At 50.2% G+C, this 142883-nt stretch overlaps 1 protein-coding gene across 3 annotated transcripts; it reads right to left on the bottom strand.

Moving 5' to 3' along the window:
* Positions 1-46643: 46643 nt before the first annotated feature.
* Positions 46644-132801, bottom strand: FAM78B (family with sequence similarity 78 member B). 3 transcript variants are annotated; one of them, XR_007123015.1, is made up of 3 exons: positions 132332-132801; positions 57772-58702; positions 46644-48231 (listed from the first exon to the last, which is right to left on the bottom strand). XR_007123015.1 is itself a non-coding variant. In XM_047704651.1 (2 exons), exons 1-2 carry the CDS (start codon positions 132592-132594, stop codon positions 58180-58182), a joined length of 786 nt encoding a protein of 261 aa, XP_047560607.1. In that variant the 5' UTR covers positions 132595-132801; the 3' UTR covers positions 56739-58179. The 3 variants fall into 3 exon arrangements, 1 of the variants encoding a protein (XP_047560607.1); XR_007123016.1 differs by lacking the exon at positions 132332-132801 and adding an exon at positions 61174-61560; XM_047704651.1 differs by lacking the exon at positions 46644-48231 and having other exon boundaries at positions 56739-58702.
* Between the last annotated feature and the right edge of the window lie 10082 nt (positions 132802-142883).

Genomic DNA, 142883 nt, shown 5'->3' with positions numbered 1-142883 from the left:
GGAGGACCTCAACACTGATGGCAGGAGGAGGAAGGAGGGCCCCAGGTGTGTGCAGCAGTGCAGTTGTCAAGCCTAGGATAAGATACCAGTGGAAGGGGCTGCACTGGCTCACGTAGTATCTTGGGCATTAGAGAGGTTTGAGGGCAGTAGTAACTAGGAGGACTACGGCATTGGTGTCAGTCACTGAATGCCACTGTGTCATTGAAAAGAGATGATGGCAGGCTCAGAGTGGAATTAATCTCTGGCAAAATGTGAGAGCCAGAAACCTCCTTGGCAGCATTTAAGACAATGCTACTCTCTCTAGAAGGGCCAGGAAGAATGGAGAGTCAGGCTCAGGCCTCAGTTGTAGGAGGAACAGATCTTCAGAGAAGGATGAATTCTAGCCCTGATGGGTCTGAAGTGCCAGTGTCAGGGCCCTAATAGAGAAGCAAGTCGACCCTGAGACTCAAGATGGGGAACTTTGGGTAGATGCAGTTGGGAATCTTTGGCTTACAGATTCCGCTGGAGCCACAGAAGTGGCCCTCTCCTCTGTTGGGTGGACGCCGATGATCACGTGGAGGCTTCTGTTGAGGCGGGGGTCTTCCAAGGTGATGCTTGTTTCTCTCAGAATCTACCTCTGGCTCCTCTCCTGGCAATTGCAAGGGCCACATCCCAACACAGCTTGACAGAGGGTACACTGGGCCCACTAAAGAGGAGAAGGACTGACTCGACACTCTCGTTGCTGCAGGGTCTGTTTGACAGGTACCAGTGGGAGTCTGGTAGGAGTAGGGACTGAATCCTGAGGTGCTGGGTCAGGGCACCAGACCATAAAGTTGTGGAAAGAGGTATTTATTTAGATACAGGAGCACTCTGAAGGGCCTTCTCAATTTCAGAGCTCCCTGTAGGATCAATGGACGCTCAGCTTCTCTCTCTGCCTAATCATACCGTTGTCAGTTCCTTACAGATCCTTCAGCCTTCTATGGGTGACCCTCCTTGCAGCTCTCCCTCCCAGAGTCTGTTCCAGGTTCTCTCCTGTGTGCCTCCAGTCCATTCTGTGCTTCCTCCATTGTAACACATATAACACCTGCTCACTCTCCTGCCTGTAGTGCCTGCTGTAGTGCCTTGAACCCTGGCACATAGTAGTTGCTAAGTTAGTGACTGATTGCTGAATGAATGGTGAAATGGATATGAGTTGAAGAGACAGAGTTCCTCTTAGACCAGAGTAAGACCCAGTGGAAATAAGGACTGTAGCTAAAGAAAGAAGGGGGATGGGCAGCCTCAGAATAATAATGAAAGGCAAATCATTGACAAGTGCCCAGCCATGCAGCATGCAGGAGGAGGTGCCTTAGCCATGAAATTTTGCTTATTCTGATCCCATTAAGCAAGGCTATGTCTAATGTGGAGATGTAAGAAGGAGTTGCAGCCACTGGATCTATAGAATTTCTGTAAGGTAAGACCCTGCTGTGGAATTAGGTGCCCCAGAGGCAGACCTAACCTATTGCCATTGCACATTTGATCCATCTAATGCCTTTTCTGTTCCCAGGCTCAACAAATAACTCCAGCTGTAGTGTGGATTCCCACATAGGTCTCTCCTATAGGTCATGGGGACCAGAGTGTTTAAGTCCATGGAGCAGTTATAATTCCTCTTGTAAGTGAATGAACTTGCAGCCTGATTTTATACAGTGACTCTGTTCTCTCTGTACTGGCAAGCCATGTTTCTGAGCCTGGGAGGGCCAGAGCCTGGATTGTGGGTGAACTCAAGTAATGATGCACCTTTCAAATATCCATGTTGACTTTGGGGATCCCGTTGGCTTTTTCCAGAGAATATCTTGACCTTACACTTGCTAAGAACCTATTCTCCCTTTTGGGATTTACATGAAGAGTAGGACAGGGACTGGGTGGTCAATTTCCTTTTTACCTCTAATGATATTAACTAGTGCTAGACTTCTCGTCATTATTTAACAAAGACCAGATGAACTAAACATCCCTATAGTACATGGCATCCCTTGGAACCAGGGAGTTCCTGAATCATTGTGACTGGTGGACTGATGAGGAGGTCTCAGGGCCTGTGGACTGAAGTGGGTCCTCTGTAGGACTTCATATGGGATCTGGGATGCTTATTGCTGTCAGGGACCCTGGGAATGCATTTTGGATCTATGGGAGAGCCCTGAGCCTCAATTTCAGAAATACTAGTTGGAACTAATTTTGTGTCTTATGGCTTGAACTAAAACCATTTGTATACTTTATAAAATCCTTTGTATTTGTATGTAGGATTTCCTCCATTTTACTTCAGGAGAAACTGAAACCCAAAATTACCATCACCATAATCATGATCAAATATTTGGGTAACAACTAACTGTTCTGTACTCCGACTATTTGGAAAATTTCTCATTACAATCCCCACTCTAGCAGATGGATGGCATTATGTCAAGCAGTGGCAACAGCCTAGACGTATTGACCCAATCAATGTATAGGTATTAGACTTCATAGATTTTAAGATGTAATTTTTTCCCACAGTTATCATCTCTGAAATTGGGATAAATCTTATAATCGATGTCATGTCACAGTTTAAACTGGAAACAATTTTTCTTTCATAGTATTATATAAATTATGGTGTCTTACAATTGATGATGTCTTAGATTAAATGAAATATGGGAGTAAAATGTTACACAGCATTCTTGATTGAGGGGAAGCTAGGGATTGCAATTTTTTTCTCATTTTTGTCTTTCATAATTAAATATTTTTTTCTTATGGGGAGGAAGATAATTGTCTAAAAGGAAGAAACACTTCCCAAAATAAAATTAAGAGGAAGACAATCACTGCTCCGGATGAAGGGTGCTGGCTTTCTTGCTGTCACTGCCCTGGCCTGGGGAATGCCAATCCTATGTTTACCTGGGTCTCCCTCTCTGGGTGTCATCTGAAAGCTTTATACCCCTTCTCTCACTCATAAAACCTTACCTCTCCTATCTCCTAACTTCACAGAATTGGCCAATCTGAGCAATAATTCCATGAGAATACACCATAGCAGTTACTGCTAGTAAGTCTGTGCTTTCTCTTTTCCCTTCCTGCTCCTGAATGATGTGAATGTTAATAGTGGTTTAAGGGAGCGCCTCTCATGGTAGCCCCTTAGAGGCATCAGTAACAAGCTGGTAGGAGTCAGGTTTTAAGTTATAGTTTCCCTAAAATCACACCATTTCTTATGGGAGCTCAATTTTCATAGTGCTTTGTGGTTCACAAAACATATATTGGCAAACATTTTATTTTTTTAAAGATTTATTTATTTGAGAGAGAGAGCGAGCAAGAGCACACAAGCACAAGCGGGGGGAAGGGCAGAGGGAGAAGAAGAAAATCTCAAGCAGACTCCCGGCTGTGCATGGATCCTGACATAGGGCTTGATCTCACCACCCATGAGGTTCTGGCCTGAGCCAAAATCATGAGTCAGACACTTAACTGACTGAATCACACAGGCACCCTGGCAAACATTTTCTTATTAGAGGTTTACAAGACCCGGTGAAGTAGGCAGGGTAGGCTCTATCGCTGTTTTTCTGATGATAAAGCAGAAGGCTGGAGAGAGGATGTGGTTTGGTCAATTGGCTGATGAGAAAATAGGACCAGAACCAGGTATTCTGATTCTGGAGCCACTGTTCCTCTTTTTAGGAAGGAGACCCCCTTGCCTGTGACTAGATGTGCTTCAAAGAAAGCTAGATTATTCAGAGCCTGGTAGGTTAGGTCAAAGACGTGTGTCTTTATCACAAGAACCCTGGGAAGTCATTGAAAAATTGTAGGTAGGAAGACAAGATGAACAGATCTTAGTTTATTTGTTAAAGAGCTATCTGGGTGCAGTCGGGAGAATGGACTGTAGGAAGGCAGGAGTGGTAACTTTCAGGAGGTGGGAGTTAAGGCAAGAAATGATTGTGCCTGTCTAGATACATGACAGTGGAGGGGAGCTGAGTGGAAGGATTTCTGGGAAGATGGTGGTATGAGCAATTATCTTACAGCCTTTCTGTCCTAGCTCCAATCCAACCACCAGCTAGAGATGTAGTGTTCCAGGAATAATGTTCAGATCTCTGGGTATGTTGGGAGCACATCAAGAGATAGAGGAAAAGCCATGGGGCAAAAAGAAGAGTTATTACAGGGAGGTTGATCCATGGAGCCCATAGAAAATCAGTGCCAGCCCCTGTGGTTCTAAGAACACCTCTGGTGTGCCTGCTTCCAAGGAGCTGAGGCAGAGCTGCAATGAGGACTGAGCTCTTCCATCCCTGAGAGATGTGGTCATTATTGCTGAGGAGATGGATTGCAGAGATGCTTTCTCCAGAGGTTTCAGCAGGTGAGAGACAACTCGTCACCTGGGTCAGGGGCTGCTGTGCTTTCCAGTGCTTCCAAGTTCATTGCCATCCTTGATAGGCAATGACCTGGGTTCAAACACAGAACAAGCTGAGGGTTCACAAAGGAAAATACAAGGAGCCCAGGGATTCACAAGAGCCTCAGAAAGCAATAGTGAGTAGAACATTCAGAGAAGTAGCTCCTTTGGAATAAAACTGCCAGAAGAGATAGATATCAATCTTAATTTAAAAATAATACAAGCATTTAAGGAGAATTGTACAACATTAAAAAAAAGTAAGACCTCCTAGAATTGGGAAAAAAGAGAACCAAAACAAATAATAGTTAAAATTTTTGAATTTAAAAATTAAGGAAGGGATGATCACTGTTGGAAACAATATTAGTGATCTAAAAATTCAAGTGAAAGAAATCTCTTAGTACAAGATCAAAAATACAAAGAGACAGAAATCATGAGGGGAAAATGAGATTTGGAGAGTAGATATGGGAGGCTTAACACAGGAATGGTAGGAGCCTGGAGGAGGCAAACTAGGGACAGTTTGGTGATCAGTGCTAACAGGAGTAGATGGAGAAGAAATGTCAAGGATGTCTCTCTCCTTGGCTTCTGGTTTGGATAGTTGGATGGACAGCAGTGCCACTCCCCGAAATGGGCTGTCCCGGAGGTAAAGTGGGCTGTGGGCAAAGCAGGAAGGTGGGGGAATGACAGGTTCAGTTTAAAAGTATTGAACATAAAGAGTATATGGACATAGAAGTGATGTTGAGTGGCTGTCAGATATGCGTTCTAGAGAAGAGGCGTCTGGGATGGAGGCAGAATTGGAAATCACCAGCCTATCATGGCAGATGGAATAGGAGGCAGAGACAAGAGTGCCTTGAGTGAGAGGGAAAGAAACTTGCCAAGAGACAGGTGGCCCCATATTCTTTCTTTTCTCTCCCTTTCCTTTGTACTCCCCATTCTTGATGCCACACTGTGCCCGCATTCCACGTCTTTTCTTATCACGTGACAGGGGGCTTGGTGGGGGAGAGCAAGGGGAAAAGGGAAAAGGAGGAGAAAATGGAAAAGGACATGAGGAAGAGTCATGGGAGGGGTGCCTGGAAATGAAGAAGCAGTGTCATATCTGCCCAAAGAGTTACCAGTTTTGACCCCCTGAGTGCAGGGCTGACTGTGAGAATGTAGTCTATCGACAGGAGTGGCTTCGCAGCAAGGCTCCATGGACATAAAGGGAAAGGTGGAATTAGCATTTATTGAGCAACTACCATGTATGGAGCCCTGGATATGGTCTTTGACATTCACTCTCATTTAATTCCCTCCAGTAGCCTTATAAATAAGGAAAGGAAAGCTCAGAGAGGTCAAGACATTTCCCCAAGATCAAAGAGTTCGTAGCAGCATTGGGTGACTTTGTGCTTTTGCCACTGTACCGTGAAACATCTCTACAGGAGAGACTCTGGCAGCCAGGAGATTCAGATTCTGACCCATATGACTCTACTTGTATTTCCCTGGGGCTTTTATTATCTCAGGACTTGCAAAGATTTACCTTTTCTCTTCACACAGAGTTGAGTACACACTGCCAGCCTGACCTTTCAATCGGGACTGCTCTCTGGTTCTTCCAGGTTACTGGCCAGCTCAGACAAAGGGAGAAAAATGACTATAATTCTTTCTGGGAATCAAATGGCTGCTTCCTTGTAAATACCTTAGAAAATCAATCCTCTGTGAATTAAACTCATCAGCTACCAGCCCAATTCTAAATCACTGATAAGATGGAAAACCGCCCAATTCATGGATCAAAATCTCAAGGTTTTATCAATGCAAATAAAAGCAGTAACCTTTGGGACAATACTCAGCAGTTACTCACTTTGAGAGAAGAAGAAATTCTTGCTTTCAACTGGGAAAATGCCTGATATTCTCAGGATTGACATAAGTGACATTTCTTCTAACTCCATTTATCATCCCGAAAACCACATTAACAGGGATTCTTGTAAGTAGCGTACACTCTATTAGGTGCTGGAGAGGCAGGGGAGTAGCAGGTTAAGCCAGAGTGCTGGGTTTCTCAGGATCATCCAGATTTAAAGTATTCACTTAGTGGTCCTTGTCAGTGCACTGACATCTGTCAGAAATTTTATCCTGACTTTAGTTTGGAGACTCAGGTTATTTCAGGCATATCTTCATAGATTTCCTTTTTTAAAAAAAAAGATTTTATTTATTTATTTGACACAGAGAGAGAGACAGTTAGAGAGGGAATACAAGCAGGGGAAGTGGGAGAGGGAGAAGCAGACTTCCTGCTGAGCCAGGAGCCTGATGTGGGGCTCAATCCCACGACCCTGGGATCATGACCTGAGCCGAAGGCAGATGCCTAAGGACTGAGCCACCCAGGCACCCCTCTTTATAGGTTTCCTTAAGGACTTGGCAATTATCTTAGGGTACCTGAGCATGCATAATGTGCACTGGGCAATCCAATACCAAATATTATAGGAATGATGTTCAGCCACATGTGTTAGACACTCAAGTTAGAGAAGAAAAAACATGTGGTAGCTCTTTGTTTACTGTCCTATGATAGGCAGACAGGTAAGGAAATAGAAGCTGAGTGAGCATCCAAGTAAAGATAGGAGACTGAATACAAAGCTTTATCTCCTCTCTCCCAAGATCCCTTAAAATAATATTAAATCAAAAAAAACCTTATAATCTCTCTACAGTAAGAGAAAGATTTCAACACCTTCTGGAAGATGGAAAATAGTTGGAGAAGGGGTACCAAGTGAAAGAGAGAAAAGGAAGGACTACAAGGAAGGGGAAAATGTAGGTGCCCACAGGTCCTGGAAGGAGGACATCAGCCATAGCAGGGGGGAGTGCTATGTGGGTCGGTAAGGGGAGGAAGAAATTGCAGCTACATACAGAAAGTAAGCCTCTCCCTTACTCCCTACACTGAGTGCCTCGCATCAAGGCACATATTCCTCAACTCAGGCAAACAAACACATAAAAACAAAAAATGTGAATCATTGTTAAATTAAATGAGCTGAATGGCAGACCAGTCAATACAGGAGGTTCAGCATCTGATTACTAGGAGTCGCACAAAAAGAGAGCAGATGAAATCGAGGAGAGAACATTGTCAAAGAAACTCAAAACTGGGGGCACCTGGGTGGCTCAGTGGGTTAAGCCTCTGCCTTCAGCTCAGGTCATCTCAGGGTCCTGGGATGGAGCCCTGCATGGGGCTCTCTGCTCAGCAGGGAGCCTGCTTCCCCCTTTCTCTCGGCCTGCCTCTCTGCCTACTTGTGATCCCTCTCTCTCTGTCAAAGAAAAAAAAAAAAAAAGAAAGAAACTCAAAACTGAAGGAGCGCCTAAAAGCTTCTGAAGAGGAAAGAAGCAAACAAAAACAGAATGTCCACAGGGAAACAAGAAACAGCCTGGGATCGCCTTCTTATCAACAACCTTGGATGTCGGTAGTCCACTGAGACGTGTCCTCAAGATTCTGAGGGAAAAAGAATTTTAAACCTAAAGTCTTTTATCTTTTCAAACTAATGTCAAACATGAAGGTAGAATTATTTTTCAACTTGTAAGGACTGGGAAATAGTATCTCCCATACGTTTTCTCTGGAAGTTGATTGAGAGGGCACCACACTGTATGGCTATGCTAAGACAGGAAATGGTGCATCCAGCCCCGGAGAGTGGCTGAGTCCATATAAATAAAAAAATCTTTAAAAAAAATAAAGATTTATTTACAAATTTGGGTGGGCACAAGTGGAGGGAGGGGCAGAGGGAGAGAATCTTCAAGCAGACTGCCCTCTAGTGCAGAGCCCAACATGGGGCTTGATCTCACAACCATGAGATCATGACCTGAGCCAAAACCAAAAGTCCAACACTTAACCGACTGAGCCACTCAGGCACACCTGGTATGGTATCTTTTTATTTATTTATTTATTTTTTTAAAAGAGTTTATTTATTTGACAGAGAGAAATCACAAATAGAGAGGCAGGCAGAGAGAGAGAGAGAGAGAGAGAGGGAAGCAGGCTCCCTGCTGAGCAGAGAGCCGGACGCGGGACTGGATCCCAAGACCCCGAGATCATGACCTGAGCCGAAGGCAGCGGCTTAACCCACTGAGCCACCCAGGCGCCCAATGGTATCTTTTTAAATACATCAGTGGTTTAGTTGAATCCCAGAAGATTTGGTAAGTGGTACTTTTTTTTCTTTTTTTTAAACTGTTATTTAAACTTTATTCTAATTTTTTTTTAAATTTTATTTTTTATAAACATATATTTTTATCCCCAGGGGTACAGGTCTGCGAATCGCCAGGTTTACACACTTCACATCACTCACCATAGCACATACCCTCCCCAATATCCATAACCCCACCCACCTCTCCCAACCCCCCTCCCCCCATCAACCCTCAGTTTGTTTTGTGAGATTAAGAGTCACTTATGGTTTGTCTCCCAATCCCATCTTGTTTCATTTACTCTTCTCCTACCCCCTTAACCCCCCATGTTGCATCTCCTCTCCCTCATATCAGGGAGATCATATGATAGTTGTCTTTCTCCGATTGACTTATTTCGCTAAGCATGATACCCTCTAGTTCCATCCACGTCGTCGCAAATGACAAGATTTCATTTCTTTTGATGGCTGCATAGTTTTCCATTGTGTATATTTACCACATCTTCTTTATCCATTCGTCTGTTGATGGACATCTAGGTTCTTTCCATAGTTTGGCTATTGTAGACATTGCTGCTATAAACATTCGGGTGCACGTGCCCCTTCGGATCCCTACGTTTGTATCTTTAGGGTAAATACCCAGCAGTGCAATTGCTGGGTCATAGGGTAGTTCTATTTTCAACATTTTGAGGAACCTCCATGCTGTTTTCCAGAGTGGTTGCACCAGCTTGCATTCCCACCAACAGTGTAGGAGGGTTCCCCTTTCTCCGCATCCTCGCCAGCATCTGTCATTTCCTGACTTGTTAATTTTAGCCATTCTGACTGTTGTGAGGTGATATCTCATGGTGGTTTTGATTTGTAGTTCCCTGATGCCGAGTGATGTGGAGCACTTTTTCATGTGTCTGTTGGCCATCTGGATGTCTTCTTTGCAGAAATGTCTGTTCATGTCCTCTGCCCATTTCTTGATTGGATTATTTGTTCTTTGGGTGTTGAGTTTGCTAAGTTCTTTATAGATTTTGGACACTAGCCCTTTATCTGATATGTCATTTGCAAATATCTTCTCCCATTCTGTCAGTTGTCTTTTGGTTTTGTTCACTGTTTCCTTTGCTGTGCAAAAGCTTTTGATCTTGATAAAATCCCAAAAGTTCATTTTTGCCCTTGCTTCCCTTGCCTTTGGTGATGTTCCTAGGAAGATGTTGCTGCGGCTGAGGTCGAAGAGGTTGCTGCCTGTGTTCTCCTCGAGGATTTTGATGGATTCCTTTCTCACATTGAGATCCTTCATCCATTTTGAGTCTATTTTCGTGTGTGGTGTAAGGAAATGATCCAATTTCATTTTTCTGCATGTGGCTGTCCAATTTTCCCAACACCATTGATTGAAGAGGCTGTCTTTTTTCCATTGGACATTCTTTCCTGCTTTGTCGAAGATGAGTTGACCATAGAGTTGAGGGTCCATTTCTGGGCTCTCTATTCTGTTCCATTGATCTATGTGTCTGTTTTTGTGCCAGTACCATGCTGTCTTGATGATGACAGCTTTGTAATAGAGCTTGAAGTCCGGAATTGTGATGCTACCAACATTGGCTTTCTTTTTCAATATTCCTTTGGCTATTCGAGGTCTTTTCTGGTTCCATATAAATTTTAGGATTATTTGTTCCATTTCTTTGAAAAAAATGGATGGTACTTTGAGAGGAATTGCATTAAATGTGTAGATTGCTTTAGGTAGCATAGACATTTTCACAATATTTATTCTTCCAATCCAGGAGCATGGAACATTTTTCCATTTCTTTGTGTCTTCCTTAATTTCTTTCATGAGTACTTTATAGTTTTCTGTGAATAGATTCTTAGTCTCTTTGGTTAGGTTTATTCCTAGGTATCTTATAGTTTTGGGTGCAATTGTAAATGGGATGGACTCTTTAATTTCTCTTTCTTCTGTCTTGTTGTTGGTGTAGAGAAATGCAACTGATTTCTGTGCATTGATTTTATATCCTGACACTTTACTGAATTCCTGTACAAGTTCTAGCAGTTTTGGAGTGGAGTCTTTTGGGTTTTCCACATATAGTATCATATCACCTGCAAAGAGTGATAGTTTGACTTCTTCTTTGCCGATTTGGATGCCTTTAATTTCCTTTTGTTGTCTGATTGCTGAGGCTAGGACTTCTAGTACTATGTTGAATAGCAGTGGTGATAACGGACATCCCTGCCATGTTCCTGACCTTAGCGGAAAAGCTTTCAGTTTTTCTCCATTGAGAATGATATTTGCGGTGGGTTTTTCATAGATGGCTTTGATAATATTGAGGTATGTGCCCTCTATCCCTACACTTTGAAGAGTTTTGATCAGGAAGGGATGCTGTACTTTGTCAAATGCTTTTTCAGCATCTATGGAGAGTATCATATGGTTCTTGTTCTTTCTTTTATTAATGTGTTGTATCACATTGATTGATTTGCGGATGTTGAACCAGCCTTGCAGCCCTGGAATAAATCCCACTTGGTCGTGGTGAATAATCCTTTTAATGTACTGTTGAATCCTATTGGCTAGTATTTTGGCGAGAATTTTTGCATCTGTGTTTATCAAGGATATTGGTCTGTAGTTCTCTTTTTTGATGGGATCCTTGTCTGGTTTTGGGATCAAGGTGATGCTGGCCTCATAAAATGAGTTTGGAAGTTTTCCTTCCATTTTTTTTTTTGGAACAGTTTCAGGAGAATAGGAATTAGTTCTTCTTTAAATGTTTGGTAGAATTCCCCCGGGAAGCCATCTGGCCCTGGGCTTTTGTTTGTTTGGAGATTTTTGATGACTGTTTCAATCTCCCCACTGGTTATGGGTCTGGTCAGGCTTTCTATTTCTTCCTGGTTCTGTTGTGGTAGTTTATATGTCTCTAGGAATGCATCCATTTCTTCCAGATTGTCAAATTTGTTGGCGTAGAGTGCTCATCGTATGTTCTTATAATTGTCTGTATTTCTTTGGTGTTCGTTGTGATCTCTCCTCTTTCATTCATGATTTTATTTATTTGGGTCCTCTCTCTTTTCTTTTTGATAAGTCTGGCCAGGGGTTTATCAATCTTATTAATTCTTTCAAAGAACCAGCTCCTAGTTTCGTTGATTTGTTCTATTGTTTTTTTGGTTTTTATTTCATTGATTTCTGCTCTGATCTTTATGATTTCTCTTCTCCTGCTGGGTTTAGGCTTTCTTTCTTGTTCTTTCTCCAGCTCCTTTAGGTGTAGGGTTAGGTTGTGTACCTGAGACCTTTCTTGTTTCTTGAGAAAGGCTTGTACCGCTATATATTTTCCTCTCAGGACTGCCTTTGTTGTGTCCCATAGATTCTGAACCGTTGTATTTTCATTATCATTTGTTTCCATAAATTTTTACAATTCTTCTTTGATTTCCTGGTTGACCCATTCATTCTTTAGAAGGATGCTGTTTAGTCTCCATGTATTTGGGTTCTTTCCAAATTTCCTCTTGTTATTGAGTTCTAGCTTTAGAGCATTGTGGTCTGAAAATATGCAGGGAATGATCCCAATCTTTTGATACCGGTTGAGACTTGATTTAGGACCAAGAATGTGATCTATTCTGGAGAATGTTCCATTGGCACTAGAGAAGAATGTGTATTCTGTTGCTTTGGGATGAAATGTTCTGAATATATCTGTGATGTCCATCTGGTCCAGTGTGTCATTTAAGGCCTTGATTTCCTTGTTGATCTTTTGCTTGGGTGATCTGTCCATTTCAGTGAGGGGAGTGTTAAAATCCCCTACTATTATCGTATTATTGTCGATGTGTTTCTTTGATTTTGTTATTAATTGGTTTATATAGTTGGCTGCTCCCACGTTAGGGGCATAGATATTTAAAATTGTTACATCTTCTTGTTGGACAGTTCCTTTGAGTATGATATAGTGTCCTTCCTCATCTCTTATTATAGTCTTTGGCTTAAAATCTAATTGATCTGCTATAAGGATTGCCACTCCTGCTTTCTTCTGATGTCCATTAGCATGGTAAATTCTTTTCCACCCCCTCACTTTAAACCTGGAGGTGTCTTCGGGTTTAAGATGAGTTTCTTGTAGGCAACATATAAATGGGTTTTTTTTTTTTATCCATTCTGATACCCTGTGTCTTTTGATTGGGGCTTTTAGCCCATTAACATTCAGGGTAAGTACTGAGAGATATGAATTTAGTGCCATTGTATTGCCTGTAAGGTGACTGTTATTGTATATTGTCTCTGTTTCTTTCTGATCTACTACTTTTAGGGTCTCTCTTTGCTTAGAGGACCCCTTTCAATATTTCCTGTAGAGCTGGTTTGGTATTTGCAAATTCTTTCAGTTTTTGTTTGTCCTGGAAGCTTTTATTTTTTTTTTAATTTTATTTTTTTAAAGATTTTATTCATTTCATTTGACAGACAGAGATCACAAGTAGGCAGAGAGGCAGGCAGAGAGAGAGAGGAGGAAGCAGGCTCCCTGCCGAGCAGACAGCCCGATGCGGGGCTTGATCCCAGGACCCTGGGATCATGACCTGAGCCGAAAGCAGAGGCTTCAACCCACTGAGCCACCCAGGCGCCCCTGTCCTGGAAGCTTTTAATCTCTCCTTCTATTTTCAATGATAGCCTAGCTGGATGTAGTATTCTTGGCTGCATGTTTTTCTCATTTAGTACTCTGAATATATCATGCCAGCTCTTTCTGGCCTGCCAGGTCTCTGTGGATAAGTCTGCTGCCAATCTAATATTTTTACCATTGTACGTTACAGACTTCTTTTCCCGGGCTGCTTTCAGGATCTTTTCTTTGTCACTAAGACTTGTCAATTTTACTATTAGGTGACGGGGTGTGGACCTATTCTTATTGATTTTGAGGGGGGTTCTCTGAACCTCCTGGATTTTGATGCTTGTTCCCTTTGCCATATTGGGGAAATTCTCTCCAATAATTCTCTCCAACATACCTTCTGCTCCCCTCTCTGTTTCCTCTTCTTCTGGAATCCCAATTATTCTAATGTTGTTTCGTCTTATGGTGTCACTTATCTCTCGAATTCTCCCCTCGTGGTCCAGTAGCTGTTTGTCCCTCTTTTGCTCAGCTTCTTTATTCTCTGTCATTTGGTCTTCTATATCGCTAATTCTTTCTTCTGCCTCATTTATCCTAGCAGTGAGAGCCTCCATTTTTGATTGCACCTCATTAATAGCTTTTTTGATTTCAACTTGGTTAGATTTTAGTTCTTTTATTTCTCCAGAAAGGGCTTTTATATCTCCCGAGAGGGTTGCTTTAATATCTTCCATGCCTTTTTCAAGCCCGGCTAGAACCTTGAGAATCATCATTCTGAACTCTGTATCAGACATGTTACCAATGTCTGTATTGATTAGGTCCCTAGCCTTTGGTACTGCTTCTTGTTCTTTTTTTTTGTTGTGAATTTTTCTGCCTTGTCATTTTGTCCAGATAAGAGTATATGAAGGAGCAAGTAAAATACTAAAAGGGTGGCAACAACCTCAGGAAAATATGCTTTAGCCAAATCAGAAGAGATCCCAAATCGTGAGGGGGGAGAAAGGGGATAAAAAGGGGTTCAGAAAGAAAAAAAAAAAAAGAAACTATTAAAAAAAGAAAGCCGATAAAAAATATAAAAAGGAAAAAAAATATATATTAGATAAACTATTTAAAAAACCTTAAAAAAGAAAACGGCAAAAGTTAAAAAAAATTAGCAGAAGAAGAGAAAAAAAATTGAAAAAGAAAAAAAAATTAAATTAACTGCAAGGCTAAAGAATCATGGGGAGAAAGCCATGAGTTCCGTGCTTTGCTTTCTTCTCCTCTGGAATTCCGCTGCTCTCCTTGGTATTGAAACTGCACTCCTTGGTAGGTGAACTTGGTCCTGCCTGGGTTTCCCGTTGATCTTCTGGGGGAGGGGCCTGTTGTAGTGATTCTCAAGCGTCTTTGCCCCAGGCGGAGTTGCACCGCCCTTACCCGGGGCCGCGCTGAGTAATCCGCTCGGGTTTGCTGGGTTTGCTTTCGGGAGCTTTTGTTCCCTGAGCGCTTTCCGTAGAGTTCTGGAAGACCGGAATGAAGATGGCAGCCTCCCGGTCTCCGGCCCGGAGAAGCCGAGAGCCCGGGGCCCCACTCCTCAGTGCGCCCTCAGAGAACAGCGCCCAATGACTCCCGCCACCCTGGCCCCCGGCCGCGCTCCGAGCTGACCGAGCCTTTGACCGGTTCAAGGCAACCCCGAGCTGAGAGTCACTCCTCGGCTCTGTCTCTGTAGCCGGCTTCCCCGTTCTAATACTGGTAAGCTCTGCGACACTCAGACACCCCCGATCCTTCTGCGACCCTGTGGGACCTGAGGCCGCGCTGACCCCACCCGGGCTTCACCCCGGTTAAGCCTCTGGAGCGATGTCCCTCAGCGGAACAGACTTTTAAAAGTCCCGATTTTGTCCTCCGTTGCTCCGCCGCTCGCCGGGAGCCGGCCCCTCCCCCCGCGGTCTATCTTCCCGTCGCTTTGGATTCACTTCTCCGCCAGTCCTACCTTGCAGAAAGTGGTTGATTTTCTGTTTCTAGAATTGCTGTTCTTCTTCTCTTCGATCTCCCGTTGGATTTGTAGGTGTTTGCAATCTTTAGATAAGCTATGTAGCTGATCTGCCGCTACCTGAAGTAGTCTCAGCTGCTACTTCTCCGCCATCTTCTTTATTCTAATTTTTATTGTGATTTCTTCACTGGTTATTTAGATGGCATAGTTCTTTCTTTCTAAACATATGGAGACTTCCTATAATCTTTCTGTTATTGATGTCTGGCTTAATTGCATTATGGTTAAAGATACTCGGTTTGATTTCTGTCCTTTGAAATGTGTTGAGACTTGCTTTATGGCTCAGCATATGGTTAATTTTTGTAAGTGTTCCGAGTGTGCCTGAAAAGAATGTGTAATTTCAGTTGCTGGGTGCAGTGTTCTAAATATGTCAATTAGGTTTGGTTTGTTAAATGTGTTGTTCAAAGTTTCTATATCCTTACTGATTTCTGCCTCCTTTTTCTTTCAGTTTCTGAGAGAGGTGTATTTAAATCTCCCCTTGTTTTTATAGATTTGTTTATTCTCTTAGCAGTTCAGTTAGTCCGTCCGCCCTTCCTTCCTTACCTATTGCCCTCACGTACTCTATGCTGGGCCTCATGATAGAGGAGCAGGCACAAAGACACAGGGCATTCACAGTTTAATGGGAGAGTGCTTTACACAGAAGGGGCATCCTTGTCAGCATATGAGATCTGGGTTTGAGGTATCTCCAGTGTAAACCCATCAATGTAATCACATATAATAATAGGGCAAAAATAAAATGAGTAGGAGTGGAGAGGAAGGGATGGTAATTCTACCTGAGGACATTAAGGAAAATTCCATGTGCAAAGTTTTGGTGTATAAAGGAGAATTTCCTTTTTTTCCCTCCTCCAAGTTTTTATTTAAATTCCATCTAGTTAACATACAGTGCAATATTAGTATCAGGTATAGAATTTAGTGATTCATTGCTTCCGTACAACACCCAGCGCTCACCACAAGTGCACTCCTTAACTCCCATCACCTGTTTAATCCATTCCCCCCCACAACATCCCCCCCTGGTAATCCTCAGTGTGTTCTCTATAGTTGAGAGTATTTCTGAGTTACTTGGAAAACTCTCTTACATGTAGAAAACCCAATTGTCTGGAGCGCCTGGGTGGCTCAGTGGGTTAAAGCCTCTGCCTTCAGCTCAGGTCATGATTCCAGGGTCCTGGGATGGAGCCCCACATCGGGCTCTCTGCTCAGTGGGGAGACTGCTTCCCTCTCTCTCTCTGCCTGCCTCTCTGCCTACTTGTGATCTCTGTCTGTCAAATAATAAATAAAATCTTAAAAAAAAGAAAACCTAATTGTCTGAGTGTGTTATGTAACTGAAGTCCTAAAATACACGGATGTCTTATAGAGATCACTTAAGTTGAACAAACATTGATTGGGCTCCATATGCTTGTCAGGCACTGTGCTAGGCACAGGTGCTGCCCTGAGGAATTTGTGGTGTAGTGAGACAAACCCTATCTCCCATGAGATGATTCCATATACATATAACAGAAGGACTGGTGATAAGACATAGCTTTCGTTGTATTGAATTACTCTTTTTAGAGAAATATTGGTCCCTGGACCAGAAAATTCCAGGCTTTAAAAGCCATTTACTAGGGAAGGCAAATAGCTTTGTTATGTGTAACGCTGCAAAATCCTGATACTCGCATGTTGGGACTTTTTTCATTTGCATTCAGAACATTTCCATTCATCTTTCTAGGCTTCTTAGCCTTCTTAAGAGAAAAGAGAGAGACAGAGAGAGAGAATCTCTTATTTTAAAATTAATTCCACTTAAATGTTTAAGATGGATCTTCTTTCAAAATAGAGAATCTGAGTTACAGGAAGACAAATGTGTACCTAGCTATGGGACACACACCATATGTCTTTCCCCCAGTCAGAGGGGATGATTCAGTTGGCCCAGCTTCAAGGTCACAGTCATACCCAGATCAAGAGTTGCAAGATCAAGGCTCCAGTCCTAGCCCTGCCTCTTGCTAGATGTATGACCACAGGCAAGTTATCTGTGTGATCCTCCCTACCGACACGTAACATATTGCCTAACAGGGAGTAGATCTTCAGTGAATGTTGAACTAAGCATCTCCAAGTTCATTTTCTATACCTGGAATATGTGACTAAGTGCTGATGTCAACAGAAATTAAATGAGAGCACAGGATAAAACTCTGTAAATGGTAAAGGGCAATACAGATTTAAAAGGGTTGACTTGAATCCATTCCTGGTCATGTCAACTCTGAGTTGGTTTCCTCATCCCTAAGAGATTTCTGATGAAAGTGAGTCTTGTTGTTGTCACTGGTTTTATGAATTTGGGTGAGGTTCATGGTATTTTTCGATGGAGTGGATATTGAAGGAAGTGTGGTGTACTCTTTAGAGCCCCGTTGAAATGAATTGAAAACAAACCGTCTCCACCAGCAATCTTAGTTAGGACTAATGAAAACCAAGGGTCATCTCTGACTCAATGATCATATTTTCTCTCTGGTCCTAACCTTTTTAAATTATTGAATGTTCTGGAGCCCTCCTCACTTATTTAAGCATTATGACCCTTTACTTATGGGCTTCAAGATATAATTATGGTCTCCTCCCCCTAATGAAATGAGAGGATTTAACTGAGTTAGCCCATCAACAGCCCCTGCTGAAGCCTGACAGATCTCTTTCTGGATGACAGGCACTTGATAACAGTAGTTCCAGGGCCCTTTCCTTCCCCCACATTCACTTTCCTGTGTTGAGTGAGTGATAAGAAAGCCTTTGTGACATCCTCAGACAGAATGGAATCAGTGCCACTTATGGCTCTGCCTTCTAGAGACCCATACTGGATCTAATAGACTTAGAAAATTGGTTGTGTGGATGGAGCTGCAGGATTCAGCCTTCTGAGTGGGTGGTGTTGGGGTTTGATCTGGAGACAGGCAGGAGGGAGGGGGCTGAGCCGTTTCTTCTTGAGGTTCCCCGGGAGAGGTATGAAGGCAGCTGCTACACTGTAGAGTTGGTGGGGCTAAAAGTTCTTTTGTTAAGGGAAGGTCCTAAAGGACCCACCAATCAGAAGTCAGTTTCCTATTAGGGCTGGAAGAAGTGGATCATTATTCCAGACTTGGGCTAGGAATGTTGGTATTGCACTGCACTGGGTGGTGGGGGCTACAGGTAGATTCTGGGGATGAATATGGCAAAAATGAGGCTTGGAGATGGAGAGCCCTGATGGGGAGGTGCTGCAAGGCAAATATTAAGCAGCTGGGGGGTGGTGGAAGGGATTGTTGAATCTACCATATGGCCTTCTCCTTCCAAAATTCACCTTCCACAGATGCCAACGTTTTTGAGAAAGAACCTGCATTCCAGCCATCAAGGATACTGATGATGTGTCCTCCTGTTGAATCAGTGTAGTGATTCTTCTTTTCTTGGGTACATTCTGTCTCCCAGACTTTATGCTAAAGACTTGATAAACATTATTATGTTTTATAATTATTATAATCTTTTGGGGCTAATTACTATTTACAGATAAGGAAATTGAGGCTCAGCATGGTTAAATAACCTGACCGCTGTCACACAGCTCATTTCCACTTGACATGAAAGAAAAAGCCCATTATTCATTTATTTATTCCACAAATTCTCTTTGAGATACTTATTGTGTGCAAGACAGAAATTACCAAAAGCTCATCACCTGGTTTCTTTCAGACTTAGCTTCGTTTCTTTCTAATTTGTTCAGCTAGCCTAAGAGCTCCTAGACAGATAGGTATTAACGTTATTTTGAAAAGCCTCCAGGGAAGAAAGTTTCTTATGTTCTCTTGGTGAGTGAAGTTTCCCAGAATTTCCAAGGATTTCTTAAGGCTAAACTAAGACCCTCTTGCTACAGTTGAAGCTGATTTCTTATGAGGAGATGGGGAGCAACTAGAGCCAAAGGGCAGTCTTTGAGAATGATCTGTCCTAGAAGGAGGGTAGATACAGTGAGATGGGGTCCTGGGATCAAAGAATATTAGTACTGACTGGAGCTAAAGACTCTAATTTCTATTTTATATGGATGAACCTAGAGAGAATGAACAATTTCCCCAAATTACTGAGCTATGTCATGGCAGAGCTAGAATCAGAGTTGAAGCTCCTTATTTCCAGAGAGGCAGAACAATTGTGATAGAAAGCTGGGGCTTTTTGAAGCAGGCAGGTCACAGTTCAAACCCTACTCTGCATTCCCTAGCTGTGGACTATGCAGATTTTGCAGTCTTACATACTTGGTGCCTTGGTTTTCTGATCTGTAAAACGGAGCTGATGTCTACCTCATAGAGGTGTTGTGGGGATTAAATGAGATGATATATGTGAGTCCCTGAGGCGTAGTAGTCTGAGCGATAGTAGTAGGGGCTCAGTTACTCTACTTCTTTTCCCTGCCTGAACCCAGTTTTTATCTGCTGTATTTAGTTAATGTAACAAATTACACCGAATCTCAGTAGCTTAGGACAACAATAATCATTGATTACCAATAACAGATACTGTCAGGCAGGAACTTGGCAGCCACTTCCCTGGGTGGCTCTGAGGTCTCGTCAATTTCCCATTAGGTGTCAGCTGGGCTGCATCATCTGAAGGCTTGACCGAGGCTGGGCTATTCAATGTGGAGGTGTTTCACTTACATGGCTGGCTCGTGGCTGGCGGTCTCCATTCCAGACTACACGGGCTTCTCCACAGGGCTGTTCGGGTGTCCTTACAACATGGTATCTGTGTGAGCAATCCAAGAGACCAAAGTGGAATCTGCACTGTTATTTATCATCTAGCTTTGAAAATCATACCCTTCTGTTGTGTTCTATTGGCCACGGAGGGCTAGCCCTGATTCCCTCAGGGAGGGAGCCACACAAGGTCACAAGTCTGAGGAGGTGAGGACCACTGGGGGCTGGCTGGCCCACTGTCTCCTGGATGAGGTACTATTTCGAGGTCCACAATTGTGCCAAAGTGTCGTGTCCCATCTTACCTTCCTGTGTCCTAAGTGTAGACTTGATACGGTTCAATAATTCCTCCTGGCTTCTTGGGGCAGACAGGGGCTGTGCCCGCCTTCGTGTCTTCTGGAGTTCTACGAATGCTGTTTATAATTAGCCGAGCAATAATCCCCACCGCTGAGCTAACTCCAAGGCTCATCTGCTTGCTTCTCTGGAGGTTTTTAAATAGACAGGGATGTGTTAATGACACAGTACATTATCTGTCTGTTACCGTTTTGGCAGGCAGCGTGGAAGCGTGACTTTTTTAAGGAGGAGTTAATCAGTATTTAAAAAGCAGCTCCCCTGGCAGAGGCATGGAGCAGGTATCAAAAGGCTTCCTGGGAAGGCTGAGGCTGCAGAGCCCTGGGCCCTGACATGATCCACTGTGAGCGGCTAGTGGGCATGACCAGCTGGGCTCATTACGACTGACATTTTCCCGCTTCCTCTGTACTTTGAACACATTGAATCTGCTCCCCAACTCAGCATCACCCTCAGGGAGGAAGCCCGTGAAGTGTGATTGCTGCTTTCTTGTTGATCGCTCTCAAATCTATTTGCCCTGCCCCCTACCAAAAAAACCTATTTCCTGAGCTCCAAGAACACCTGCTGCTCATTTTCATTGGATGTTCCACAAGCATGTGGAAAACTGAACTCATAACTTCCTTCCCACACAGACTCATGAGCCCTCCTGTTTTCTACCTCAGTACAAGGCACCGCCGTTCTCCCTGTCGCCCGAGCCAGACACCCAAATGCTATGGTGCATTAGACAAGATTCGGCCCCGGGGCCGACACTTAGATCTGCCATTTACAAGCTCGGTGGCCATGGGCAACCAAGTCCACTTGATATGTCCCAGTTCCTTCTTGAAACCTGGAGATAATAATAGAAACAATCCAGGAGGACTGTCGGGGGAAGTAAATAAGATAATTCCTGCCCAGCATACAGCAAGAACTCAATAAGTGCTCTAAGGATTCTTAAGCTCTTCACATTCCCTTTCCTAAATATTTCCCGAAATCATCAACATCTTTCCATTCGCTGCCCCCCAGCCTGGGTCACCATCATTGCTCAGCTGAACGAGGGCTTCCTGATGTGATCTCTGCTGCCAGAGAGATATTTCAAAAGTACAAATGTGAGTGACATCATGTCCCTGGTTAAGCAGGACCCCTTTATTCTTAGGATCTGGGGCAGATTCCTTCCATGGGTGGAAGGTTATGCAGGTTTTGCTCTGCCTGCCTCTCCAGCCACATCTCCCCTGCTTCTTACTGAAATGCTTTCAGTCCCTCTGATGGACCCCACCGTCTCTTACCTAGAGGCCTCACGCAGGTTTTTCCCTCTTCAAAGAAAAAATTCCCTGTCAAGCCCCTTCTCCGCATTCACCGTGGATCTTATTGTTGAAAAAGAAAGGGAGAGGCTAGAGGTGAATCAGATCAGGGCGTTTTATCTCTTCCTCTCAAACTACTCCTAGTCCTTCAATAGACCCAAGGATGTAGGCGATGTTGGCCTCCCAGGTGGCAGCTGTTTGAAGAGCTATGGATGGAAACTTTCCAGTGTCCCTAGGTGTGTCCCGTGACACCTCCAGTTGCCCCCTGTTTTGCCTCCTCCCTCGGTGACACAGGCGAATCTTCCCTCCCCTTCTCCCTCCATGGATTAGACTTTGTTGAAAGTACATGCCACTGGGCGGAGACCGAGCTCCCCTCTGCACCCTTGGTGCCTGTGGAGTGCTGGGTGCTTAACCAGGACCTGTTGGATTAACGTATGAGTGGTGGCTACGGTTTTCAGGTATCTGCACGCTCAGAGTATCTGAACGGCCTCCAAAGCTTCCTCTTTGCTCACAGTTCACTCTTATTTCCAGAAGCGGGTGCATAAGTCAGATCCTTAGCTTGAATACGTTTGGCGCTTTGGGAAAAAACAAAAACAAAAACAAAGAACAGAATTCCTGTTTTCATCCAACAAATATTTATCGAGTGTTTCATATGTATGAGATGCCGGAGGTGCAGAGGTGAATATGACATGGTCCCAGGCTTCCAATTATCATGGAGTTTCCAGTCTGGAATTAAATAAGGTGTTGAAAAAACATTGTTGGGTGGATGAATAAATAAGGAATAGGAGTATTTAATTTAAAAAAGCAAAGCTTTTAGGGGCACCTTGGTGGCTCAGTTGATTGAGCGTCTGCGTTCCACTCAGGTCATGATCCCAGGTCCTGGGATCAAGGCCCCATCACATGGGGCTCCCTGCTTAGCGGGGAGTCTCCTTCTCCCTCTTCTTCTGCCCCTCCCACCCGCTCGTTCTCTGTCTCCCTCTCAAATAAATAAATAAAATCTTAAAAAAAAAAAGAAAAGCCATTAAACTTTATAATTGCTTGGAACACTGGCATGTGTGGCTACCATGCAGTGAGAAACCTATCTATAAATTCATTTTATTTATTCATTCAAACTATAGTTATTGAGCATCTATTATATATTTTTTAAAAGATCTTATTAATGGAGAGAGAGTGAGTGAAAGAGTGAGATAGAGAGAGAGGAGGAGCAGAGGGACTGAGCGCTGAGCCCCGTGTGTGGCTCCATCTTGGACTCTGAGATCATGACCTAAGTCGAGACCAAGAATCAGACACTCCAGCTACTGGGGATATAGCTCAGTGGTAGGGCATTTGACTGCAGACACAAGCTACTGAGCCACCCCGGCGCCCCTCTATTATATTTTCAGTGCTTGAATACATGCTCATTTCTGGATGGGAGCCATTAACCCCACCCCAAATATTAAGGGCCTTTCAAGACCAAATGCGATGTCAACACAGAAGAGCTATTTGCAATGCAGATGAGCCACCAGCCTCTGTAATGAACTGGCTGATGACACAAACCCCCCAGAGCTTCTGGTGAGAAGATCGGGTTTAGCAGTTTTAATGAATTACAAAGGCAGTGAAAACTGCTTCTAATTTGTGTATCATCCATGTCTGAGGTCAAGGCATCCATCTGTACTTGGGCAGGACTGCCAGACCGCTGGCCTTGTTTGTAAACCAACACACTTGCCTGTGGATCAGTGATTGTTAACCTTCGTGGAGACACATTCCATTTGGAGAATCTGCTGAAAGCGATGAACTCTCTCCCCAAGAAGAGGCCCGGTGTGCTCGGCATTCAGGTCGAGGGAATGCATCCCTGGGAGCTCAGAGTCAGGGTCGAGGTCCCTGGAGTGGAGTCACATGTCTGGTCCCAAAAGTGGTTCCCCTAGGCTTGTTTTCATTCCTTTGGAGCTGGAACTTGGGTGCGTATGAGGGACTTCAGAAATGGAAGGAATGTTTGGGGCGTGTTGGGGCATCTGTTAGCTGCGGTTCCTGGAGCACGTTAGGAGCACCTCAGGACAGGGCTGCAGCACAGGACACAGGCATTGCGAAGGAAAACTTTCTCCCTGTGTTCACTACACTGCAAGTGGTCCTTCTCTGCAGGAGTGCCCAGACCCAGAGCTAAACCCAGAGAGGCCTTTTCATGGGCTTTCAGGTGGATCCTGGTTGTTCCGTTCGGGCTGGCAATGAGTGGCCCCTGGGTAGGGGGTGGGCTGGGGGAGACCAACAGCCACGGTCTCTCCGTCTATTCTCTCTGCGGTCTCTCTCCTGTTACCGTCTTGCTCCTTGCTCCAGGGAGAGGCAGGAGAACAGCATCCTCCAGTCATTGTCGACAGAGATCTTTGTGTCTCTGTGAGTCGGGATGCTTCTCTCCCAGGAAACTGGGCACAGTTTCCTTGAGCGGCTGAGCTAGAAGCTCACAGGGAGGAGGGTTCTCTGTTCACCTGACTCCATGTCACCCCAGCTTCCTTCTCAGTGGCATCCGGGGGCTTGGGGACACATTTCTCTGAGGTCCCAGTGGACAAGGAGTGCCTTAGGATGGTGCGGTTCCGTGGCAGCCCAGCCGGTCAGTTGCAGTCCGGGGCAACCCCCACCCCCCGAGCCGGGGCTGGCCCACCCCTCTTCCCAGACGGCCCCAGCAGGTGTGCCAGAGGTGCGCAGACGTGGCAGGGTTCATTAGAAACCCTGATTGCTTCGTCCTTCTTTGGGCCTGAGCCCTCCCCATGTCCTTCTGTTTCTGAAATCCATAGGAGTTTTCAGGCCTGACACGAAATGCCTGGCAGCTTCGGTGACACTTCCGTCCTGGCGGGAGGACCTCAGCCAGGGCTGGTGAAGAGCTTCGAGCGCTGGAGCTGCCGGGGTCATGGCCTGGGAGCGTGCCCACCCGACCCACGCCACCCAAGGCTTCTAGCCCACGGTTCACTCTTTTTTTTTTCTTCTTTTTTGACAAAAACCCAGCTTTTCCATGACCAGTGTTGCATGAAACTGGCTGTTTGAAATATATTAGCAGCTGCTGTTATATCCAGCTGGCAGGGTGCCAGGGAAGGAAATTAAACTTTGCATCTCCCCAGCCCTCCCTCCCCACTTCCTACTAACCCATCGATTCTGGTCAGAGTGTGCCCGGGAGTACCAGCTCTCGCCATGTGCCAAGACCATGGCACTTCGATTTCTCAGTGAGTTCAGACATTCATTTAGCCCCTGCCAAGCCCCTGACAGGCTCTGAGGATTCTAATGTTATTCCAGAGAAGGGTCCTCGTCTGCCCAGTGTCTGACCCTGAGGTGGGTATAGCCTATGCGGAGATGGGGAGCTGGTAGCCAACATCCTAATTTGGCTTTTCAATGATGGAAAGGAAACAATTTACAAAAATTAGAAAAGCCATACATGTCAACGGTTTAAGAAACCAGCATGTGAATAATAAATACGGTTCTCTTTATCTTATGACAATAAACTGTAATCTCTCATTGGGAGAGAGTACAACGAATGGACAGAGTGTCTTCTTGTGAAGACCCTTACTGCCACTGTGCCCCAGGAGCTCTGCCCCTTTCCCCCAGCCATTCTACCCAGACTGCCTCTTGGCTCATGTCTAGGGCCAAGTTGGGGCCACAGAAATGTGGAATGTGGAAGGCCTCTCCTGGCCGCTGGGGAACTCACAACCCACTAGGAGAGATAGCAGACCAGTCCTCATCCCTGTAATGCAGGCTGTGATGACAGCTGCGGACCAGAAAAGACCTCTACAGTGCACGGGCCCACAGTTCATACCTTCGTTCAGCGAACACTGAGCTCTTACCATGCTCCAGAATGCTTCTTACGCTTGAGAGTCGAAGCCTAAAAAGTATTTCTATCTTGGAGGAATTCACAATGAGTAGATAGGGAAAAATATGACTTAAAAAAAAAACAAATTTATTTATTTATTTTAATAAACATATAATGTATTTTTATCCCCAGGGATACAGGTCTGCGAATCGCCAGGTTTACACACTTCACAGCACTCACCATAGCACATACCCTCCCCAATATCCATAACCCCACCCCCCTCTCCCAACCCCCCTCCCCCCATCAACCCTCAGTTTGTTTTGTGAGATTAAGAGTCACTTATGGTTTGTCTCCCAATCCCATCTTGTTTCATTTACTCTTCTCCTACCCCCTCAACCCCCCATGTTGCATCTCCTCTCCCTCATATCAGGGAGATCATATGATAGTTGTCTTTCTCCGATTGACTTATTTCGCTAAGCATGATACCCTCTAGTTCCATCCACGTCGTCGCAAATGACAAGATTTCATTTCTTTTGATGGCTGCATAGTATTCCATTGTGTATATTTACCACATCTTCTTTATCCATTCGTCTGTAGATGGACATCTAGGTTCTTTCCATAGTTTGGCTATTGTAGACATTGCTGCTATAAACATTCGGGTGCATGTGCCCCTTTGGATCCCTACGTTTGTATCTTTAGGGTAAATACCCAGCAGTGCAATTGCTGGGTCATAGGGTAGTTCTATTTTCAACATTTTGAGGAACCTCCATGCTGTTTTCCAGAGTGGTTGCACCAGCTTGCATTCCCACCAACAGTGTAGGAGGGTTCCCCTTTTTCCGCATCCTCGCCAGCATCTGTCATTTCCTGACTTGTTAATTTTAGCCATTCTGACTAGTGTGAGGTGGTATCTCATCATGGTTTTGATTTGTATTTCCCTGATGCCGAGTGATGTGGAGCACTTCTTTATGTGTCTGTTGGCCATCTGGATGTCTTCTTTGCAGAAATGTCTGTTCATGTCTTCTGCCCCTTTCTTGACTGGATTATTTGTTCTTTGGGTGTTGAGTTTGCTAAGTTCTTTATAGATTTTGGACACTAGCCCTTTATCTGATATGTCATTTGCAAATATCTTCTCCCATTCTGTCAGTTGTCTTTTGGTTTTGTTCACTGTTTCCTTTGCTGTGCAAAAGCTTTTGATCTTGATGAAATCCCAATAGTTCATTTTTGCTCTTGCTTCCCTTGCCTTTGGCGATGTTCCTAGGAACAAGTTGCCCTGGCTGAGGTTGAAGAGGTCGCTGTCTGTGTTCTCCTCAAGGATTTTGATGGATTCCTTTCTCACATTGAGATCCTTCATCCATTTTGAGTCTATTTTCGTGTGTGGTGTAAGGAAATGATCCAATTTCATTTTTCTGCATGTGGCTGTCCAATTTTCCCAACACCATTTATTGAAGAGGCTGTCTTTTTTCCATTGGACATTCTTTCCTGCTTTGTCGAAGATGAGTTGACCATAGAGTTGAGGGTCTATTTCTGGGCTCTCTATTCTGTTCCATTGATCTATGTGTCTGTTTTTGTGCCAATACCATGCTGTCTTGATGATGACAGCTTTGTAATAGAGCTTGAAGTCCGGAATTGTGATGCCACCAACTTTGGCTTTCTTTTTCAATATTCCTTTGGCTCTTTGAGGCCTTTTCTAGTTCCATATAAATTTTAGGATTATTTGTTCCATTTCTTTGAAAAAAAAAAAAAAGGATGGTATTTTGATAGGAATTGCATTAAATGTGTAGATTGCTTTAGGTAGCATAGACATTTTCACAATATTTGTTCTTCCAATCCAGGAGCATGGAACATTTTTCCATTTCTTTGTGTCTTCCTCAATTTCTTTCATGAGTACTTTATAGTTTTCTGAGTATAGATCCTTAGCCTCTTTGGTTAGGTTTATTCCTAGGTATCTTATAGTTTTGGGTGCAATTGTAAATGGGATTGACTCCTTAATTTCTCTTTCTTCTGTCTTTTTGTTGGTGTAGAGAAATGCAACTGATTTCTGTGCATTTATTTTATATCCTGACACTTTACTGAATTCCTGTACAAGTTCTAGCAGTTTAGGAGTGGGGTCTTTTGGGTTTTCCACATATAGTATCATGTCATCTGCTAAGAGTGATAGTTTGACTTCTTCTTTGATGATTTGGATGCCTTTAATTTCCTTTTGTTGTCTGATTGCTGAGGCTAGGACTTCTAGTACTATGTTGAATAGCAGTGGTGATAATGGACATCCCTGCCGTGTTCCTGACCTTAGCGGAAAAGCTTTCAGTTTTTCTCCATTGAGAATGATAAAAAATACGACTTTTGGAGAGAGAGGACAGATTCAAGTCTTGGCTCTGGCAAGACACTTTACCACACTGAGCCTCTGTTTCCTCTTCAACAGAATGGAGGAGGCTGAGGACCGCCTCAAAGGGATGGGGAGGCTGATGGAAATGAGATAAGGCATGTGAAGAGGTTTTTCAGGAAACAGTAAAGCATTAAATGGGAGCTGCTCTGAGACACCGTGTGGGTTGGAATGGGTACACTTGGGGTCCCTTGGCGGTCCTCTTTCCACAAGACCTGACTGCTCCCCCTGCTGGTGCTCCTCAGGATTCTGCCCCTCAGCATTCCCCACCTCTGCTTCTCTGCCTCTAGGACTGGCCTTTGCCGGGGATGAGTCCTCTGGGGATGAGTCCTCCTATCTGTAGAGCTCACCCACCTCTCCTCCCTGCTAGGATTCTGGAACCCTGGGGGGTGGGGAGGGTTGCTACCAAGACGTGGTGTGATATCTGCTGAAAGCTTTGCCCCTTATTTATTTGTTTATGATTTTTAAGTTTTATTCTGGAATATCTCAAACACATACAAAAGTAAAGAAAATAGTGTAATGAACCCTAAGTACTCAGTCCTCAAGGCCAATAATTATCAATACATATCCAGTCTCGTTTCGTTCATAACGCCGCCTACACCTCTGGTCCCTTGGATTATTTTAAAGGAAAGCACTTAAAACACACACATACACAACACACACACACACACACAGATCACAATACCACTATCACACCTAAAAATTTAAAGATTGTTCCTTAATATCATCAAACATTTAGTTGGAGTTCACTTTTCCTCGATGGTCCCACAAATGTTTTCGTGGGGGTAGATGTCTTCAGATCAGGATCTGAACAAGATTCACACCACATGCTGCTGTTTTGGTGCAGGTGTGTGCTCCCCTAGAAGGGAGGGTGACATGATTTATGCAGGAAAGGGAGAGAGTGATTTCAGGACCAACATGCTCCAGTAGCACACAAGGTCCAGGGCACACGTGGAGGAGTTGGCTTTGGAGAGGCGTGGAGATCCAAGGATGTGTGGTCTCAGAAGTTGGCAGTAGGAAGGTGAGGTGATGCTTATCTGGTCGCTTCTATTTTCTCAATCAAATACGGAAATAGGTAAATTGCTTTGGGCTGGGGAGCATCTGAGCACCGCTCTGGACAATCTTCTTCATTTGATGTGTAAGGAAAGCAAGACCCAGAGAAGAGATTTGCCTGTTTCCCTGGACAGTTCATAACTGGCTTAATATCAGAACCTAGATCACTGGGTTCTGAGCCCTGTGTTCTTTTTAATCCCTGTCAATCAGCAGGAGGAGATGTCTCTGGTTTTCCCTATAGAGGTGGTTGGCTAGACTCTGGTGAGCTACCAGGGAGCTGTGTCCCTGGGGACTGTTACTAGAATTTCAACAGTGGCTTTGGTGTGTCTGGATATTGGGGGGCATGATTAATTGATTTGTTTAATTTAAAGATTTTATTTATTTGTTAGAGAGAGAGAGGGAGAGAGAGCAAGCACAAGCTGGGTCAGGGAGGAAGGAGAAAAGGACAAAAGAAGAAAAGCCTGATGTGGGGGCTTGATCCCAGGGTCCCAGGATCATGACCTGAGCTGAAGGCAGATGCTCAACTGACTGAGCCCCCCAGGTGCCCCTGGGTTGCATGATTTAAATCGAAGTGTTTGGTCAAGGAGGAGACTCAAAATTACAGAATTTCAGACTTACGGAGGCACCTCTAGGTGCTCCCAAGATCCATGCTCATTGCTAAGATATCCCTCAGAGCCCCTTATAATCCTCCAGTAAGTCATTGCTCAACTGCTTTTTTTTCCCTCTTTCTTTCTTTCTTTCTTTCTTTCTTTCTTTCTTTCTTTCTTTCTTTTAAGAAAAAGAGAAAGTGAACACGAGAGGGAGGAGGGACAGAGGCAGAGGGAGAGAGAGAGAAACTTAAGCAGGCTCCATGCTCAGCGTGGATCCTGACATGGGGCTCAATCTCACAACCTTGAGATCATGACCTGCGCCGAAAGCGAGAGTCAGATGCTTAACTGCCTGAGCCGCCCAGGCCCCCCTCAGCCACTGTACAATCATGTGCCCACCTCTCAAGCAGTGTCCCCTACTGTGGGACATCCCTAATGGCAAGAAAACATCAGGCTAATGTGGGGTTGAAATCTGCGTCTGTATAATTTCTACCCACTGAGTCTAATTCTGCCTCTGGAGCTGTACAGTGAGACTCATCTCCCTTCTTCTCGACAGCCTTTCAGTTACTGGGACCTCCCTCCCAGGGTCCCCTGCTGAGAAGTGACACTGCTTTGAATGTCAGGAAGCAGAGCTGTCCCCAGAATGTCAGCCTCACCCCAAAGTTTGGAGGACCAGATTCTCTGGATAGCTCAATTTTTGTTGCTTATTCTAGTGGACACCAGGACGTCAACTCTGCTGCTGCTCCATGTTCTGCTTCTTAAAAATGCATTTTCTTTTCACTTCAGTGTCCTGGGACCCCAGTCACAGCTCTCTAGAACACCCCACTTGTCTTGCCTGTACCCCCACGCGGACCCCGGGCACACTGTGGGCAGGACCTTCTTCCTTCCCCTGTTAGAGTCCCACAGGGAGGTCCAGGGCCCCGAGCCTCGGTCAGGAGGCTCCTGCACTGACTCACTGGCAGATTATCAGTAGGAAGTCTCTGGCAGGGGAGGTGGGCACGCTCCTGGGTGTGGCGATGTCAGGAATCCCTACACTTACCCCTCACTGTGCCAATTCTTCCCACACAGCAAGGTTTGCCCCCGGACCTTCCTCCTCTGTGAAGTCTTCCCACTGCGCTAACCTCCTCTTTCTTGGGAATCTGCATCGTAACAGCAGTGGGGTACAGGTTGGCGCCATCTTTACCCATGGGAAGGAATATTTGATGGCAGGTGTTGTTTGGAGTTGCAGCAGTGGGGACCACAGGAAGCAGACCTTCTTCTACTCCGCCTGTTGTTTGTAAATGTTCAGAGCACAACTCACTTCCTCATCGCCTGCGCGGGGACGGACGCCTCAGCACCCCCGCTTTGGTAAGCCACTGCTTGATGGTGACTCGCAGCTTGCTGTATGGTTTCTCTGATTGTTGCCTGAACCTTAGTTTTCTCCCCCAACCCAGGCATAAACCGTTGATGGCTGGGGTGAGTCTCACTAATCTTTAGCCTTTGGCCCTTCTGAACCTGGATACGTACTTGTGGCTTAAGAAGTAACTGCCTGGGGGCACCTGGATGGTGGCTTAGTGGGTTGGGCCTTGGCTTTCTGCTCAAGTCAGGATCTCAAGGTCCTGGGATCGAGCCCCACCTCGGGCTCTCTGCTCAGCAGGGAGCCTGGTCTCCACCGCCCCAACCCCCCCTCTGCCTGCCTCTCTGCCTACTTGTGATCTCTGTCAAATAAATAAATAAAATCTTAAAAAAAAAAAAAAAGGAAGTAACTGCCTGATTTCTTGAGTGAATAACAGGGGAGGTTCCCCATTCCCAGCACCCACAGCGGTGCACTGTGGTTCTCATCTCCCTTGGAATCATCCCTTCTGAGCAGCCTCAAGGAGGAGAGAGACTGGAGTGAGCGGGCGTTTGTGTGTGTGTGTGTGTGTGTGTGTGTGTGTGTGTGTGTGTGTGTGAAGGAAGAGGGAAGCACAAGGGGAGAACCCTTCACGCCTCCCACCCTGGCTGTGGGAGAAGGCGGAACTGGGATGCTCTCTGGCCCCGCTGGTCTACATTCACCCAGAATCCTCTGCTCTAATCGGGCAGGAGTCCTGCTTCTGCTCGTCTTCTCTCATCCTTCCCCCTCCTCACCGCCACCTTCCTTTTGTAATGACTCTGATGAGTTTCAAAGCCTAGAGCATCCCTTTCCTGACCTCAGCAGTCCATATGATTGCATTTGATTTGGCTTTGGCTGAGCCCTTGACCTATTGTAATTATTTTCCCAAAGTGCCTGCAGTCCCCAGTGCACACAGCTAATTATCTGCAGAACACTCGCCGAGTGATCTCTCAGCTTCTGAGGGGTCTGGGGCTCTGCAGCCCTCGCTTGTTGGTTGAGTACTGGACGCTTTGGCTGAACTTCCCATTCAGGGTTTTGGCATGTGGGAGGTTCAGTAAGGGCCCCGTTCCTTCCGGGGGCTGGCTGGCAATGAGTAACAACCAGTAATCAAGAGGACGCTTTGCCTGGATATTCATTCTGACCACATGGTGGCCAGCCCGCTTTCTGGGAATGAGGCCACCATGGGAAATCATTTCATTCAATTACTTAGTCAGTTCATTCCTTCATCTATTCAACATCTTTTGAGACCCTACGATATGGTAGACATTATGCCAGGTGCTCTGTATCTGGTGAATGAATAAGACATGGCCTTTGCTTTCAAGAAACTTGGTCTAGTCAAGGAGATGACAAGCACATAGGAGAGTCTTATACGCGCCGAGGGAGGTGCAGATTGAATGCCACAGGAGTTCACATGACAGAGGGGAAAAGCACTTTTTTTTTTTTTAATTTGACAGACAGAGATCACAAGCAGGCAGAGAGGCAGGCAGAGAGAGAGGAGGAAGCAAGCTCCCCACTGAGCAGAGAACCTGACGTGGGGCTTGATCCCAGGACCCTGGGATCAGGACCCGAGCTGAAGGCAGAGGCTTTAACCCACTGAGCCACCCAGGTGCCCCGGGAAAAGCACTTTTAAATGAGGGGACAGGGAGGTTGTCTGGGAAAGGATATGTTTAAGCTGGACTTAGAAGGCGGGTTTAATTTGGCTCTTGGGAGGCAGAGACTAGAAGCCCATTGTGTGGGTGAGTCTGTAGGACTTTCTCCTGAAGGCCCATCAGGGGACCCCGGCTTCCTCAAGGCCAGCAGCAAAGTCTCTACAGAAACCTTGCTGGCCCCCCATCCTCACTCCCTCCCAACCAGAGCAGTGATCCTCTGCAGAATGACGTTCAAGGTCATGTTCATGAAATGTCGTAGGCTTATGGCTCCACAGTCTTCTTTCTGGCCCATCTCATGGAAGCTGAGGAACTTCCCCACTTCCAACTTCTGCAACCTCCTTGCTCCCCACTGTGCCCTCTCCAGGGTCCGGATGAATCACTCTAAGTGTCAGAGATGCTGCCACCACAGACTGAAGACCTGAGAAACATACCTGTTCCCAGACCTGCCACTCCCGGATAACTTCCTCACCTTTGTTCCTTGGCTTAGGCTGATCGTCCCTCCTTCTCCCTCCTCCCAGGGCTGACTCCTTACATCCTTCTAGACTCAGCTCCAGTACTGCCTCTCCCTCGGGACCCCTTCCCCTCCACCCGGATGTGTTATGTGTCTCTCTCGGCATTCCCATCGATGCCACTGTTGCTCAGAATGTCTGTATTTGAATCTGGTACAGTTGGTTCTCTGCGGTCAGGAACTCTGTGTTTCCATCACCAGTGCATACATAGTAAGTGCTTAATTGGTGTTTGTTGGATCAAGAAATGCAGACATGGTGCTCTGTAAAGCAGATGCCTCTGCAACGAATGGGAATTGAAGAAAAGGACTTTGCCCATTTTTCCTAAAGCTGTCATGATATTGAAATTATGTCTCTGCTGTGGCCGTATTCTGGCAAGCCAGGAAGCCCAGGAACTGGACTCAGAAGTGGGAGAAGCTTATGGGATGCGACGGGAGGTGGTGTCCTACATGACCTGTGGACCTGGCTGCTGGGAGACCTTCTGGGTGAGACTCTTACCCAGATGCATGGCCTTGATAGTCTTCAGGAGATCGGTGGTTCTCCAAGTGGAGTCCCCAGACTCCATTAGTATCACCGGGCAACTGCTTGGAAATGCAGATTCTCAGCCCTACTCCAGAGCTACTGGGGCCGGGGCTCAGCCATCCGTGTTTTAACAAGTCGTCTGGGTGACTGAGAAGTGCTGAAGTCTGAAAACCTCTGGCCCAGCTCAGTGCTCCTTAAACTGCACTCGGTATAAGAATCACTTGGGGAAGGGGGCGCCTGGGTGGCTCAGTGGCTTAGGCTTCTGCCTTCAGCTCAGGTCATGATCTCAGGGTCCTGGGATCGAGTCCCGCATCGGGCTCTCTGCTCGGCAGGGAGCCTGATTCCTTCTCTCTCTCTCTGCCTGCCTCTCTGCCTACTTGTGATCTCTCTCTGTCAAATAAATAAAATCTTAAAAAAAAAAAAAAGAATCACTTGGGGAACTTACCTAGGATGAAGATCCCTGGACCCCATCGCAGAAGCTGTGATGCGAGAAGTCAGAGAAGCCCGGGCATGTGCACCCTGGGAGATTGGGGACCCCGCTCCGGATCATGTGTCCGGTTCATCCCTGGGGCAGGAGCTGATCGCTGAGGTCCCCGCTGTAGCGGCTGGTTGGCCGGGAGCTGTTGGTGTAATGAGAGGCAGAAGGTGGGCCTGGGGAGTGGGTGCTCTGCCAGCCTTCCCGTTGGCTGGGAGAGGCCCTCCGCGGGAAACCGTGATGACCCGGAAATGAAAGGGGCCCCTCCCTGAAGTGGGACAGTCTTTCCCCCAAAATAGCCTAGAGTGGTACTAGGGGGAGAGCCTGGCACTTCTGCCCCTTTAAACACGTTTGTAATTTGCATTTAAAAATAGAAAGAAGCTCATGAATAATTTGTGAGTCATGAGCAAGCCCCTTCAAAATACGGTCATGAATAAAATATCCTGCTTTGCCTCCTCTAATGGCACCGGCCTTTGATGTTTTATTGATGGCTTGCCTCCCCTGAGTGCTGCCAGGCTCTGGGATTAACTCATGCACTTGGGCCCACGACCCTCCCAGGCTGGGGGGTCTGCCCTTGCTTGCTGGCTGGCTTGCTTACACATAAATATACCACCTTGTTTTAGGCGGTTGGAAAGGGCCACCTCAGATCCCTTTGGAACAAGAAGCATAATTACGGGACTGTGGCAACCCCTGCCCTGGCCGCAGAGAGGCTAAGACCTAAATCACCAGAAGCCATTGTTTGTAGCAAGGTGAGTGTTTAGAGCAGGTGCAAGTGTGTCTCATTTTATTGCTTCCTAGGAAGCCAGGCATGGAAAGCAGACATTAAGGAGCTATAAATAATTATCCCCCGGAGCCTGCACGAAGAGGTACCCTGGAGGCATGTGCCTCGTGTGCCAGGGACTCTGCCTTCCCAGGGGAGGGGTGTATGTGTGTGCGAAACAAAGGTGGAAGCCCCAGAGAAGGAGCTGGAGGTGGGGCTTGGCTTAGCATCCTACCTAGGGAGTCTAGGCACTTGCCAGGGACCCTATCTTCCGGCAAGTCCAAAGGACTGCCTGAGTGTGTTGCTGTCTACACAGGCACAGGAAAAAGTCGGGGAGGGTGGAAGAGGGCAACTTCATGACTTTTAAAGTAAAAAGAAACAAACCAACCTTACAAGGAGAAGAAATTGCATGGATGAAGAGGATGCTGGTCGTGAAGTTCCAGACACTGGATGTCCTGACTTAGGGGAGCCCCCAGCTTCCCTCCCCGAGGTTGACCTGGATGGGCTGGGAATTCACCCTGGGACAACAGGGAGCTGAGGTGCTTTCGGTCTGTCCTGGGATAGAGTGATTATTGGAGGTGGGACAGTTTTGGGGTGGGAATGTGGAGACCCTACCAATGTCTTTGACTTAGGTCTTGGGCCATGTCCCCAGTTTGCTGAGAGAGATCACCGGAACAGTGGAGGGAGTTGTAATAGGTGGGGACAGAGCCCTTCAGAATCTCAGCCCTGTCAGAGTGGACAGCTGCAGTCATCCAACTACGGATCCGGGTCTGGTGGTGATGAGAAGAGCCAAGGGACACTGGGGACATGGCAGAAGCAGTTGATGGCATTCAGGCCGGAGAGTGGGAGCACCTTGATGGCTGGAGACCACAGTGATCAACATAGAGATGGCATGAGCTCTCTGTGGAGAGCTCCATTAGATCTGGCTGCTCTCCTCTTCCCCTTCTGCATTCTGTGACTGACCATGGAGTCCTGGGTTAGAGTTTCCAGGCTAGTCTCCCATGGAGGGTAGGACAGTGGTTCCCATCAAGATGCAGAAAGAGGGGCAGCTGGGTGGCTCAGTCAGTTAAGCATCTGACACTTGATTTCAGCTCAGGTCATGGTCTCAGGGTCATGGGATCGAGCCCCACATTGGGCTCCACACTGGGCATGGAGCCCGCTTGAGATTCTCTCTCTCCCTGTCCCTCTGCCCCTCCCCCAATGCACACGTGTGTGTATGCACGTGTTCTCTCTTTCTCAAAAAAATAGAAAATAAAGAAGATGCAGGGAGAGGTCATGGAGTGGAGGCAGACTGAAATGATGAGAGAGCACAAGCCTTGGTGGAAAGAAGAGACCGGGGCAGACAGGTTCATGAGCCTGCACCCCGCCCCCTCCCATGACTCAAGGCAGCAAGGTGTCTGGATTAAGTGGGTTCTATCCCAGCGAGGGGAGGTGGGAAACATTAGTACTAGACATCTGACTGCTATCTGCTGGCCAGCTGTCACAAAAATATAAAGGATCCCCGAGTATTATGATGTAAATCTCAGCCCCAGGCTCTGTAGCATAGAGTGTGCAGCAGCCTGGGTTGCCGTGGGCAGGGGGCTCGTGGCCTCTGCCGCAGGCTGCCCTTCTGGGGAAAGTGTGTTTGAATAGGATCACAGCCTCGTGCAAAAGCACATCACGGCTTTCCCTGCTGGGAGTAGGGACTAGGTATTTTTTTAGGGGGTCTCTTAGTCTGTTTGGGTTGCTCTGACAGATTGCCGCAGACTGGGTGGCTTACGAACGACGGGATTCATTTCTCACAGGCAGCCAGAAAGTCCCATTTTTGCTTTTGTTTCGCTGGAAAGTCCCAGATCAGGGTGCTGGCAGACTCAGCGTCTGATGAGGGCTGATTCCTACTTTAGAGACAGCCATCTTGCTGTGTCTTCCCATGGTGGAAGGGACCAAGGAGCTCTGCGGGGCTCTTTCATAAGACAACATGACCACCCCCATGACCTAATTACCTCCCAAAGGCCCCACCTCTTTTTTTTTTTTTTAAGATTTGTTTATTTATTAATTTTAGACAGAGAGAGCACAAGTGGGAGGGCCAGAGGGAGAGAGAGAGAGAATCTCAAGCAGACTCCCTGCCGAGCACAGAGCCCCATCGGGGTTTGATCTCATGACCCTGAGATCACCACCTGAGCCTAAACCAAGAGTCGGGCGCTGAACCAACTGGGCCACCCAGGTGCCCTGGCTTTCCTTCTTAATACCATCCCACTGGGAGTTAGGGTTTCTACATAGGAATTTTGGGGAGATACATTCAGTCTATAGAGGAGGGTTGTGGTGGGTGTGTATGCTAACAGTGGGGTTCCCTGAGGCCCCTAAAGAAGACCGTGAGTGTCACCACGTGTCCCCCCAATACAAGGACACAGATGAGGGGATAGAGGTCTTTACTGGTGACCGACTTCCTTCATGCCGCTTATTGGACCAAAGGCCAATGCCAGTCTCTAAACCTGTGTAGAGCCGATATTCAGGTGTGAGAGTGTTGACTTCTTTTCTTTTTTTTTTTTTTAAAGATTTTATTTATTTATTTGGAAGAGAGACAGTGAGAGAGAGCATGAGCGAGGAGAAGGTCAGAGAGAGAAGCAGACTCCCTGTGGAGCTGGGAGCCCGATGCGGGACTCGATCCCGGGACTCCGGGATCATGACCTGAGCCGAAGGCAGTCGTCCAACCAACTGAGCCACCCAGGCGTCCCGAGAGTGTTGATTTCAAAGGGGGTATAGAACTGCGTGCGTGTGTGTGGGCGGGGGGGAGGTATTGTGGTTGTAGTGTGAATTAAGAGACACTTGAGCACCAAAGGGTTCATAGGAGGTGAGAACAGCTCATTGCCGTCTTGCCCACGCAGTCTGGGACCTGAGCTAGCTATTGCTGAGACTCAGGAGGGGCCAACACCCCAGAAAAGGCAAGTGGGGAAAGAAAATATGTTTCCAGGCCAGAGGACGGAGGAGATGGTCCATTTCCTCATCATGCGTCTCAGCCAGGGTTCAACAGAGCACCCTTCCTCCGGAGCCTTCTCCGCCGTCCTTCAGGACGTGGACAATAGGCAGGAATGTGGCCCAGCCCAGCGCCGAGGTCAGGTGGCTGGGAGTCCAGGGTGCGGCCCCGGGCCAGCGAGCCCCAGCTTCCTCGCCTGTAAAGCGGCCATTCCATTACTTGGCGTGGTTGTTGTGAAGGCGAAATGAGCGCTGTTTCAGCACTCCGCATGTGGTGAGTCCGGTGAGTGTAATTTTCAGTGCTTCTTGAAAACCAAATACATAGCGACGGGATGAATATCACTGTAAAATGTGGGAAAGTCTCTATATACTAAATATGATGAATTAAAAGCTTTTTGAAAGGCTATTACACATGCATAGAAACAAAATAGGGCAGAAGGATATGTTGCACAAAAGAGGTTCCCCTCTTTCCCTCTTCTTAGTTCCCAGGTTCCTTCTCCCAAGGGATGATCAGGGCTCACCCTCTTGCCGAGAGGGCTATGTTTCAGAGCCCTGGCTTCCCCCTTGTGCACCAACCATCGCAGCCTCCGAGATCTAGGCAGCTTCGCTTGCCCGGGAGCCAGTTTTGCAGAACAGAGGATTTGAAATGTCTAACACAGAAATAAGCGTTCCCCACATTTGTTCGACAAAGGATTTGTTTTCTCACACCCTTGTGCCCCAGACAAATACCTCTGCCTTGCTGGCCCCTTGAATGGCTGCTGGCGTGTTTCTCTGTGATGGCCAAGAGGCAGGAGCCAGTGCATGAGGCATGGACGAATGCCCCATGGAGGTGGGGGGCTGTCAGGAGGCTGTGGCCGCACCCCTGGCCACTACCCCTTCTCACTCCATTGGCCCCTGCGAAGTGGCCTGTTGCAATGGGGATGTTTATGAGTAAACCCTGGGCTTTTGAAGCAGCAACTACCATGGCTGAAGTCTCACTGTGGCAAAAGATAGGCAAGCAAAGCCAGCAAAAATGACCTCTCGCCCTCTGGGCCCCTAAAGATGCCATCGGTGTCGATTGCTGCCTGGGTTTATCCGCAGGCACTGACCCCAGTCATGAGACCCCTCCAGCCCCCTCACCCTGCCCCTCCCCCACCAGGAAGGGCCAAGCCCTGGGACTCCTGCTGGGTCCTCACGAAGACTGGGCGCTGGGCTGTGTCCCGAGGATTCGAGCTCTGGGGAGACTCTGCCCCGCCCCAAGGAGCTCATGTCCCAGGCCGATGGGGAATGGGCTCTGCAGGCCTGTGCACCAGGCCCAGCTCCCAGATGCAGTGGGAAGCTCACTCCGAGGAGGATCGGCTTTGCTTGGTTAGAGCCTCCCTCCGTAAGGCTGCAGTAAGTGCGTCAGAGCACTCGGTTCTAAGGGAAGCAGTGATCCTAGAATCTCCTATCCGTTCGGCCCGTGACCCTCTATTCTGAGGTCCCAGAGCTATGGTTTTGCTTCCTGACCTCAAGAAACTCATAATAAGTGAACTGCCGAGCCGCCGATGTGAGTGTAGAGGTGTGTGCCAGCCGCTGGAACTACTGAGCCCTGCAGCAGGAGAGGGGCAAGGCAGGGTCGGCATTTGCCTAGGGGCAGCTTGTGCAGAGTTACCGAGAAAATAGCAGGACCTGTTCACAGTTCTGTCCACGGTCTTGCCACAACCCCACGTGTCCTATACCTGCTTCTCCTTACTATTTCCTTCCTTCTTTTTCCCATTACGAACTCACCTCCATCAAAGACCCAGGAACTCCTGATGAATTTTCATGGGAAAATGGCTACCCAGCCAGAGCATCCTCGCCTCTGATGAAGACCAGTGGGCAGGGCCAGCTCAAACTCAGAAAGGCACTCAGATGAGCTCCTGGCAAGTTGGGTCTGAAAGACAAGGCTCATTCCACTCTAACCCACTGGGCTTCTGTAGTTCCTCAACCACGTCCACTTCCAGCTGGCTCTGGCCTCAGGACCTTTGCACTGCCAGGTTCCTCTTCCTGATAAGCTCCTTCTCCAGGTATCGGCCTGACACCTCCTTCTTTCAAGTCTGTATTTAAATGCTACCTTCTCTGTGAACCTTCCCTGACCATCCTGTTTGAAACCCATCAGTCTTTATTTCCATTTCCTGCTTATTCTTCCCCAAAGCACTTATCTCTAACATAGCCTCTATTTTTCTTACCGATTTTTCTTTATTATCTATCACTCTGCAACCTCCAACTGGAACATCAGCTCCCGAAGGCAGAGTTTTGCCTGCCTTGTTCACCACTGGGTCTCCTACCCCTAAGACAGTGCCTGGCACAAAGCAGGCATGCACAACGTGTGCGTTGAATAAATAATGAAGGATTGGGTATTTCTGGGGGCTGAATAATGGGACCGAAGGGAGGTTCATCTTACACCTCCGCTGAGGGGCTCTGCATAGTGGTTGGGGGCTGCAGGAGAAATCACTGGGCAACTCTTCTGCTCCATTGACTCTGGGGACCCTGTCCTCGTTCATGGAGGATTCACACCCCACTACCAGGCTCCGGTCACAGGCTTCCTTTGGGGCTCATCTGGGGGCTTGGTACTAAATGGGCAGTATTCTGCTCCTCTTCCCATCCCCCACATAGTAGGTGCTCCTGGGAGGTGTGTCCAACTGAGTGGGCCCCCCACGCCCTGTTTTGTGAGGGGCCTGCTCATCACAGGCAGTACTTCCCTAGTGTGACTTGGCAACAGAGGTGTTAAACGGAATATAAGAATGTCCTTGTTCTCAGGCCCTGCGTTCTGTCTCTGCATATGCACCAGCAGGGAGATCTCTCCTTCGAGGGAAGGAGGTGGTGCGGGGTCGGGGTCCCCAGTCAGCTTGGTTGCTTTCTCCCGCTGCTTTGGCGGCGGCCTCCCTGCCCTGGGGTCCCAGGCTGTGTGGTTGCTGAGCGACTCACCACCCCAGACCCACCACCCCCAAGTTCTGTTTCCTACTAAGGGGCACTGCTCCTCCATGGGATTTGGGGGGTCCTTATAACCATCCGTTTACCACATGGCGATTCAGAAGAAATAGCCCAGGTCAACTCAGAAGTGCCCAGGGACAGATTCTCCTGCCTGCTGCGTTTGCTGCTGCCTTGCGGACACCTCTGTTTGGTGGGGGTGGGGGGAGAGGCGTGCTGGGAAGGGAAGAACAGCCCGCACTGAAGACCATTTTTCACTCTCTCAGAATCTTAACAAAAGATCCCTACAGCTTCGGCTGGAACCCATTTCTCTCTGTCTTTGCTCGGTGATAGGAAAATAATTGGTTCCCATCATCCTCAATGTAGATAATCTCGCTGGACTGAGCAGTTGCTGCGTTCAGACCACGCTGCCGGGTGCAGACACAGACCAGCTCCAGGATTTGCGGTTGGAGTCTATTAAACTGTTTTGTGTCTTTTCCAGGCTGTGCACATGACTTTTTCATTTAGAAACCACGAGCATCGAGATTCCAGCATCTCCCACCCGATTCTTGCTTCTTTTGGAGTTTCTTTCGTCTTCCATCTCGGTTCATTCTCTGTCCTTCCTCATGAAAAGGAGACTTGCAGCTTCCTTCATGTTGACCCTGAGCTTATCTGGTATCTTTGTGCTTTGGGTGGTTTTGTCCTACTTCCTTGGAATCTCGACAGTGAGGAACTGCAGAAGCAGGGAAGGGATACTTCTGCTGGGAGGTATGGCTGGGAGGATGGCTGAAAAGGCCACCTGCTGTCTTCCCTTATTGTTCTAAAGTTTCTGACCCTGACCGTGGGGAGAGGAGAGCAGGCGACATCTGGCAGCTCTACGAACCATTTCAGAAAAGAGAGTATGCCTCTTGTCTTAGTTAGTTTGGACTGCTAGGAGAACACCATAAACTGGCTTGCTTCACCAACAGACATTTCCTTCTCACAGTTCTAGAGGCTGGAAGTCCAAGATCAGGGAGGTCGGATGGTGTGCTCTAGTGAGGGAGTTCTTCCTGGTTTCCTCACAGGGGGGAGAAAGAGAGAGAGAGAGAGCATGTAAGAGAGCATGTCCAAGAGAGTGACCTGGGGTCTTTCCATCGCTTTATAAGGGCACCATGCCCACCATGGAAGCTCCTTCCCCATGACCTCATCCATGACCTGATCTCCTCTCCAAGACTAAAATACCTCCTCAACCTACTTACCTCCCAGTCTCCAAATACCATCCCTTTGGGTGATATGCATTCAACATATGCATTCTGGGGGACACGCTCAGTATGTAACGCCTTCCTGCCAATGGTTTTTATCTTCTATACTTTCCCAGAAGGTGAATTCAATCTTACTTCCTAGCTCAGAGTGATGCGCTCAGGACCAGCTGCCTTCCAGGCAAGTGTGACCTTTGCTTTCATCTCTGTGGTGGACATTCTCCAGTGGCTGAGATAACAGAGGGAAGCCAGAGGCCTGCGATGGGACATACATCCAACTGGCTGTTCATCGCCACACCCACACCCCTGGGATCTATCACACGAATGTCCTTTCCTCCACACAGGGTACTCAGAAGCTCCCGGCAGGGACCGTGTCCCGGCGCTGCTTCAACACATTCTGTGTAGTCACTCACATGCTTTCATGGAACACCTACAGGTGGGCTTGCTCTGAATCCAACTGGAATCAGATAATTAGTTTACAGACAGAAAATATATACTGTTTTAATTTTTCCAACTTGAGTAAGGATTGCTTTGGGAGCTGTGCACAGCATGCTATAAAAATAACTCCTTTTAATTATATTTATTTACTTAATGAATCACACCAATAGTAGGTACGTGGAGTGTTGAGGCAGCCCGCGGAGTTGCCCAAAAGTGTCATTTGTCCCAGGCCTTCTGATTTATGATGTAATTTCACATCCAGTCTTATCTTCTGTTTGCAGGGAACATTCCGAGGTTCTGTACACCTAGTAAGAGGCAATGCTGGGTCTCAGTTTTGAATCCTCTGGCTTCATGTCTTGTGCTGTTTCTGTGTGCGTCGGGAACATCACACAAGGCATGAGGACAGTGTCCTTGGAATCGTCACCCTGATGCTTAGGACCCATGTGGCCCTCAGGGGCCACTTCAGCTTTCTCAGCAGCAGTGAAGGCCCCATGAGTTGCTGAGATAGGAGACAGTCAACCTGAGACTGCGCTGGAATGTGTGAAGTGTAGATCTCGAGCCTCCCCTGGCCTGGGACGCCTCCTGACGCATAGGTTAAGTGGGAGAGGTCATAATTACTATTGTTATTAGTAAATGTGATTGGCAGCTGCTTCGTGGCATGTGGCCCAGACAGAAAAGCACCCGGAGGCTGATCTTCCTGAACTCTTCATCCCCCTTCTCTGTTCTTTTCCCCTCCCATTGAACCTCGCACCACATAACATGTAATTTTCTTATTCATTATGTCTACTGCATCTCTCTCCCTCCTCTAGGATGGCAGTTCTGGGAGGGATGGGTTTTTGTCTGTGTAATCCTGAGGATTGCTCAGCATCTAGAATAGTGTCTGGTTCGTGCTGGCCACTTAATGAGTATTGGTTGAAATAATAAATCTCTTGCTCTTCAGACCACGCTGGTGGTCTCCTTACTTACGCAAATAGGGGCTTCAGGGAGGGGGCATGGCCGGAAGTTGATCAGCTGGCTGAGGAAACCCGGGCCTTTCTGTAAGACAGGGAATGAGAGCCAATTTCCCTTCCCCAGGTTTGAAGTTGGGACACTCGTGGGGATCTCCAAAGGACCCATACCTGGGCTCAGAGCAGACAGAGTGCTTGGCAGGGGTGGGACAGGGCATTAGGTTGTTGAACTGGGTGCAACATAGAGGCTGAGAAATTTGCAAGGAAGGTGGTTTCAGCTCAACATGAGATGGATTTTAGAAGGGCCTCTGGTCCCAGCACTCTTGGCATCATTTTTCTTTGAGAACAGTGACTGAGCAAAGTATGGTGTCCAAAGCCGTACCGGGGTGAGAACTTGTGTCCTGGGCACCTTCCGTCAGCTAGAGGGGTGGCAAGGGAAGGCAGGAATGGGTCAACATTGCCGTGTTCTTCCTGTTTGGAGTTTTGGCTCTCTTTGGGATGAGTTTGGGACACAGGGTCCCTGAGAAATTGGGAGTAGGTGGGCTGAGGAGCCTCAAGAAGGGGTCACTGAACCCTCTGTTAACAGGGCCTAAGAAAATTCAGGTAATTAATTTGAAAAATAAAAGAAATGTGACCCTATTTGTACCATAAGTTGATTAGGCAGGTGGTACCATTTCTTCACATAGTTGACAATAAATATATAGTTTTTGTTGGAATATTATCTTTGTTCTCCCACATTTCTTCTCTAAGTGTGTGTCTGTTTCTGTGTGTGTGTGTATTAAAATACATCATTGATCATCGTTTCCTTTCCTAAACCATTATAGTTTAATATAGAATTTTACAGTTTCTTTTAGTGAAAAAGAAATGCCGCTTATTTTCAAGTTTGCCTCAACTGTCACTATGTTCCCAGCCCTCATTCATATATTTGAGCTTTATACGTGTACACACACACACACACACACACACACACAAACACACACACACGTACACGTGGTGTGTTCAGCCATTGCCAGGCATTGTTTATTTCTTAAATGAATTAGGAAAAATATGCTAATTGCCCTTTCTCACAGGATGTACTTCAGACTATGCTATTTATTTATTTATTTATTTTGGGGGGATTATGCTTTTTAATGGAGAAGAGCAGAAATCCCTTTTCTGAAATGTGCCTTTAAGGCTGCTTCCCCAGAATTGCTCATCTCCTGTGTGGCTCACTTGGGAGGGGTGTCCTAGTTATAAATACTTATGCTTAAAAATGTACCCCCCGCATTGCCCCAGGAGATGCATGATAGACAAAATTTTTTTTTCACTAGTGGAAACCACTATTTACCATTCTTTGAGTATCCAGGTCTCCTTGCTTTTCCTCTTTTGAATGTGTGTGTGTGTGTGTGTGTGTGTGTATGTGTGTGAGAGAGGGAGAGAGAGAGAGAGAATGAAAGAGAGAACAAATATGAATTTTGACTCCTAGTCCTCTCAAAACTGCTGGTCCCTTAGAAGGGTCCCATCTCTCTCTCTTTTTTTAAAAGTATTTATTTTTTTGACACAGAGAGACAAACAGCGAGAGAGGGAACACAAGCAGGGGGAGCAGGAGAAGCAGGCTTCTCACTGAGCAGAAAGCCCGATGTGGGGCTCGATCCCAGGACCTTGGGATCATGACCAGAGCCGAAGGCAGATGCTTAACGACTGAGCCACTCGAGCACCCCCAGAAGGGTCCCATCTCTTGTGGCAAACAACCATGATGGCTCTGAATAAAAGGTCCAGTAGAAGGAACGGCTGTCAGCCTGATGACACCAAGCACTTGCCAGCCAGGTGCTGGCTTCTGGCAGAAGAGCAGGGCAAGGAGGAGGCGGGAGAGGCAGGCTGGGGAGGTGGTGTGGCCGGCAGGGGTCGGAGGGCTGTGCTCCTCAATTCCTTCCTGCCTGCAGAGTGTTCTGAACCCACATGCACACCACGATCTCCATCCCAACTACACTTCCCACTGCCGCCGAGCTAGGTCTGACTATTAAAAACCGCGACTCGAGGGAGAGAAGGCAATACCCCAGAAGCCTTAACTGCCTTTGGGAGCTCAGACTCTTCACGTTACCTTGTTTTAGTAGAATCCAGGAGGCAAGTGTTGAACTAAGGGAAAATCATTTAGCAAAGGCAAAGCAGAAACTGGCCAAAGGGTGCCCTAGAGAGGAGTAGTGGTGAGGAGGGGATGAAAGGCAAGGTTTCCCTCTGGATTTCTAGAATGTTCTCCTTTCCCCAGTTTCGCAGCACTCAGTTGGCCTTAGCCCACCAGTCGTCCTAGTGGGCAGGACCCTTGCATCTGCCCTCCCTACGTCCCAGAGCTACTTATTCTGAGGCCTCCCTGAGGCTTTTTAAAAAAACCCAGCCGCTGCATCTTTAATGACCAAATTAAAGAGAGAAGATACTTTGTTGTTGAATACATACTGTATTTAACTTTTTTTAATCCCAGAGAAGTGAAATGCAACATCTGTTTGAGTTTATGTAACATCCAAAGACTGACGACTCAGAATTTCCTAATTAAAGTCATTTTTAAGGCACTCTGCAGAGCCAACTTTCGTCTCTTCCTCCGGTGGCTTTTTCTCCAAACTGCAGCAGAATACCTGGTTTCTCTTTCTTCCAAGCGATACACACATGCTCATGCTTTTCACCTGCTCTTTGTCCAGACAACACCGAAAAACAGCACAATTCCAAACAGGAAACAGTGAGGGAAGGAAATACATTTGTTGGAGGGGAAGGGGGAGGGGGACACAGAGAGGAAACTTTTGAGTAAATTAACATATGGGGGTGGTCGCAGAAAAGAGAAGGAGCAGAAGGGAGATGGGGCCAGGGGGCTGGCAGCCAGTGAAATATAGGCTACATTTCCCAGTGAGGTTTCAATTAATTTAGCTGTTCCTTCTTCTAATTTTTTTCACTTGCAAAGTTCGGGCCAACATAAGGGAGGTGTGTCAACATTCTGGAAATTGTACTTAGGTCAGTGTCCTTTCTTGTGCTCATGGACTTATGAAGGGTTGATCTTAGAGATAGGTAGGGTTGGGGGGTGCTCTAAAAAGCTCCCCTGATAAAAAATAATCTCCCTTACTGGCCCACTGCTGTGCCTGAGATGCCCACCGTGAGAGCCTCTCCTTCGGATTAAGGCATTATCTGTAGCCCCAATTAAAACACAAATGTCACCTGGAAGGGGTAACACTCAACTCTTTAGCACCCACCGACTGAACCGTCTGTCACCTGTCAGAGAGGAGGACCCTGAGAGATGGGACGTAGGGCAGGGACATTCTGACTAATGGGGAATGGGGGAACGAAGGCTTGGTGGTATGAAACACAGGAGGGGACAGGCTGGGCAGCGGAGGGTGTGTGTGGACTAGTACTCGTGCCAGGAAATTACCCGGATGAGGGAGATCGAGTACTAAAAAACACCTCTTCCCACATCCCAGGTTTCCCTAGGCTGTGTGTGTGTGTGTGTGTGTGTGTGTGTAAAACAGTTTGTTTATACCTAATACAGAATTCTGGTGTATATATCTAATACGGAATTCATCTGGGCCCACTGTAAACATGGCACATCTCTATAGATCTTGATGGTTTTGTGCAGCACATGAACATTACACACATGCACACATTCACACACGCATTCACTCACACTCAGCGATGGAGAGCTTGTAAGTGAGAAGGGGGAGATGTCGCTTCTCAGCCGTTTGGGATTTGGATGCCACGCAGTTGTTGGGGGAAGGACTGGCTCAGGGTGATGAGACTCCTTCCTCTGTCACCGTCGCCCTCATTCACTTCAGGCGGCTCTGCAGAAATGGCCGTCGTTAACAGCACTCGGCACAGGCCTTCCCATCAGGATTGGGATTCGGAGTCACCAAAGTGCCCTTTAAACCTCTGGAGTTGGGGAGTGCAGGGCAGGTGGAGAGAGAATCTGGCGGGGAGTAGGTTTTGTTCCTAGGAAAGCTGGACACGGTTTGAGAGCCCCTGGGCTGGGTGCAGGCACCAGCCTTGGGGTGCAAAATGCTGGGACCTGCCAACTCTCTGGGGATCTACTCAGGCTGGTTGACCTGATGGGTAGGTTGAGTGAGGAGGAGGGACTGGAGAAGTGGGAAGAGAGTTCTCATTCCCCAGTGGCCGCTCCCATTCTTGGTGAGGCAGAAAGCTCCGGAAGTAGAGGATAAAGGATGTGAATGGACGGGAGGGATGAAGGGAAAAAACACTAGAAGCGCTTCCCAAGCCTAGCTTCACATTAGGATCATACAGGGTACTTTTAAAAATGCCCACGTCTAGGCTCTAGCCCCAGATTGTGCTGTAATGAGTTGGGGAGGGGACAGGGTATGGATGATTTTTAAACTCCTCAGGCATCTCTCATGTGCATGTGGCCTTTGGAAGGTGGCCGCAGAGCAGAAGGAGAAGTCTAGATCCGAGATGCCCCCCCACAATGCATAGAGGGCCGGGAGAGGGGACGGGCTGCTGGGAGCTTCTATTTGGACAGCTGACCCTCTGTTTGCTGATTTGTGTGGCTTTATCATGACTAGAACTGGTGGTTTCTAACCCCTCTTCTGGCTGAAAATCGGGTTGGGGTGGAAGTGTTTGGGTACAGAGAGAGAATCCCGCCCCCTTTTTTCTGTGGCTTCGGAGAGGAGTCACTCACTGTGCTCTATGGGGCCAAGAAGACAGATTCTGGGGCTGGATGCCTCAAAGATGAAAGTGGGTTTTCTGCTGTATAATAAATACATATTTCCTAAATGAATCAACCAGAAAGCAAGCCAATCAATAAACCAATAAATAAAACAATGCACACCGTTTTTGCCCTCTTAGGGTGGCTCTCCCCTCTCCCCATCAATCCTGCTGACAGGCACTTTGCCCTTGGTCCCCTGAAGACACCCAGCCTGGTCATGCCGGGGAAGCAGGACTGCTTTGGCCCTAGCTCCAAGGATCAGAGAAATCTCAAGAAGAGTATCCACATTGGCCCCCCAATGTGGAGAAGGGAGGAAAAGGGGAGATACGCCTTCCCTCTGTTTCCCACCCAAAAGTGTAGGGAAGGAAGGCAAGAGTTTGGAAACCAGGGCTGGGCCATGTTAGGTGTCTGAAGTCCAGGCTGACCAGCTCTTTCTCCCTGGGCAGCTTCACTCAGAGGGTCAGGGATGGACTTGAGATCTGGATGGACCCAATCTTTTCACACACAGAGATACAGCAGGCACAGCTCCCACTTCAGCGCAGCCCACCAAGGGCCAAGCAGCCAGCCCAGCCAGTCCATGGGGAGTGCTGCATGACCCGTCGTGGGGTAGGAGGGGCTACAGGTCCTGGGGTGGGAGGATGGCTAGGAGATAGTTAGAATGGCACTCGTTTTAATGGGAAATCAGCTGTCCAGGTCTTCCGCTTCTAGAACCACCAGCCATGGCTCACTTCCTCCTCTTTAGTTTCTGCCATGTGGTTCTGCTTGCTGGACGTGCCTTGTCCTACTAGGTGACCTGTATGTGGACATGGAAACATGTAAGTAAGATGGGCATTAAGACAGTGACCAAAGAGTGTCATTCCTTAAAAGCAGGTGTTTATAATCTGGGCTTTATAAATAGATTTCAAGGGGACGACGACCCTGGAATTTTATGTAAAGTTATTGGGACTTCTTTACATATGCATTTCTCAGTAAAGATGGCCTATAGCTTTTATGTGGGTCTTAAAAAAATGATTAAAAACTAAAATAATATTAAGGGATTCCAGATGACACATAGGTGTGACTCACCAGCAAGCCACACAGGGATCTAAAGAAATGGGTGGGAATTCCAGAACCCCCATCCCCAACCCAACCCCATGGCCTTGATTCTCAGCATCAAGGCACTAGGAGATTTGTAAGACTTGCTGATTTACCAAAACCCTGTGGCTTATCCCATATTCCTGTGCCTGGGTGCACGCTTCAAATGCACTAAAATTTGTTGAGTGTAGGTCTCCACTACTCAGTTGAAGTTGTCAGTCCATTTTCCTTTTGAAGACAATTGGCTACCACTATTTTTGTGTGGGGAAGGGTATTTGTGTGTATCCCTCTATGTAATCATTGTGATCCTGAAGTCCTAGCGAGTAGTAGGGGGCGAGCTGAGTTTTTCAAATAAAAAGAATATTTTTGAATGCATGGAAGGAGGAGTTGCCCCGAGGCAAATCCAAGCACCAGGCCTCCTCCTCTTTATTCCCTGATCATTTCTTCTGCTTTGTGTCTTTGGATTTTTGATACACTGCTTTTGCTCACAGGGATGCGAAGCTGTAACGGCAGAGCAAGTTTTTCTGAGAACAAATGAACACGGCTGCATTTTTAGAATGTATGCATGGTTTCAATTTCAGGAAGAAAACAAAACCCCAGTTCTTACAGAGGTTGTCAAATCAACTTGTTGTAGTTGTTTGAAGTTTGCAAACAACCTCATTATATGTACAATAGCCTATAAGCCATTAATAGCCGATAAGCCCTTCTAGAAACTATTCCTAGACTCTAGACTAGCTGCTGTGCTCTACCGTCTACAGTGCCTGTTCCTTGTCCTTCAGTAAGTGAGGGGCACCGATGGGGCTAGGCTCTGCCGTCCCTTGATATCTTGCATGGCGCACAATGACAGACGTGGGGGATGATGGCAGAAGATGGGACATGAGGCAGGCACAGGTAGGCAGAAGCCTTGAGACAACCTCAGAGCTGTGTGCTGCTCATAGACCATACTGGAGAGAAGCCTGTGTGCAAAAGTCACATCCTGGTGACGACTGCTTTATTCCATTCCTTATTACAATGTTCATGTTACGTTAACTGTGTTCGACTTGCTCTACAATAAGGGTACCTTTGGATTAGTGTAATTTTTGTACAGGAAATATTTTAACTGCATGGTTGAATTTTGTTGCTCAGTTTCCCCAAGGAAACTCTGCCAGTATGTTCTCACAGCCTTAAGAACTTTGAGGGGGGTGGTGACTGCGGCCCTGAGAATAGGCCTTCTTCCCGCTTCACAGATGGAAACATGAAGATGCCTCGCATGAGACCGCATGTTACCGTCCGTTCAAAAGGAGCGGTCTCCCGGTCCCTGGCACCTTCCTGAGCATTTGAAAGAGGGAGCTGGCTTGGGAAGTGCCTGCCTCTTTCCCAGAGACAAGATCGTTCTGTGCTGCGAAAAGTCTGGACTCCAGCTGAGTTTCGAGCTGCGTGTTCTCTCACAACAAAGGCCCTCTCTCCCTTCTGATGAAAGTGCCCAAAGAAGGTGTTTTCCTTTGTTTGATTTTGTGAGTGACTCTTGGGAGCAGGTGTTTTTTGTGCTGTTTTCAGAAGACCCATGGAATTCTTCAGGTCAGACAGCAGACGAGTCTTCCTCCCGGAGGCGTGTATGCATGTGTGTGCACCTACGTGTGCGTGTGTATGCACTGTATGCACACATGCACTGCACAGGGAGGGCGGGGTGGCATAGAGCCTCGGTCCCCGTTCATCTGATATGCCTACGCAGGGCCCTTCTTTCTTTCCTAATTAATTAGAAGTAATCGCTTTCTATAGTTTCTGGTACGTGAGGGAGTGAAGTGGGAAATAATTTAATTGGCTGTCTTGCTTTCAAAGCTCAGTTTAATGAAATAGTTCTCAGCCTGAAGTGCATGTATTATCTTTCCTGTTATTATTCCAATTAACATTTCATTGGATCATGTCTGTGTGGAATATTCTAATTGGTTTGGAGGGTGGGGTGAGGGACAAGAGTAGACGGAGAGATAACCAGCTGTTTCTCCCGTCGCCAGAGCCCGCGGAGGTATGGATGCGGCTGTCGGCTCTCCCTGATGCCTTTCCTTGGAAGAGATCACACAATGGGACGATGGAATGTGGCTTGTCACCTCACCTGTCCTCGCCAAGTCCTCGGGGCCGGAGAGGCGTCTTCTCCTCCCAGGCAGGCCTAGGGAGCGCTCACTAAACTGGGGTGACTCGTGATGCGTGGCGCCAGAGAGGACGAGTGGTGCCCAGAGCTTCCTGTGAGCCTTGTCTCTCCCCCTGGGCAGGGCCTCTGTTTAGTCTGGCACAAAGTAGCGGCTCCGAATAAACACTTGCTGGAAGAATGAGTATCCTGGGGGATCTCACAGCAGCCGCCCCCCAGCCTCCCTTCCTGTAAAGAAGGCAGCACGTAGACGACGCCAGAGCAGGGCTGGGAGCGGGCTGAGGGAAGCCAGGCGTCCCGGGCAGACACCGTGGGGTCCTCCCTCTCAGCAAGGCAGAGTCGGTGTTTGCACAAACACGCATCTAGGGCCTTCTGAAGTTTTTGCACCCTGGGTGCCTTGGTTGACTCAGCCTTTTCCTGGGCCTGGCCTGAGGCCAACTACTCTGTCCTCCTTCCTGTCTCCTCCCTGTTCCCAGAGCCCTGGGGGCTCCTGGGCCAGCCTGAGACCAGCTGCCCATGCAGCCTTCTTGCTGTTTGAATGCTTCACACGCACCGCCCGAGCGCCATGGTCCCCAGGGATGTCCGAGAGCAGCTGGGCCACTGCTCTGGGTCTCGGCCTTCTCCCCTCAGGGCTGTCACGCTAGCGTCTATTTTCCCTTCCCTCAGGCATTTCTGACCCACACTCAGCTGCTTGAAGGACTAAGCCACATGTTCTGGGTTAGCTAAGGACCCCTGGGAGCCTGGAGGTGGAGGACAGGCTCCTGCGTGTGGCCCTGTGGCCTGCTGCCCAGAGGCCTGGCTTCACACTTATCCTGGTGAGAAGAGCGGGTCGGTTCTCTTCAGGACCACTCCCCAGTTGGGCAAGAGTACCTCTCTCCTGTGGTGGAGGGTCTGTGGTGCTGGGTCCCGGTGGGGCCAGGGGGCCCTTGGGAAGCTGTTCTGAGGCAAGCTGTGTGGCTGGCGCAGGTGGGGCCATGTGGAATAGGGCTACCTCGGGCACGCTGGGCAGAGAGAGGGGCCATAACCAAATATGGCTGCCCTGCGGTGGGACAGCCTGAGGGGTAGAACATTTGAAGAAGTATATCCTTCTTTCACGTGTACCCTCAGAACCGAATCTGTAGTGCAACCTTCAAACTGTGGAGTCCTAGCCAAGATCTGGGGCATCGGAAACTGTGTAGAGACAGGACGGTGGGAGAGCCTCACTCCCAACAGTATATATATAATTATTTTCTACCTCTGTATCAGTGGAAACCCACAAAAAGGTGTGTGTGTGTGTGTGTGTGTGTGTGTGTAAAATTATTATTATCATAATTTTCCACCTCTGTATCTCTTGCGTGAGCTCACAACAGGAAAAGTGCTTCTGTCCCTGGCTGGCTCCTCTAGGTGGCTTAAACCAAGCAACGTGTGCTGGGATTTCAAGTCTGGTCCAGATCTGATGTTCAGCCCCTTTCCTTTCCAAAAGGCTTGTTGGAGTTGCAGCTACGAATTCTGCTCACTGTTGCTTTCCATAGGGCTTCATAGTAGTCTCCTTTCTTTTCCTGACTGCCAGGGTCCAGGCCTCTCCAGCAAGGTGTTTGCGGGTGGGGTGGGGGGTGCTAAGAGCCCACCACCCTCCACTGAAGGCGGGCAGGCTTGGTGGGCAGAGTCGGTTTCCCTGAAATGGTTTTGGGCTTCCCAGGAGGTGGAACTTGAGATCGTGCATTTAGCTCTGGGCCCTGGGATTCTACCAATGTGACAGTGCCTCACAATGACTGTGATGTTGGCTGGGTTGTATTAGTGGCTCAGTTAACAGCAGAGGAAATGGAAGGCCGGGTGAATTAAATGATTTGCTAAAGGTCTAGTTCACCAGCTGGATCTCGAGTCACGCTCAGGGCCTTGGCTCTGGCCTCCAACTTCAGAACCCCCAAACAGGCCTCCCTTCCAGTGAGGAGTAGGAGAGAAATCACCTGAAGGCACGGAGCCTGGGACAGTTGAACCCAGACTCTTCAGGAGAGCTGACTCTGTCTTGTCAAACCGCATCCAGGGACCAATCAAAAAGGATGAACGCCTGCATTCCTGCAGACACCCTCTCCTAGTCAGTCAGCCCCGCCCGGGGAAGAGCAGTGGCCAGACTGACAGACAACAATACTGGCACTGAACGAGGAGAGAATGTTCTGTGAGAATGGAGTGCAGGCGTGCAGCCAGAAGACGGAAGCTCAAATCCTCCGCGCATGACTAACATTAAAGTGACCTTGGACAGGTCGCTTGACCTTTCTCCTCAAATCCTTCAGCCGTAAAATGGGGACATAGGGCAGCTCTTCCAGGATCATCAAGAACAAAATGACAGAATCTCTAACTGTGCAGTGTCAAGTATAACATACTAACCAAATGGGAGTTGTTGTTAATACAAAGATAGAAAGATTAGGCCAGTACTAAGATTTCCTGTCTTCCACAGAGCTCTACATAAAGGACAATAAAAACCCCTTGTTAACTGTGAAGCATGGTACAGCCAGAGGGAATGGTTAGCACGGCTGAGATTAGAGGTGGGATGAGATTAGAGGTGGGATCCATGGGCAGGGGTGGGGGGTGGTGGGAGAGCACAGCCACGGCCCTCAGCTCCCCAGACGCATTCCCATAAAAGTGTCTGAGGATGGCCAGATAACCTTGGCTGTCCTCTGGCCACTGAGCTGGCAAGGCCCCCGCAGGCCTTCTAGAGGCAGATGTCCTATTGGGAAACTAGAACCAGATGTACTCAAGATCTCAAAAGAAATTAATGGCAATAAGACTCTGGGGTAAAAATATCCGTGTGCACTGAGCTTGCTCACTCAGCTCCCTTCTATCTGAGGATCATTTAGGCTTAATTATAGAGTTCAGGCGTTCATTGGGTTTTTGATTAATTTTCTTTTCAGCTTGAGGAGTGTGAGAGTGTAGTGGGTCCGTGTGTGTGTGTGTGTGTGTGTGTGTGTGTGTGTGTTTACATCTTTCTTTGCAGCTCAGTTGGGAGCTGGCTCTGGTAATGCCTAATTGTGCCCTCCGTTCTAACAAGAATGTTCGAGGTGCCACCCGGAGCTCAGAGAGCCATTGTATGTGCACTGCCTCTGCCCCGGGGGCTGCTTCTGCCACATCGAGGGATGGTGGCTGGCAGAGTGTCACTCAGCTAAGACCCCAGCTGCGGGATGCACACTTTCCTTCTCTTTTCATGCTTATGGGCTGTTGAAGGGGCTCTGAGACCAGGAGAGCAGATTTCCTCCTCTACTAATGACCAGGGCTGTACTGAGAGCTGCCAAGTGACAGCAGGTCCCCCAGCCTGCAGTCCCTAAGAGGCATTTTTGGGGACAGTCTCCCTGGGGATTGCAAGGTTCTCTGCCTAAGAAAACAAGGTTTGTCCTCTTATTTTTAATATGTCCACTCAGTGGCTGGTAGGGACTACATGGCTGTGGAGAGGAAAGTGACTTGCTTCCTTCTCTTTGGTGCCCTCCAGGCAGGGAATGCCTGGGGGGATGGGGCGTGCAGTGCAGTGTGGGATTTGGAGCCAAATGGCCCAGTGTGAATCCTAGCTCCTGACATTTCCCATTTGTGCGCCCATGGATAAGTCACTTAGCCCATCTGGATCTCAATTTATTGTCTCTAAAATGGGGACAGTAATATCAACAACAAAATTACTCCCTGCAAGACTGTCTGGGGACGAGAAGAGGCATATAGAATAAGCCTTTGGTAAAATACTCTATAAATCACAGTTCTCTTATTTTACTGCACAGAATTGCTGCTTAGAACGTGATTTTGCCCTATGAGCTATCATCCCTAGCACCAGGAGACAAGGGGTTGTAAAAAGCCCATGATATGGGAGGGGGTGAGAGGACTAGCCTCCAACCTTCCCGTGTGCTGTGGACCAAAGCACTGAGCCGGGAATTCAAAATCCATGATGCAAAGGGTCCAGATTAAGAGTTCAGTCTCCAAACAGCTGTCATGGATAAGAGGGATTCTGAAATATTCATTTTTTTTGACATAATGGTAATGAAGATTTCACCCTATTTTTTAAAGGGGGAATTCAGTTGTCTCTAGTGCTGGGAGGGTGAATTGTCCAGGGGCAGACACTGGAGGGGACTCTGGGTCTCAGGTAAGTGTGCACATGCTATGCTATGACATTTGAGAGACCCAGGCTCTTCTCTCTTGGCTCTGTTGCTAATTAGGTCTGTGACCCTGAATAGATGAGCTATTTCAACTGGACCTCAATTTCCTTGAGATTGTGGAAGAAAAGATCTCAAAGGCGACTACATTTAAGATCTATTACCTGACAAAATGCTCTTTCCTACACGGAATTAAAAGCTCTTGCATAACCAGTCAATTATGTGTGTGTTCAGAATCCAAGTATAGCCCTGAGACCACCCAACTAAAACCTGATCAAGGCCCTGAATGAGCTTCTCTAAACTGATGGCCCCTGGCATCAGACCTCACGGGACTCTCAGGAGAAGAAAAGCCTGATGGGATGATGGGGTGACCCCAATAGAGATTTCAAGGTGACTTCTCTCTTGCTGGAGAGCATTTCATTTGGCAATACCTTGACTAAGCTGAAAGGTAACGATGGAAGGATCCCAGAAAAGAAAAGGGATTGTTTCCTTGCAAAGCGACTTCAACTTGAACACTATTGGCTGCAGGGCAACGGGGCATTCTGCCAGCTCATTCCCAGACCGAGAGACCCACTGCACAGCTTGCAATAGTATCACAACAATAATCATAATGTATATTTGCCCAAGGGCTTTTAACTTTGATAAGCACTTTCCTCTCTATGTTTCTCATTTTGTTATTACATAATTTTCCAGAAAACTGGCCAGGTCGTTTCTTTTCAAACTCTGCAAAGTGCAAATTTTCAGCAGGAACAAGTCTAGCTGTGTATGCTGCCCCTTGCGTTCTACAGATCTGCCCTTGAAAAAGTTACACTAAATGTAAATGTGATTGTGGAAGTCATGTCTTGTTTTAATGGAGGGGCGAGGGGAATTTAAAAACAGAAATCTTGTACAGGATTTTGTACAATGGATCTTGTACAATGGATTTTGTACAATGAAATCTTGTACAGGATTTTGTACAATTGTACAGGAAATGTACAATTTCTCATTAACCAGTTGTTTATTGCAATTCTGGATTTTTAAATATCAGGTTTTCTTAGCATAGGGCCGCATGGGTTGGATTCCAGGATTGGTGTCCGGGCATTCTATAAAGGTGGTGTCTAATTCAATCAGAGAGACAGTTTGTTGTTTCAGACATCAGGGTATAAAATAGGCAGTTTATTTCAGCCATGGAGCTCTTTGGAGCTCCCATAAAAAACAAGGAAGCATGGGAAGGACAGTGGAATCCAAATGTAACAACTGAATTATTTTTAAATGGAATGTCTCTAGGTCTTCTGTGAGTCACTGATGTGTCATTAATGTGCTGTTATAAACAGCTCAGCTTGCCATCAATAACTCATCTATAAGAGAGTGGTTGGTGGTTGGGGTGTGAGGTTAACACTACAGGATTTCAAGCGGATCTGTTAAACCTCTCTTGCAAATAAGCACCATCCCCTGGGACTAGAACCTGAAAGAAATTAGACTTGGTTGTATTTTTAATAAAAGTAATGAAAAAGTCCTCCTGTTTTTTCCTCTCCATTCTGAAACTCTGGTAGAAGATATCATTGGAGCCAACCATAGGACTGTAATAATTACTCTGAACTTCAACTCTTTCACCTCTGAAATTAGGCTGCCAGTATCTATCCATAAAATCTACAATGACATTGTGACAGTTTTACAATTATTTTGCTTGGGGGATTTTAAATGAAGAAACCGTGTGTGTGTGTGTGTGTGTGTGTGTGTGTGTGTATGCATGTGTGTGTATGCATGTGTGTGTGTACCACAATTTGCATGACTGCGAATAAAAAGAAAGGCTCTTTTCTGGGTGATGTACACTAGAACATTTTGCCAAAAATGGCAAAGACTGGAAACTCTTTGGGGCACCTGGGTGGCTTAGTGGGTTGAAGCCTCTGCTTTGGCTCAGGTCATGATCCCAGGGTCCTGGGATCGAGCCCCACATCGGGCTCTCTGCTCAGTATGGAGCCTGCTTCCTCCTCTCTCTCTCTCTGCCTGCCTCTCTGCCTACTTGTGATCTCTGTCAAATAAATAAATAAAATCTAAGAAAAAAAAGATTAAAAAAAAAGACTAGAAACTCTTTAAAATGTTTGCTGGTGGCCTGACTGAAGGAAATATGTTCTCTCATCCTTGTTAGTTGGATCTGAGCCATTGTACGACGTGAGCAGCTCATCAGATTTTCATTAAAGAGCTTTGAAGTTAAGCATTATGAGGCACTTCCTCACAAGAGCTCATGTAGTTAAAGTTGAGCTTCTGTGAACTCGAGCTAAAATAAACATATATAAAGTGTATGTCCCGGGCTACAAGGTCATGTGCAGGGCCTGCTGGCACCTGTGTCGGTCAGGCTGTCAGCATCCTGGTGTGTATGCCTGCCTGGGGGCGTGTACATAGGTGTATGCATTCTGTATGTTCACATCATTCAGAAGCTAAAAAGACCCCAAAAGAATGAAAATAGTCTTCTTATTTGTTAAAATGTTCTCAAAATCCTACGTGGATTCCATAGTTTATAAACAATTATCTCTTTGTAAATTTAGAATTGGTAATGGGAACAGGATAAGCAGCTGTAAACAAAATCACAATTAATGTTTCACCAAAGAACATGGTGAAGTCCCTAATTATCATAGCTTGTGCAGAATACAGGAACTGTCTATCCAAATACTGTGATTAAGGATATTCGGAACTAAAATCTTAAAAAAAAAAGATATTCGGAACAATCAAATTTTGGAAAGAGGTGGGTAGATGGAACCATCGAGGCACCATCTGTCTATTCACATCAGAACTCTGGACAGTTCCCAGGAGGTGCCGCCCCCCCCCCCCTTCAGAATGAAGCGAATATCAATGCATCTCTAATTCTCTAGGTGTATCTTTCATTCCACTGAGTATGTTGAAGATCTGATTGTCTACTAATAAATTCATAGGTATTACTTTGTAGTATCAACTCGTTCCTCCTTCTCCCCATTCTCTTCACCTCCCGACTTCCATCCCACCCCCTTCCCCAAGCACCCTCTAGTCAGACAGCGGGACTGTCTGTCTTACAAACACCTGGTGTGGATGTTTTCACTCCCACTTCTAATTGGTTGGAAAGCAGCATTTGCCACAGGCACTGTTTAATTTTGTTTCCATCCCCTGCATCTCACAGGAAAGAAATGGTCAATAGTTCAGGTAAAAGAATCATCCTGGTCAGCTCCGAAATATGGCTACTTGCATGGTAATCACAGCAAGTCTGTCAAATCAGTGATTTCTTTATTCCTAAAAGGAAGGGACTTTTCCTAAGGATTATGGTTCTGCCGCCCCAGAAGCAGGCCTGCTCTTCGTAAGTGGCTGCAAAGGCTGGCAAACCAAGAGGTCTGCTTTGGCTCAGAAACTCAGTTTGGCTCCTGCCACCCCTGGCAACCTCACTGCATGTCATAGCGCCATGTGCTCTGCACACAGTCAGGCCAGTCTGCGTCTACTTAGGAGGGATCACAACCAGAGGTGGTCCTCGCTTGGGCCTCCACATGAGGACCTGGGCATCGTTGGCATTGGGTTTCACTAGTGCATTAGGGGGGATGGGTTCCATCCGGCTCAGGATCCGGGGCTGCTCCTGCTGAGTCCTGCCCACCAGCCGGGCCCGTTGCCCCAAGAGCTGAAGAGGGTCCACCTCAATGTCCACCCTCATCCTCCACTTGATGGTCTGTAGAATGATCTTCTCCTTCGTGGTGGTATTCATGGCCACCAGCCAGGTAGTGAAACTTTGGTCCCTCTTGATCCTTGTGAGCAGTGGTACATTGCTGTCACTCACTGGCACTGCCCATGTCACACTTGGGTAGAAGTTGTCATTCATGCTGACGGAGAACCTGGAGATCTTGTTCGTGGGACCAACCAGGGTCACAGTTTCCGTGGTGTTCCCGTACCAAGGGTAGCTCACCCCATCTGAGTCACTGATGGCTTTTACTCTCCCTTCCCTCAAGTCAGGTAGTTCCCAGCTTGACCTGGCAAAGCAGAAGAGATGCACAAGAAAAGAAGAGGCTGAATGAATTTTTAAAAAACCGAGGAGATGTTCACCACTTATTAACATGGTCAACTTGGGCAAAATGGGAAGTTCAGAGGGGAATTCTGGTCAGAAAAATTCTATGCTGTGATGCTTCGGTATTAAATAGGAACAAATCAGAATAACACAAAGATTAAAAAGCTATACTAAACAAGTTAAATAAAGTCATAGCTGGTCCAACTGGAAATAGAAAGCTCAGAGAGGCATTTGTGAGCCCCATGAAGGCATCAACTCGTTGGGATGGTGGAATTGTAATCAGATGGTGGAATTGTCATCAGCTGGTTAGAGGTATTCCATTGCAAGAACCACTTTCTTGGGAAGTGTGCGTGTGTATAAGGTTTGTTTGTTGGGAAGAGGTGGTGAAATCTGATGTACTTGGAAGGAAGTATCAGGTGGAAAGGAGGGCAAAAGGAGCAGAGTTAAGGGTTACACCAATTTCCCAAGAAATCATAGTAGTAGAATTTCTACTCAACAAAGAAGGTTGCTAAAATTGCTAAAATTCCAGTCATTGGCCAATCTAGCACCTGGCAAACAGATGTAGAAACTGATAACAAAAGGAAATCATGGTCACCTTGAAAACCATCTCAATGCAAATGTTGTGCCGTAGGCTGGCATACATAGTCTCTAATGTGCTGTTATCCTACTGACTTCAGGTCCAGCCTGGAAGTCCAATTTTTTAGCTTAGCAAACTCATCATTCTGGATACTTTGCTACTCCCCCTGGCTGCTCCTGATCTTAGCTCATGTCTCTCCCCTCTGCTTATCATCACTACCATTGCCATCATCGCCGCCATCATCATCATCATCATCATCACAGCTGATACTCATTGAACACTTGCTCTATTCCAACCACTGTGCTAAGTACTTTAACTATGTTATTTCTCAGTTAACATTCAAAATATCCCAAAAGATACATGAATTTCTATTTCCATTTTATACACAAGAAGATGGAGGTTTAAATATGTTAAAGCCCACACCAAGGGTTCTACAGATTGTAAGAGGTGGGGCTGGGAATTATCTGCCTCCAGAGTCCATGCTTTTGACCACCCTATTTTACCACCTCCTGGTTCTGGAGAGAGCCAGAGTGGAGAGGACTCAGACTGTCCCGTGTGATTGCAGGTCCCAGGACAGCCCCAGGGAGCTGGACTGAACCCAAATAGAAGCAGAAGTTTAGTCAGCAGAGGCTGCCTATGCATTCTCCATATACCCACTGCTGGCACTGGGAGTGATTCTCAGTGACATAATTTAAAAAAATGAGATGCTCCACTCATCAGCTAAGATGTGGCTGCCTTGTTTGATAGAAAGTTCTTCCTCTTATGAAGTGACAGAAGATCCTCCAGGGCTTTATACGAATGGCTTAAGAGAGAGTGGCATTGTCAAGTTGAGGCTAAAAGGTCTCAGCATCCTTTACCGTTGCACAGATACTGAGCGGTACTAATTGCTGTTGCTGGCTGGTTCCCACAGCACCCCTGTGCTAGTCAGCCCCCGTTGGAAGAGAAGGAAAGGCAGGGCTGCCTGGGGAGGAGGTGGGCCCACCACTGCAAGAACCTTTTCTCTCATCTCCATGCCCCTGGTAACTGCTGGGATTAACTGCAGTGTGTCATGACTGGTAGAAATGAAGAAGAGGAAATGACCTCAAGGAGAAAGTCAGAGGGAGCCCACTTTGCTGTACATGCTCACTGTAGCTGCTCCGATGAGTAGCTCCCCAATAATGCTACAGCCGTGTCTCACTGTACAGAGGGAAGTCAGTGTTGTTTCAGTGGGATGTGACCATATACGCACCAGAGGTCAGGTGAGACCCAATCTGCTTGTTGGGTTTATGAAATCAGCTTCTTGCCTCCAGCTGAAGTGTGGGGATGATAATTAAGTCACCAGGCATTTACTTTCTGTGTTGCCTCAACTCTGTTCTCCATTCAGGTGGCAGTAACCAGGCCTGCTTTGGGTTCCTTTTGTTCCTTTGTGGGATGGGAGGACAAGCATTCTTGGCAGTACCAAATTGTACTTGTTCTTCCATCTTGGACACTGTGCCAACTGTGGCATATTGGTTGGGGAATTTTTCATTCTGGTGTGTTCTTGGTTTTTGATTCTGGTATAACACTGTCCTTCTCAGGACTGGCTATCTTGCTGGTCAATTAAGAAACTTTGTCCATAGAGTCTTTACAGTTCCTATTTTTGGCCTTACCTTCCTGCCTAGAGGTATGTGAGCAGACTTAAGCCCAGGGTTCTAGACGGCAGTCATGTGGGAAATTTACAAAGTTAGTTTGGTCCCAGATTTTCTGCAAACAGAGATAATACAGTAAAGTTGCACTCCTGTGCCTGTCTTGGGGGAGAAGGAAGATACCCTTTTCTTGGACAATTCTGTGGAATAGAGAAATAAAACAAGTTTCTTATTCATCACATCAGAACAAGGTACCTGGCTGAGTGTAGCCAGTGGGCAAGGTGACCTTGGGAGGCCCTGTTTCAGTCCATTCACATTGCTGTGACTTCTGACACTGCTCTATCGGAAATCCTTTGGGTCTGAGGCATGTTCTCTCCCACAGCTCCAGGGACTGAAAGGCTCCATCATTAAGGGAAGGTTTGATTTTGGAAGTAGCCAAAATTCATTATGATGTAAGTCTAGTGAATAGGTTTCTTTTTTGCAAAAATATCATATTTTTATTTCTTTTATGAAAAATAGGTACTAATGTACATTCTAAGGTAGTGGCGCTTTTTTTTTTCCTCCAAAAGAGTTATGCCTATACAGTGCATGACTGGTTTATGTAGCTGATAAACTGGCTTTGGTAATAGTATTCTTTTTTTTTCTTTTCTTTTCAAGATTTATTTATCTGACAGAGAGAGACAGAGAGAGAGAGCGAGAGCATAAGCAGGGGGATGGCAGGCAGAGGGGGAGGGAGAAGCAGGCTCCCCACAGAGCAGGGGGAGCCTGATGTGGGACTCAATCCCAGGACCCTGGGATTATGATCTGAGCCGAAGGCTTAAACACTGAGCCACCCAGGTGCCCTGGTAATGGTTTTCAAAGAAGTCCCTGATAAACTCCAAGAGTGATAGGACCCTGGAGTCACTCTCTGACCATTTAAGAGGACTACTTTGAAGTGCTGGAGGCACTTCAAATTCCACATGGCCCAAAGTGATCATGCTGCATCGGCTCTCTGCTCAGAGGGGAGCCTGCTTCCTCCTCTCTCTCTGCCTGCCTCTCTGCCTACTTGGGATCTTTGTCTGTCAAATAAATAGATAAAATCTTAAAAAAAAATGAACTGGTGAATATAAATGTATTTAGTGACAGTCACTAAATTATATACCGTATATATACTAAATTGTGTATCATATATATGCCATACACACACACACACACCATATAATATGGCATATAATTACACCATATATATACCATATAAATGGTAAAACTATGTACCATTATATATATAATGGTATATAATGGCCATTATATACCTACATACAAAAGTGAACGACACAGACTCGGAGTGATACAGGATGTTGGAGACATGGACATCCATGCAGGCTATAGGGGGAGAGCTTTGCAGAGGAAATGGGTATGAAATATGGGATCAAAAAAAGGCACACCCCAGTGGGAGGTTCTACCATGGGCAAACATGTGGCCTTAAGCATGAACATGGAGTGTCCAGGAAACAGAAGGACCACCTAGGAAGAGTAGAGACAACGCTGGGTGGACAGTGCAGAGTCAGTCTGTGAAGTAGCCTTTAGTAATGGGCTTAGGCATTGGGCTTCATTCCAGAGGTGGTAGGACTTTTGAGCAGGGGATAATGTGCCAGGAAGTAGGGTGATGTAAGAAGGAGAATTAGAGGGCCAACAGGAGGGAACCTGGATGTTTAGGAGATTTTGCAACATTGTAGGTGATCTTTAATGAGGCTTCCATCTAGGCTGGAAGGAACGGAGGGGAGGGGCAGATACTCTATGGCTTGGTAACTGATTGCCTGTCACAGACAAAAAGAAGGGATAAAGTAAAACACTGAGAGGAGCCACACACAGTTGACATGTGTGTGTGTGTGTGTGTGTGTGTGTGTGTGTGTGTGTGTGTGTAAAGTCATTCTCAGAAGTAACAAGGTGTGGTCCCACTGCCTCATATATCCCACACCCATCCCTGGACCCACCCACAGTGGTATTTCAGAGCGCAAAGTCCTGACTCCTCCATGAGGGAGTGAAGATGGAGTCACGTTTGTCTTTGCATCTTTGCCCGGAACACAGTGGCTGACACATCGAGCACACGCATGACTCCTGTTTCCCCGTGTGTCTCATGAGCTCTTCCTCGCCATCCCTTGCTGATTCTGCTTCATTTCTCAACCTTTTACCCTTGGAAAGTGCCAGGTCTCAGTTTTCGGTTCTCTTCTCCTTTCTATCTACTCACGTTCCCTTGGTGAATCCAGTCCCACAGCTAAGTACCATCTACATCCTGACAACTTCCAAAGGTCTATCTCCAATCTGGATTGCTTCCCTGAGCTCTAGATCCAAAGACCCAACTGCCCACCTGCCAACAACTTAGGAGTCACTCTTGACCACACTCTCACATTCCACGTACTATCAGCAAATCCTGTTGATGTCATCAAAATCTATCCAGAATTCAACTCTTGTCCATCTATCACCTCCATTGCCCTACCCGGATCCACGCTAGAGCTGTTCTTCCTGGACTGCTGCCCTAGCCTCCTGACCAGTCTCCTCCTTGCTAAAACCTCTGCTCTGCTGCCCTGGTCTATTTTCAACATGGTAGTCTCAGTGATCTTGTGAAACAAATGTGAAATTATGTCATTCCTCTACCCAAAATGATTCCATGGCTCCTAAGCCACTCAGGAAAAGCCCAGTTCTTGACAGAACCTATGTGGCCCTACATGATCTAGCTCTCCATTTCCTTTTGGCTATCATCAACTTTTCTTTCCTTCTTGCCCATTCAGCTGAGCATGCCAGGAAGACTCCCACCTTATGGCCTTTGCACAGACTCTTCATTTTACCTTAAGCATTCTTCCCTCAGGATCTTTAAGGCTTGCTCTCTTGGCTCCATTATTGCTGGCTCAAGTATCATGTTCTCAGTGCAAATTTTCTTGCCAACTGTACTTAAAATCACAGCTTCCTGCCCCAGCACTCCCCATCTCCTGACTCTCCTTTACTTTTCTCCACTGTCTAATACACTGTATTACTTACTTTGTTTGTGGTCTCTCTCCCCTCACCCGGGTCCTCAAAGGTAACCCTAAAGAAGGAAGGGATTCCCTGTTTTATTCACTGCCATATCTCCAGTACCTAGAACAGTACCTGGCACATAGAAGGAGTTCATAATTACCTACTTTTGTGGAATTGCATGGCTGGATCAAGAGCTTAGGAGAAAGTCAGGGCTACTAAATTTGTCAACTATCTGCATGGAGAGGATTGGCTGATTGGTGATGGTGAGATGACTGGGGATAAAAGAGATACCTTAGGAGGTTTGTTCAGATGGCCAGGAGACAAGAGGAGCCTAAGAAGCAGAAGAGTCAGCAAACGGGGACAACTCACTTCCAAAGTTAAGAGAATTTCAGGAAGCCATCGTTGCCGAAAGCCACATGAACTGAAGAGAGTGGGGTTAAGAAAAAGACCATGAGAATTATTAATTATCAAGACAGCAGTCAGGATGTGTGGTGGAGGCTGTCCTGTAAGGGGTTACAGAGGGAATGAGAAAGCACAAGAAAATACTTGGAGTTCAGGTAATTCCTTCAAGAAGTTGGGCAACAAAGGGAACGAGAGAGCGAGGTGGGGAGAAGGTTGGGCAGAGTGGCCGAGAGCAGGAATTTGGAGCCAAGGTGCCTCGGCTTGTGAACCAAGTGCTACCACCTACTGGCTGTGTCAGTTAGGCAAGTCACTTGCCCTCTCTGTACCAGCTTCCCCACCTACAAAATAGGACACAGTAATAGGATTTACTTGATGTACTTGGTGTGAGCATTAAATGAGGTAATGAATGCAAAGTATGTAGCACTGTGTGTGGTACAAGTGAGATCTGGCTTGAGGTATTAGTAAGGAAGAGCAATGCGGGGAGGGTTGGGAAGGAAGGAAACTAACAGCCACTGATCCTTCCATGGGCAAGCAGCTGACAGCAACCGTGTGAGGCAGGGATGTTGATATGCTGGTCACATAAGGAAAAGAAGCTCAGAATGAACTGTGCAAAGTCCTTCCAATGGGAAGGGCAGCACCAGGATCTGAAGTCAGGTCTCTCTGACCCCAAACCCTGCTCTCTCTCCTTTACCACACTTGTGGGAAAGTGCCTTAATCTTAACCTTAACCGTAAATGAGTTCTTCATCTCATTTTTTCTCTTCGAAGTCTTCGCCGTGCTGAGTGGAGAAAACACTCACACTGTGCTTGGTGGTTTGGGTGTCAGTCCCAAGGTAACAGTGGGCTGGCCTCAGACAAGCTGCTCCTGTCAGCCTCAGGATCCTCGTGTGTAAAATGGGAAGAAGAATAACTCCTCACAGGCTCCTTACATCTCAGAGCTATTACAGGATCAACTGGAGTGATGGAATGTGAGCACTTTGTAAACTATAACATGCTGGGTAGACCTTAGTATCTGTTTCCCCTCTTCCTACAACCCTCTCCTCACGGTGATAAACATGGCATTTTCACTTTAGAGAACCAGTCATTGACCCAAAGCTCACAGCTAATGGACTCACCGATGGAGCTAATAATGAAAACATCGATTATTGCAACCTTCGTGCTTTCTGCATCCGATTTTTAGAAGAAAAAGGCAAATCTCATTTAAACAAACTCATGTGAAACATTTCATTCAAATAAGGGATCCCTGGGTTGAGGTCCAGGTTCCAGCCAGTTCTCCCAGTGCCCACAAGGGACAGTGCAACCTCTCTGAAGAAGCCCTCTTTGCTCCCCACCAAGTCTTGTGGTCACCACGGGGATGGAGGCCAGCAGCAGCATTCTCGAGGGCAGGGAGAAGCAGCACTGCTGACACTGATGTCCCCTGATGGATGTGTAGTTTCAAGCCTGTTTCAAGCTCCAAGGGAGGCTTTGGGATCCAAGATGACACGGCCCCTCAGACCAGGTGAGAGGAGTCCCTGCCTGGCCTTATGCTTTAAGGGACCCACTCTGGTATCTTGTAGCTATGCTAGTCCACACTGAGCAAGGGGGCCTGTGGGGCTAAGAAGACATGCCCACCTGAAGCCTGTTGCCCTCCTTCTAGACCACAGTCTGGGTATCTGGGATCTCAGTATTCCCAGCCCGTAGGGCTCCAAATGTGCCTCCATGGTCAATGCAGGCCTTTTGCCCATTCTGTCTTCCTAAGGGCAGCCTACTCTACCTGTGTGTGCCAAAGCTTGGCTGTTTGTTGGGGGTGCACATGGAGTTTGGACACGTGTGTTAGGCATCCACATGCATATGTGTGATGGTCCATATCTCTCAATATGGTAATGAGCCAGGGTGGGAAGAGGAGTGGGGCCAGTTGGGGTCAGTTCTTCCTGCGCTGCTACACTCTAGCACAGAATTCTGAGGAGTCCAAGGATTCTAAATCTGAACCTTGTTTCCTAGGTTGTTATAAAGTTGTGTCTATCAGGGTAGGAGGACAGAACTGATGCGATTTAGCACTTAGTCTGACTTACACCATTAGCTTTCCATTAGTTGACTCAGAATTAAATTTAGTACTTAGAAAATTTAGAAAATAATTAAAATTAATATGTGGGCCTTCATTTGTGTTCTTTCCTTGGGCCCTACAAATGTTGGGGACAGGTGGAGATCTCAAGCCCTGTAGCTTCAGAACCCCGGACAGCTCCAAATCAGTATTTCCTTTTGGTTTGTGTGCTTTTACTCACTCACATCTGTTCAGTCTTAACATTTACAGAGTACTCTCAGAAATAGCTTTGCACACACTTCTTAGATCAATCTCATGAAGTGGGTATCATTCTACTTTCCATTACACAATAGGGAACTTGTTCAAGGTCATACAGCTAGCGATGGGCAGAGCTGAGTTGCGAATCTAGGATCTGATTCAAAATTATGTGCTTTTCTCACAGTGACTCCCTGGTACTAAATTAGTGGTCCAAAGGCTCTGAAAAAATAATGATAATAGTCATGGGTGGTATTAGCCAATAGACACTTGCTATCGCCATACCAGTTGTTAAAATATTGAAACATTTTTTTAAACAATGCTAAACAGACACCTTCCACTCTCCCCAAATGCCTCCCAGGGCCCCAGATCTCTCCAAAGTCTACCAACTGAAGAGTTAATGCAGGCAGGACAGGGGACCTCGGAAACCCCGCTCCAGCTCTCAGGCCGATATTAGCCCTGATCATACCACAGGCACTGCTCTGAGAGTCTGTGGTTCGTCCACCCTCTGACCTGCTCCTACAGGAATTTGGCTGCTGTGTTAACTTCACTGCACTCTGATGGCGGGAAGGGGCTCCTGGCTTCTCTCTTCATCTTCAGGGCTCAAACCTATGGCATTACCACTCAGGAGTGTGGAAAATTAAAGAGAACGTCATGTTTTCTGAGGATTCAGGCTTTTCTCCATCTACTGCAGGGACAAGCAGTCAGTGCCACATCCCAGAGTCCATGGCTCAGGATCACTTCTGACTTGGCAAAGGCAGGGGCCAGCACCTTCGTGTCCCTGAATCCACCCCTCACCCCCGACCTGAGTTGCTGGAAGTAACAGCCCCATGGCTGGTGGGTGAAGGGAGAGGAGAGGAGGAAGAGAAGCCCCTTTCAAGGAGCATGTGGGGGCAGGGCTCAGGCTGGGGAGAGGGCTGCAGTGGGAGGTGGGGGAAGCAGGAGTTCAAGGCCGCTGCCCTGTGTCACCTGGTGAGTCCAGACGCCCACCGCCTCTAGGCAGCTTCTCAGCCTGTTTAGACACCAGTCCCCGGCCCGGCCCTGGCAGGGCTCCCGGTTCTCAGATGGTTTGCACCATGATTACAGAGTAAGTTTTTAAAATTAGGTTTTTCCTCATTCTGCACTGTTTATGTCAGACTCCAAGAAGCCTCCCACCTCCTCCTCCGCCCCTTCCTTTCTGACCACATCCTTTTTTCTTGGTACAGAGGGAGGTATTTTTTCCCACAGCAGAAAAAACAATTTCCAGTGTTTTTAAAGAGCCCCCCATGTTGGGAGAGGCACCATGTTTCACTGAAAGGCTTCCCTTGCGACCACACTCATGTTCTGTCTGGACTGGGTTTCACTAGCATGAGAGACACATTCTTATTATGCATTTATCCTTCACTACTTTCTCCAGTGGACCCCCTCGCCCAGCAGGTTTCTCAGAGGCCTCTGCTGGCTTGTTTATATTTGACATGCCTGAGGTTTCGGGTCAGTGGACAGTTTTCTGGGTCATAGGACCCCACCCACATGGTTTTCCCAGGACTCCGAGGACACTGGGGACTCTGGCTGCTGCCCTGGATCTCAGCTGGGCCTGAGATCTCCCCTCTAGGACCCTCATTTGGTCTCCCCTCTAGGACCCTGGCAGCCTCCTGATTGAGTCTCTGGCACCACCTGCCGCTGGGGAGCCAGTTGTGGCTCCCAATGAGTGGTTCTGAGCCCCTGCTTGTCATGCTTCCAGCCTGTGCATTTGGGGCAGAAGGAGACATGGCTTCCATCACTCCACCTGGTCCCAGCCCCAAGCCAGCCTTCCTGGGAGCTCCTACACCCCAGAATCCAGCTCCTGTGATGATGATAGGCCTCTGACCCTTGGAGCACCCAAACCTTTTCTTTGCATTTTTTCCTCTTGTTCTGTCACTGACTGGGAGGAGGCTTACTTCTTTTTGTGTTAGTCAAGTGAGATTCCTAGTGTGGAATCTTCTGGGTCCTCCAGGTGGGTCCCTGGAGGAGGATACCTTGGGGCCCTCCCACTTCCCCAGTCCGGGGAGCTGCCAGCTTGGCCCCACACACCCTGCGGTCTCATTGACTCTTAGCACAGAGCATCTGCAGCTTTTGCTGTTGTTTACAAAGACACAACTGGTTTTCTGGGGGCTGAATCTGATGATAACATGCATCTGACAGAGACGGGGAATCCTGAGAATGGCTGGTGGGGGGCCCCAGGCAGCCCCACAGAGCAGTCCGCCTCTCTGCCATCCCACTCTGACATCTGGACCCATTGCCGACGGAGGCTGGGGCCAGAACTCTGAAGTCTTCGTATTTGTTGGCCTAGATTGTAGTTGTGGTTTCTTCCCATCTGGTTCAGGAATCATTTTGGGGGACAGTTCCTCAAGGTCAAGGACATACTGGTAATGACGTGATTGCTAAATCTTCCCCAAGATGAACAGGAAGTCACTAGATATTTACAACTGAACGAGTGAATGAATGAACGAACCAGAGCAGGGCTCCCAGGCCCAGGTGTCTGAGAGGCATCCGGAGGTGCCTGAGTCTCTCTGATCCCAGCCTGGAGAGGAGAAGTTGCCTCTTCCCCCTCCTGCCCACCCTATCAGCTAGTCCAACAGAGCAGCCCACAGGGCTCAGGCCACTTTGGGGAACCAGAACTGGGGAGGTAGGTAGAAAGGCCAACTGACCGGGGAGGGGCTGAAAGACCTGCTCTGGGCCACCAAGCCCAGGATGGGACTCAGGAGTGACGTGAGGGTCTGGGGACCAGGGATGGGGAGTGTCCAGGCAGGGTCTGGGGCACGGGCTCCTTAGCCTCAGTGGTTAGTGGGGCTTACAGGGTAGAAACTAGAAAATGAAGTCAAAGATCTATTTATTGGAGCAAAAACAAGACCAGAGGAGCCAGACTGAGCACAGTGTCTATGGTGACAAAGTAGAAACCAAGACAGGCAGAGGGGACTCCAAAAAGTCCAGTGTTAGTAATACCGCTATTGCCCACAAGAATGGCTGGTGTTAACTGGGGGCCTCCTGGATGCTGAACATTCTACTGGATACTTGATACAGCAACCCCAAAGTATGCACACGTTACTCCCCTCCACCCCCCCCCCCCAAATAGGGCACTGAGGCTCGGGTTAAATCATTTGGTAAAGTCACAAAGCAAGTAGGCAGCTGATCTGATATGAGACTGACTCCCCAGCAGCGGTGCCCACTTGTGGCTCAGAACCAGAGGCTGTTGGCAGCCAGTGCTGACCTGAGCGCACTACCCTGCTCCCTCACTCCCACCCTCCCAAAGCCCTGGTTCTCTGTACGGGTGACACTCCAGGGGAGGCGTGTCCCCAGGGGAGGCATGGTGGCCGAGGGACTTGGCCCTGCCGGGTGCCACTGGCTGGCTGCTGGGAGCACGCATCTCTCCCCAGCACCGGCACCAGGCAGGGTGGGAGGGAAGGCGGAGAATGGGGATGTGCCCGCGGCCCAGCACTTCCACCTCTTCTTCAAGGAGATCCCCGTTCCCACTGCGTCATACCCAAGCTGGTATCGGACAAGTTCCTGAAACAGAGCAGAGGAGCGGGGCAGACAGAGGGACACAGAAGGGACGAGGCTGAGGACGGAAGTGGTGTGGGCTAGCGGCACCGACTCTTCAAATCAGAGTTTATTGTTCTCATTAACTTTCCACTGTATGTTCTTCACACACCGCATTTCACAGCACGCTGAGCCGGGTGGCAGATGTGGGGGGATCACCAGCACCAACGATGCTGGGGGCAGACGGTATGTGGCTGCTGATGGCTCTGTGTGTGTCCTGGTGACAGGGCCATGAAAATGGATTTCTAGACAGGTCCTGCTTAGCACACAGAAGGGCTGCCTGTCTGCAGGGAAGTGGAGGTGGACACATGTGTGAGCATAGAGGAATTTGTAGAGGTATCACTGACCTAGAGGGGCAGAGAGATTCCAAAAACGCATTCCCCCGGTGCTGGGTCCAGGCGGGATGGCCCGGGGCTCTCGGCGAGGGAGATGCTGCACACAACTGCTCTCGCTTAATCTGGAACAATGCTCCCAGATGGCTTCTGTTATCACCACCCCATTTTGCAAAGGAGGAAACTGAGCCATAAGGAGAGGGAGTCATGCTGGGATAAGGCAGCTGGTAAACCGGGGAGCCAGGATTCATACCCTGGTCACCTCTAAGGCCCGTATTAAAGCACTCTGCTCTCCAGAGATGGGAGGAAACTACCATTTCTCAAGCTCCTGCTCTGTCTACCATGCTCGGTACTCTCTACAGGTCAGCTCATGTCATCTTCATAACGCCTCGTGAAGGAGGCTTCGGTAAGCCCTGGCTCACCAAGGCTGCAACCCAGACGGAGAAGTAGCTTGTGTGGATTCTCCCAGTTGGGAAGTGGCAGAGCCAGGATTTAAACCCAGGAGAGACCCCACACTCTTTCCCCTGCCCTGGGTGCCTCCCACTTGACCATGTTGTGTTTTCGATTTTAAAAAGTTACGTTAGGGGCGCCTGGGTGGCTCAGTGGGTTAAAGCCTCTGCCTTCAGCTCAGGTCATGATCCCAGGGTCCTGGGATCAAGCCCTGTGGCGTCGGGCTCTCTGCTCAGCGGGGAGCCTGCTTCCTCTCTCTCTACCTGCCTCTCTGCCTACTTGTGATCTCTGTCAAATAAATAAATAAAATCTTTAAAAAAAATAAAAAGTTACATTATTTATCTGTCCCCCCACTGTCCCCCCATCTGCTTTCCTTGTTAATCGATTAACTCCTTTAATGCCTAATTTGTGAAGTTCTTCTGCATCCAAGGCCATGTGGGAAGGGGGGACATACCACTGGCTATGGCCTGGCTCCTGGCGGGTGTCAGCTGTATACCCATGACCTCGGTGCAAGGAGGAAGGTGAGGAGCGCGCTCAGGCCAGAGAACGTTCTGGGGCGCTGGGGGTGCGGGAGGGCACCTGCTCCTCCGTACTTCGGTCTTTTGGATGCTCTTGTAAAATGGACCGTTTTCCTAATTTCCTTTCGAGAGCGTTCAATACTCCTGTGTACAAAGAAACGCAGCTGACTTAGGGAAGGTGTGTCTGCCGTTGTGTCCTGTGCTCTGGGGAAGGCGGCTCTGCAGTCAGCCTCCCCCAGCGCGGGGTCCAGGCTGCAGACGCTTTGAGCCAATGCTGCGCAAGCTGTGGGGCATCTTGTCCAACCGCCCGGAGGACTGGCTTTTGCCCCTGGATGGATCAGCTCTGCTCTGAAGATGCCGGCACCCGCCTGAGAGCCGGCCGGGGCGGCTGGCTCACGACGGAACCCTCCTTCCGGCACCTCACTCTCTTCAGATGTTAATCTGAAATCCGGAGCTTCATGCTTCTTCTGTCTTTGGGAGCCTGTCACAGCTGTGTGACGGGAAGGAGCCATGGAGCCCTCTGCACTCCGTGCTCCCCTCTGGCCACTCTCACTTCCCAGGGGAGTTTCCCTCTCCTCTGCAGGCCCTCTGGCTGTGAGCAAATGTATTGGTCTCGATGTCAGAAGATCTGGGCCTGCATCCCGGCCTGTCCCTCAGCCGCACAACCCCCTGCGCTGCACACCCGCTCCCCTCGGCCTGAGCTGACTGAGCTATAAAATGCAGACAATAACACCCTCTCAGAGCCAGGAGCCACCGTGCAGTTTACATGGGAAGTCTGCGGAACGCTAGGTTTTGTGCCCATTACAATTTCCTGGGTTCACTGAGTGACATCCAGCTGTGGCCAAGCCATTTCCACCCCATGGTCCTCTGGGAAGAGCTTCTTGGCCATCCCAGCTCACCTGACTTCTGGAAGGCTGTGTCACCTTTGCCCACAGCACCCAGCCACCCGGATGGAAGGGCAGCCTCCCCAGTTTTCGACTTTTCCTATTGCAGGTAGAATAGATCCCAAACCCCTCACCTTCTCCACTCACCCTGCCCAATCCGGCCTCTGGGACTCTGCCCCTGGCCTCATCTCATACCATGCTGCCCGGTGCTCTCAGTGTTCCATCCCCACCCTCTCCCCTTGTAGTCCTGAAACATGCCAGACTCTGCCCTGCACCAGGACCTTGTCACATGCCATCCGGAAAGCACTTTCCCCTGCTATTGATGTGGGTAACTCGGAATAACCCTTAGTTCCAAGTGCCAGTGGTACTTTCTCTGGGACCTTCCCCGAACTGCACACGCCCTCCCTACTGCCACGCTGAACTAAACTAGGTTTCTCTTCCAGAACCTGTGCCTTTTCTGATTCACAGAACGTGTCACCGTTCACCGTATCACCGTTGGCAATTACATAGGCATGAATGTGTTTGTGCTTTAACATCTGTGTCTTCACGCGGGCTAGAACACGTGGACTCTGGTTACCCCCACAGACCAAGTACCAAGTACCAAGCACCACAGGCGGGCACGTGTTAGGATTGCATAAGCACGTGAGGTGGGGTAGTGAATGTCTGCAGGAGGCGAGAGGATGGAGAGTCTTGGAGAGGTGGTCGGGTTGTTTGCCTGTGCAGGGTGGAGGAGGAACCTGGTGGGGTGGGCAGGGGGAAGGCGGAGGGCTCAAGAGATGAAGGAACCCCTGAGAGTGGCTGGTGGAATGTAAGATTTTAGAAGAGCGGTGGGAAGGGTGGTCTGTTTTAGGGCTCCCGGAAGGGGTAGGGGCTGCCTCCGGGGTATCCAAGTGCCCAGGGAGCTAGGAAATGGACACAGCAGGAGGACAGGGCTCTGTGGATGGGCCTGTGTTGCCCGCGTCCCTGTGGTGGGGGTGGCCCTGCCCTGCAGGCGTCTGAGGAGTACTTGGAATTTCACCGGGATTCCTTGAATTCTGTGGGAGGAAGCTTCCTGGGAGGCACGGGGCTCTTGCCCATAACTTTGCTGGGGATTGAACAGCAGCTTTTCCTCCTGGGCTGGAGCCCTGTGGTCAGCAGCACTGCGTGGACTCAGCAAGGCTCGGCCCACACGGTCCTGAGCCGCACTGGGGCTCTGGGTCCGCGGGGCAGCAAGTATAAAGCCTAAAAGTAGAGGCTGCGGTGGGAAGCCAAACAGGAAGCTGCTAGCAGCCTTGCAGAAGGAGCTCTTTTTAAATACAAAGGTACCTACCAAGGTCAGTTATCCAAGGCTCCTCCTATCCCTTCCAGACCCTCCCATTCCCAGTGCCTCCTTTCTGACCCTGTGCATTCCTGTGGGTTGGAAGATGTCAACATGCAAACCCAAGGCACCAAAAATCCTATCCTGCATGTGCCACTGCTCGGGGCTCCTGAGCACACAGCCCTGGAGATGACACTCCATTTTCCAGGCCAGGACCCCACAACCCATTCACGGATACAGGAACCAGCCCAGCCCCTGCACGGGCACATCAGTGCCCAGTTGCGGAAATGGACCCCATTCAACAGGAAGAATGGGCTGAAAAGTAAGTCACCGGGAATTAAGTGCCGTGAGCCAAAGGAGGCGGCCGTGGCGATGATGACAACAGGAGAAGAGCCTCCCGACACCATAGGTCAAGTCCATCCTTCTACGGCTCCACCTAGCCTCACCAAAGGGAATGTCACCCTTTTCAAAATCAATAAAAACTGCATCAAAGATATGGCTCATTTTAAATTTAATTCCATGATGTCTCAAGCACTTGCCCCATGCCTGGCACTGTCCTCGGTGCAGGGGACACCGAGACTCAAGACAGGGCTGTTGACATCCCAGGCAATGTTGACAGTATTTGGGGAGGACAGGCTTCGTGGCAGATCACTTCACTGCAGTGTGGGATATCCGGGGACAAAGCCATGTCATCCTAGGGGAGGTAGGAGAAGCTGGAGGCCAGCTGGGGAGAGGAACAGGTGGTGATGGCGACGACAGACAGTGCTGATCGAGGCACCGTTCTGCATGGGCATCCTTCCCCGCGCTTCGCACACATTCACCGGTTAATCCTCGCAATCACCCCGGGAGGCTGGAAGTAGCACTGTCCCGCTTTAAAGGGGACCGCGGTGCAGGAGGCGAATGACCTCGCCTGGGGTAATGTGGGGTCTCAACATGTCCCATGCGGAATCCCGGATGAAGACTGAGTGGCGGAGGAAGGAGCTGCGTGGCCCGGGCAGGGAGGGCTCAGGATAGCTTCTGAATGACTTGAATGTGGGGTTGGGCCAAGAGTGAAGGAAGACCGGGGCGCCTGGGTGGCTCAGTCGGTTAAGCTTTGGACTCTTGGTTTTAGCTCAGATCATGATCTCAGGGTTCTGGGATCGAGCCCTGAGCTAGGCTCTGCCCTCAGTGGGGAGTCTGCTTGGGATTCTCTCTCTCTCCCTCTTCCTCTGCCCCTCCACCAACTTGCACTCTCGCTCTCTATAAAAGAAAGTAAATCAATCATTAAAAAAAAGAGTGAGGGCAGACACGGGGGGAGGGGAGCGGGTGGCCTTGTCCATGCCCCCATGATGGTGTGGTCAGGTTGATGCAAGGGGGTGGGCTCTCAGACACAGTTCCTTGTGGATCCCCCACGTCTCGCTGCCACAGAGATGCTCTGCAAACGTTCGATGACCGAGCCAGTGGGAAAATCAGCATCGCCCAAGACAGGCTTAGGATGTCACACTTCACAAAATACTCCTCAATGCCCCCACTTAGCCCTCACAGTAATCCCCTGGGGCTGATGGTATGTCCTCCATGTGAGAGCCAAGGAAGCCAAAGCCCAGAAAGGTCAGGTGGTTTTTCTTAAGGTCTAACAGTGAGGAAGTGATGGAGACTGGTCTTGGACCCCCACCTGCCTTCTGTGTGTTGTCTGCCCCGCTCACCCTGCTCTCACCGACGCAGGATAGCTGGAGAGCCCAGACACTGGGGTCCACATGGTTGAGCTACCATTTTTTTTTTCTGAAACACAAAGAGGGTGGGAGACTACCAAGATTCTATTTTTCTGATGAATTTTCCAGAACTGGCTCTCGGGGAGACTCTCTGTCCAAACTGCCTGTAATACACTTAGTAAACATGAGCCAGAAATAATTGGGTAATAAACTGCCATCAGTGCTAATTATCTGTGCCAGTGGAGGCGAGCACTGGTGTGGAGAATAAAGAGCTTTGGGAAAGTGTCCCTCTGATGGTGGGCACGGCCTTGCTTCTCCTCCCAGGAGGGGATCCCAGGCTGGCTGGGACCCTTGGGGTCGTCAGTGCTCTCCACCACCCCTCCTCCTTCTCCTTGCACCCAGGGAGTCCTGCTCTGCCCCTCCTGGAGACCATCCGCCATGGATTCAGGTCTGGTTCTCTGCCCATTCGCATCCTGTTGGTCTTCGAGCTTTGAGCTTCCTTAAGCCTCCCGTCCAGGACATAGACTTCAGTCTTCCTTTACTCCATGCTCCTCGGCTGCAAGCCAGTCTTGCCCCTCTAGACATCCAGTCCTGGCCCTTGGAGCCCCTGGGGAGCGGGCTTCGCAAAGGGAGTTTTGTGTCTGCAAACTAGCTTTGATGATAGGCTCAACCGTCCCAAACATGCTCCCGTAAATGTGGTGCCGTCTGTCTGATGACGTTCGCATGCTAAGGTGAGAAGTGAAGAGGCCCCAAGAAATATCACTGTAATCCGTCGTTTTGACTAATGAAGGAACAAGTAACTTCAATCTTCCAAGGATGACCACGTCATGGAAGAGTACACTGGATCTCAGAGCCCTTCTAACCTGCCACTAAGCAGCCAGGCTAGAATTAAAGCCAGGCCTCTCCGAGCCTCAAACCTATCCTCCTTCAAGTCCACTTGCAAACTTCAGCCTGAGTTAAGGGTATGACGAGGAACAAATACACGGAGGCAGATACTCACTAAATGAGTCTTGCAGAGAAGCATTCTGGAACCGAAAACTCTTGCTGTGACATATACATGAGGACCAATGCATTTCTCCTATTTTGCAAGTTTCTTTAAAAATAGATACTCCGAAGGGCTGCCTGGGTGGCTCAGTGGGTTAAGTCACTGCCTTCGGCTCAGGTCATGATCCCAGGGTCCCGGGATCGAGTCCCGCATTGGGCTCCTTGCTCGGCGGGGGCCCTGCTTCTCTCTCTGCCTCTCTGCCTGCTTGTGTTCTCTCTCTCTCCTTCTCTCTGCCAAATAAATAAATAAATAAAATCTTAAAAAAAAATAGATACTCCATTTTTTTAAAGTGGGACATGTCAGTTTGTAAGGAAAGAGCCAGAGGAGGTATTGGGTGGGGCGGCGTGGTAGGAGCACACAGCCCGGTGGCAGCTCAAGCCTAGTTGTACATGATGGTCGTGCACGGCCGCACAGACATGCGGGTGGTCGTAAATTCTAATTTTCATGCACTGATTCCAAGCACCCGCCCTTCCCTTTACTTTTATCTAGGAAAAAAGTGATGCAATTGTTCCCTTTTGTCCGGGACCAAAATATCACGAGATGCCAGGCCCTATGAGACCCCCCCACTTTCAAGCAAAGGGCTTGCTTCCTTTTATATAAAATGTCTTTCTGTCCCTTGTCACTTGCAAAGGCTCTAAGACCTCCAGCCTGTGCTGAATGAACGGAGGACAAGTAGGAGAGGAAAGTGCATCAGAGCAATTCTTTGCAAAATGAGCAATCCTGCTCAGAGGAAACTTTGCAGGGGCCGGGAGTCGGCAGGCAAGAGGGTCACGAGGAAAGTGTTCTTTATTATTTTGTTAAAGAAAGCAACGAAATTAGCCGACTAGATGCGGTGCTGGAGGTGAGGTGGGCATTGATTGTTGGGGAAGAATTGATGTATCCTGATTGGCTGGGATGCTACCAGGACAGGGCTGCTGGGAAGGGAAACTACCCGGTCCTGAGGACAATGGCAGCTCCCTGGGGGCAGAAGGGAGCATGGGGACCAGGGGAGGGGGCACAGGGAACAGAGGAGGGGGCGTGGGGGACCTGGGGAGAGAGGTCCTCGGGGTGTGTGTGTGAATGAGTGTGTGTGTGTGTGTGTGTGTGTCTTGAGGCCACACTTCACGGAGCTGGAGGTTGCGGAACAAGGAGGAGGCTGGGATCAGGGCTGAACTCACACAGAAGGCTCTGAATGCAGCCCCAGAGAGGTCGCTTTCGGGAGGGGCGGACGGTGCCAAGATGCTGCCTGTGGTCACTGCCAAGAGAAGAACGGTGGCCGCTGAAGGCCAGGAACAGGAGTGCTGGGAATTAGAGTCATGTGGGCCCCGACGGGAGCCAGGAGCCGGGGGACAGAAGCAGAAGGCCCCCACCCTGCTCTTGGGGGGAGGACCTCTCCACCGGGAGGATCGTGTGGCCGTGGGCTTCTGCTCCCCGATAGAGTGTGGCCCTGGGCATCTTCTGGGCAAGGTGGACCCAGCGGAGCCCTCGGCGGTGCTGCACTGGGCTAAGAGTCTGGCCTCATGCTGGCCTGTTCGCTTGGGACAGATGTCCCTCTGCTCCAGCCCGTACTTTCCTTAGAAGGCTGACAGTGCAGGCGTGTCCTGTAGACGTGGGGACAGAATGTGCCGGAAACGTGTTGGCTCCGTACGGAAGCTGCTGTGAATCAAAATGGCTCTGTGTTCTGGAGGGAACCCTGAGGGTCGCAGAGGCCGGCAGGTGCAGGGAGAGACAAGACTTCTGTTGCAATGACTGCAGTGACCACAGCAGTACTAGCTGCTGTGACATGCCCGAGGGTGTAGGGCACCCTCACAGTCACCCTTCTGCACAGTGGCTATTATTAGAACCGTTTAATATATAAGAACATGAGTGCTAAAACCACCTGTCTGACATGACGGCTCAGAGGAGGCCACACTGGTAGGCCACTCTGACCCCCCAGAGCCTCCTGTCCGTCCTCATTAGGCACGGCACTCTCCATCCCCCTGCACCTGCCGTTGGGGGCCTGCCTGCAGGAGCTAGCTGGCAGGCCCACACTGCCGAAGACGGCCACGCTGCCCCCTTCCCAAAGTGCTTGCCCGGGCCCTGTGGGCAGGGTGGCTTCCCGGCGGGGGGCAGCTTCCTTTCCTTTGATCACAAACAACTCCATGATAGGCACTGTGACTATCCCAGTCCCACAAGAGGTGGCAGGCCGGCAGCTGGGGTGACCAAGCCGGAAGGACATGGGTAGAGGCACGCCCAGACATCACAGGGGCTGGTGCTGGCCTGCGATGTGGGCACATCTGGGGGTGTGGGCACTCTTCCTGGCTTCCTAGGGCTATGGCCTGGGCTGCCGGAGCCAGCAGGGGAGGGTTGGGAGGGGCTGCACCGCCTTCCAGCGGAGCTCTACAGCGTGGACCTCCATGCACACAGTCTCAGCTGCCCTGCCCCTGGCCCCGGACTCCTGAACCCCCAGGGACAAACCCCCCGGCCCCACCCACCTCAGTCATGCCTCTCCTCGCCCCTGCTGAGAAGGGGGCATGGGGAAATGAGAGAAGTGCCCAAGTGAGAGACACAGTCAGTGACGCACAGACCCTCCCAGGTAGGAGACGGTTTCTGGGGCCGGAGCAAGGGAGCACGTTAGGAACCGTTTTGGGGGGTGACACTCCCTCAGCAGGGAGGAGTAAGATGCGAACTCCTGAGGACCAGTGACAGAGTAACCGCGGAGACGGTCAGACCCTAAGTGCAGCAGGCTGCAGACCGAAACGAGAGTCCCCAGCTGGGAATGGCAATGCCTAAAAATACGGAGCCGCGGTTCTCCCAGGAATGCTCAGCGGCCCACGTTCAGCCGAGACTGGCTTCTGGATTGTGGGTTAGAGTAAATAAAGAAGATCATCTAAGTAACATAACCATAGGTTTTTAGCTTGAGATGACATCTGGTACCAACATATTGTCTGTCTCTTAAGAAGCTCAAATTGCCAGTCGTCCTGGGAGCCTCTGCTGCTCTCAGCAAGGTTTCCTCCCGAGTTGCTCCGCCCGGGAGGAAGGAGCACACGTGCGGACTTCCAGCCGCCCTTTGGGCTTCTGAGTCTCCGAGGTGACCCCGGAGCCGCTGCTGGGGACAGGCGGCCACCGTCGGAGCATGGGCAGCGGCTCTGGAAGGGGTGGCGGACTCACCTGCTCCCACCTGTGGGCCAGAGGCCCCCACGGCCTGCACACGGGTCACGGTGCACCTGTCCCCTCTCCAGGGAAAAGAGCTCCTTTCCCCATGCTTGGTCAGTGGCAGCGGTGTCTCTGGAAGGAAGGAGACCCGCCCCATCATAGACCTAAGTCCTGGTTCTCCAGTGTCCGCACCACGTGACCCAGGCCTAGTCACTTCCCAGCTTTAGGCCCGTTCCCTCATCTCAGAGGTGGACTCAGGAGAATTATTTCCGACCGGCCTGACGTTGCCCGAGAGGCCTGCTTTCATGTTCTCCCGCTCCTGTCCTTGCCCCGGGGTCCCCCAGGACCACCGTGCGCGGTCTGCCTGCACCCCACCGCACGCTGACCTGTGCCACAGGAGGTCAGCTCAGTTGCCGGGGAAACCGGGCTGGAGTCCTGGGATCCAGAGGAGACGAAGAGCGGTCTTCAAGAGGAAGCGAGTGGGGCTTGGTCACCGGCCCTGGCCCCGGGGATCGTGAAATCCTGACTTCGCCTCCTCCTTCGGCACAGCGGGGTCTCTGTGAAGAGCCGGGGGGGGGGGGGGGGCGGGGGACGGGACTGTAACTGCTCTCTTCCTGCTGCTGTTGCGGCCTCTGCGCATTGTCTCTCTTCCTGCGGCCGAGGGGCCGGGGCGAGTGGTGGGCACTCGCAGTTTGGGCCACGCAGTAATGTCCCCACCCCTGTCTCGCTCAGTCAGTCACTGACACCGTGAGCGGATGTCACAAGCACATCGGCTGCTGGCTAGGTGGGCCCCGGTCACTGCAGACTCCGTGATACTTGGAACAGAGTCCCACAGGAAAAGCAAGGAAGGAGTCCCCAGTTTGGGAGAGTAGAACTGCGGCCCCAACTATGGAAGACATGGCTTCAGACACCTCGCGGAGCAGGGCTCGGGGACACTGTGATGACCCGCCAGGAAGACACGATCCTGGGACAAGCGCAAGATCTGAGGGCCTCTGCGCGCAATACCGGGTGTTGGTTGCAAGGTGAGTGTCGCTGACACCACGCAGTCATGCTTTGGGAGGTCCGGTGCCCCTGAAACGTGAGGAATGACAGAGAAACCTGAAAGGACCCCCCTGAGCAGTGGAGAGGTCTCTCCGGCAGTGGAGAGAAACAAAGTGACCGGCAGGAGCTCTTTGACGACCACACCTGGAGGGTAGAAGGTTAAAGGCCTCCGTGGGAAGACCAGTTACAGGTTGTTGTTGACAGGGTTCTCCCGACCATCCACAAGACGCTGGCCTGGACCTGAGCCTTCTCTTTCATACGTCCCTTGGATCAAGCAACTGCGAGGTCTAGGTGGCTGGGATCTGTCCAAGATGTGCCCTGCTCGGGGCACCTGCTGTTCTCTGCACCAAGAAGGTCGCACATTTATAAAGTTGTTAGAAGTAGACTCTCTCCAAGACAGATGGGCAGGGATAGGAAGGAGAGGCTTATAATGGACTCACATTTGCTCTCTGCACCCCAATAAAAGTGGATATGCTTTTAGACATTGGCTGTCATCAAGACACTGATGAGAATGATCTCACCCATGCAGAGAGAAGGCCGGAAGTCTCAGACGTGTCCAGGGCTCCCTGGAACAGAGGCCCGAATGGCTGGTAGCCAGCAAGGACACGCTGACTGGGAGGTTCATGAGTCATGTGCAGGGTGCCTGCTGTACCCATCGTCTGTTCTGGAAAAGCACAAAGTCTCTTGCTTTCCTTACAGGTAACGGGGACTCTCACTTCTTTTTGGCCACCTACGTTGGGGGAAAATTCATATTCACAAGGTCTAGGACGATGCCTGTACTGGTCTGTACTGGTCTGGGAAACCTCCTGCACAGAGCTTTGGGGCGTGCCCTATGAATGAAGGTCGTTCAAGTTTGGGCCCCGGCTCCTGGTACCTAATATGTACTTGGTGGATGTTCAATATTATCTAATTTCCTCTTATATTTAAAATAGAACCAGCCAGAGAGCAGGGCTCCTGGCTCGCCAGAGGCTGGTTCATTACCTGTGGCTTACCGTTCTTTATTGCTCTCTGGCTAAATTTCCACCCAGGTCCTAGAGATCTTGCCTAAGAGAATATAAATTGAGTTCGGGAAGTTGCACGATCCAGGTTCTCATGGACTTGATTAACGCCGAGAGACAGGCCTCAGCGGCCTGGCCTTCCCCGGCTGTAAGTCTGCCGTTCCATCTCTGGAGGTGGCCAGGCTGTCCTGGCTCTGTTCCTTCTGTCTCACTTCTTGGGTGACTCTCTCCACTGCTTCTGCAATCCCCTTTGAGCTGAGTCATTCCCATCTTCAGAATGCATTTACGAGGGATTGGTTTTCTTAGTCACTGATCACATTTCTATTATAATGGCATTGACAGCCCCGGGCCCCAGACAGACACAAAACAGGGAGGTCGAGGGAAAATACAGGCAAGAGCCCAGAGCTGCGTTCTGTGGAGCCCAGCCTGTGGCTCGGCTTCTCGTCCTCACCTCACTTCACCCGGTTTCTATAAAAGCACGAATCTGGTTTTCCTGGCCCAGAGTCTGAATTAGCCGAGGAGAGAAACTGCGGAGCTGGAAGGGGCCCTTTTCCCCGAGAACCCTCCCGCTGTTGCGGGACCCACCTCGGGGCCCTCATGGCATCGCCTCCTCTGAGGGAGCTGAGGAAAGACTGTGAGGGAGACCGTACGACCTGGAGCTCACTGACGCAGAGCAGGGTGCCAGTCAACCTCCCAGTCTGCATTGCCTGCCGCAGACGCCCCCCCCCCCCCAAGGGTGGCTAGAAGAGACCAGCTTCCCTATCCCCCAAGAGACGGGCCACGGTCGGGAGGAAGGTGCAGGCGTGGGAGCCACAGTGAGCAGGCTGGCTGTCACCGTGGCCCTCCCCCTGTTTTGCTCTCGGCCGTGGGATGCCCCCACCGTGGGCCCCGAGTTCACAGCCCTCCCCCAGCGGGGTCCTGCCCCCACAGCCTTCCCGGGAGACCATGTGGGGCAGCCAAGGGAGACCTGGTCTGCAAGGGAACAGACCTCCCTTATTGTCGCCGTACGTCCAATGACGACACAGTGTGAGACAGGCCTAGAAACCACATTGCAGAGTTATGAAGATGAAATTAAATGTGTGATGACAAAAGCTGTGTTCAAGCTTTATACACACTGGCAATTAAGTGTGTAACTAAATTTATTTTCATCAGGGTGTGAAGGACCATTAGGATTTACTCTTTTGCATTAAAAAAAAAAAAGATTTACATATTTATCTGAGAGAGAAAGACAGTGAGAGCTTGAGTGGGGCCAGGGGAGAGGGAGAGGGAGTCTCAGAGGCCCCGATGAGTGTGGGCTGGGCTCCATCCCGCGACCCTGAGATCACGACCTGAGCCAAAGAGTCAGACACCTAACAGACTGAGCCACCCAGGCGTCCCTACTCTCCTGCATTTTCTTTTCTTTCTTTCTTTTTTTAGATTTTATTTATTTATTTGACAGACTGAGATCACAAGCAGGCAGAGAGGCAGGCAGAGAGAGATAGGGAAGCAGGCTCCCCACTGAGCAGAGAGCCCGATGTGGGGCTCGATCCCAGGACCCCGGGATCATGACCTGAGCCGAAGGCAGAGGCTTTAACCCACTGAGCCACCCAGGCGCCCCACCTCCTGCATTTTATAAAAGAGGAATTTGATCAAAACAAACGGCACTCAAATGAGTGGCTTCTTGATGTGGCATCAGAAACTCTTTCCAGCAGGTGGAGGACTGGACTCAACCCCCACCCCGGCCCCCAGAGGCTCTGGCCCTGTCCTGCCATTCTAGCTGGTCTCCCTGGCACACTCGCTTGGGCGCTTTCCCCTTGATAGCCTGACATGGGAAGGGGCTGCTGTTTCCTGGCACAGGGGGCAGCTGCATGGGGGATATGGAGATGGGCCCGTGTACAGGTGGGCACAGGTCTGAAACCTCATGCCAGGCCTCTGTCAGCTCTGCCATGCGAGCTGGGGAAGCTGGAGGAACACACCATCTCCAGCAGAAGCAGTGTCTGGATCCAAACTGGGGTGAAACCACGAAGGCCAAATGGTGGCCAAAAGGAGGCCATGAGCAGAGCTGGCAACACGGTGCCCACGATGGGATCCACCAACCCATGGGTATCTGCTGGCACACAAATTCTTTCTAGAACAAGATATGAGACAATGACAAAATCAGACAGACCCCATTCATCCTTTCCACGTTAGCCACAGGCCTCCTCTGTGCACATTCTATGTTGGGCACCTTTGGGGGGACCACATATGCTGACAAAAGGGCATTTCTGTTGCACAGCAGCATTTGAGAGGCATTCCCAGCAGCATGATTGAACCGGATTCGTGAAACGGACCTGTACCAAACATCGTCTCGTGCCCATCGAGTGCTCGGGAACGTGAAGTTCAGGGAGGAAAGGTGTCGACGGCACAGCAAGGGTGACAAGCCGCGGGTCCGTCGGTTGGTCAGTTAGTCAGTCACAGAGTGGTTGCGACTTTTTGGAATTGATTTTGGTATAGATCTGCCACCTTTCAGAAAGGTCTGGCCCTTGAGGCCAGAGGGTCCCAGGCCTGAGAGAGGTGTGGGTGCCCCAGGAAAGTGGCTCCTTCGACAGGAGGAGATGCAGAAGGTAGAAAAGGGAACTTTTACCTCCTTCCGATGGTTCCGCTCCCTTCTGCTCTGCAGCTAGTAGTCTGGGGCCTGATCACATGGGCCACGGGGAAACCGAGGCAGCCTGGCACCGTCAGTCCCCCTGGCAGCCAGCTGCCATGTTATAGTCTCATATAGGCACCGACACCTCCCACCTCACGGAAGGCACAAGCAGGAGAGGAACGGGAGGCTGCTGGGTCCTGCTGGGTCCTCTGCTCTGCCTACCATCTCTGGGGTCTGCCCACCATCCAGCCTCTGCCTCCTGCTCACGTTCCTGCTGGCAGTGCTCTGGCTCACCGAGACCCCAGTTTTCTCTCTCATGCAATACGGCCGTCATTCTGTTTGACATTTGTTAAAAATACATACGTCTATGTATATATTTCATGAGCACCAGCAGTGGCCCGGGCTCTGTGCTGGGCCCTGGGGAAGAATGACTAGTGTGACACAGAGCCTGGCATGCAGGGGAGGACCAGGACAGGAGGGCGGGCATCCCCACCCCGCAGGGTGTGAGCGCCTCACGCGGTGTGAGCGCATGGGAGAGGCGCCTGGCCCAGCTGGGGGAAGAGGGGGCTGTGGTATGTAGGGGTCAAGGGAGGCTTGGGACCTCCGTGACGAGTTCAAGCCAACCAACGTCCTAATGACCCCCTTTTGAAAATGAAAATGCAGCCAAACCACACCTCTTCCCCAAACCTTTCAGCGGCTCCCTATCACTGACAGAAGGAAGCACGGGCTCCTCAGGAGGCCCACAAAGTTCTCCCACTCTGCCTCCATATACACCTGTCTCCTCCATGATGGAAGCACCCAGAAGGTGGGCCTGTGTCCAAACAGCTCTTCAAATCCATGGCCTGTAAGAGGCACCTGAGGAATTTATTATAACAGAAAGAATCATTCCTGAGATCTGAGTCACTGTCCCCAGAGAGAGGGCCAATTCTGCTTACCCTTGGGTCTCACGGCAGGAAGGGCCCGAGCTCCCTGTAATCTCGGTCAGTGAGGGGAGAAGAGGAGGGTAACGTGGAATGGGAGGCAGCTCTGGCCCCTCTGTTCCCTGAGGAGAACCGTAGGAAGCCTGTGGACAGTTCTTCCCACCTCTTGACAGACAGGAGTCAGCTCATGTGTCCTCTGAGTGCAGCGTCCCTGGAAACTTCTCTGTCTGAAGTGCCCCTCCCCCCAGTCCCTCACACTCCCTCCCTCGGAGCCCCCAGCCCCAGCCAGTGTCGCACACACCAAGCATCAGCCAGTCTCTGTGTGCAGCGGGAGTCCCCTGCACGTCCCACCAGGATGGGGTTTCTAACAGAGACAAATTCTCCTATACTGATTTTCAAGGAGAAAAGAAATGCACTTCGAGCAAGAAAACTGGGTATCTGGGAAGCCGTCCAGACAGGAGATTTCCAGCAGGACTTGAAAAAAACCTAGTCCATCCTGCATTACAACAGGGTGCGGGTGGGGAGGTGACCTTTGCTCATCCGTTCCCCAGCTCTGTGCTCTGTGCTGGTCGCCTCCGAGGACACAGAAGAGGGGACACGGAGCCTGCCCAGGAGAATAGAACAATGGTGATTCCTTCTTCTTTCCTGAGTAGAGGGCAGCTTCTTTGTTTTCCGTTCCCCAAGCTCCATGTTGGCCACCATCTTGACCATAAAGACTGTGTGTCTGACCCATGTCTATACCAAGGGCTCCTGACTCCCAGGGAGGGAGTCCGGTTTTGCACCAATGGTTCCCCTCAGCCTTCTTCATTTGGTAGCAGAGATGGTAATTTTTAAATTCTGGGAAGAAGGATGAGGAGTGAGAGGTTTAGGAAGGGCACATGGTACTACGTCCTCTCAAGATGTAGCGGAAAGCAGCTTTTGTTGCCTTAACGTGACGCACGTGGCTTGTTCATTCATCCCGCAAAGGTCTACAGAGTGGTCGAGACTGTTCTAAGCTCTGGGCTCACAGCAGGGGGCAAACAAGGCTCCTGCCCTCAGGCAGCTTGCTCAGCTGGGGGAAACAGCCGGCAAACACCCAGGACGGAGGGAATGAGGGGTGGGAGCTGCCTTGTAAGACAGGTGCAGGGAAGGCCTCTTTGAGAACGCTGTCACTTTGTCATCCTAAGCAAATACCTACATGAAGTGAGGCAAAGAACCACGTGGGTACGTGGAGACCGAGGGGCCAGCAAGGGCAAAGGCCCTGGGGTGGGAAAGCACTTCATGTACTTCAGGTGGGCTTAGGGGAGGTGGGTGGAAGTGAGGCCAAGAGGGTGTAGACACCACGGGGCGGGGGGCGGTGGGGACAGATCCCACGGGCCCTGGAGGCCACGCTGAATGAACTCTGGGTGTTTATTATGCATCTTCTACATGCCAGGTAAGTCCTTGGACCTGGGGATGATAAGGTGAACAGGTTGTGGCCCTTGATTTCACACAGCTTAGGATCTAGTGAGTGATGAGAGAGAGAGAGAGAGAGAAGTCCAGGACCCTGCGGTCAGTGCTGGGGAGAGGGGGGCAGTGGGGACACGGACGCCTTCCAGAGGAGAGGATGCCAGAGCTATAGTGGGAGCAGCTGTGTCCCTGCCCCACCTCAGTCCGGTCCCCTGACCTCTCTGAGCCTCCACTCCCTCGTGCAGAAAGCGGAAATAATACCCCTCCTCTAAAGAGAAAACGCGGTCCCAACTGCAGACGTGCTTGGAAAACCGTCAATGAAGGTAGAATGAAGTGCATGCCACATGCCCTGCTCCCCAGTTAAAGAGCTCCTCGTGTCCAGGTCCCTTGAGGAAGAGGAGTGTCCTTTCGCTAAGCCCACAGCTGGATGTACGTCATCCCCGGTGTGTGTTTCTGCCGAGTTGTCCTCCGGTAAGCTCCCCTCCTCCCCGGCTCACCCACACCTGACTTCGGAGTCCAATACTGCTTTTGTTCTATTACCCTGAGCACCCTTGGGCCTTAAGACTATCTCGAGGAAGGGGGGGTGAGAACAGTGGACCCCAAGGTCCCATGACCCTTCGTTTCTAAGGGACATGCCCTGTCATCTCTTCTGGCTGAGGCTCTACTGTGTCCCTTGGATTATATCTTGACTTCTGCCTTTCCATGTCTCCTTCTGCTTCCCTCCCCCATTTAGGGAAAGACGCATGTCCCTGGGTAGGATTCGTGCCTAATTTTGCGTTTTCTGAAGCCTGCAGCTTGCTCCTGGGCTCCCTGGTACAAGCACCATGACAGACTCCAAATCGCAAGCTTGTTCCTTTAGATGGTCGGCCCCTGTGGTCTCAGCACCCCCGGCACCACATGTCCTGGTCGGTGCTAGTGGCTGCTTGTCCCGTGTACTAGTAAAAGAAGTGGCCATTTACTTCCACCTGAGAAGTGCAGTTCCGAGGGCCTGTTTCCTCCCAGTCTACTTTTTTTTTTTTTTAAGATTTTATATATTTATTTGACAGAGATCACAAGTAGGCAGAGAAGCAGGCAGAGAGAGAGGAAGGGAAACAGGCTTCCTGCTGAGCAGAGAGCCCAATGCGGGGCTTGATCCCAGGACCCTGAGATCATGACCTAAGCCAAAGGCAGAGGCTTTCACCCACTGAGCCACCCAGGTGCCCCTGTTTCCTCCCAGTCTTAATGGCACTGATTTTTCTGTGGATACGTGCTTTCGTGAGCCCAGATTTCTGTTGAGAAGGCGGTTAGCGGTTTTATTCAAGACAGGAATGGCTGAACTGTAGGGAAATAGGTAGGTTGAAGGCTCTGGGGGTCTGACTGGTCTGGAAAAGAATTTTAAATACCTCAAATGTTCTCCTATGTCCTAAAGCTTCTTCCTCGATGAATGGGGGCCTAAGGGCTGGATGAGGGCAGAGTTTCTGGATGTCTGGGAAGGGCACAGGGGTTGAGAGACTCGGGAGTGCAGCTGGCTTGGAAAGCTAGGCAGGCAGCCCACGGGAGCACCCACTCCCAAAGGCTGGGGAGCACTCCCTCCCAAAGGCTGGCCAGGCTGAGCAGACTGGACCGAGGCAGCTAGGGAGGGCTGTGGGGCCCAGGGATGCCAGGCCAGGAATCCACTGAAGGGAAGGAGGCAGAGCTGATTGGGTTCTCTGAGATAAGTGTGCTGGGCTCTGCAGCTCATTTGGGGAGGAGGGGAGAAAGAGGAGGCAGAAGGAAGGAGCGCACACCAGTGGGACCAGTGGGTGAAGCCTCGAGGATGTGGAGTCTGCCTTCACCACTGGAGGGGCCTGGGTAGAGGGGGCTGCTTCTGCGGTGACAGGCCCTTGGCAGGCTATGGATCACCAGGGCTGCAGGAAGCGGGAGAGGTGCTTCTAGCACGCAGGGCGGGGGCACTCCGTAATCCCGAACATCCCTTGGAGCTCTAGGAGTCTGACATTCTTTGAAATTTTTATCAAGTATATCCCAAGATAGTCATCTAATATGTAATTTCAATTAATCACACAGCAAGTAAAAGAAGCAACAATTTCATCTCCTAATGGGTTTTATGCCTTCATTAGATAAAATACATAACTTTATTAAGTTAGGAAAAAGCTGACTGGATCTGCGCACGGCCTCGACTGTGGTGGTGGTTTGTTTTCACGAGGGCCTGCAGATGTCCAGACTCGTCCAATCAAATATTGAATGTGTGCAGTTTTTCACGTATCAGTTATATCTCAATAAAGCTGTTAATTTAAGAAAAAAATATTGTGAATTTAAAAAAAGAAAAAGAAGAACCTTATTAGTTCCACAGGACCTAGGGCCTGTGGCCTGTTTTTACAAATAAAGTTTTATTGGAACAGCCACACCTATTTACTTACATATCCTCTTTGGCTGCCGTTGTGCCGCAGCGGCAGACTTGACTAGTTATGACGGCAACCGTCGGGCCCGTGGAGCCCAACGTATTTATGATCTGGCTCATTAGAGAAAAAGTTTGCTACCTTTCTCTCTAGTGCAATCCCCCAATTTATAGGTAGGAAAACTGAGGCTGACAGAGTTTGGTGACTTCCTTCAGGTTGAACGCACTGGTGGCTGAGAGGGGACAAGAACCACGACATCATGCCATGTGCTCACTTCACAGACACAAGGCCCGAGGGCGGAGGTGAACCGATGGGCCCAGGGCCACTCCCACTAGCCGGCTGCAGGACGGGGCTGACACCCTGAGTTCTGATCCCACGGGGCTGTTCCAAGAAGGCAGAGGCCTTGGCGGGCAGAGAGAGCGTCTAAGACAAGAACTCATCTGGCTCCTGGATCCCCTCTCAGCATTAGCATTCACCTTCCATTAGCCAACAAAAGGACACATTTACAACTGTCTCGAGTTCAACTTGAAAACCCTTTCCTCGGGTTTCCAGGGAAATTACTCCAAGAGGCCCTGATGGGTTAAAATGATTTTAACGCACCCAGTTGCCTTCAGTTCCTTCCGTGGCATTGGCTATGAATCGCAAAACACACGAGTACCTGATATTTACCGTCTTTTGAAATAAGAGATTCCAAACAGGAGAATGCACGGGGGAAAACCACCCTACCTGCCCACAATCATATTTAAAAGAACAGACAGCCAACCTGAGGCCCAGGTTGGGCCTTTGTGTTCTGCGTGGGAGATTTCTCAGACCTATGAGATCAACTGACGGCCCGAATGATCTACGTTAGTCTAGGAGAGTATCAATTGGAAGCAGACCCTCCCCATCTCCCTTCTCCCCACTGCGGCCCCTCAGAGGGCTGTTTTCCTCCTCCTACCATTTACAAGCCTTTACGTTTTCTGCATTGCCACTTCTATCACACATCTCTCCTGGACAGAGAGCGATGAATATTCACGGGAGAGATTAAAGAGCATCAGCATTCCCAACGTAAGTGGTCAAGAGACTAACGTCCCTGAGAGACCCCCCCTGCCCCCCCAGGCCTGGCCAAGGCCATACATTTCACACGGGCATGGTTCCCTGGACCCAAGAGCTGCTGACTAGGGCAGACACAAGCTTGAATTTCAAGGGTGACTTTTCCCAGCCAAGGGAGGAAAGCCCAGGACCAGAGGGAACCCAGTCAGCAGAGGCAGCTTTGAGTGGGGCTAACTGTGTTACTCCTGGCTCTGAGCTCAGCCTGCCCTTCTCAGTGGCAGCTCCTCCCGGCTTACCCAAGACCACAACGGACATGTACCATGTCAGACAGCGGGGGCGGGGCTGGCAATCAGAGATGGAGAAGGTCCTCGTCTCTACATCTTTTGAGAACTGTGCTGGGGCTTTGCCTGTGCTGCCTATTTAAATCCTCACCCAAACGAAAAGGTCAGCATTCTTATCTGCATTGTACACACGCAGTATCCCCAGCTCCGGGAAGCTAAGTAACTGGTCCAGACACGCATGGGAAGGAAGTGAGAGAGCTGGGCTTTGAACTCACGTGTGTCCGTGTGCCTTCCATCACACTGAGCCACCTCCCAAGTCTGGGGGCTGCCTTTCACGGCGGCTGCTGGCCCACGGTGCCTCAACTGGGCCCAGCGGCTGCAGGAACCCGCAGGTGCCTTGGATGGGCTGCATATCGAGTGGAAACGAGGGCAAGTTGGACTGGTGAAGGTCATTGGGAGAGGAGAGGCAGATGAGGGAAATGAGGGAAGAACTAACGGGATTTGTGTGGAAATCCAATTGTGTATGTTGGTGTGAATTATTGCGATTGATCTTGGCTGGCCAGAGTGCCCGACATACTGACAACTGTGCTCGCTCGGGCCCCGGGGGCTCCGGACGAATAGGGGATGTCCCCCAGGGCCACAGCAAGGACATACTGACAACTGTGCTCGCTCAGGCCCCGGGGGCTCCGGACGAATAGGGGATGTCCCCCAGGGCCACAGCAAGGGCTGCTGAAGACAGCGAAAACGTAAGACTCCAGTGGCCCCTGGAGTGAGGTGGGCGGGTGAAAACAGGGGCTGACGGCTGTTTCCAAGAGGAGGGGCGGGCGGTGAGCGGAGGACCTCCCCCAGGAGCAAGTAGGTAACCTGGATGCCTGCTCCAGGCAGAGGGGTCAGCCTGGTCCCGGACCCCCCGATCGCATTGGCAAACATCTCTGATCTTGTTCCTTACAGCTAAGTCCCCAGCACCTCTACCTTCCATCCATTTGGGCACGGTTAGCAGAGGGAGCGATCGCGGACAGAAATCAATACAGCGAGACAGACATACCCCAGAGCTTCAGCTCAGAGTAACTGCTCTCAGTCTCACGCCTCACCACGATTATCACCACGAGGCCCACAGCAAAAACGTTCAGGGTCTGGGGCAAGAATTAAAAAAAGCCCACACGCCACAGGAGTAAATATTTGAAAGTTACAAATCAAACCTACCAATTGCTAGGTAAGAAAAATGCTGTTCTGCTACCTCGGCTACCGGACATCTTCTTGTCTGGAAGATAAGATTCCAACTCGGAATTTTCAGACTCCACAGAGCTCTGTGTTGGCCCGTGGTGGCGAGGGGTGACACACCCATGGACATGGACCTCAAGGTCAGGGAGGGGCCAGACCCACGTGGTGGGACAGTGAAGTCCACGGTCCAGGCTCTGCCTTGATGCACCGACGGCCTCTGAGGATTCCCAAGGCTGTGGAGGCCCCCCCCCCAGGAGGCTGACCTGGGGCGAAAAGCTCCCCATGGGCCCTGGGAGCCGTTCGAGGCTGTTTCAGCAGGGAATTCAGGGGTCCTGGGTCCCTGAAGCATGGCCTAGAAGGAGGAGTTCGGACATAGGTGTCTCCTTGGCCATTCAGAACTCCTGCTTCGTGGAGTGTGGGGCCCTCTTAAAGCATGGGGCCCAGGGCCCAAGAGTGGTAATGATCTCCACTGACCCCCACTGAGTGTCACCTCCTAACAGGTGTCCCGAGCATTCTGCATGGGCTAATTTATTTAATTCTCATGACTCTGGGAGGTAGGTACTATTCTTGTCATCATTCCACAGCTGAGGAACCTGCGACCCAGGGTGGGAAGCCATGGGCCCGAGGTGACAAGTGATGGATGGAGCCAGGCTGTGTGGCTGCCCTCACATGGCTGAGTTCACCTGCGTCGCACGTAAGGCTCACACAGCAGCCCCCTAGAGAGACCCAGAGCCCTCAAGGCAACTGCCAGTCAGGCACGATAGAGCACCTGCTGTATGCTCCCAGCCACAATATTTGGGATGACCCCTTCTCTTTGACTGCTTTGCTGAATCGCAGATTCATCCCCAGACCTGAGGGGTAGGTGTGCTGAGGCGTCATTTCGAAACACAGGAAGTGAGTTAGGGGCTGGGTTTGTGTGTGCGCCTCAGCCAGGAAGAAGGAAAGAAATCATCCCTGAGGGAGAGGATAAGCCCAGTCCGAGGGCATGTGTGGGCTGATGCCGTAGCTGATAACCAGCAGAAGGCTGCTGGGCCGGGGACCCAGATCTACCTGAAGCGTGAGAGACGGGAGGCTCGTGCATGAGCGAGGTTTCCAGCAGCGGGTGACGGCAGCTGCCCTTGAACTGGGGGAGGTCCAGAAAGAAAACTACTGTACCTCATCTTAGAAGCTCAACTCATCTCTACCCGAATCAGTTAATAAAGGGTAAGGAAAACCTCAGGAGTGTGGTATTTACAGATGTTTGTGAAGTGTGTTGTCCCGCGCGATGTCGGCAGTCTCCTATCTGAGGCGGTAACAGACATCAGAACAGACACAGCTGGGACCCACTGACAGATGGTCAAAATATCGATCCAGAAGTGAGAATCATCACGGATCTGGGTTCAAATCCTCCTTCTCTCCCTTAGTGGCTCTGTGCTGTCGTGTGTGTCGTCTGCCTGAACGCTGGCATTCTCCCCTCTGTAAAATGGTAACAAAGGACCTTCCGGGTTCCGGGATTACTGTGAGAATGGAGAATGCAGTAACTAACATGTAACTAACATGCATAAGGCCTCTGGGACATAGAAGGTACTTGGGCAAAATGCCATTTCCTCCTTGAGGCCATCCTGGGAGCCTCTGTCCCCTGCTACGACGTGCAGGATTCCGGGGCACAGACAGAAGTAGCAGAGGCCCGGGTCTGCTTTCCACAGGAGCCGCTCTAAAGGAAGATGGGAGACCAGACAGACACACTGAAAAGAAATCCCTCCATGGCCATGACCGTAGAGCCGTGGGGACCGTGCCCAGCACCACGGGGACAGTGAGCACAGCCCAAAGGGTCTGCTGCACAGGGAGGGGGAGGGCGGGACACAGCGCCTCTCACTGTCTCTGCTGGCTGCCCACTTCCTACTTTCAGGCCTTGACATTCGAGGCCAGGCCTCTCACACAACGCAGGCTGGTCCAGGGACCCAAGGAGGCCGGGACTCCGTGCTGAGATACAAGGGACAGGCTGCTCTTGGTCACCTCAGTATTTCTGGGATCAGTCTGCCTTCTCTGTTCCTACTTCAAGGCACCTCTATGCCCAACGTGGGGCTCGAACTCATGACCCCAAGGTCAAGAGCCACGTGCTCTTCTGACTGAGCCAGCCAGGCCCCAGTCTTCTCTCCTGGACTCCGGCGGCTCCTAATGGGTTTCCCCTCTCTACTCTTTCTAAGCTGTCTTCCACAGCGTGTCTGCGTGTCTCAATTGCATAGCCGACCCCAATTTAACACCTTCAATGGCTCCTTCGCTGCTCAGCGATGAAATCCCAGCTCATTAGTTAGCAGGGTCTATTAGTCAGGCCCGTTTCATTTGCAAATGTCGCAGACCAGCTTGAGAAGGCTTGGATTTTTTGTTTTTTTAAAGGGCTTATTGGCAGGACACTGGGAAGTTCACAATGCAGAAGGAGGAACTACAGGAACCTGGGCAGTTCTTGGGATCTCAGGGGCCAGGACTGAGGACCCCTCCACGGGGTGGGTCCTTTGGGCTCCCGGAACCACAAGTCTCTGCCACACACAGTACGGGAGTGACCTGGCTTCTCCCAGCTCAGCGGCGATCCCAGGGCTTATGTGATTGGCCGGCGTAGGTCACATCACCACTCCTGACTCACTCTGTGGCCCGTGGAATGGGGGGAGGTGACTGGTCCTTGAGCTCTACTCCGGGGCATACCAAACTGGGGAGATGAGTGGGATTTGGGTTAAAGTCAAAAGGGTAAACACAAAAGCCCACTATGATCTGATTTCATAGTCCACTTAGCACCTCACTACTCAGTGTCCTGCCTAGAACCTTCCCTCCCAGGAGCCCCAGTCCCTTGCACTTCCCAGTACATGCCACTTTGTCTTGCTCATGTTTTCAATACCCGTTTCCGGGGACGTCTATACCTTGGTTGCTTGGGTCATGCCTGCCCATCCTGCTAGATTCAGTTCTTGTTCTCTCTTCCAGGAATGCTTCCTAGAGCTTTGGATCAGATCGGATGTCCCTTTCTGGCACCCAGCCCACCTGGGCATCTTTACAGTACTTCCCAGGAACGACATCCCCCCAGTAGTAATGACGGCAATGAAGACAAACACATACAATGTTTACCGTGTGCCAGGCACTGTTCTAGGCAGCAGACCCACTTGAAGTCATTTGCCCCTCACCACGACCCTACGAGGCAGGTGTATTACTAGTCCCCATTTTTCGAAGCAAAGAAACCGAGGTACAGAAGCCAGACCACAGAGCTAGCAATCAGCAGAGCCGTGTTCAAACCCAGCACCCATGGCTCTGAGTCTGTGGTCCTAACCCCTGTGTCTAGAACTGGCTCGAAGGGCTGCAGTCTGCCCTGCTGGGCTCTGAGTTGTCAAAGGCGGGGACAGTGACAGTCACCCCCACACTCCAGGCGATGACAGAGCCCGCACTCACCAAATACTGTCTGACAGAATCGAATCGAACTTTCATGGGGTGGCAGGACGATGAAGAGGGCAGGAGAAAAGACTCCTTGAGCTGGATTTTGCAGACCTGTGGGTCAGAGGCCGAGCTGCCCGGATCCTGGCAGACCACACGAGCCGGCCAGAGCTCTGCTGCCCACCGGCCCTTTCTGCGAAATGCCTCTGGCTGACTCAGCCACACTTCTTCCTCTGCAACTTGTCTCCGTATCCTTGAAGCGAACTTGGCTTTCTCTGTGGGTAACTACGTCTTGCCTTGTGCCTGGAGGCTTCTACACTGAGCTGAGACGCGGTTTTTTTTTCAGCGTAACGTGATACAGCCAGAGTTGGGGTGTGCAGTGCTGGGACGCATTTCACCTGGAGTTGTGGCATTCCTCAGTCTAGCTTTGCTTTCCTTCGGCTGCTGGCCCAGCGACGGGCAGGCCTCTGACTCAGTGGCTTTCCTAAAGAAGCTATCACACGTCCCCTGACTTGATTTCTCTCGCTGTGTACTGAAGCTGACTTCAACAACTGGCCTCATGGGCCACGGGGCTCAATAGAAGGGACTACTTGTTTCTAGAAGGAAGGCAAGTTAAACATGGACCACGTTTCCCTCCAGTAGGACCTGAACCCAAACTACACCCCAGCAGCGAATTAATCAATGTTAAACTCAGATATGATGAGACAGCCTTTTACTGAGTCCCTCCTGTGGGTCAGCCTTTGAGCTAAACTATTAACAACTCCTATCTAATTTAATCCTCATAAATCTGTGTCAATCCTTTTGACGGTGTGACGAGCACCTGTTTATGGCAGACTCTTTCTGGAGTGGGTCCCTGGGACGCAGCAGTGGACAGAGTCAAAGACAGAGATCTTTGACTTGTCTATAGACAGCAAGCAGCAGACGTAACACACAAGCACACCACAAGGTTAACCACAGAGCAGGCTAGGGATAAGATGGACCCAACAGTAGAGCAGGGGAGTGGCTGGGAGCACTAGGGCCATGGTCCAGGTGGGCCCCGTTGAGAAGATGCTATTTGAGCAAAAATGTGTCGGAAATGAGGGAGTCAGCCGTCGGGATGTCCAGGAGAAGATCATTCTGGGCAAAGGGAATGGCCAGTGGGAATGGCCTCAAGGTGGGACCGTGCCAAGGGTGCTTGGGGAACAGTGAGGAGGTGCGAGAGGCTGGGGAGGTGTGAGGCCAGAGAAGACGAGCAGGAGAGGCATCAAGGGGCTAATATCTCACAGGCCCTTGCAGGTTACGATATAAGTCACTTTACAGAAGAGGAAACTGAGGCAAAGCAAGGTGATGCCCACGGTGACATGACCTGTAGGCAGAAAGTATCAGAGCTGGGACTGAGCCCAGGGTGTCTACAGCAGAGCCCAGGTGTACATCCTGAGGTTGGATGCCCCTCCCCCTACACACGGCAAACCAAAGCTGTCACCTTTTTTTTTTTTTTTTTTAAGATTTATTTATTTGAGAAAGAGAGTGCGTGAGTGTGCACTTGAGTGGGGGGTGGGGCGGAGGGAGAGAATCCTCAGCTGTCTCCTTCCTGAGCACGGAGCCTGACGACCCTGAGATCATGACTGAGCTGAAATCAGGAGTCGGACACTTAACCGACTGAGCCCCCCAGGAGCTCCACACCAAAGCTTCCCTGATGTCCGCCCATGTCAACCAAGTTAGGTCTGATGGGACCCAAGACTCAGAAATTCCTGACGAGTACTGACAGTTCCTCTTTCCTGTCCTGCCTCCTTCCCCAGCTTCTTGGAGCCGCAGTCACTGACAACCCTCTCTGAGCTCAGTCCTGCCCCCGATGGGGACCAGATGCGGATCAGTATGTTGCCCCTGATCACCACCAATCCGGGGGGCACTGGGGATTTTCCCGGGACTGTAGAGCGTCACTCCCTCATCTGTCCCCACACACAGCAAGTCCACTTTCCACGCAGGGGGCCAGGATCTGGTACCCCGGGTATCCCCTACCTTGAGGCTCTACGGTTCCTCTTTCAATGGCTGGGGCCCCACTGGAGGGGCCCAGAGCTCCACGGAAAGCGTTAGACACACGTTAGGGGCTCAAAAAACGGTTAACCCTGTTGTGATGAACAGTACGACGGCATTTGGTGCCACCAAGAATGTACTGGACAAGTCCTGCCCTGCTGTGCAGCCCAGTCTTCCCTGTAATATGGGCTTAATATTCCTACTGGAAACTTCCTACTTTTATAGAAACACATAGTTTCCAGTCATGGCCACTGCCAGGGCTACTACGGTGACCCAGCCGGATCGTTTATGAAAAGCTCTACACATGGAAGCCGCTGTTTTCAGGCATCAGCTGGAGAAGAGAGCGGACAAGGTTTCAAGCTGGATCTCACTGTCCATATCCACAAGCCAGAGCCTGGGGGCCTGGTCCCTGGGCCTCTCCTCCCACTGTTCCACCGGGACCAAACCAGGCACGGGGCTGTCAGCCAGAGTGGCCGAGGCAGGACCACCTTCTTTGTCCTGCGGTGGCCCCACAGAGGCACACAGCATCCCTCTGGCTGGTTAGCAGATAAATACTGATGACTTAATATGTACGTAGGACGGAAGATGGATGGGTGTCCCGGGAGCCATTGCTTTCATTGTCCCTTCTTGGATGCATTTAAGGATCTCAATGTGAGAATTGTAGAGAGCTGGAACGAAATAATAAAAAGCCTGGGGGGAGGTAAAGCAAGGTCCAAGGAGGAAAAAGAAAGCCATTGGGTCACCTGCTGAGAGGACACGAGGCCAATGTGACTGGTGGCCCTGGGAGGGCAGAAGCCTTTGGAGGGGATACCAGCTCCCGCTCCCAGCGTCCCGGCTCTGTTTCCCTGCTGGGGGTGTGAGCCATGGCAGGAAGCCCAGCGGTACCAGAGCAGGCTCAGAGCTCCCGCCGTGCACACACGCCAGTGTACATAGACTCAAAGCGTCCTAGTGTATTGTTAGAATATTCAGAAAAAATAGCATATGGCCTATGCGCCGTGTGCGGTTCTGCTCCTGCTGTTAACTTAGTTAATTCCAAACTCGGATTCTCTCTGCTTAAAAAAAAGTGCTTTGCACAGGGACCAAGGCCCCAGACTGAGCTGTTTCTCTCTTTTCTCACTGAATGTTATTTTTTGAGGGTCACATAAATCGTGCCTAAAAAAATTGTAAATAGATCTGAGAAGCCCGTCCGCTCTGGAAAAACAAAGCATTGAGCAAACACGCGGGTGTCTTTTCCCACAGGAAGTGTGGGAGGCCGGTCCAGGCGTGGGTGTGGCCGCCTCTGGGAAACCCGCACGTTTAATGCTTTTCCCGCGCCCCGCTCCAGGGCCCAGGGTTCCTGATTCCCAGACTCTCCTCGGATCCTCCTGTTCCATTAATGGCCGTGTCTTTCTCAGGAATCCAGATTCCACATTTTTGTCCCTCCGCCTCCTCCCTGCCCCCTTCACCCCCTCACCAGTCCTGCTGCCTCTTGGCCCCTCTTTCTTCACTTGCCCTGTGCTCCCCGCTCCCACGGCCATCACTCTCATTCAGGCCCCCACACACCTTGTATCCCTCACTCCAGTCCACTCCAGACACTGCCACCAAACAACCCTTTAAACACACTCTGACCACGGCACTCTACTGCTCACATACCTCCCATGGCTCCCCATTGCCAACCTTGAGGACGACTGGCCCCGCGGACATTAGAGCCTTCAGAGACTGGCCATTAGGTCTTATGTCTGGCTACCTTGTCCTCTCAAGCTGTGTGCGTCTCTGCCCACCATCACACTGCTCCCTCTGCTCAGACCTCCTGCAGGCCCTGCTGTCTAGCTCCCACGGCTGAAACCCTACTCAACCCCCGGAGCCCCTCCCCAACATCAGCTCTTCCAGGAAGTTTCCTCCTGGCCATCGGCCATCTGACCACCTCCTGGCGGTCTCAGGCATGCACGCTCTGCATTCCAGTCCTTTCTGTGCCGGAAAATTCCTCCCACTAGAGGTTATCACCCATGAAAACAGGTACTGCTACTCATCTTTCTGGCTCTCCCCTACACACAGTAGATATTAAACCTTAGAAGAAAGACACTTGAATGGCGCGAAAGGAAAGCACAGACATATCACGTTTCCTGCTGTATCTCAGAGGGTTCTGGCTTAGAATATGCTGTTTCTTCTTTCTGCTTCGGCATAATTCTGGTCAGACTGGAGAAGACCAAAATGCTGAAGGATGCTGATGGTGGTACCCACGGCGTGTCCTGCAGGGGCTCACATGGTAATCCTGTGTTTCCTTGTCGTCCTGGGGATTAATGCCATGGCTCCCAACTGGGGGGCAATTTTGCCCCCCCAGGGAACACTTGGCAATGTTTGGAGACACTTTCAGTTGTTGTGACGGGGAGGTGCTGCTAGCTCTTAGTGGGTAGAGGCCTGGGGTGCTGCTAACCGTCTTACAATTCACAGGACAGCCCCCACCACAAAGAAGTATTCAGGCCAAAGTGTCAATAATTCTCCTGCAGAGAAGCCCTGAATTACTGTAAAATCGGCATGATTAACCCTGTGACTGAGCCAGAGAAAACCAAGGCACCGACAAGTCAGGTGACTCTCCCCAGACAGCACAGCTACTTCTGTGGCAGGAACAGGCCTACCCCCAGGTTCCCTGATTCCCAGCTGCGTCCCTTCTCCTAGCGTGCCTGTCCACCTGCATAGACGCACAGCCTGGCAGAAATTCGAAACACCAGACCAGCCGAGATCGCTGTTAACAAGCCTGGTGGATGTTCACGTGACCACAAGGGCGTGGGCCAAGGTAAAATAATTTGGACTTCCGACCACGCTCCTGAGCTGGGATGCTTTCCTAGAGTCCCTCCAAATTAAACAAGCCAGAGGGAAGCAAAACCAGGGAACCCTCATCCCCTTTGGCGGGTCCAGCAATGCCCCAGGGCCATGCTGGGAAGCACGACAGGGAAAGGAAAACACGTCCCCCTCCCATCCATGGATAACTAAGCCCTCGGGGACATGGTGGCTCTCTGAGGCCCCAGAGCACAAGGCTGGTTTTCTCCGCTCCAAGAGCCCTGAAGCAGCCTGGGAAGCAGCCCAAGGTGAGCCGCGCTGGGAAACCTGACACGGCGCCTCGGTTACTGGATTCCTGGACTCCAGAGAGCAGGAGGGCAGCTGGCTGGCACAGAGGGGGGAGGGGCCCGAGAGACACAGAGGCCACTTCGGAGTATCTGGGCCCGTGTCCCAGAACCTGCCATCTGCGGGAGAGAAAAAGCCTGAAGAAGACGGACAGGCAGAGGGCATTCAGGGGGCGAGAGCACTTCCTCTAGTGTCTACGGGGTGGCCACACGAGAAGATGCTCTTGGGGGCTCTGGGGTGGAACTGAGATTCCTGGAGAAGGCGACAGTTGGCAGATTTGGGCACATTGTGAGGAAGAAAAGGGACAACTGTATAAAATAACATAAAGTTCCAAGTCGCCGGGACCCAGGGTAAGCGGCGTGGTCTCCAGGCGTGTTGAGGAAGCTCCGAACAGGATGCCCCCCAAATCCTGAATGTTTGTTGAAGGAGAGCGCAGGGGGGCGGCTAGGTGCTAACTGTAGGGTCTGAGCCTGGGGCCTTGACAGCACGGCTGCCCTGGACGGGAGACGTGACCTGAAAAAGCCCAGCCCCGCATAGCAGGAGATGCTCAGTGGGAGGCAGAAGACCTCCGTCTCAGCAGTGACAGGGACACACAGGCATCGCGTTCACTCGGATCAGAGTCGTTGCCTACAGTTTAGAAGGTTTCTGCTCGATCCGAGGCTGAAAGTCAGGAAGGCCCAAAAAACTCTAAGTACAGGTTTCTCCAATTTTTAAAAATTTGTTAGCAGATGTCTCTACAGCGACAGCAACAGGCCATGAAGACAGGGCACGGAGTAGCGGTCACCAGGAAACAAAACTCACAAAACGACTACGGTGCGTTGGGTGGTACTGTTCCTACTGTGTTACATGGGGGGGGACGCAGTTCACACACCGAACTGGGGAGGGCCTGGCTTTTCTGTTCCCACTTTGCTACTTAGAGGGGTGATTCCAGACCTCTCCTCTCCCCCCAACACTCACAGTGTGAGGACAGGGACACCGGCGTTGACCGGCATTCAAAATCTCGCACTGCCACTGAAGTGTGACCTTGGCCAAGTCATTGAAATAGAACATTGCGGCTCCCTTATTCGTCAAATGGGGATAACTACTACTACTAGTACTACCACCACCACTACTTACCGTCACAGGGTAATCGTTGCGGAAGAAATGAGATGTCTGTAACGCGCACGGAAAAGGGAATGTGCACGGTGAGCGGCTGGTGAACGCAAGCCCTCATTACAAGGGCTTTCCCATATGTCATCTCTTTTCCCCTCGTACCACCATAAGGTGCAGCCGCGGGAGGTTCCCCCACCCCTCCAGTGCCTGGTTCTCCACCCAACAGTTGTGCCCTCTTGCCAAACCATTCTCCCTAATTAGGCAGAGACTCTCCTGTTAGGAGGAAGGCACCAAGTTCTTGCTTCTAGTCGCTTTCTGTAAAAAGAACCACTATAATATATGGATATATATTAATATATATTGATATGTATATCTATATATCGATATATATTGATATGTATAGCAATATATTATATATTACATATTATACATGTTATATATATATATACACATGTGTGTATACACACACACACACACACACACACGTATTGCATCAACTACATGACCCAGTAACGCCAGCTTTGTTGCTAACTGCCCAGAAGTGTCATGAGATAAGCAGTGGCCTGAGTCACTCAGGCCAGTTCATTAGTGCGATCAAACCATGCGTCCTGGCATCTGCCGGCTTCCCATCACGACCAACAATGAAAGCTGTAAAAGCAGTTCGTAGGGTGTCCACAGTACTACTTGAGCCTTCTGGGATATGGAAACGATCTCTGGGGCCAGGTCAGGTCACCAGCGGTGCCAGGAATCTGTTGGAGATCTTGCACTTGCAACAAGGAGGGAAGGTACGGATGGTTTGTTTGCTAAACTGGCGGGATCTTGGCAGGACAGGAGGCGTTGCTCACTCTGGGGATGGCCAAGTGGCCCTCTTCTTCTCTTTGGGAGTAGATAGCTGCTAGAGGCTACACCTGTGCTCTTCTCTTGGCTTCATGCACGGGGAGCAAGGGCAGAGCTCTGCACATCTGGCTGATCCAGCAGCTGCACGCAGTGCCTGAAACCCCTAATAAGGCCCCCTTTGGTTTTCCACAAGGGCAGGTTATGAGAACTCCAGGGAGAGAATGGCTGTTATTTCGGAATTCTAGGTTTAGAGAATTCTGAACTTTCTCAAAGATGCACCTTAGAGGAACTTTGTTAGTGAAACAAAAGAACCTGCAATTTGTGTGTTCTGACAGCAGGTGGCAGCCATGTGACCCAGACGCCTTCCTCCTTCTGCCGGATCATTCCCCAAACTCCGCAGGTGTGCGACTATTTCCACGGATTTAGTAGAACGTAGATTTAGTAGAATATAACTTTAAAGCAATATGAATCTGCCAAACTGAGAAATCTTAAACAAACAAACAAACAAAAGAACCCTGGGTGTAACATGGAACACCGAATCTGATTTTTACCGGTTAGAGATGGTTTCCGATGCAAACCTCACGCCTATCTAACTGGAGTGGGTTTTGTACAGCTGCAGGCGGCTCTTTCTCTGCCGGCCAATGGCGAGGAGGAACTTGCCACCGTAATCACGCTGGTTCGGAAACCCCTGCCTCCCTCCCGTGAACACTACGATGTACTGAGCACTCACTTTATACCAGGAACCAGACAAGACTTCCCGCCACTCACTGCCGCCTCATCACAATCCCACGGCTCCGCATCAGCATCCCTGTCTTACCAATGAGGGACAGACTCAGCTGGTAACAGAGCCACATCCAAACTCAGACTTGCCAGACCCCTACACACAGGCTCTACCCTGCAGGTCACTCACTGCCTTTACCAGGTTGGAAGAAAAGGAAGATACCAGGGTTTCCCCCGATGCTGACAGTTCTTTTGTGACACTGTCCCTACAATGTTCACTTCCTGTCTGAAGGGAGAAGTCCTCTACTTTATCCTTCCTGAAAAAGTAAGGCAAAGCAAAAGAACACATAAATCAATTAAGAAATGGGCAGAAGACTTGAACAGACATTTCTCCAAAGAAGATACACAAATGGCCAATGGACACATGAAAAAGTGCTCAGCGTCACTCGGCATCAGGGAAATACAAATCAAAACCACAACGAGATCCCACCTCACACAAGTCAGAACGGCTAAAATTAACAAGTCAGGAAACGACAGATGTTGGCGAGGATGCGGAGGAAGGGGAACCCTCCTACACTGTTGTGGGAATGCAAGTTCGTGCAACCACTCTGGAAAACAGCATGGAGGTTCCTCAGAAAGTTAAAAATAGAGCTACCCTACGACCCAGCAATCGCACTACTGGGTATTTACCCCAAAGATACAAATGTAGTGATCCGAAGGGGCACGTGCACCCCAGTGTTTATAGCAGCAATGTCCACAACAGCCAAACTATGGAAAGAACCCAGATGTCCATCGACAGATGACTGGATAGAGAAAATGTGGTGTTTATATACAATGGAGTATTACTCAGACACCAAATAATTGAAATCATGCCATTTGCAATGACCAGGATGGAACTAGAGGGTATTATGCTGAGCAAAATAAGTCCATCAGAGAAAGACAATTTATATGATCTCATTGACATACGGAATTTAAGAAATGAAACAGAGGTTCATAGGGGAAGAGAGGAAAAAAATAAAACAAGACAAAAACAGAAAGGGAGAAAAACCATAAGAGACTTAATGACAGGAAACAAACTGAGGGTTTTTAGAGGGGAGGGAGATGGAGGGATGGGGTAACTGGGTGATGGACACTGGGGAGGGCACGTGAGGGGAAACAGCACCTGGTGTTATATAAGACTGATGAATCACTGAAACCAATAATACATTATATTATTATGTAATAATAATAATATAATTATGTATTAATATAATATTAATACTAATCAATATATTGTAATCATGTATTAATTAAAATATTATGTATTATAATATAGTCTATTATTTTACATTATATTAATGTACCTCCACCTCTGAAACCAATAATACATTATATGCTAATTAATTGAATTTAAATAAAAAGTGGAAAAAAAAAACAAGACAAAGCAGCCCCCTGCCCCCTCCCATTCTTTCACTCCAGGCGCTCTCCAAATGAGTGTGCATATTGTATTTATTTATAGGTTCCCAGAATTTTCCCACCCATGGACCTCAGGGGAGCTTTCATCCAACTCCCTCTCTTTGTGATACGAAAAACAAGGCAAGAGAGGTTCAGCGACAGCCCAGGGTTGGGCACTGAGTTGGTAGAGGCAGGAGCCAAGCTCAGGGGTTTTCCCTCTTAGGGTTGGGCTGTAGGACGCCCCCCCCCTCAACGTTTTCCAAATCATTTCAGAGAGTTCTAGAGAAGCGGCCAATTGAAAGAGACCAGAACATCAAAAAAATAACCATAATAATAGAGATTAAAGTGATTATATGGGCTTAGCAAGAGTGGAGACTGAGAATTTAAAACACCTTAGTAGGTCAGACCAGCATTCACCCCACCTTACAAGGCACCCCTGACCGGGGTATCCCAGAGGGTCATGGGAGAATATGGGAGATGCATCTAGAATGTTAACTTTAAGTATTTTGGAAATGTCCCCTAACTTCCATTTAATAACCCCATTTATATCTGTCATCCACGACTCTCTGAGAGTTCATTCCTGGAATCTATTTATAATTTCAGCCCATACTGTTTCTCGGAGTAACGATTTTTGCACATTTACTACCTACAGCGCAAAGTACTACTACCTTTTATTTGGCCTAAAACTATCAAGCTCTCCGGCTTGGCTCAGCAGGGCAGGATGAGAAGTCATTAACATCCTTCACCTGAAGAATTATTTTTAAAGAAGCTAATTAAGTCTACAATGAAAACAGGTATATTACTATGCAAAAACATTAATTAGGCCAATTTTGAGGTTCCTACAAGTGCCCTGAAGGAGTTCAGTCCACGTACAGGGGCTTATCTTTCCAGAAGACTTCCAGGTAGAATCTACTTGTTGTAGGATTTTTCTTTTGACACCTGTGTGGACACGATTTAGGGCTGCCCCAGAAGAAACATGAAAAAAAGTCCCTTGTGGGACAGGAATGTATCATCTCTAATGACAGTGTAACAGCAATGAAATCTTCAAAACACATTCTTTTGTTCTCAAAGTCCAAAACTCTGAGGACAATTCCTTTCTGAACGGAGGGTATATTGGGAATGACCCTAGTAGCTCAGGCTGGGAGATGGGCTAGCAGGAAACACCATCCTGATGGAGATTCGGCTTTCATTATTTGAATCCTTCTGGATCCCTGTTTATAATGAAAGCCTGCATCAGCCCTTGTCTGCTTCCCTCTCAATAAGGGATAAGCTTTCATTGCTTTTCTATTCAGTCTAATGTACGAGACATGCTGGGTGAAGCCATTCTCCTTGAAGATTCAAAGAAAGGGCAGATGGATGGCACGGAGTCTCCTTCTGTGGCCAGGCGAGGAGAGAGATGGAGAGGCACCCAAGCCAGAGAGAATTCCAAAGGGAACAATTTCCATCATGGTCCCAGGCTTCTGGGATCAGCTCTAGCAAGGCCCAGACACAGTGCTTAACGCCATGCCAGCTGTCACTTGGGGGCTGGGAGGGGTCAGTGCTTAAATGAGTTTCTCTTTCCCCTGAAGGGTGCCATTCTGTGTGCCTTCTGCAAAGGTAGTGCAAAGGTTAGTCATCCAGGGTATTTTAGACTTAATACATACCAAACTCATTTTCTAAAAGTTGGTTTTGATACTTTAGGGAGAGATGTCATCTCCCCCAAGCCACGGAAATCCACAGGGGTTCCTGCATTCACAAGATGGAGCAGGAAAAATGCAGCAACAGGGCAAGCATCAGCACTCAATCTTCTCGAACAGCCCCTCCGGGGCAGACGTGTCATTCACCAGTATTTTTAGGTAGGATAAGTACCGTGTCTTCGCCAAACTCTGCCAGTGATGGGCTTTTGTCTATGGAACCCACTGGGAACTAGCAAAGGACAGGGAGGATGTAACAGAATGAGGCTGTGAGGATCCTAAGGCACGGAAGGAGGCAGAGATCTGAGGAGACTTCAGTCTTCTACCACTGTCGGAGTTCACAGTGTGGCCTTTTCCAAGAAGGCCACGTGCTTTCCAGAGGGCACGTTAATCTGCCAGAGCCCGGTAAGTGGGAAGCCGAGGCCCAGGTGGGGCCGGGCATGGGGCTAGGAGGCAGACATCTCACCCTGTGCTGATCCTGGTGCAGGGGACAGGACAGCTGCATCCAGGCACCTCGTCCTTCTGCTCTGGCTGCCGCCGCCCTTGTTGCCAACTCTCCCTGCCAGTGTTACTACCAACCGTGACCCTTCCTTCTCTCTCTTCCCAGCAGCCTAGCTTTACTGATAAGCAATAATCCCACATAAAAGTCTTAAAGAGTAGATAAATGAGGAAAGAGGCCAGTGGCAGGTCTGCCGAAAAGAAGAAAAGAATGAGGTCAGGGAGCATCTATCCCGGGGTCCAGGCTACCCTGCCTATATTTGGGGCAGTACATCTGCCCCAGATCCAGAGGCCTGGCTCCCCCCTCGGCCTCCACATGGGAAGAGAACCTGGATGTCTGGTGGTGGAGGGCTCGCAATGCTCACCTGCCCAAATACAGATACGGCTTGCGCCTGCGTGTTAATGAAGTGCCCAGCGCAGAGCAGATGCTCCAAGTGTCAGCTCCTTGAACGCACTAGTCCTGCATTCCACGGTTTAGAAAAGTGTTTGCTTACTCTCTCGCCTTCACTCCTCCCAATCAGCACACTGGAGGGGCCCTTACACTCCAGAGCAACACAGGCGATGAAGGGCAAGAGAAGGGCCCCAGACCCAGAACTTCTCATTCTGTTATTCTTATTAGAGTCCAGGAAAGGGAGGTTCCAGGCTGACCTGGCTAAAAGAGGAGAACAGATTTCTATGCCCAGGATGATTAGAAGAGAACCTGGAGATCTAGCGGAGGGATGGCAAACAATTTCATTTTATGTGCCGGCTCCAATTTTCAGCAGCAGCTGCTGGCTCCAGGAGCCAGGAGGTCCCTGGGGCTGCTCGGTGGGAGAATGTGCTATGATCGATTAGCTATGTCTGCCCCAGGCATGGAAAGGGCTAATGGGACCACAATGTCACCATGATGTCACCTATTGGCTACATTTTCTTCAAGTACTTATTAATTTTGCATAATAGTACTTATTTATCTTGTAGCTAATAAAATAAAGTTTATTAGAAAATTAATTCCTTCTACGTGACACAGCCAGACCATAGCAGAACTGAAATCTGGATCCAGGACTCTGAACTCCCAAGTCCAGGACTTTTTTCACTATGTCATGCTATCCTGGCCCTACTACCAGTCATGGCTCCACGAACACAGATGAATGAGTTCTACCCGGATTCCTTTTTTTCACTTGCAGGTTAGAGGGGATCATTCCTGTTTTCTCTATCTTGAGGAATTACTGGCAATCAAATGAAATGTCAGAATCCTAGAACTCAGAGCTCGCAGGCCGGTGTTCCTGCTGCTGCACTGTGATGCCATCAACAGACGTGAAGACACAGAGAACGCAGTGCAGTGGAACGGAAACGAGGCGTCTGAAGCCTGAGATTCTGCTTCACTTGCATCCGCTCCGCACCTGCCGGCTTTCTCTCTCCAGCCCCACGTGCAGGAGCTCAGGAAGAATGAGAATGGAAGACAACCAAGGCTGGCAACAGAGGCAGCCCCAGCACCCCCGGGGGGGCAGCTGGTTCCAGGGCTGTCGCAGGAGAGAGCACATGGCTGGGGGCAGAAGCCGTGTCCTCTCTTATCCCTCCCACCCCTCCATCCTGCTCTCCAGGGTGGCTATCCCAGACCTAGTCATCACACATGAGCTGTGTCGCTGCAACCTGGGACGTTGCAGCTTGGAGAAGAGGATGATGGCTGTAGGGCCTGTGGAGAGGGAGGCTGGGGGGGGTCTGTGTTTTGAGTTGGGAGCTCCCCTTTGTTTCCGGCTTCTGCTCGCTCCCCATCGAAGCCTCCATCCTTTCTTTTATTGCTCGCAATTCCGTCTCTCCCACCCCCTGACACCCTCATGGGTCCAACCACATCGCCCATCCTCTGGGGTCCTCTTTCTTCAGTCTCAATAGCACAGCAACCTCAAGGAAAGGCAACCACCGCCCCTCCCCTGAGGGTTCAGCAGTGGGTTTTGGTGCCACACATAAAACCAGTCATTGTATCCACCACATCGCTCATAGAGTGGGAGTTGCTGGAGGGTAGAGGGCTGATTTGGTCTGAAGGTGTGTGAATAAAGAGAGACCACTCATCTTAACTAGCCTGAGACTCACAGGACTGTAGGGCTGGAAGGAACTCACAAGGTCATCTTGTCTAACCAGCAGCCACAGAAGTCCCGGAAGTATCCCTGAACGCAGAGGCCTTCCTGGCTCCCAGGCAGCCCGCTGTGCGGTTCCAAGAAGCTCCTACCTACCCACTGCGTTTATTTGTCGATTGTCTCCACTTGCTAGAATGTGAACTCCGCGAGGGTGGGGATTTTTGGTCTGTTTTATTCATTACTGCATCCCCTTGCCTAGAATAGTTCTTGCTATCTGGCCGTGCTCAACAAATACTTGTGAATTAATTAATAATTGGCTTTAATTTTAGCCTTTGGGGTCTTTCAAAAGAGTTTAAAGCTCTTTGCCTTCTGTAGGATGGTGCCTCAAATAATCCAAGAAACCTGTGCCCTCTTCTGCCTGTGACTGAACTCTTACAGTCCCTTGAACGCTACCTAAAGAATATCCAGACCCTTTGCCACCTCGGGATGTCCTCTGAAGGTGCTCCAGAATCACAAAGCAAGGAGGACAACCGAAATTTTCCCAGCTCGTCCAGGCTCTCTTGTTACTCTCTGGTCTCTGGACACAAAAGTCCAGAGTGCCTCACTGCCTTGTAAGCAAAGTAGCTGTGTTAGACAAGCACAGGGTTCCCAGAGTGGATGTCCTCTTCATGGGTGGGCCAGCACGCGGGCAGAGCGCTCACAAAGGGCTCACCTGTGGTGGCCCAACAGGTGCCTTCTGGGGCAGGGACACATGAGATGCACGGAGACGGTTTCTGCCCTCAAGGTGTCCAGTGAGACAAACGGGTACGTCCACACGCAATTACATCCTAGTGAGACAAATGGTTTTTGGGGCCAAGCAGGGAGCCCAATGCGGGGCTTGATCCCAGGACTCTGGGATCATGACCTGAGCCAAAGGCAGATGCTTAAGGACTGAGCCACCCAGGCGCCCTGACATTCCTCTCTCTGAACATCGTCAGAGCATGAAACAACTGAAGGGAAGACAGTGGAATATTTCTACCTGGACATTTTGGACATCATTTTGAAACTCCGTAAGACAGATTTCCTGACAGCTGTTGTAACTGCATATTTACTAGGTGTTGGGAGCTGGGCCCAGGAGAGCTCCTCAAGAAACGCTGGTTAGATGAGTAGATGCAGAATATTCACAAAAACTCTACAAGGTGAGCGCGATTATCCCCATTTTACAGAAGAGGCAAGTGTGCTCCTGCTTGGAGGTGATGAGAGGTACATATGTACATGGGGCCCGGCAAAGGGTGGCCACAGATCGCGGGCAGCTACGGGATGCATGGCCCATGACAGCTCGAGTTGTCTTGTCTTGCATGTGCTGCTGGATACAAAGCTGCACATGCCAAGTGCGGTCTGCACTTGTCCTGGACTCTGGAGGGAGACTGCTCTGGGCTGGAGAGCATGGTAATTGCAGGGGAGTGGCAGGCTTCCAGGGGCTGGGCTGGTCATGCAAACCTCTGCTACTCTCTGCACCCCAGCAGGGCATCCTGTCAGAGGTCCCGGCTTCCTTGCTCTGGGCACAGTTCTGTGATCAGGCTGGTTGTGAGGGTGAGGGGTGCGGTGGCAGCCTGTTCTGCTCTGACCCGAGGCGCTCTGGCATCGAAGGGACCACTGCCTTGCAGAGATCTCTAGGAAGGTATCTCACTAGGGGACATGGGGCAATGGAAAGTAATTGCTGGAGGGGGTGTCATACTATGCTTAAAGAAGGTTCTAGAGTCCTGAACAACTCGGGTCTATTGCAATCTGGGGCTCTGCCTCCAGAAAACCTCTTCCACCCTGGGATGTCCCAGATGCCCGATTCTTTTGAGTGACGACTACCATCCGGACCTGGGAAGAGTGCACAACCAAGGCCAAGACAGGGGGCGGCCGCAGAAGCCTTGAGCCCATGGAGAGGCCCTTGGTCCCTCTCTTCAGGGGGTCTGGGGTCCAGCTGGGACAACAGGGAAACTCTATGTCAGGACTGACCGTAAATCAAAGAAACTGGCTTTGTTTGTGATTTGAGGACTCATTATCATGACTCTAGGTTTATGTATGACCTTGTTTATTTCCTCAACCAAGTCACAAGTTCTCCAACGGTGAGGTTTTGTCTCCTAAGTCTCTGACCCCGTGGTTCTAACACCTAGAAGGCATTCTGGGCCTACACTGGAGTGATGCGCTGGCAACCGGCTGCATCAGGAGGGTTTGCCTTTAAATCCACAGGTCTACGAGGATGGACTGGCTGAAGGGTTAACGGAAGGGAGATGTGCTCTGGCCTGGAGCCGGGCAGTGTGGCCGCTTCCAGGACCAGACATGTGTAGCCCATGGCTTCTTAGGTCAAGGAGCTCAATCCAGAAAAGGCCATGGTTCGATCAACAGTAGAGGAGGCCCCAGAGCCTGGCGGCAGACTCAAGACGAATGCAGACTCGAGCCAGATCCCGGGTTCCAGTCCTAACGCTAAAGCTGTGTGATCTTGAGCAAGTCATTTCATTTCTCTCCATCCTGAGTTCCTCACGCAGAGGTGGCCGTCATGAGGATAGCTCACGGGATCGTTGTGAGGATCCCATGACTTGAGATCCAGATGGTAGCAGTCCACTATCCAGTCAGGTCCAGATGACAGTAGTCACTCAAAGGAATCGGGCTATGAACGTGTGGTAGAGGCTGGTGGGGGGGAAGGGATGGAGAGCTCATCCCGACTTGGGGTGGGGGGGATGCCAGAGAAGCTCTCCGGGGAGACGCACAGGTGTCTTCCGGAAGGGAGGGGGACCCCGGCTGGGGCCGGCAGAGGAAGCGAGTTACATGCCCTCCGCCCCTCCCCCTGCAGACGTTCGGCTTACTTGGTAAGGAGTCTGACCCTTGCTTTGGAGGGGATGGAGCACCTTGGGAGGCTTGTAGTTCGGAGGATGACATGATCAGACGTATGTGCTGAAATGCCCACTCGGACTGGGTGCAGAGGATGGGGGGCAGAGGGAAGGGCGTGGGGATAGAAGATAGGGAGGCCAGATGGGAGGCAGCAGTGCAGGGGAGAAGAGGTGGGTGGTAGTGGCACAAGGGGGCAAGGATGGGGAGAAGAGGGTGAGCCGATCTGACAGAGGTTAGGCTAAAGGACAGGACTGGCAGACACTAAAACAACACCCACAATAATTCGTGGGGAGCCCTTAACCGGAGTCAGGCACTGTGCTGAGCACTAGGCTCGGGCCACCTCATTCGTCTCTCCCCAAACCCTCCAAGCCTCCCACGGGTGCGGTGGGTGGGATGGGAGGGGCTGCGGGACAGCTAAGACACAATCTGCTAATTTACCTTTGATGAGAGTAAGGAAGGTCAGGGCCTTTATGAAGGAACGAGTAAGGACGAGGCAAAACAGCTGACAAAAGGCAGCAGAGACATCCTGAACCCAAATTAGTGGGTCCGGCAACCAGGCTTCCCGAGGGGTAAAGGGACGGGAGAGTGCCAACTTCTCATTATTCAGGAAACGAATACCAAAACTCAAAACTGCCTGACAGTCCCTCAGATGTGTGCATGTGCACACTGTGCGTGCGTGTGTGTGTGCGTGCATGGAGAGAGAGACCGAAACACCAAAGGCGGGGTGTGAATGTGTTTTCACGGACCCAGGCAGGCTCAGGCATTTTGATGCGGGAATGTGCTGAGTAAGGGAAGGGTCTAGGAATGGTTCTGCTCCTCTTTATGAATGATCTTGATGTGGGTGTCACAGGAATGAAATCAACAGATGGCAATAAATTTGTAGCAAACGAAAGAGATGGATTTAAATCCAGGATCCCAGGAACCCTTCAACTGCTTCTAGGCAAGAGAGGCCTATGAACATTAAATATCTCCTAAAGGATTAGCTCAGCTCCCAGAGGCGGGAGGCAGACCTGGGGAGGAGGAAGCTGGCTGTCCTTACCACCAAGCAGAAGTGGCCAGAAGAGGGGAGCAGAGAGAGGTCTGCCGTTCTCGGAGCTTGGAGATCTTGACAGACAAGGAGTGGGCAGGGGTTTATCTCTCAAACCTCAGCTATTTTCTTCAGTAACAAGGTGTAAACTAACTTTCCTCCAGGCAGAATCTTCAGCTTCAAGGGGAGAGACCCCTTGGAGGTATCTATCAAAGACAGAGAGCCCACAGGCGAAGGTGGGGTCTGCCATTTCCTTACGGAAGAAACTTCCTCTCTGTTCTCCCCCACGGGGCCTCACCCAGGAGCTGCTCTGTGACTCATTCATCTGCCCAAAAAAAAAAAAAAAAAAAAAAAAAAAAAGCAACCCTCCCTTCCAACCCCCTACCTATGAAAAGGAGTAGTTCTGAGTTTCTTTGAAAAGGCCAGACATGGGGAGAGCAGTGGGGGGACTCAAAACCACCTGCGAGACCAGACTGTCATTTCAAAGGCCCCCGGCAGACTTCAGCTCCTCAATTCTCAAGCGAAGCCAGAGAACACAGGTGGAAGGGGGCCCTCTGGGGTGAAACCTGTCTTAGTCGAGGTAAAGGAGGTGACACCTGGAGGGCCCTGGGACAAAGAAGGTGACCCCTGTCTGACGGCCCCAGACTCAGGAGGCCAAGTACCATAGCAATTGCCATTCCTGCCTCAGACTCTCAAATTTTGGATCAAGACTGTTTCCAGCATGTTCGTTTTTCCAAATCGGGGTCGCCTCCTACTAAACCGAGGTGAGACTTGACATTTTGGATGTGTTTCCATCTGTCTCACTAACCTGTCTGAATGGCAAACAACTGTCCCCGAGCGCGTGTGGCGTCCTGCCTTCCAGGGCGTTCTGTAGGTCGGGTCCAGAGGCCATCATGCCATCAGCACTTCGCTCAGGGTTTCAAAGGGAAAGGAGGGTTTTCAATGGGCAAAGGGTGGTGGTGGTGGGGTGTGTGTGGAGGGGCCTGTGTCGTACCGGGCACCCATCTGCTGCTGGGTTTCTCGGGGGAGAGGGAAGGATGAGTTGGATGTTTTCTCAAATTCCCTTTCAGCTGCTTTGTGACTTCAAGAGAGGCCAAAAAGCATTATCTTAGCAAAAGTCAGCGAAATGCCCGCCATGGATCTGCATATTGTCAAAGACAAGCGCAAGTCAGACACATTCCTGGCACCAAAATGAGCCCATCTCTGCAAGTTTTCCAAATGAAAGGTGACTGGCTCTCCTTGGTTGGCTGCCCACCAAGCTGACGTGCAAAGGCAGAACCCGAGGGCTGGAAGGGGGTGCAGAGTGGACGAAGGTTGCATCATGAGTTAGAAGAAGGTTGTCTAGTCGTATCCCCTGCCTTTAGGCCTTGGACATATCACATAACTGCTGAGTCTTGGTTTCTTCGTTTGCAAAAAAGAGATGATACCTCCCCGCCTTCCTCACACAGCGACGGTGAGGAGCAGAGGAGATGTTACGAGCCAAAGCTCTTTGTAAATTTCTGTTACCGAGATGAAGGATGGTTATTATTAACATGGCCTGGAAGGTCCAGAATCTTCCCTGAGGACAATTCATGGGAATGCTCTGGGCCTTGAGCTCAACAGACGGATGTTTCACAGTTACTGCAATGGCCACTTTCTTAAAGAGGCTTTTGACCTCAAGGGCCAATGTCTACCTTCTCCACTGTGGTTTTATGACATCTGGGACCACAGAGCATTATGTTTATTTAGGATCCTGTCTGACTCACTTTTTTGTGTCTGAATCAAACTTACTGATTGTCGGGTCAGGGTGGCACATTAAACTGAACCCACAAAGCCAGGAGGATGGAAAAGTGGACAAATGGTGGGGAATGAGTCTTGGGGCATCTCCGTCCACCTGGGCACAGGTAAACAGGCTCGTGAGCGTTAGCATGCATTTCATTCTGGCTCACAGGGCCTGCAGTTATCCTCAGCTTCCCCTTGGAAGCTGTAGGTCTTTTGCCTTCCTCTGTATTCAGTGCTCAGGCTCAGCTGATGCCTTTGGATAAGGACCCTCTACTCTGTGTGGGTCTCGTCCCCAGCCAAGCATGTGCACAAAGCTATCAAGGTTCCTAAAAATTCTGAGCTCATAATTAAATCCAGGGGCTTTGAGCTCTGGGTCTGGGGTTCAGGAGAGAACAGATCCAGGAGGCGATGAGCAGAGGGAAATCAGTCCTGGGAGAGGCGGTCAGGAAAGAACTGAATGCAGCCTAGTCAGCACAGCAATGGACACAGGGAAGGGAAATTTGCTGATAGCCGGGACAGGGAAGACAGTCTCGGTATGAGGTGAGGATGGCCGGAAAAGTCCTAGGGGCTGTTGAAGGTAACACCTAACTTCTTTTACTGGAACGCTGTGGTTCTGGAGACTCAAAGCAGGCACAGGCCAGGATAACAATGTCTACATAGAAAGTCCTCCCGTGGCTGCTGCCTGTTCCTGAAGACCTCCTCTGGGAACAGAGTCCCCAGGATGAGCAAGTTAGAACCTGGTAAGGACCCTTTAGGACTGGTCTAATTCTGCCTGGAGAAAAGGCAACTTACGGCAGTCTTTCTGTGGTCTCTACCGGTCTATCGGGTTCCGCCTCCTCCAGGCAGGCCTCCCTGATTACAAAGCCCACAGTGGACCCCACATAGTGCCAAGCACCCAGGTGCGTAATAACAGCAGCTGGCTGATTTAGCTGTCTGAAGGGCTTGTACACAACCACAGGATTTTCTGCACAGGATGAAAGATTTCCTAGTGTAGCTCCTGGCACATACTGGGTATTCAATGCATACTTGTTTAGTTATTTGTTCACCCGTTTTTCATTTATTTTTTAAAGACTTACTTATTCACTTTGAGAGAGAGAGAGAGAATATCTTGAGCAGACTCCCTACTGAGCGTGGAAACTGATGCAGGGCTCCATCCCATGACCCTGTGATCATGACCTGAGCGGAAGTCAAGAGTCAGAAGCTTAACGGACTGAGCCCCCCAGGCACCCCTCACCCATTTTTTAAACCATTTAACAAAACACAGGGTGCCCACAATGCATCAGGCATTGTTCTAAGCATGTTGTAGATGTTAACTCGTGTCATTTTCCTAACAACTTTATGAGTTAGGCACCTCCTTTTATGGATGGGGAAGCAGAGACACAGAGAGGTCCCTGAACTGCCTGAAGTCACACAGCTAATAGTAGCTACATATGGAGCTGCGCACATAGCCCATGGACAGGGGCTCCGAGTCCATGCTCTTTCATGCTCTGTGGCCTCCAGTGAAAGGGGAGTTAAGGGCCATGAGTTTCAGGAGCCGGGTGGCCCTGAACCCTGTGCCCTTCTCCGCTGGGGCGCCCTCTGCCCAGCAGTGAATGCTTCACCTGCACAGTGACAACAGTGACAACGAACTTCCGGCTCTATCCCACTCCAGCACACACCAACACCACCTGAATGCAAGGTGCAAAGGGCCGTTAACACGAAGAGCATAATCTTCCATCATTTTTGTTTACAGACTTCTCTGTGGGCTTGCAGAAAAATCCCGAACTCCCTCTCGCGCACATGCAGTTTGGCAGGAATGTTCGCATCGTCCCATGATCGGGGGTTCTCATTATTTGCTGTGCCCAGCCTTCGCAAGCCCCGCTGGTCATCTTGAGTTGCTTGCCGTGTCCTGAGCGAGGCAGTAGCACTGGAGATGCTGTACGGATACTGCTGGTCAGAGGCACAGCTTCGAGTCCTTCGAACCTAGAGTCCTTTGCATTCTGGCTCTAGCACCACGAGTTTGGGCAAATCGGGTGATCTTTGAAGAGCTTCGGTTTCTTTGTGTGTGTAAAGGAGGCAACGTGAAATTCAGTGAGTATTAACGAGACACATTTGGGTGAAACTTCTGGCATACCCTGTTCGTCCGGTGTCTATCAGGCAGCGACGAACGGATGACGGTATGCCAGTCAGATGGGGGAGGTGCAGCTCAGCTCTCCGACGGGCACCACCTGCACCTGAGGGAGGAGGTGACTCATTCTGCCCCTCGGAGCCACCGGGAGACCCAGCTGAGAGGGGAGGCTCCATCCCTGCATTCCCGGTGCAGTGCCCGTCTGGGTGAGGTCATTCCTGCAGACCGTTGTGTGTTTCTCAGAGGAGGGTCAAGGTCGCATAAAAAATTAAACTCAGGGCGCCTGGGTGGCTCAGTGGGTTAAGCCTCAGCCTTTGGCTCAGGTTGTGATCTCAGGGTCCTGGGATAGAGTCCTACATCAGGTCTCTGCTCCCAGGGAGCCTGCTTCCTCCTCTCTCTCTGCCTGCCTTTCTGCCTACTTGTCCTCTCTCTCTGTCAAATAAATAAATAAAATATTAAAAAAAATTAAACTCATTGAATTGTTATAAAAACCAACATATTTTACCATAAACTGCATCCTTGGAGGATCTCAGCCGATCTGCCGCTCAGCCGTTTGTACAACCTGGGATGATTCCCTTGACCTCTTCTCGCACCTGTGCTGTTGTTGGGCCCGAGAGAGAAAGCAGTCGGGTTGGGGAGCTCCGAGGACTCTCCAGCTTCTCAAGTTCTATCGCCTTTTCTTTTTCTACCATCAGCTACCAAGAGGGAACAACCAATTTTGAATCAGGTGGGAAGAGTGGCCCCTTCCTAACTGCGTGAACCTGCCAGATCGCTCAGGTTTTCCGAGCCTGGGTGTTCTCCCTTGTTATAGGGACAATGACAGCACGAGCTCGAAGAGTAAGTCTGAGCCTCAGCGGAAGTACCTAGAGAAAAGCACTTCGGTAGATGCTAAAGTTCCAGCCTAGCCTTGCATCACCAGATTCTAGTTTTATGTGAACCCCAACTGCCTTGGGGTCCCCCAACCCCAGAGCAGCTCGGTGCAGGAGTCCCCACCTCTGTCCCCAAGTCCGGGCGAGTCAGCCCGAGGAGTGCCCGGGCTGCACCAGGCACGGGGGCCTTCTCGGGGTCCCCTGGTTACGCTTTCCAAACAGCAGACAGCGTTGCCTCCCCACCCCCTCCCTCCTCCTGCTGGTCCTTCTCCGAGCCCTCTGGAAGAGAAGGAGGTGCGCAAGCTCACCACCTGCCAAGGGCCAAATGCCAGAGCAGAATGAGCCTCGGGGTCAGGCCCAGGGAAGAAGAGCAAAGAAAGCGGCAGCAAACCCTTCTGAGTCTCTGATCCCCTGGAGGGACCATGGGGATGGCTGTGCTCAGACAGGGCCTCGAGAGCTTCCTCTCCAGCAGAACATTCTGGCTCATCAAGGTAGGCTTAGGGCCCTAAAGTGTGTGCAGATGGGGACCAATGCCACAGCCACTGAGCAGAGTCTCCTCGGCACCGCAGAGAAACTGAGTCACTGAGGCAGCAGTAAGCCTCTGTCGGCTGTGGCCGGTGCACAGTACAGGCCTTGCCAGACTCCCTCAGTCCAAGATCCTCACTATGCTGTGGTTCCTCTCTCCGCTCCCAACGCTGGGGGTGCTGAGAAACCTCAGCTCTTCTTACGGAAGGGCCTTGCCTCGACAAGCAGCTTGCTCTGAAAGATATTCCTTCCCACCAGAAAAAGTACCCTCTAAAAGTGTATTTTTTTGCTTTACTTTTGCCTATAGTTGAGGAACGGAAGAGCCTAGTAGGGAAGTCATAATGTAGTTCAGTAAATATCTCGAAAACCCCTCCATCGCAGATCTCTCATGGAATCCGTGGTGGAGTTTGCAAAACTGATTCCCCGGAGGTCAAACGCGAAGAGGAAGCAAAAGCAAAGAAATAAGCAGACTTAGCCTCGAAGGGTATGAAGCAAACTTGGGCAGCCCGCAGGGGGAACACGCCTGGAGAGGAGTTTCAACGGACCTTCTCCGTAGCGAAGAGAGCGAGCAGATAAAACTCGGCAGGAACACAGAACATTTGCACAACACAACGAACAAGTCTGATGTCACGGGCGTAAATAGTGCATATTCAGAAGCCGGATGGAGGGACCCAGAGCCGAGGTTCTGAGCTTGTCTGGGAGCTGATTTTCGCCAAGGAGCTAAGGGTCAGGGCGCTCCATGGTCATGCATACGTCAAAATGTTGACAATCAGGGATGGCAGGACAGAAGAAACCGAACCATTGAGACTGGAAATGATTGCAGGGAGAGCTGTAACAGCTCAGGAGTTCGATGCTTCCCTGTAAACAGGTCTGTGCTCTTGAACTCTGGCTCTACTTAGTCCTTGACCTGTCCCAGTGAAGACAGCCTCACCATCTACCCACGTCCGTCTCTCTGGCCACTCTGCTTCCATTTAACCAGAGATGTTTCTAATAGAATATTTTTTCAATGTCTTTGCTCTTTTGGAATAGCATGAAAACATTCCAAAATGCTTTTCCTTTTTTGTGTGTGGCAAGTCATAAATACTAAGGTGAAATTCTAGATCCTAATTCTGATGCCCAGACGTTTCAGGAAGCACCAGATGCTGAGAGTAAATCTTAGAACAACCTCTCTCAGCATCCAAGGGAGGATGGATTTCCCTCCTGAAGACTTAAGCACACCTGTCTGCTAATCCAGAAGCATCCCTGGTCTTCTCGGCTCAGGGGTGGTGGTTTCTCCAGGGTGGGGGTCCCTGGCCTGGGACTCCTCCATCCTGAGTCTGAAGCCACCATCACACACGATAGAAACGGTGGTGCGATGTGAGCGGAGAGAAAACCATCTGAGGCCCCAAGTGCTCACAGTCCATCCCTGAAGGTGCTGTGCCCAAGCGTCCTGGCTTCATGTCCTGGGCCCATGCAACCCTTCGACCATTTGGCTAAAGAGAATTGGCTGCTAAACGGAACAGTCCGCACAGATCCCAAGGTCAAGGGCTGACAGCTAAGGCTTCTGCAAAAATCTTATCCGGGGGACCCATGCTGCATCTCCCCTTCCATTCTAGGCCGAGGGCCTGGTGGCTCCTGCAGGAGAAAGGGGCCCTTAGCTCCAAATCTGCACAATGACCCCTTCTCGGCAACTTCAGGTCTGACCCTTGGTTTCTCCATGTAACAGTTCCCTCTCTGAGTCTTCTGCAACCCCATGGGGGTCCCCTGGTGTTGCGATGCTCTGGGGGACCAGGGCTCCGACAAGATGTCTTCTTTCAGGGTCATTTGAAAGAGAACGCACCTTGGCTGTGGAGGGAGGCGTATCTCAGGGTGCCCAGCCACAACCTTCCCATCCATCCCACGCACCCCTTAGTCGGGGCTGGTCGGCTCAGCTACCTGACCAGAGACAGTTACCCTAGGGCCTTTCAGCAGAGAAGAGTGTGGGGGGCTGGTCTTTCGCCTTGGGGTGGGGGTGAGACCAGTGGCAGCCTGGCTTCGGTCTCCCAAGTTCACCCCCAGGAAGGCAGGGCCGGACAAAAGGTCAGGAGCTGTGACCTCACTGGCCAGGAGCAGGCGGGCTGTGGCTTCCCTCGGCCCTGTCCGCACCCATCAGTTGTCCTCTTCCCCACATCTTAGGGTCTGCTCCTGACACCCAGGCCTTTCTGATGGCCACCAAGAGGACAAGGGCAGTGAACCATGTTCTTCAACTTCCTTCATACCCCCCTCCCTCTGCAGCAGATTTCTGTGAGCGGCCTGGCCCTGGAGCATCAGTCCGTCGCCTCCCTACTCGACCCTATCTACGATGTCCCTGGCCTGCTGGTCTGGCCCGAGTTTCAGCTGCCTTGCCAGACTTCCAGAACTCTAGTTCTGCCCCTGTAGGTCACAAACAATTTTCCTCATAAAGGTTGTTCCGTGGCTTTTGAAACCCTGACACCTACCCTCGTGAGAAGAAGAGTGCAGGCTAGAGGACACATGGAGGGGGACAGGGTGGCTCTCGGCCTCCCAGGGCAGAGGACAGCATGGCTCCTCTGAGCTGTCCTACCTCAGAGAGAGAAAGAGGGAGTCTGACAGAGAGGGCCCAGGAGGACGGGGGTCGGGGGCAGGCACCTGGTAAGGCCCGGCTGACAGGGTGACTGGCATGAGAGGAGCAGAGAGTCAGAAACCAGGCAGGGAGATGCTGACGTGGACACAGAGATGGTGCACGTGGTGGACAGGGACCGGGACTTGAAAAGGCCATGCAGGCCAACAGGACCACTGTGAGGGGCCCAACGAGGCCAGGAGATCTGAGGTTGCCTCGTCCTCCAGGGAGGGCCGGAGGTGGGTCCCCGTGCAAGTTTTGAGAGGGAAGGCCAGGCTGAACAGGAGCGTGTCAGGGGGAGGCAGACCACTTGAAGGCTGCTCAGACTTTCCTGAGGCATCATAAGGGCCAGGCTGCATTGGCACGAAGACAGAACTTTGGAGCCACCAGACGGGCCGAGGGGCGAGGCTGCTTGGAGGCACCCGCGGCCCCCTCTGCAGTCCTTCCTCTAGATCCCCCCTTAGATCCCACCAAGGGCAAGGTGTGTTGACCTTGACCAGCTGGCTTCCGTTCCCCTCCACCCTTCCCTTCTTGAGAGTAAGCGGCTGCATGCTTAGATCATGCCCCCGTGCTGAAAGGCCTCAAGTGATCAAAAATAAGAGGAAAAACAGGGGGAGAGAAACCCAGCTAAGAGCCACAACCGGAGGAGAGTCTCCCGGCTGCTAGGATTTTCCTCTCAAATTTGCCCCAGCTGTTCTGATCCCCAGGAGTCTCCCAGCTGGGCCCTGCTGTCAGGGGAGCCCCCCCCCCCAAATCTGTCACCTGTGACACCACTTGGATCTTGTTTCTCCTGGACCTGCCAGGGACCATGAAGCTACCTTGCCTGCGTGCGGGCAGCGGGCTGGGGGGGCCCATGTACGGCGTCGGCCCTGGGCTCGAGGGAGTGGGAGGTGGGGGAAAGGGATTCTGAGTTGCTGGGCGCCCAGGCAGAATCTCGCATTCTCCACACATCCCTCCTCCCTCAGGCTGCCAGACCCTCCTCCCTCAGGCTGCCAGACCCTCCTACTTCCTGCCATCTGTGATGGGCATCTCTGGGGAGACCCTCTCCTTTCCTGCTTGCTAATGACTGTCTATGGAGGGTGGGAGTTGGCTGGTCTGCCACTCCGGCAACTGTGCAGACATCCCTTGGGCTGATGAGGGTTCCTCCCTGGGCTGCTGAGGGCCAGGCCCTTCCTTCCCTCTGGGCTGCTCCCTCCCTTGGGGATCTCTGCCCAGAAACCTGGACCCTCAGCAAACAGGGAGCGGGGTGCTGAGGGCAGGGATGAAATCATAGGGGGTGACCCAGTTCCTCCTTCACAGACTAGGGGTGCCCAGTGTCAGAAGGACTTGGGTCACTGGCTGTGTCACGACCCCTCTCTGGGCTTCAGGGTCACCATTTGTGAAGATGAGCCAGGGGGTGAGATGAGTCCCCACGTTGCCCTAACACTCCCGACTCGTGGATGATTCTTTTGGCCTGCTACCTGCAGTCTTCTGGGTGTTTCTCTTGAATCTAGACTCTGCTCTGACTGGTAGGTGGTTTCGGTCACCTGCCAGGTGGCTGGCAGGGTAAAGAATGCAAACTCAGGTGCTGAGCGGGTCCCTTGGGTCCAACCCCAAGACCCCAGCCTCATTAACGTCATGTCCTGACCAGCTGAACAGACCAGCTGGGAGGCGAGGAAGCTGGCTATTTCTGATATGATTAAACCCTTTGTTCCCCAGGTTTGCTCAGGAAGGACCAAAGCAAGCACTCAGGCAGTCTCCTGAACCCCCCTGATCCGTTCATTAGTTCATTCTTCATAGAGGCAGCCTCTTGTCACAGAGTCTCTGGAAATCTGGTTTCTAATGCCGGCTGTCACTGATTAGCTGGGTAACGCCAGGCAAGTTAGTCAATCTCTCTGGACCTCAGTTTCTTCAACTCTGATACGGGGACAGTAACAGCCTCACTCACAGATGCGCACGTGGCGCCCTGAGCGAGAGACACATCTTTAATAAGCCGCTGACTGTCGTTGAGTAAGCTGCTTATGGCCTCGCAGGGAGACGGACAATAGGCAAACGCCGGCTCCTTCCTTAAAGTCCACGTGTGGCCCAGCACCAGACAGGCTCCCTGGCTCTAAAGGCCACGAAGAAATTTTGGGAGTGTGGGCTTAGTTTTCTGGCACAAATTGCTTAAAAAAATGTGAAGGTTATTTATGAACGTTTGAAACAGAGTCTCAATTATCTGAGTTGCTTTAAAAAAATCTGGTCTTGAGGGGTTCCTGGGTGGCTCAGTCGTTGGGTGTCTGCCTTCGGCTTGGGTCGTGGACTGAGGGTCCTGGGATCCAGTCCCACGTTGGACTGTCTGCTCGGTGTGGGGGGGGGCGTCTGCTTCTCCCTCTCTGCTCTCCCTTTCTGCTCTCCCTCTCTCTCTCTCAAATAAATAAATAAAATCTGTAAAAAGAAAAAAAAAAAAACAAAGAAAAATCTGGTCTTGAATTGAGTCCCCGCAGCCTCTGGTGTGAAGGCTGCCATTGGGAATGGAGGCCCGGCTGGTGGTCCTTAGGAGGAGGAAGTAAGGCAGCATCCTGTCCCAGACCAGCCTGAGTCCCTTCCAGCCTCATGGTCCCCACATACCCCAGCGCCCGACCCTGGTCCCCTACCCGTGCCTAGAGCAAAACGACATCTCATTGGCCTATTTATGGCCATTCCCAACTTGCCAAGGTGTGTCTAGGCCCCCATTCATGCCCAGAAGTCCCGACCTCCTAAGCCCACCTGCCCTTCAAGACGCTGACCTCGGATGCTGGTTTATTACTTCCCATTTGCTGGCCCTCTGACAGCTTGAGTGCCCCAGCCTGACACAGGCCCAAAGCCAGCTTGGAAAGGTCAGGCCCCAGGAGAGAGCCAGCCAGAGGCTTTCTGAGGCAGGCCTGTCCCAGAAACCCCAGTAAGGTGCCATCAGACACCACGGTCTTAAATTTATTTCACTTTAATCTGACAGCCCGCACGTTTCTCTTTCCTTCTGTTGAATACATTGAAGTGTTCTCTCTGCCCTCTTGTCTTCAGAGGCCACAAATGCAGACTGGCCCAGAGGTGCCCAAAGTGCAAGGCTCTAAGGGTGACTTCTTTTGTTCCCAGCTCCTGTCCAGGGTTGGCTGACTGTTCACTTGGCACTGGGAGGCACTAGGGCCGGAGCTGAGAGGCCTGGGCCCCAGGCCTGCCCCACCCAGTGTCTGCCAGGGTGACCTTGAGTGCACTCTGTCATCTCTTTGGGCTTCCTCTTCCACGTGTGAAATGGGAATTATGGTGGCCCTAAATATGTTTCGTGATTATCATCAGATTAATTACGGGAGGTCTTCTTACAAAGAGACAAAGTCATTTTATACGGAGAGAATAAAGTGTATTAATGACAGCAGACACACTAACGATAATTTGGATGCAAATCATTTCAGGTGTTGGTCCTACCTGCCCACCTGGGCTAGGACATCTGCAGTGACAGCTCCTTCCAGAGCTGCAACAGCATGGTTCACACACTCTAGAATCGTCCCCAAGTCCTAGGTTCCTCATCTGACTGACACGGTTACCTCAGGAGGGCCCGGATGGGGTGGGGATTCTCTGCCAGGACGTGGCTGACTTGCAGGTAACCCGTCCAGGAACTGGAGAGGCTCAGGGTTCTGGATGTTGCCCAGAGCCCACAGGTCAGAGTAGATCTGAGAGGGTGACTTCTGGGTGGGACGAGGGGTAGCCTCCACCGACCCCCGAGTATGTGTGGAAAACAGCCTGGGCTCCCCATGGGCAAAGCCAGCCTCTTCCCCCAACCCCCGGCTCTGAGCGGGGCCTGGGAGTAGCCACTGAGCTGTCTGGGACCCTCCATCTTCAGAGTCAGGATGCTTTCCTGCCCGGAAGCCACAGGGCCACAGCCACAACCTCCCTGGTCCTTGAGGCTGATTGAGAGTCATCCTCTAGTGACAAGGATCACGCTCCATAATGATAACGCATGCACAGCCCATTTCAGTTTGGAGAGCTCTTTCATGGTCTTTACCCCCCAGTGACGGCGACAGGGCAGATCTCATCACCCAGTGACACGTGTGCAGAGCAGACACTGAATTGTTAAGGCATCTGCCACAGGTCACGTGACAGGCACTCGAACCCAGGCCTTCTGACCCGAACCCTGGCACTGGGGAGCCGCCATCTTCAGCGGGTACAGGGAGCTGTTGGCTCCCCCCGGCTAGCATCCTGGAACCTAAGGAGGGAGAAGGGTCCCCAGGGCTCACATGGCAGCCCGAGGGGGCCTTGGGGGGGAACAGTAGTACCAAAATTCCCAGGAGCCAAGGGGATGCCGGTCCAGTGAGCCAAGGGTCCTTTCGCCACCAGAAGGGGGTCTTCTTTCTCTTCTTTTTTTTTTTTTTTTTTTTAAAGATTTTTTATTTATTTATTTGACAGAGAGAGAGATCACAAGTAGACGGAGAGGCAGGCAGAGAGAGAGAGAGAGGGAAGCAGGCTTCTTGCTGAGCAGAGAGCCCGATGCGGGACTCGATCCCAGGACCCTGAGATCATGACCTGAGCCAAAGGCAGAGGCTTAACCCACTGAGCCACCCAGGCGCCCCTCTCTTCTTGATCATCTGTCCAAACAGCGATGATCTGGAGAGTCTGAGGGACAAGCAGACTCTGAAGTCCAGGAACTGAGTGGTCTGGGAGACAGTCGTTGGCTGGTGACTGTCATGCTGCCCATCGGGGCTGACACGGGACCATCAAGGAAGCTCCTGAGGAGGCGGCCCAGAGCTACAATCTGCGGCCCAGACTAGCCGGCTTAGGGTCCCCGAGATCTGGGGGCTGACTTCTGTGCCCCCTGCACCCCCAGAAAGCGCTGGCTCTCACTGCTAATATCTACTGCCCCCTCAGCAGGAACTCTGCGACGTCCGCACCCCTGACCTCGGTACAATTCTCTCCTTTTCCGAAGGAGTGAGGAAACCCACAATTCAGAGAAATGTACTACAGCAGGACGCTTTTGGAAAAGACTAGGGAACTGTAGCAGGACAACGATATTTTGCAGAGCGAGTTCTGAGCACCTCCTTCCTAGGAGTGAAGGCAGTGGGTTAGAAAGCGGGGGGGCGGGGCAGTGGTGGCTGGGGCCTGGGCTCCTGGCGGGGCTGCTTGGATCAGCTCCTGAATCTCGCTGCCACAGGAGGGACCCCTGGCTGCTGAGATTTCCCGGGTGGGGGCCGTGCGTGGAAAGCATTCGGCACAGAGACCTTCCATGGCTTCTCCCTCTCCCTCCCTTTCAGTAGCACATCTCCCATTCTCGGGAGGCTTTCCTGGGTGCAAACGATTCTCTCGCCACCTGGACACACGCACCCCTCTTTCTAAAACCCACTGCAACAACTCCAGGGTATCTCGCTGATTTGGGAGGCCCCGTGAGAATAGCAGGCAGCTCCCCCAATACCCTGTGGGGGTTTCTCTGCAGCTGGTGTGTGCGGCCCAACCCCTCCCAGGGACCCCGGCACCATGCGGGCCCTGCCTGTCTGGGGGTGGCCACCAGAATGCCCTGTTGCTGCTGACTTCCTGTTCTAGCTCTTCTCAGGACAGCCATTCGTAAATGGTGGTCACTTCCCGTGGCCTGGTTAGTGATGACACATCAGAAACAGTGGCGCCTCTGGAATCCGTGACCCAAGTGGCCAGATGAGAAGGGAACTACAGAATCACCCACCCGGGGCCTCTGGGCAACCAGAGCCTCTCCTCGAGGAGCGATGAAGCAGGAGCGAGGCCCCAGGCCTTAGCAGCCATAACCGCCAGGTTTCCTAGCCCTGACGGGAACGGGGTGCTGGCTGGTCCCTGCCTCAGCCGGGCCAAGCATGGCAGCATGGAAATAGGCAGGGTACAGGGTCAGAAGTCAGTCGCCGTGCCACCAGTTGCTAGGCTTGTGCCCTTGAGTCCTCTGACCTCCCTGAACCTCAGTCTTCCCCTCAGGAAGATGGGCACACTGACAGCATCGAGCTCCCGGGGGCATAGGAGGGGCAGCGGAGATCAGAGCACTGTACAAATTGGGGGGTAAGGGGTATTTGGGATCTTGTGCCCCACACAGGCATCTGCAGTTCCCTATCCTATCACCAGCCTTCTCTCTTCGCCTGGAACACGGAGCATCTGCAGACGTGGCCCCAAAGACAGCCCTTGCCTTTGCTGCTCGGTGGAAGGTCACCGACACCCTGCTGTCCCTGCCCACCCAGTGCCTGGCTGCGTTGTAGCATCTGGGTGACACCAGCCATATTTCAAAAAACCCAAGTCCTGACGTTTCCTCCGGTCCCTCCCATCCCCTCAGCCCCAGAGTCCTGCTTTATCTCCAGTGAGCTTAATGCTTCCTGATCAGACCTGCTAATCCTCCCTGCTCCTCTTCTCCGAGATGGAGAAGATTAGAGGCAAAGGGTGAGGCCAGCTCCCCTTCAAGGGCACTCAGGACTCTCAGAAGGGAACGGGATCCTGTTTCCCATCTGATGCTCCAGACTGGGAGTCCCCGACATTTCTGGGGAAGAGCAGCTCTAGCCCCTTCCAGGTCATGAGCCCTGCCCTCTGCAGATGTAACGGGAATGGGACAGGGTGGGTATTCGTGCAAGTGGCCTGGGGGGCTCATCAGATGCCTGAAGGAGCCATCTCTATGACTGGCGCGGGCCACACTCAAAGCCACATTGCACGCGCAGGCCGCGTGCAGCCACAGACAAGAAGGGAAGTGTTAGCTTTGGGGGAAATGACCTGAAGGGGTGGGGTACTAAAGCACCCACAGTCCTGAGATTCCGGCCACGAGGCAGTGATGCGGGCGAATGCTGCTACGACACCATCTCCAGGTTACATCTCTGCGGGCAGATACCGAATGCCACTTGATCACAGGTGATGTAAAAGTGAGGCTTCGGTGTTTGGTGAACCCCACTCCTGGTGCACAGATCTGCATGGAGGCAGAGGAAGTGACAGAGGGAAGCCCTGTGCTGAGCAGCAGCGGACCTGCTGGGGCGACGCAGAACGAAACGACACGAAAGCAGAGCGGCGTGAAACTGTGTGTACGCTAAGCCACGGCTGGGGTGTCTAGAGTTCAAGAGCTTGATCGGGTTAGCCTTGGGTGTGACAGGAAAAGCTGATTCTGAGGGGCGCCCGGGGGCCTCAGTTAAGCATCTGACTCTTGGTTTCAGCTCAGGTCGTGATCTCAGGGTCATGAGATCCAGCCCTGCGTTGGGCTCTGTGCTCAGCGCCGAGTTTGCTTCCGGGTTCTCCCTCTCCCCTGCCCCTCCCTGCTGTGTTCTCTTCTCGCTCTCTCTAATTAAAAAAAAAATAATAAGTCTTAAAAAAAAAAAGCTGCTTTTGAAAAGAGAGATAATTTGTTGAAGATGACACAGAGTACTTGAGGTGGGAAAATATGGCTCATTTATTTTTTCAAATGTTTATGGAGTATCTGCTAGGAGCTAAGCACCATTCAGAGAGCATACAACGGATGAGATATCTGCTCTCATGGGGCTTATATTCTAGCAGAAGGGTCAGGCGTCAAGTAAACCACAGACTGTAACACGTAAAAGAATAGTGTCTCATTCAAGAGAACAGAAGAATCTTAATTTGAACTGTGAAATCTGGGTGGCCTCTGATGAGGTCAGGCTTCAGACCTGAATACGAAGTAGGAATGTGCTAGAAAAAGGTGGGCAAAAAGAGCATTTCAGACAGAGATCAACACAAGGAAAAGTTCTGACTTGGGATGAAGTAGTGATTTGTTTTGGAAACAGAGGCAGGCTGACATAGCTTAAGAACAGAAATTCAGGGACTGGGAAGAGGCCTTCACAGAGCCTCCCGATTACAATGAAAAGTCAGTAAACGAGTTAAAGCAGGAAAGTGATGACATTTACATTTTGAAAATCTCACTTGGCCAGTGTGTGGGGAAGAGACGGGAGGCAAGGCAAAAATGAAGGCGGGAAGTTCGGCTGGAAATCGTCTGCTGGAGCAGGTGATGGCGGACGGTGACCTGTCCCGTGAGGATATTTGAGCGGTGGCCGGATTACAGAGCTACGCCACAGACGGGACCAGCGGGCTTTGATGATGGACTGGATGTGTGGGAAAATATTCTAGGATGACACACAGAGGTTTTAGCCTGAGCAGCTCAGGGGCTGGAGGTGTTCTTTATACCAAGATGGGGGTAGATTGATGGAGAGGCAGATTTGGGGAGGGGCAGCAATCAAGAGTTCCGGTTTGGATACATGAAGCCTGAGATGCCTTGGAGACAGACAAGTGGAAAAGGTCCATCGATACACACACACCTGTACTGCTGGTGACCGCGTATCACACAGGCCATCTACCGCCATTGGGATGGATACAATTCCCCTGGGAAAGGATCAGATGGGGAATGTCCTGATGAGTTGTACTCTGAGGTAAGATAGAGAAAATGCTAGAAGAACAGCATGAAGCTAACAGATGGGAATGATTCAAGATGGAGGGATCTGTCAACTATGCGGAATATTGCTGAAAAAGTGAGTCTCTCAAAACCACCTGCTGGCTCGGTAACATGGAAATCACAAACTGCGCCCGAATAATTCTGGAATGGATAGAAACTAGCTTTGTTTGGACTGGTTTGGCAACAAAGGTGGGCAGGTAGAGTCCAAGTCTCATCAACATTGGCTCTGAGGAAGGAGTAGAGATGGGCAGGAGCGAGTTATGAGCTCTGCAGTTTTCACCCAGGCCAAGGGTCTCCCAGCCCCAGGCTGACCACAATTCCTTCACCGCTCTAGAAGACGACGCACACAGGCTCAGAGAGAGTGGGGAGCGCCGTTAGCCATTGTCTGTTCTCCCCTTGACTCAGCTTCACCTCATTCATCCTTGAAACATGAACCCCATTCTTTTTTTTTTTTAAAGATTTTATTTATTTATTTGACAGAGAGAAATCCAAGTAGGCAGAGAGGCAGGCAGAGAGAGAGGAGGAAGCAGGCTCCCTGCCGAGCAGAAAGCCCGATGTGGGGCTCGAAGCCAGGACCTGGGATCATGACCTGAGCCGAAGGCAGTGGCTTAACCCACTGAGCCACCCAGGTGCCCCATGAACCCCATTCTTTGTCCACACCTCACTCTGGAAACCTCTTGGGTGGCGTACTTTAGTTTTCTAAACCGTTTCATCACAAAGGTTTTACGTCTCTGTTGAAAGCCCCTGCATGCTGTGGAGGTAGGAAGAAAGTATGAAGAGCCTCTCTGCACTGGTTCAGAAGATGGGACCTCAGCCTTCTCTCTTCCAGGTCATTCTGTCCTAGGCCTTTCCCAGCAGACCCTGGCCTGCCTCCGGACCTCACCTCCCACTGCTCTCCTACTCGAAAGCCCCACCCTGGCCTCCTTATGCTCTCCTAAGATACCTGAGACTTTTCTGTCCCCATGTATTTGCTGTTCCTCCCTTCTAGAACGAGCCCCCTCCTTATCCAGCTGAATCTTACCCATTGCTCACATCCAGCTCCAGTCCTTCTGCCTCTAGAAGACCTGGCCTGGCCTCCCGCCCCTCTTCCCAGCATTTCTGCTACACCACTTGGGAGCAAAGCTTTGTTCTGCACGTGCCCCTCCCTCTCTCCTGCATGAGGAACTATGAAGCTGCCTGCTTGGTCCTTTGCTTTCTGAGAGGTGCTTGATGGATATTTGTTTATTGATGGGACGATTGACAAAAAACCAGAGGCCCTTCCTTCCCAAAAGATGAAGACTTGGATTGGGGCTGCACTAGCAGGGTTCACCAGGGCCAAAGGAGAAATAGATAAGAGGACGTGAGTATTCACCAGCCTGGGTTCTATGCAATCATGTGAGGAAGTTCCAAATCACTTGAGTTCAAGTTCAAATTAAGCTCCAGCCATCATGATCATCAACTATTTCAAATGCTCCTTCAGAAACCTACTCCTTCTTGGAAATGCTGAAACTTTAAAGCACAAAAGCTCATGTTTTCTTTTAGGTCTGTCACCAGAAGTTTCTTGCCATTTTAAATTGTGGATTTCCTCCGGCAGTCCCTTTTAAAATGTTGAAAAGGCAGCTTTCTAACCTATACCCTCTGATCATATCATGCTTCATGTAACAAGAGCATTGCACAGGGTGAAAATTCAGCCTCTGGTGTTTTCCCCCCCCACTCAAGATACTGGCTAAAGTGTGTAATAACAGACTGTGCAATATGAGGTCCCACGAAAGAGTCTGCACTGGCTAAGTTTTCAGGGCATAAATATTTTGTGGGTTCAATCAAATTTGGCCTCCAAAGTATGCTTAAACAGAGCAATTACTGCAAGTGTGAAAACAGGTGGGCTCTGGATCCGGATCTCCAATAATATGCTTCACAATTTCTTGGGTTTTGTTTTGCTTCCATTGATATAAACACCAAGAATCTTAAAATACCGGCAGCAGCAGTTTCAAAGCAAAGTTCCTTTCCAAGCCCCAGAGGCAAGAATTCAGCAAGGGAAGGTCAGGGAGTACGTGCCCCTCAGACCTAACATCGGTTCATCCCCGATAAAGCTGGTTCCACTGTGGACATACGCTCCCCCAGATTCAAGAAGTTCAACTACTGTGTTTATAACTCAGTTCTGCTTTTCCTGAGGTAGAATATATTTTCTTTTATGGAAAGAAATTATTTATTTGTTTGCTTTTGCTTTACTGATTCACAACAGATACAAAGCAACAGAAAGACCTCGCTGTGTAGTCTGGGGAAAAGTGAGGCTGTTTTGGCTCAGTCCTTCCCAGCTTCCTCTGCAGGGGCCCCAGACTGCAATTACTAACCTCCCCCCTCACCCCCGCAAGGTGCACACTGCCATCAGGGCCAGGACAAAAGGGAAGGCCTTTCCCTGGCTTGGCTGGAAATAATGGGTTTCTAAAAGAACAGCTTTAAGAGACCTCTGTGTTTTGATATAATCATTCTTTGGAGGGTGTGTCTGTTTTTAAATGGCATGAATCACCCAAAATAATATGTCCCCCATTGCTTACATCCGACTGTCTTCCAGAAAGATAAGAACAGAGTGAACAGAAGCATATAGGAAGAAACTAGGCTCTCGCCCATCTTCACGGGGAATGAGCTTCCTCCAGCACTGAGTTTTTATGCTTAAAGAGAAAAGTTCAAACTCTGTGGGTAAGGCAGGGGGAACAAAACAACCCGCCAAAATTCCTTTCAGCACCTATGACTAGTGTTAACTTCCAGGCTCTCAGAGTGCAGTACAAAGCCTGCGAACTGCCATTACAAAAGACAGTTTGGCGTTTCAAAATAGAAACTCTCTTGCCCCATATATTCAACGCATGAACCTTGGGAGCTCCAGAGTCTTCGGCTAATACATGAAATGAGGCTGGGTTTCCAGAAAAGGGTTTCTCTAGAGGCTGCAGGCTAATCAGCGTGCTCTAGACCAACACCGTTAACGCAGGTACAATGCAGGCCCCAAAGCTTTTAGCCACTGTGGTCGCCAACAGCTCAGAGCCGGCTTCTGCGAGGAGGCCGGCAGGGAGTTAAGCAAGTGAGTAACTAAAAAGTCCTGGATGCGACAGCCCGCAGCCTGCGGTTCTGGGGCAGGCTGCGGGCTCCAGGTAGCGGCCGTGGAGTCGCCGACGTGCGGGGTCTCCCCGCAGCCGCCCACCTCGGCGCGCACCGAGCGGCGCTGCTGAACAAGTTGGAGAGCTCCCAGCTCGCCGACTGGATTCGCCGGTGGGCGCTGGGAAATTCCTCCCGGCGCCGCAATTAGCAAAGTTCTGGAGCAAGTAAGGACCCTGGACAGCCAGCAGACGTGTACTTTCCGGAGCCCAAGGAAAACCCCGCGCGGCGCCAGCCCCAGGCTGCTCGCACAAGGTGCCTTCCCGCTCCCCACCGCCGCACAACTCGTCCAGAGGGCGCCGAGCCAGACAGGCGGCTCTGCGGGGTTTGAGGCTCTGAATGGAAACGCCTGCAGGCTTCCCGGCCTGGGGCACAAGGGCTCGACTTCAACAGCCGAGGGAACAAGGGCACAACCAGCAAGTCCGGTTCGGACGCCCGGGACCTTCTCCTCCAAGCCCTCTCGGGCTTTTCCAAAGGACGCGCGGCACAGCCCGTGCGCCCCCGGCACTCCACGCCACTCCTCTCTCCACAGGTCCCCCCAAACTCTTCCCGGGAAGCCCCATCAAGCCGAGACGGCGCCCCGAAACTCCCAGGGCACTCGCCAGCCACCCCCACGCCCGTCTCTCGAACCCTCCTTGTCGCGTTCTCGCCACCCCGCACCGTCCTCCTGGCGTTCACGGGGAGTCAGAAGCAAACCACGAGAAAATGCCTTCGCGAGGAGCCTCCCTACACCCGCCCTGTCACTGAAACAAAAGCGCAGGGAGGAGGGAGGTGGAAGAGGAGGCGGGAGGAAGGTTTAGAAAGAGGATGGGGAGAGCGTTAAGAAGGAGCTGAGGAGGAGGGTCGGGGTGGGGAGCAGAGACGGGGCCAGGGACCCCGCTCCGGCTCCGCGCCGCCGGTCGCTTACATGCCCAGGTCGCTGTAGGTGTTGAAGAACTCCATCTGGTTGCACGCCTGGATCCAGCCCACCACCCAGGTCTCGTGGCGGGGGATGGGGGGCATGACCACGCGGGCCGAGGCTTTGAAGTAGGGGGTCTTGTAGCGCAGGACGATGGGCGAGGTCTCCTCGATGCGCGTGGGGCACTGGTCGATGGTGGCGCACACATCGTACACCACGATGTTCTCGCGCCGGATCCGCGCCTTGCAGGTGATGCTTTGGATACAGCCCATCCTGCCGCCCGGCGCCGGCGCGGCGCGGCGTGGGGCAGCGCGGGGGCCCGCGCGGGCAGCCGGGGGCGCCCGTCACGCCGGCATGGCGACGCGCCGCCCGCTCCGGGTCCGGCTCAGCTCGCGCCCGGGAGCGGGGAGCCGCCGCCGGGCATCCTTCGGGGAAGCCCCCTCCTCTGGCCGCAGCGCGGGGTCCCCGCCGCCCCGACGCCCGCCCGCCGGCCCCCGCCCACGCCCGCCCCCTCTCTCCGGCAGGGCGCGCGGAGCGTGCGCTCCTAGGAGGCGGCGGGCGCCCCCGCCGAGGGCAGAGGGGGGAGCGGCGCTGCGCGGAGCGGTGCCCACCCGGGGCCGGAGCCCCCCGCCCCTCGCCGGAGAGGAGGAGGAGGAGGAGGAGGAGGCGGCGGCGGCGGCGGCGGCGGCATGGAGCCGGGGGAAGGGCGGCGGCGGCGGCAGCGCCCGGTCTGTCTGCCTCCGCGGCGGCAGCAGCAGCAGCAGCAGCAGCCGCCGCCGCCGCCGCTGCATGAACCTCTGCACCGCGGCTGCCCCCCGCGTGCAGCGCACCCAGCGGCGGGCGAGCGGGCGGCCCGAGCGGCAGGCGGAGGCGGCGGCGGCGAGGGCGGCGGCGGAGACCCGCGCGGCCGCGGGCCCCGCCCCGCACTCCCCTGCCCGGCCGCTGGGGGCTGGGGGGCGCCGGGGGGCTGCGGCCGGGGGTGGAGGGCCCCTCGGGCCGGGCTGCCCGGGACGTGATCCGCGGAGGAGCCTGGCTGTACGCCATGAGTTTTGTCCCTCTCCGGCTGCCGTCCGGGTGGCGGGCGGGGGGTGATGGTGTGTAAGGGGGGGGTGTTTAAAGGGCCGCGGGCGCCGGGGTGGGGCCCTGCACGTGGGGCCGGCGCGGGGCGGGGCTGCGGTAGGTGGTGCCGGGGTGGGCGTGGGGGATGGGGGGGTTCTCCGGCCGGGCCCGGGTGGGGCCGCGGTGGGCGCTGCGCTCCGGTGTCCGGTGGGTGCCCGTCTGGGGCCGCCGGGGGCTAGGGGAGCGGCTGTCTTCGGCTGGTGGGTTATTGTAATGTGGTTTGTGAGGTTGGAGTTAGGCTTGAGCTCCCTTAGTACCCTACCTTGAGGAAGCCTCCGGGAGCGGCTCCGGCTCCGAGTGCGGTGGGTTTACGTCTTTCCCCGACTGGATTTGCTCTGGAAGCTTTTCTCTCCGCCACCAGACGTAGGGAGGGCGCCCAGGGAACCGCCTCCCCCACCCCTGAGCCCTAACACCGCGTCACCAAAATGCCAAGAGTTTGGGTTCTAGCATGAGCTCAGCTTTTACTCATCTCCTGCCTTCATCTAAATCTTTTCTTTCTCAGAAAATGCTCTTTCAACAAAACCCCCCACACTGGGGCATCAGAACAGCGGTGGACTCACCCTAAACACGACGTTTTGATCGTACCTGTGTCCTGGAGCCAGGTCGTGCCCGCATGGCCATCTAGCTGGATAGAACGCTGAGCAGCCTTCTTGAGGTTACCCAGGGTAGCCTGTGACCTGCTAAGAACAAGGGGAACTTGGGAACATTTTTGGAACCAGGCTGGATTTAAATAGTAACGGCTTAATGATACAAGTCCAGGACACCGGTCTGTAGTAAGCCTGGAATCTCAGGGGCCCACCCTTGTCCTAGCTTCTCCAGAGCACAGCACGTGGGGGCTGACCCGCAAGTCGTCTGTGAATGAATGAGGGACTAAAGAAAGAGCAACCTCACTGTCATGGCCCTATGTTACACCGCTGCTGTAGGTATTGGACATTGTGTGCAGTATGACCCAAGCCATGCCTGGGATATTGTGGTCCGATGTACCAGATGGGAAATGATGTTTAGCAAATGCTCTTTCTGGGCATCTTTTTACATTTAAAAGCCCAATAGCTTTTCTTTAAGTATTTCTTCTCTGATCGTAGAACATGTTGTAGGATCTGGTGCCCAAGTGTGGAACGGTGACTCCTAGTCTGCAGGGGGCTGACTACGGTTAGTCTTTAGCTAGGACAGATGTGATGAGTAATTTAAAAGTCGGTTGGGATAAAAGCATTCTTCATCCTTGTTTTAACTTTTCTGGCACCTTGATTCACTTTGTAGTTAACAAAAAAGCCATTTTTGCCTTTTGATAACACGCTTCGGTTATTACCTCACTACAGATCTCAATCACTCAATCCTTTCATTCAGGAGATGCTCACTGACTTACTGACAGGGGCCGAGCATTGTGCTACACACTAGGATTCAGAGATGAACGGGAGCTCACGGATCACTGGAGACAGACCTGTTAACAAGATGTTAGCGTGTGCTGTGACACATACACAATAGTGGTGTGTATCCAGTACTGTGGGGGGCCAGATGGGCTAGCCCCTATGAGATACAGCCGTGGCTCTCTTGGAGTAGTGACATTTGAATTGGATCCTGAAGGTACTGTGAGAGGCTCTCGGAGAAGACAAGAGTTTTCAGGCAGTGTAGGACAAGAGTTGGGCAAATGCAGAGTGCATAGAGGTCTGCAAGAATGCAGCGTACTCAGGGAGATAAAGAGCTCACAGCCAAGGCGTTTCTCAGTGTTGGGTGCAGACCGAGGGCATCTGAGTCACTGGCCAGGAACCAGTTATCGATAGGACGCTATCTTGATCTTCACTGGAAGCCAATGAGTGCAAGGTTTGCAGTTTGAGAAAAATTACCCGGTATCCTTTTGGAGGATAGAGCAAGGATGGTTTCAACGCAGGGGGTCAGGGTATTGTGATGATAGATGATTTGGCCCAGAGCTAGGGCAGTGCCATGGGGCTGGAGAGGCCTGGCTGCATTTGAGAGTCATTTAAGAGGTAAAATCGATTTACTTGGTAACTGATTAGATGTTGGGGAAAGTCTGGCCAACTCTGAATTTCCTGGCTTCAGCAATAAATACATTTGATTTAGTAATAGTCAAAACAAGGAGACAGAATTGGAAGCAGATTGAGATTGTGGGTTGTCATGCTAAGTTTGAAGTACGGGGAGGGTATTTGGGGGGCAGGGCCAGAGTTTGAGTCCCAGCAGTTATGAGGTTCCAGGAAGTAGACCCAGAGAAAAGCACTCAATGGGCGGAATGTAGTTAATTGTTGTCAGGCTGCAGTGTCGTGGATAAATACCATCCTTGATCTTCTGGTAGCACATATTAAGCCTTGGTAAACTGGGCAGAGCAATGGCAGCCTTCTCCAAGTGGTAGATAAAGCATATAAAGGAGAATATACCTACTTTCCAAATTTAAAATGAGGCCTTGTAGAGTACCAATGAAATATAACTCATTATGCACAGACCTAGACCCTTGACATTCTCAAAGGGTTCATCCATGACCTTCATGAGCCTCCAAAATCATGAATGTCACCATGACATATCATTTCCACTATAAAAAGCAGTAAAGTGTGAAAAATGTAAGGGATCCTTTTAAACTCTTAATGGTTCTATAAAGAGGGGACCAAGGTGATTTCTAAAGTGACTTAAATAAAATTTTCCATTAAAATAAACTCCTTACTTCATGACATCTGTACCTTATTAACTCCATGTTTCCCTGGCTCTGCAAATCAAATTAAAAAAAAAAATCTTAGCCACAGCAGGAATGTGACTTCATAGATGTCAAAGAGAAGAGAAGCGCTGAGCTGTGTGGGGACATGAATGCCAGCCATCGGGTGTGGTCCATTCACCAGCTAAGTGGCTGGTGAGTCCGCTCTGGCATCCTGGCAAGCCATTCAAATTTGTGTCTCAGCAATTACCTCATGGCGGAGACCTTTCAGATCACGTAGTGGAGACGGTGTTCATCCATGAATATTCAGTCTGCAAATGCCAGTGGACTGCTAAATCCATGTAGCATGCATGAAAGTCCTCAGACGTGCCACGATCTCTCTGTGCTGTTCTTCTATAAGCTCCTCTTTCTCTCTTGGAGTAGTAAGTGTCCCTGCCCCGTGAGCCTCACCTACTCGCCTCTCTTAGCGCCTTTCGTGCTGTGTCGCCATAGAATGCTCACGCGGGTCTCCTTCAGTGAGCTGTTTACACTTCCAGGGAACGTGGCATCGTGTCTTGTTGCCCAGCTCAGGGCTCCCCGCCTAGGAGCTGCTCATTAAATGTTAAAATGATTAAAGGTATTTTTTAATATGATAAAATATTATTTCCCATAACCTTATTAGAAGCTTTGTCTCCTTACCTACAGCAAGACTATATTTTTATTCTAGTTCTTTCTGCATGGTACTTCTTTGTCCTCCCACTCTTCCCTCACGACATGCCTTCTTGATGGTAAGTGATGCCCTTTGTCTCTGAGCATCATATGCCATCTCAAGGGTCATCCACTCTAGGCACCAAGAAAGGGAAAGACTTCAATGACGAGACATTGATGACAATCATTCCTTGTGAATAACCTCATTCGAGTTTATTCTGAGGGCACAGCACAAATGTTCCTTTGTATGTCATGCTTTTGATGGTCTTGTGCGTGACAGAGACCCTCAGTTCCCCCAAGTAGAGCCCCAGAGCACACTCTCTGGGATTCTGGCCTCTGCACCTCCTTTACAGTCCACTCCCTCAGCCTCCAATGACCCCATGCTCAGTCTTTCCAGAAGCAGGGTGATCTCTGACTTTATTTTTCCTACTGGTTGACTCATTACTCAATTTGTCAAATGTGCTTTTTAGAAACTCTGGGTTACAAGGGCCTATTTTCTAGTTGACCTTGGCAAGGGTATTCAGAAACTGGAGAACAGATTACCACTAGTTTTTGCCTCTGGAACTGTTAAAAACGGAGATGGATTTCTACCTAGCTTGGATGTCCTGAAGACAGGCAAGAGAGCAAATGAATCCTCAAGGTCCAAGAGTTCAAGGTTAAAGAAACAACTTGACTTTTTGGTGTGAGCTCCCCCTCCCACCACTTCAAGTCAGAGTAATCAGGCTAAGCTCAATAGGAAGTGGACCGTGGCCATGGACTCTTCGCAGAAGGCATTTGGCCCAAGATGTGACAGCTGCTTCACGTAGCCTGTATGTATCAAGCCTTTCCCACCAGCCTCATATTACCTTAGGCTGCAGAGACTGTGAAAAAGGATGCCCTAGTTGCTCAGCTGTCCTGTTGAACGTCACTCATGCCTGTCTCTGCCATATTCGAGTCCTTTTCTAGGTCCTTCTCAATAGAGCTTAATTCTCTTCTTTAAACCCATGATTCTGCAAATCACGATTCTCCTGGCTTCTCTGACTCCTTTTGCTTCCCCGTCTCCCACAAAGTATGCCCAAGGGTCTCTCCTCCCCTACCTGAACTCCTTCAGGGCATGTATCCATGCTACTGGTTTTAATTATTATTTTCCATGGATGTCTTCCAAGTTGGTCCGTCCAGCCCAAACATTTCCTCAGTTCAAGGCTAGCACATTCACCTGCCTTCTAGATGTTTCCATTCAGAGGTCCTGCCATCTTCTTCATGTCAGTGAACCGGCACCTCTCTCGCTGCAAGGCAGTGTCTCCTCCTGACTACCCCACTTCTGGCCGGAGGCTCTTCCCTCCCCATCTTTGCCACTGTCAGCCAACACATCCAGTGAAAACAAGTTTTGGTCATGATCCTTCTTTTTGTAGAAACTTTCAGTGTCTTCTTGTCGCAGATTCACCACAGAGCTCATGGGTTGTTGCAGTGTTCCAGGATGGGGCCCCAAGCAGGCTTTTGAGCCTTCTTAGCCTCTGCTTCCAGCATACCCTGGGCCTCACCCTGAGCAGACAACTCGCCATCCCCTCCACAGAGCTGCAGCCTTTCCACTTCTCTGTCCTTCTGTAAGCTCAGTCCCCGGCTGAATGTTCAAAGCCCACCCTGCTCCCTGACAATGATAATGATGGCGACCATGTGTGTCTCACTGAGTCTTTACGTGAGTCCGTGAGGTGGTACTGTTATCCTCCTTTATGGATAACGGTGCAAAGCAAGGAAGGGACTGCCCCCAGGTCACACTGGTAAGTGGCTGGGCCAAGATTCAGTTCCCTGTCTGCCCCCACACTGTGACCCTCTGACTCATAGAAACTGCGAGCACTTCAGCCAGAAATGATCTTTTTTACCCCTGAACTCCTACACAGAACACACACTGGACACTGAGTAACTCACACATGAATGAACAGAAGAGGAAGATTTTATAATAGCTTTAAGAAAGAGCAAAGGAGAAGGAAGATTCAAAGACAAATCTAAGATTTTTAGACTAATTGCTGAGAATGATAAGGCCACTTTCCAAGTAAATCACATGAGAAGAGGAGAAGGGGAGAGGCTGGTGGGTTAGGGACTATAGTGACCTTGATATCAGGGCATCCAAGTGTTTGACTGGGGAAATCACTGATGGACACATCTTGCTTGAGCTGTCATTTTAGAAACTGTAGCTTAGCGCAATGCCTTTCTTCTCTCGTTTCTCCCTCCTTCCTTTTCTCTGCATTACCTTCCCTCCTTCACTTTCTTCCAGAAATATCATCAAGCCTTTTCTTCGTGCCTGGTATTATGATGCTGCTTAGAGACAATGAGGCATATGAAATACTCTTTCCTGTTCTTACTTTGTTCCTAGCACTCACATTTTAAAAAATACTATTTATTGGGGCGCCTGGGTGGCTCAGTGGGTTAAGCCGCTGCCTTCGGCTCAGGTCATGATCTCGGGGTCCTGGGATCGAGTCCCGCATTGGGCTCTCTGCTCAGCAGGGAGCCTGCTTCCCTTCCTCTCTCTCTCTGCCTGCCTCTCTGCCTACTTGTGATCTCTCTCTGTCAAATAAATAAATAAATAAATAATAAAAAAAAATAAAAAATAATAAAAAAAACTATTTATTTACATGTCTCTCTCCAGACTACAATATCATCATCTTGAGTATGTGTCTCATATTTAATTCAACTTTGTGTCCTCAGTTGTAAGCACAGTCTTGTGTGTTGTGAATACTCAGGTGATGTTGAGTCAAGCGTAGCCTGGTGAGGAGCAGGAGAAAGGGCATTTCGGGCTGAGACCTGTGCTCCTCAAATTATACATACAAAACCCCTGATGAGCTTGATAAAATGCAGATTCTGATTCTGTAGGTCTGGGTGGGCCTGAGACTCTGCTTCTACGGTGAGTCTCTAAGTCCTTGTGAGATCTGTCCTCAAAATGGGATCTGACAATCCTCAGCATTGGATCCAAGTTCATGATGCCTGGTGGAGAGGTTGGTGTGTAGGAGGCGGCTGGACATAGCATGTGGGGAGGGAGGCTTGGGGATCAAGGAAGCCAAAACAGGGAGCTGGCACCAGGGCCTGCAGCTCCCTGGGTCTCCATGAGGCAGAGGGAGGCAGAGTGAAACGTTAATGCCGTTGATGTCGGACATACCTGGGTTCTGATCTCAGTTTAGACAAGAACGAGCTGTATAATTTCGGTGGTCCTTAGCTTCATTTTCTCTATCAAATAGGAATAGGGAGAACATGACCTCTACTTTGTAGGGCTGCCGTGACCATTAATTAAATGTACATCTCCTCCTGCGGTGCCTAGGGCATGGTAGGCGTTCAGTAAATGCTGGTGAGAATTCGCCCCATTTTAGAGGATGCCAGCGTCAACCTAGGCACAGGATAAATCTTGATCCCTGTCTGTGGGGGCTTCCAGAGTGGAAGGGTCATCGGTGTGGATGGGCTCCTGGCCATAGCCTCTCCAGTTTCTGTTTTGGTGTCATGACTAGAGGGGAATAGGCTGCATATTGGCTTCATAGCATCCCCAAGTGGGATGACCCCTTTCTATATTTCAAAAAGATTTTATTTATTCGTTTATTTGAGAAGTATGAGTGGGGGAGGAGTAGAGGGAAAGGGACAAGCAGACTCTGCTCTGGGCACAGAGCAGATGTGGAGATCGATCTCACGACCTTGAAGTCAAGACCTGAGCTGAAGTCAAAAGTTGGACTCTCAAACCAGTGAGCCACCCAGGTGCCCCTAAATTTCCATTTTTATGTATCTGGTATTAATGAATGTTCCCATATCGTGGTGGTCACATATATAATGTATAAATAAGTAAATAAGCAAACCTATGTGGCCACTATTGAATGAGACAATTGAGACAATTGCAACTTCTGGCTGGTTTCCTTGTCTTGATTCCTTCTTGGACATTACACTGAGAATTATTTTTCCAAAATGCCCTTGGCCTTGTTCACTGGCCTGTCCGAAGCCATTCATGTGTTCATTTATTGTTTCATCCATTCATTCATTTGTGTGCTGAGCAGCTGCCATCTGTCAGGCGTCGTCGTACGCAGGAGATACAAAATACCAGGATCTTATGCCCCTCCCGGTGATGAAGATGACTTTGTAATCTGGCCCTTTCCTACTGTGTAGCATCATCTCCAGCTCTCCTCCTCGCTCAGAGAAGCCACACCGAGGCCCGCACAGTTTTGGCTTTTCATCTTCTTATTCCACAGGCATACCAGCTCCGTGAGGGCGGGGAGCTTTGCCTTTTTGTTCACTAATGCATCCCAAATGCTTTGCGTGTGCCCGGTATACAGTAGGCACCTAATAAATATTTATCGAATGCATAAATGCTCAGCACTTACCTTTTCTCTCTCGTGGTTGCCATTCACGTAGCCAACTCATCCCTTGGGGCTCAACCTACATGTTCAACCCTGTTGGCAGTGCTTTTGACCGCCCGGGCCCAGCGAGGGCTCACTAGCCCGCATTTACAAAGCCCCTCTACCTCTTCTTCCTTACAGCCCTTCTCACCATAGGAACTACTTAACCACTTCTGTGATTATTTAATTATGATCTCTCTTCCTTTACATGATAAGCTGCACGAGTGTGGGAACTATGTTTAATTTTTTTATGGCTATTTCCCTAGGCATCAGAGCTACGTCCTGTACATATATATTTGTACACGGATCTCTGTGGAATGAGTTGGGGATCACATCTTGCTAAACTGCCCACTATCCCCGTCCTTCTAGAGTTGCTGCCCTCTCTCCCCGAGCAGTCCCTCAGTCCCACGGTGGGAGAGAGAATGGATCCGACACTCGCTCACTGACTTCCATCTTGCTGCCCACCTTGTCACTGCTCCTGGAATTGCCCTGGGTTTTTTCCCCTGCCAGGATGCATGTGTCACTCCAGAAGCAGCTCTGGGGCTGAGACCTGGCCTTCCTGACACCATGTTGTACCTGGGGGACCAGATGCGTTTCTCTCAGCACCTGCTTTGGGATTTTCCTGTTAAGCTCCATGTCCCACCCTTCCTGGATTGCCCCATCCAATCTGTGGTGCAGGCATGTATCTGAGATAAAGCAGGAGGATGTGAGGAGCTGATGTGAGGGACCCCAGGGACTGATTGTGTAAGGAACTCTAGTGTGTGTGGTCTTTACTCTGAAAATTCAGCCTGGGCCTCAGTCCAGGCTAAATAAACACACACATATGAGGGTACAAATCTCTCAGAGCATTTACCCCTGGAATGAGTACTTATATTTACTACTGCTGGAACATATTGATTTATGAATGGAAGCAAGTCCAGATCACATTATAATAAAGGGAATGAGCAATATAGGACGAAAACAATACAGAAAGGAAGGAGAAAACCTGAGAATCTCTTTAAATTGGGCATTGTGTTTACTGGAATAGAAACTAACTCTATTTGTATCACTCAGTTAGTACCACACACAGTGGAAGAAGTAACATTAGTGTTTATACTTCCTAAGGCAGTTGGCAATACCCACAATCCTGTAGCAACACGAGACAAGCATCCAGCAGGCCACACATCACAATTTCATTTCACAGCCCCCCGCCCCTGCTCCATGGAGCTGGGTGAAGAGGACCATACTGTTTCCTTAAAATGTTCAAAGTACAATTGACTGTATCTTAAAAATAAGCTCACAGCCTTGCACAGGGAGCATTATTGGAAAGTTATGTCTCAGGCTTTGTGTCTTGCAGTTAATGGAAGATTAGAAGTGATACCAACTCCCTGACCACGGGCAGGTCACATAAAGCCTTTGAGATTCAGTTTCCTTGCTTATATTAGGAATTCAAAAAGATGATCTTCATGGATATCTCCAGATTTCCTCCTGTGTTTGTTCTGGGACACACCTTGATAAACTGTTTGGGGCAGAAGGTGAGAATTCCATGACAAGGAACTTGAGACCTGGTAGAAAGATGTTGGTTGGTTCCTGGTTCTCCCACAGAAATGAATGTGAATTTGAGGGATGGAAAGAGAAGACAGGGAAGGAAAGAATGGATGGCCTGCTAAGATGGGTAGGGAGATCCACCCATTAGATCAGGGAAATCTGATGTCCAGTTTTAAAAGGTTTGTATTAATTTTTTTTTCATGTAAAAGACTCACTCTTCTTGCCC

The sequence above is a fragment of the Lutra lutra genome, chromosome 15 (genome assembly GCF_902655055.1).
Source record: "Lutra lutra chromosome 15, mLutLut1.2, whole genome shotgun sequence".
NCBI lineage: Eukaryota > Metazoa > Chordata > Mammalia > Carnivora > Mustelidae > Lutra > Lutra lutra.
Note: the sequence above shows the minus strand (reverse complement) of the source record. Positions and strands in the feature narration are given on the sequence as shown.

Excerpts from the sequence above, each read along its gene's own strand:
- FAM78B (XM_047704651.1), bottom strand. The coding sequence starts at position 132,594 with ATGGGCTGTATCCAAAGCATCACCTGCAAGGCGCGGATCCGGCGCGAG. Across the intron at positions 58,703-132,331 it reads ACCTACAGCGACCTGGGCAT|GTCAAGCTGGGAACTACCTG; the intron begins GTAAGCGACCGG and ends CTGCTTTGCCAG.